At 37.5% G+C, this 144,179-nt stretch overlaps 4 protein-coding genes across 19 annotated transcripts in view; 2 read left to right on the top strand and 2 right to left on the bottom strand.

Moving 5' to 3' along the window:
- Nucleotides 1–17,671, bottom strand: part of LOC105054479 (COP1-interacting protein 7) — a 20,515-nt gene extending 2,844 nt beyond the window's left edge. The window contains exons 1-11 of one of the 2 annotated variants that reach the window (XM_010935999.4): nt 16,928–17,659; nt 16,052–16,231; nt 15,738–15,858; nt 15,623–15,662; nt 14,821–14,873; nt 14,679–14,740; nt 14,106–14,258; nt 6,702–6,922; nt 4,182–5,797; nt 2,879–3,808; nt 1–196 (exon numbers count right to left, since the gene is read on the bottom strand). The exon at nt 1–196 is cut by the window's left edge and continues 204 nt beyond it. In XM_010935999.4, the coding sequence (XP_010934301.1) occupies nt 1–196; nt 2,879–3,808; nt 4,182–5,797; nt 6,702–6,922; nt 14,106–14,258; nt 14,679–14,740; nt 14,821–14,873; nt 15,623–15,662; nt 15,738–15,858; nt 16,052–16,231; nt 16,928–16,986 (3,631 nt within the window). In that variant the 5' untranslated portion in view covers nt 16,987–17,659. Of the gene's footprint in view, nt 246–2,878; nt 3,809–4,181; nt 5,798–6,701; nt 6,923–14,105; nt 14,259–14,678; nt 14,741–14,820; nt 14,874–15,622; nt 15,663–15,737; nt 15,859–16,051; nt 16,232–16,927 lie in introns of both variants that reach the window. The other variant, XM_010936000.4, reaches the window with a different exon arrangement.
- Nucleotides 17,672–27,337: 9,666 nt separating this feature from the next.
- Nucleotides 27,338–77,786, bottom strand: LOC105054477 (probable serine/threonine protein phosphatase 2A regulatory subunit B''delta). 13 transcript variants are annotated; one of them, XR_003802170.2, is made up of 15 exons: nt 77,062–77,786; nt 73,464–73,712; nt 73,250–73,355; nt 73,063–73,162; nt 39,261–39,366; nt 38,972–39,062; nt 37,384–37,525; nt 36,104–36,251; nt 35,862–35,971; nt 34,829–34,985; nt 34,609–34,734; nt 34,336–34,488; nt 27,967–28,066; nt 27,822–27,891; nt 27,338–27,690 (listed from the first exon to the last, which is right to left on the bottom strand). XR_003802170.2 is itself a non-coding variant. In XM_010935998.4 (13 exons), exons 1-12 carry the CDS (start codon nt 77,209–77,211, stop codon nt 34,348–34,350), a joined length of 1,626 nt encoding a protein of 541 aa, XP_010934300.1. In that variant the 5' UTR covers nt 77,212–77,786; the 3' UTR covers nt 27,338–27,690; nt 34,336–34,347. The 13 variants fall into 13 exon arrangements, 7 of the variants coding, with proteins under 7 accessions (XP_010934300.1, XP_010934299.1, XP_019709297.1 ...); XR_833600.4 differs by lacking the exon at nt 27,967–28,066 and having other exon boundaries at nt 27,338–27,478; nt 27,574–27,690; nt 77,062–77,785; XR_833597.4 differs by having other exon boundaries at nt 27,338–27,891.
- Nucleotides 77,787–88,650: 10,864 nt separating this feature from the next.
- Nucleotides 88,651–101,241, top strand: LOC105054476 (vacuolar protein sorting-associated protein 2 homolog 3). Its single transcript, XM_073245954.1, is given in 12 exon segments — nt 88,651–89,052; nt 93,726–93,770; nt 95,960–95,994; nt 96,656–96,706; nt 96,839–96,943; nt 97,618–97,698; nt 97,888–97,959; nt 98,586–98,666; nt 98,790–98,825; nt 98,937–98,961; nt 98,964–98,979; nt 100,831–101,241. Coding segments are annotated over 12 exon segments (633 nt in total). The 5' UTR covers nt 88,651–89,018; the 3' UTR covers nt 100,883–101,241.
- Nucleotides 101,242–122,495: 21,254 nt separating this feature from the next.
- LOC105054475 (histone acetyltransferase HAC1) overlaps nt 122,496–144,179 on the top strand; it is a 24,273-nt gene continuing 2,589 nt past the window's right edge. The window contains exons 1-15 of one of the 3 annotated variants that reach the window (XR_012135438.1): nt 122,518–122,692; nt 126,960–127,065; nt 127,842–128,157; nt 128,244–128,720; nt 128,914–130,793; nt 132,600–132,896; nt 133,043–133,321; nt 135,396–135,524; nt 135,681–135,881; nt 136,648–136,790; nt 137,105–137,417; nt 137,978–138,117; nt 139,336–139,414; nt 139,527–139,600; nt 139,746–139,919. Coding sequence is in view for 2 of the 3 variants with exons in the window: in XM_010935995.4 (XP_010934297.1) it covers nt 126,994–127,065; nt 127,842–128,157; nt 128,244–128,720; nt 128,914–130,793; nt 132,600–132,896; nt 133,043–133,321; nt 135,396–135,524; nt 135,681–135,881; nt 136,648–136,790; nt 137,105–137,417; nt 137,978–138,117; nt 139,336–139,414; nt 139,527–139,919 (4,719 nt within the window). In the remaining variant the exon portion in view is untranslated. Of the gene's footprint in view, nt 122,693–126,959; nt 127,066–127,769; nt 128,158–128,243; nt 128,721–128,913; nt 130,794–132,599; nt 132,897–133,042; nt 133,322–135,395; nt 135,525–135,680; nt 135,882–136,647; nt 136,791–137,104; nt 137,418–137,977; nt 138,118–139,335; nt 139,415–139,526; nt 139,920–144,179 lie in introns of all 3 variants that reach the window. The other 2 variants (XM_073245907.1, XM_010935995.4) reach the window with 2 other exon arrangements.

The following is a 144,179-nucleotide window of genomic DNA, read 5'->3' as shown; positions in this document are numbered from 1 at the left end:
CACATGCCTTAATGCTCTCATTGGGCATTTTATCCATTTCAGAGTTTAGAACAGGTGGTACCTGAGCATATTCTACATTACCGGCAGTGGAATCCTCTAAGGATGTTGTTCTGGCATAGGGAGCTTGATAAGACTTATCCATGGCTGTAGAGTTTGAGAACTTCTGAGGCTCCTCGTTTGAGTAATCAATAACCGGCTGATCATAGCAAGCATTGTTTATCTAGATTCAGCCCATGAATAAATTTCTGAAAATAACATGACATTGAGAGAAAGCAGCATATACTTTTATTGTCACCACTGACAAGGCAGCTTTATCTATAAGAATGCTAAGTTGCCTTTAAGGAGATTCAAGAAATGAAGATCATCAAGCCACTTTTCTCTTACAAAAGAATTGAAAATACAGCAAGATATGCTCGAATCCTTTAAGAAACCTTCATTAGGATGTTCAAAACTCAAGAAATCACTAGTCATTCCAACACCAGCTTCCTTATGAAGGGAAAAGGAAAACTACATAGCATTATTCTCAATATCTGGAGTCCAAATATAACTGACAGGAAAATGAAGATCTTCTCTAAATTTCAAAATAATTCTTTGTTCTTGATACCAAGAAATTTCAACTGCGATGCTAAAGAAAACTTTTAAGTAGGACACTATAGAAGATAATAGAAAATAAGACTGTTAAAAAAGCAAAATCACTCATAAGTAGCATTTTGTTACTTCCTATTCCTGATTGTATTATAAAATTGAGAATGACTGTCAAACTTCAGATGAAAGCAAAAATCATGCTTCCTAGAGCAAATAAGTACTCATTGACTTATTAAAGAACGAGAACATTGGAATTTCTTGGATCCACATATTGAATAACTGAGATCAAATATTCAACTAAAGACGAAAAAAGGAGAGTTTTTTTTTTTTCAAATCACACACATCATTTTTTTCAAAATTATACAATATTTATAAGTTGCCTCATCCCTATTTACATGTCATTTCAGTTTGCAAAAAGCACTTGCAGTCAGGTTTCCTCTAAGAGAATACTGCACGCCCATTTTCCAAATCAGTTGGTGGGACCCTTGCAATTTAGGGGATGAAAGTACCGTTGTCCCCATTCTAGATAATCAATTTCACCCTTTTCTTCCCTTAATCTTGTTCTGATCAAGATTTTAAGCTCTGACGGGATGGGAGGCATCTCAATCATCTTGTCTCGTTCCTATAAGAGAATGGGTCCGAGATGAAGTTGAAAGAGAAAATGATGAAAGGAAGGAAAGATGAAGAAAAAGAAAAAGTGAAAGGAAGGAAAGAAAGGAAGGAAGAAAAAAGAATGAAAGGAAGGAAAGAAGGAAGAAAGGAAATAGAATGAAGAACAAAAAAGGAAAAAAGAAATAAACGAAAGGATAAGAAAAAGAAATAAAAAAGGAAAGGAAAGGAAAGAATAGTAGAAAAAAAGAGGGAAAAGAAGGAAAGAAAGAAGAAATGGAAAGAAAGAAAGAAGGGAAAGGAAAGAAGGAGAAAGAGACGATGGATATCTACTAGGATGCATGACTTGAACCGCCATCGAGGCGAGATGGGATAGCAGGCATCTAGTTCAATGGAAAAAATGGGACATCTCCATCTCCTTGGATTTAAAACCTTGGTTCCAATGCCATAGCTCTTCCCCATCTCACCCTCCCAACCGTTGTACAGCTCGAATCACCCTTGGTTTGGATCACACTCCCTCGGTTGGGATCATCCTTTAAGCTGTTGCCAAACCAGCCATGACAACAAGTGCAGGCATAACCCCAGGCACATAATGCATAATTTAGGCTTGGAAAAGGTGAAGAATGCCACAAGCAAATCAATGAACCAATCAACCAAGCTTACAAAATCACATGCTTTGGTTGGAAAAAAAAAAAAAAATCTTTTCCGAAAACTATCCCCCACGCTTTTTTTTTGGTTTTGAAACCTGTTAGAAATCCCCACTCGGCATTGAGCATAGAACAGGGGAGTAGGAAGCCCCATACTCAGAAGAGAATCAAGCACCACATCAGACCCACAACAAAGCACAAGCTAGCGAAATAGAAGAAGTCTGATAGGACTCACACAGTTATCCCCCTTCCAGCATTGGATAGATGGACCGCTGCTACCATCTAGTAAGGGTGAGAGTCCATAGCTGATCCATGAAAGGACAACATCAGCTCGTTTCTTTTTGGTCTCCCTGGTGCTGTGTCAAAATATTGCAAGTAAAGGAACAAGACTTGCATAGCACCTCCATTGCCCAGCAAGCTAATGTTGGGATCATACACAGAGGACAGCAACTAGACAAACATCCTAACATTCTTGAAGTCTGTAGTCACCAAAAAAACCCTGACCCTGCTCATGATCAAAACCAAACAGCAACTATTCCAGCCCACAGCCACACTTGATTCACCAATTGCATTTAAAACTACCCATCTGTCAGTCCTATTTCCAATCTGCTTAACAAACAAGAACATGTTTGAAGAATGCCAATTGAAGAAAGCATTGGCAACGATGCTGTGAGCATGGGGAATGAAATGAGACTGCAAAATCCTAGATAGGGAAAGGGCTTTGCTCGTGTGAGAGGGGGAATCATTGGAGTCATCGAGGATCCCGAGTTGACACCAAGCAGAAGTAACTTGGTAATCTTCCATCTCTAGTTAGCTTAACCAGGGGTCTTGGCAAAGTGGGGTGATGAGATGCTAATGTAGGTGTTTTTTTGCAATCTAAAACATTGTTATTGGATTAATTTGTAAATATGGATGAGATATGCTTTTGTATGTATTTTCAAAAAAATGGTGGCTGTGGTTTGCTAAAAAATGGTTCTCCGACAAAAGTGTGAATCTTAAATTTAAAGCACCATGCCACTTGCTTTGTTAAATCATACCTCATTAGAGTTCAGCTGCTCATCCAGCTTATGTGCACTGGAATTCTCAACTTCGCCTACCATTATGGGTGAAGGTGGAGCATGGATAGCTTCATATTCTGAATCGAGCCCAGCCGTCTTGATTTTATCATCTCCGTGCATTCTATCTTTTATGCCTATCATTGCTTCAGATGCTTGAACAGCAGGAGCTGGAAGAACCTCATTTTCAAGCATCACAACAGTCTTCTCAATTTCTAAGTTTTCATCACTTTTGCTGAGTCTTGATGCCTTGTCATTAGTTCTCTTTGCATGGATGGTGTCAGAAAATTGAGAAGTTTGACTTCCAGCTCCTTTTTGTGATGTCTCTTTACCAGCTGACTTGTTTTGGACCATATTGGAAGGGCCTTTTGATGTTCTGACCTTCAGCCCTGGCAGAGTTGCTAACTTGCTTTTGTCCAGTTGCATTAGTGCAGAGATCTTTTTTTGTGGCTCATCAGGTATGCCTCTCTTTGGTACTTCAGCATTGGTAACTGATTTTAGTGAAGAAGTACGCCGAATATTGGTACCTTTGGGATCAGAAAGTCTTCTAGTTTGAACAGAAGCTGTCTTTGCTTCTGGTGTGGAATTATCATTCTCTTTCTTCATCTCAGACAATGATGACACTGATCGACTTAATGCATGGCTACTGCCATTTAATTTGCTAGTTCTTGTGATTTTCTGAGAATCGTTGGACCCAGTTCTGGTAAGCAGCTTTTGTGAAGGTGAAGATCCAGGCTCTGAGTCACTGAACTTTGATCCTCTATAAGAACTTGGAGAAAGCTTTGTTGGTAATCGAGCTTTGCTCTGTTGGGGCGTCAATGGCGATTGACTGGCATTTGAACCATTCCTAGCAGCAATTCTCTTCTGTCTTTCTCTTTTCAAAGCTTCCAATCGCTTTACCTCTTCCTCTTCCTGAAAGTAGACAAAAACAAGATATAACAATCCAGGATGTGACCAAAGCAATCTAGCCAAACAACAAGGAACTAAGAGAGATAAGACCTAGTAAAGATGACTGGCAAGGCTTTAACAAAGAAAAAGAAAACAGAATTGCTTTGCAGAAATTTCATATAGTTATTCTTAGATTTTCTTTTATAAGCTTATCAGCATAAGACAATATAAGAAAAGAAAGAAAGATTTGTATCAGGTATCCATTGAATTATAATCCTTCAGGTCGCCTTATTCTAGTAGTGGCATGTACCATTTATCAAAAGATTAAAAGTTCCCAAATAAAATCTTAAAACAAGGAAAAAGGAAGCACCAAACTCTTAGTGAATTATGAAAATACCCTCTCTTTCTTTGCTTTCTGAAGATCAGCTTTGAAGGCCCGCAGTTTCTCTGCACGTTTTTGTGCTTCAGCCGATGGGTTCATCTTTGAGGATATCCCTTTCCTCATAAGCACATCCTTTTTCTTTTTCTCCAATCCACTCTGTGAAGCTATTAACTTTTTGTCCTTGTCTGAATTTTTTGACTCTTCTTTGGTGCTTGTTGAGACATCCTCATGGTTTCTGGTTTCAATTTTGACAGCATTTTCAACAGGAATCTGGACGTCATAGTCTCTAGCAGGATCGTAACCAATGGATACACTCTCAATCCCACGCTCAGGTAGTAAGGTCAAATCATCCGGTTCATAAGTGAGTTGATTTTTAGCCTGACTAGAAAAATCTTGAGTCCTATGCAGAGATGGAGGGAATTCAGAATCTATGTCAATAGCAGTTCTGCCATCTGATTTAAGTTGATCTTGTGAACCTGACCTAAATGGAACCATGAAGGACTCGTCCATACCATTATATGAGGATTTCTTATCCAATTTTTTATCGAGTTCATATTGCGGATCAACAAGTGGGTCTGAAGAATTCTTGCTGCCCATTTGCTTTTCTCGTCCACAAATCATGAAATCATCACTGGTCACACTTCTATATCCTCCCCTTCCGCCTTCTATTTCTTTAAGCTGGGTATCTGTTAAGCCTCTTCCTTCACTTGAAATTAATAATTCATCATTTGAAGCCATCTGCTTCATCCGGCTTGTTGTGCCATTAAGTGAATCTAATCCTACCATCCTCTGGTCCCGAACATTACCAGAATCTCTTTCAGGATGAAGGATGGGATCGCCTTCACCGTTATTCTGTTTTCTCTTCATTGGAGGCTCTTTTTCACTAGGCAAGATGTCCCCATTGACAGTTCTTGCCTTCTCTTCAGCTCTCAACAAGAAACTCTGAAATGCCTGCCAGTTTCCAGAATCTGCCTCCTGTCCATAAGCGATTTCATCCTTGGCATATGCATCTGAAGATTCCATAGATTTTACATGAACTTCGTTTCTCTTTGAAGTTCTTGAAGAGTCCTTATGCTTCCTGTCATGGGCATCAGACCTATCTTGGCTTTCCTCTTCAGTTTCAGTATCGGAAGCTGAGTCTGATTCACTTCCTGATGTTTCATGCCTCTTTGATGCAATGTAATTTATGTTCCGAATGACAACCACACCAGACTTTTTCCTTCCTGACCGGTCAATCCTCTTATGTGATTCATGACCATGAGAACCTTCTTCATTAAACTCAGATATATTTTGATCTGTACCATCCTGTGATCTTGTCCCAGAACCACCCATCTCTGATGCCTCAGACTCCGCATTGCTATCTTTACTACCCATGGAATGCCTCTTCTGCCATGTTTTTTGAGACATGTTGAATCTTGGATCCTCAACTGGGGCATATGGGGAATGGAAAGATGGACCACCACCTGGATAATTCTGATAATATGGCATGCCTTGCATAGGATAAAGTTGAAAGAGGGGTGGACCTGCCAGAGAATGCATCGGCCACTGGGGATGTGTAGGATGCTGAAAATGGCCTGGATAATACTCATGGGGTCCCAATGGAACCTGCGGATCTGAATGGACTTTTCTATCTGGCCACAAGAAACAAATAAATTCAAGTTACACAGATTTCATCATATTTAGGAATGTATTGCTTATGGAGTATTGTAAAATAAAGAGGAGTGCTGGAGCATAGTCTGCAAGAATACACACTTAAATATGTGATGTTTTGTTTGTATGCATCTATCTGTTTATTATTGATGAAGAACACTCATCTGTACTGTCATTCAAATGGAGAAAACAGATATTCAAATTAAGAATAAGGGGGATATAACAAGACAGAAAAACAATTTTCAAATGGCAAATTCACGAACAATGATTGGTTGAAAATTTAAAATTTAAAAAGAATCCAATTAAAAGGTTTATATCATTTTTATTAACAGAAGGAGGTGCCTGTTATGATATATATATATATATATATTTTAAAAAACATCTTTTAACAATATTAAAAATGCCTTTAATGCAAAAGAATGAAGATTTTGTGAAGCCAAAAAAAGGAGGAAGACAGAGAAGCTCAGGGCCCATTTGGTATTGTTTATGTTTTTTTTTTAATAAACAAATGAGAAAAAATGAACTAGAATGAACAATATTTGATAGAAACCCTTTTGTTTTCTGCAGTTGCTCGTAAAACACTTAGAGCTTTTGAAGCAACGATTTGTCACTTTCAAAGAGTGAAGTATACAAAAGGAATAACAGAAGTTTTGGGTAAATGCTATCTTCAACATCAGTCTTCACATGGTATTTGACTAATTTATAGAGAAACAAAAACACAAAACAATAACAATGCCAAACAGGTCCTTCACTTTTTCTTTAGTTCCATACGGAAATATCGGACATGCAATAGAGGGGGTGTTACATTAAAATGCCAACTTTGTGGGTGTTATTGCATTAACTCTAAGGTACATGTGTTTGATCTGAGCTCACAATAATCCATACCGGTTGTCCCATTGCTCTCTTTGCCCATATCCCCACAGGAGACAGGCCATGCTTCCCCAAATTCTTTCTGTTTCCTAGAATCTCCAGAAAGTATAATCCCTGAGGCATTCCAAGAAGAAAATTCAGATCGGGCAGACATTAGTTCTGCAGCCTCAACTTCAACCCATTGTCCAGTTTCATGCTTTCTCTTCCATAACTCCATAAATCTTAAGCATGCCTCCCTGTTCAATGGAAGGAAAAAGCAAATTGATGATTCTTCTCTGGATACAGAAAACTCTAAAATTTTTCTTGATTTGTACATATAAAACATATTCTAATTTTGTCACTATTTTATCAAAATCAAATACTTTGTAATGTTTTGATAAGCTTTGCAAATAAACCATGCAGTAAGTCTAAAATTATACTGAATTTATCAAGTAATTCCTTCTCTCTCATGAATCTCATTAATTCTCGCTGTACATTTGTTTACAATTGAATATATCCAAACTTTCTCCCCATGCTTGTTCTTTCTGAAATAAAGTTAGGTGACAACCGAAAGTTTGAAACTATTAAAAGGGAGAAGGAAGCAAACTCTCTGCAACACTATGCAAGCAAATTTCTTATAAGGAACAGCTTACATTAAACATGATGCTCCGAAGCATTCAGCAAATGATATCACTTGTGCCATGTGATCCATGTCAAAACCAGCTGCTACAGCACGTGCAAAGGCCAGAAAAACTCTAAAATTTTTCTTGATTTGTACATATAAAGCATATTCTAATTTTGTCACTATTTTATCAAAATCAAATACTTTGTAATGTTTTGATAAGCTTTGCAAATAAACCATGCAGTAAGTCTAAAATTATACTGAATTTATTGAGTAATTCCTTCTCTCTCATGAATCTCATTAATTCTCGCTGTACATTTGTTTACAATTGAATATATCCAAACTTTCTCCCCCTGCTTGTTCTTTCTGAAATAAAGTTAGGTGACAACCAAAAGTTTGAAACTACTAAAAGGGAGAAGGAAGCAAACTCTCTGCAACACTATGCAAGCAAATTTCTTATAAGGAACAGCTTACATTAAACGCGATGCTCCGAAGCATTCAGCAAATGATATCACTTGTGCCATGTGATCCATGTCAAAACCAGCTGCTACAGCATGTGCAAAGGCCAGAAAAACTCTAAAATTTTTCTTGATTTGTACATATAAAACATATTCTAATTTTGTCACTATTTTATCTGTTATATTTGGCTCCAAATCATATTTCCATATTCTTCTCCCGTGACAGTTGGGAATACTACATCGGCTCAAACTCTATTTTTGAGAAGGTTTTCTTCCTTTATAAAGAGGCCACTGGCACCCTTTCTTGGTGAACAGAGGTAAGAGCGGGCGGAGAAATTTCTAGGGCTTCTTGTGCGGGATTTTTCCTTGCTTTCTCGTGTGCGCAGGCTTTGTTCTCGGGTCGACCTCTCACCTGTGCCTCTTGTGCGCGGGTTCTGTTCTCTAGCCTGTGTCATCTCTTGTGCGCGTGTTTTGTTCTCTGGCCGATCTCTCTTGCTTGTTCTTCGGTGCTGGCCTGTTCTCTGGCCGATCTCTCGGCTGTGCCTCGTGTGCAGGTTGCTTTCTGGCTTCTTTCTGTTGGCCTTCGGGTGGTGATCTACCTGTCTTCTTCTTTCTCGGTTTCACGGACACCTTGTGCTGCTACAGCTGGTAAGGAAGTATCATCTTGATTTTTTGCCGAGAGTTGAGGAAGGTATCTTCATCTGAGGTATTGTTTTTTATCTTGATCTATTGCCGAGGCTGAGATAGGTTGATCCTATTGGATCTTGGTTGCCTTCTATTCGATATATTGTTGCCTTCTTGTGGGATTCGAAAAAAAGGTATTTTATACCTCATATTGTACCTATTTTTCGGGACGGATTTATAGTGGAATTGCTCCTCCTCCCCGTGGATGTAGGCCTTTTGTGCCGAACCACGTAAATCTTGGTTCTTTGTCTTTATTTATTTATGCCTGCAATGTGTTTGGTGAATTGTCTCAAAGAAATTAAATATTAGATCACAAGTCCAGATCGATCCAATCCGGTGCGCGTTGCTCCAACAATTGGTATCAGAGCTCTTGGATGGCTGGTGACAAGAAACCAAGTTTCTCAATGGCTAATGATCCGGTATCTGTCTCTCACTCCACCACCGTCAGGCATGAAGTGGCCGTCTTTGATGGCACGGGAGATTTTTCACTATGGAAGGTAAGGATGAAATATCTGTTAGTTAAAGAAGGTGTTGCAAAAGCCCTTAAGGGCATAGATTCAATTCCGGGAGATAATGAAGCTGTTAAAGAAGAGATTAACGAGAGAGCTCTAGGAACCTTGTTTTCAGGTTTAAGTGATAAAGTCCTTCGTAATGTTGTGGAACTAGACACAGCCCAAAATGTATGGGAAAAACTAGACAGTTTATACATGGTAAAATCCCTGACCAATAGATTATATTTGAGGGGAAAATTACACACATTTCGTATGACAGAAGGAACTTCACTTAAAGATCACTTGGATGAGTATAATAAGCTCCTGCTTGATCTAGTAAATGTTGGTGTCGATGTAGATGAAGAAGATAAGGCTTTGATTCTAATTTACTCTTTGCCTAAGTCATTTGAGCATATTACCACTACCATGCTTTATGGAAGAGAAACAATAAGTCTTGAAGAAGTAGAAGCTACTTTGTTATCCAATGAACTTAGATTAAAAGTACAGCTTCAGCATCAGGCTCAGACTTCAGCTCAAGGTCTTGTTGTTAGAGGTAGAGATGAACAGAAAAAGGGTGGACAAGGTAGGAGTAAGTCCAAAAATAGATCAAAGTCTAGGCCTAAAAGACCAGGTATTTGTCACTACTGCAAAAAGCCAGGTCACTGGAAATCTGAGTGTAGACTTCTACAATCTAAAAGGGAAAAGGAACAAAAGGATAAAGGAACAATCTCTGATACAGCATCAATTGCAGTTTCTTCAGGAAGTCATAGCAGTATATCTGATGATGCAGTATTTACAGCTGCCTGCAGTGTTAGTCATACTGACACTTGGATGGTGGACTCTGGAGCATCTTTCCACATGACACCTCACAAGGAATGGTTCTCTTCCTTTAGATCTTGTGAAGGTGGTACTGTTCTTCTTGGAGATGATGGTATCTGTAATATAGAAGGTATTGGAACAATTCAAATTAAATCAAATTCAAATACCATGGTGATATTAGATGATGTTAGATATGTTCCTAAATTAAAAAAGAACCTTCTCTCAATACATGCCTTTGACAGAGCAGGATATGAGGGTAGATGGGGTAGAGGATCTATTACTATCAATAAAGGGATATTAACTTTATTGAAAGATAAATTAAGTGGAACCCTTTATTACCTGGATGGCAGTACAGTTGTTGGTCAGGCATCAGCAGTACAATCTTCTCTTGAGCAATTGACACATTTATGGCACCAGAGACTAGGACACATTTCAGACAGAGGTCTACAGGAGCTGAGCAGACGTGGTCTGCTGAGAGGTCAGAAAATTGGTGCACTTGGATTCTGTGAGCACTGCATATTTGGAAAACAACACAGAGTCAGCTTCACTACAGGCGTGCACAGGACAACTGGTATATTAGACTATATTCATTCTGACCTATGAGGACCTGCCCCAATTATATCCAAGGGTGGATCAAGATATATACTTACTTTTATTGATGATTACTCCCGAAAAGTCTGGATATACACCATTAAAAATAAGAGTGATGTATTTGAAACATTCAAATGGTGGAAGTCTATGGTCGAGAGGCAAACTGAAAGGAAGGTGAAAACTTTTCATACTGATAATGGTTTAGAATTTTGTTCTACAGAATTTGATGACTTTTGCAAGTCAGAAGGCATTATTAGACATAGAACAACAGTAAGTACACCTCAGCAGAATGGTGTGGCAGAACGCATGAACCGGACACTATTAGAGAGAGTCAGATCTATGCTATCTAGTTCAGGATTAAGTAAAGATTTTTGGGCAGAGGCCGCTCACACAGCCTGCTATATTATAAACCGATCTCCAGCATCAGCATTAAGCATGAAGACTCCCGAAGAGATGTGGACAGGAAGACCTGCAGACTATTCAAAACTTACAATCTTTGGGTGCCTAGCTTATGCATATGTAAAAGATGGGAAGTTGAACCCTCGGGCTAAAAAGTGCATATTTATTGGATATGCATATGGGGTAAAGGGCTACAGATTATGGTGCACAGAACCTGGATCTCAAGGATTTCTAGTCAGCAGAGATGTGACATTCCATGAGACAGCCATTAATTCAAGGCAGCTACAGCCTAATTCTTCTCAAAGTGATCAGGATCGGGGTCAGCAAGATAGGAAGGTTGTAGACATTAATCAGACTGTTAAATCACAACAACAACAGACAGATGCACAGATTCAGACTCAGGAGGAGGTGACACTACAAGATCAGGATCAGATTGAGAGTATTGCCACTCGCAGACCAAAGCGTCAGATCAGAGCACCTCAAAGGTATGGTTTTGAGAATTCTGCTTGTGCTGAGTTAGTCTATTATGCTCTGAGTGTTGCAGACACCATTGGTGATGAGCCGACCACATTTCAGGAGGCCATTAGTAGTTCACGAGCTGATGAATGGACCATGGCTATGCTTGAAGAACTTCAGTCTCTAGAAAAGAATCAGACTTGGGAGTTAATCAAATTACCAAAAGGTGAAAAGGTAATTGACTGCAAATGGATCTTCAAAAGGAAAGAAGGAGCCACTCCCCAAGACTTAAGATATAAGGCCAGGTTGGTAGCAAAGGGATACAGTCAACGAGAGGGTATTGATTACAAGGAGATATTTTCTCCTGTAGTCAAACACTCATCTATTCGTGTGTTACTTGCTTTTGTTGTTTCTCAAAATCTGAAGCTGGAACAACTAGATGTTAAGACAGCCTTTCTTCACGGTGATTTAGAGGAACAGATCTATATGCAACAACCACCTGGTTTTGAGGTTCCAAATAAAGAAGATCATGTATGCTTACTCAAGAGATCATTATATGGTCTCAAGCAGTCTCCAAGACAGTGGTACCGCAAATTTGACAGATTTATGGTTGACCATGGATACAGTAGATCTCCATATGACAGTTGTGTGTATCACCAGCAGCTTTCAGATGGGTCCTTTTGTTATTTGTTATTATATGTGGATGATATGCTAATTGCAGTCAAAGACATGACAATCATCCAGAAACTGAAAGCCGAGCTCAGTACTGCATTTAATATGAAGAACCTTGGACCGGCAAAGAAGATACTTGGGATGGAGATTATTCGTGACAGACAGTCAGGTAGACTCTTCCTTACTCAGCATAGTTATATTGAAAAAGTCTTGGACAGATTTGGTATGTCTACAGTCAAGCCTGTCACTACCCCCTTTGCCAGTCATTTTAGACTTTCTGCCAGAGACTCTCCTCAAACTGAGGATGAGGAGAGATATATGTCTAGAGTGCCATATGCGAGCGCAGTTGGCAGCATCATGTACGCGATGGTCTGCACTCGACCTGATATTTCACAGACAGTAAGCGTAGTGAGTAGATATATGGATAAACCTGGAAAAGCTCACTGGTCAGCTGTGAAATGGATACTTAGATATCTGAAAGGCACTTCTAAATTGGGATTGATATTTTCTACACAGAGTAATTGCATAGTTACAGGATTTTGTGATTCAGATTATGCTTGTGACTTGGACAGGAGAAGATCTTTGACAGGATATGTGTTTACTCTTTCTGGATGTGCAGTCAGTTGGAAGGCTACTTTGCAGTCTACAGTTGCTTTATCTACCACTGAAGCAGAATATATGGCATTGACAGAGGCAGCAAAGGAAGCTATTTGGTTAAAAGGGTTAATACAGGATTTGGGTCTCAAACAGGATTGTTTAGACATTCATTGTGACAGTCAAAGTGCTTTGCACCTTGCCAGAGACCAGATGTATCATGAACGAACAAAATATGTAGATGTCAGATATCACTTCATCAGAGACCTAGTAGAGAAAGGTGATGTCAGACTTCAGAAAATATACACTGCCCATAGTCCAGCTGACATGTTCACTAAACCAATCCCTGCAATTAAGTTCAGGAATTTCCTGAACTTGATTGGAATAAATATTTGGTAATGCCCTGCGGGGCTTGTGGTGAGGAGGAGGTTATAAATTTTTCCATCTGATATATAAAAGGTACAATATTTATCGCAAGGAGGAGGATTGTTATATTTGGCTCCAAATCATATTTCCATATTCTTCTCCCGTGATAGTTGGGAATACTACATCGGCTCAAACTCTATTTTTGAGAAGGTTTTCTTCCTTTATAAAGAGGCCACTGGCACCCTTTCTTGGTGAACAGAGGTAAGAGCGGGCGGAGAAATTTCTAGGGCTTCTTGTGCGGGATTTTTCCTTGCTTTCTCGTGTGCGCAGGCTTTGTTCTCGGGTCGACCTCTCACCTGTGAGTCGACCTCTCACCTGTGCCTCTTGTGCGCGGGTTCTGTTCTCTGGCCTGTGTCATCTCTTGTGCGCGTGTTCTGTTCTCTGGCCGATCTCTCTTGCTTGTTCTTCGGTGCTGGCCTGTTCTCTGGCCGATCTCTCGGCTGTGCCTCGTGTGCAGGTTGCTTTCTGGCTTCTTTCTGTTGGCCTTCGGGTGGTGATCTACCTGTCTTCTTCTTTCTCGATTTCACGGACACCTTGTGCTGCTACAGCTGGTAAGGAGGTATCATCTTGATTTTTTGCCGAGAGTTGAGGAAGGTATCTTCATCTGAGGTATTGTTTTTTATCTTGATCTATTGCCGAGGCTGAGATTGGTTGATCCTATTGGATCTTGGTTGCCTTCTATTCGATATATTGTTGCCTTCTTGTGGGATTCGAAAAAAAAGTATTTTATACCTCATATTGTACCTATTTTTCAGGACGGATTTATAGTGGAATTGCTCCTCCTCCCCGTGGATGTAGGCCTTTTGTGCCGAACCACGTAAATCTTGGTTCTTTGTCTTTATTTATTTATGCCTGCAATGTGTTTGGTGAATTGTCTCAAAGAAATTAGATATTAGATCACAAGCCCAGATCGATCCAATCCGGTGCGCGTTGCTCCAACATTATCAAAATCAAATACTTTGTAATGTTTTGATAAGCTTTGCAAATAAACCATGCAGTAAGTCTAAAATTATACTGAATTTATTGGGTAATTCCTTCTCTCTCATGAATCTCATTAATTCTTGCTGTACATTTGTTTACAATTGAATATATCCAAACTTTCTCCCCCTGCTTGTTCTTTCTGAAATAAAGTTAAGTGACAACCGAAAGTTTGAAACTATTAAAAGGGAGAAGGAAGCAAACTCTCTGCAACACTATGCAAGCAAATTTCTTATAAGGAACAGCTTACATTAAACGCGATGCTCCGAAGCATTCAGCAAATGATATCACTTGTGCCATGTGATCCATGTCAAAACCAGCTGCTACAGCACGTGCAAAGGCCATACCCTGCTCTTTCTGCAATACAACTTTGCGGGTCTCGAGTACCCTCAAGAGTTGAACTCTGCAAAGAAACATTATAAATATGAACATGAAGACAAACAATTGTAACTTCATGCAACATTGAAAATGATGACACTCTAGTATACATGGATGTATTGTAGCATACAGTGCACATAAATTGGAACCTCTACACACACCTCAGTTAGCAAATGTGGTGTACAGGGCAAGCAAAAATTGCTGTATCCACATAAGCAAGAGTATTAGACAGCTGTTGTATTAACCAATCATATCAAACTCATGACCATCTAACTAAAATGTGAAGTCCATTTTACTTTTCTAGACTCCTAATTAGCACAGTACTACATTTATGCTATGAAGTATGAACTGCTAAATGAAGCAAAGAAGATTACTAATATAGTCTCCCAAATGTAAGTTAAAGAACTACAACAAGGTTTCTAACATAAATCTCAGTTGTCAGTACTTTGAATTCTCCTCCTGTGTTGCGGATCCATTTGAATCTGATGGATATGGTTGTGACCCGGGCTGCAATCAAGAGAAACAACATTTAGAAAATCTCTGATAGAGAATAATCATATTTTGAAAATGTATCTTGTTATCAATACCTTGTAAAGAACTATTGCCTTTTCTGCATCAGCATCAAACGTGGACTTGCTACCTACCCATGATCATGCAAAGTCAGATTGTGCCATAAAAAGCCAAGAATTTAATACAATAATAACAAATCTGAAGCTCAAATGGAGTCACAAATGATGCAGTTCTTAATTCTGATAAAGTGATGCAGTAATAAGAAACATGCATTGGATAACTCTTTTAGAAGTTTTGACAAAGGATTGTTTTGATACAGTTCAAAAGATGATACAAAACTTTTACACACATTTTATTACAACAACTGGTGAAAGACTCATCAACCTTCATCTTGAAGTCAGATGAATGCAGATCTCTCAAAAAATTTCAGTGTTAATCAGACAACTTCCTGCTTGGTTAATTGGTTTGTTTTAAGGTTGCCAAAGATTTAACTCAAAAATGTTTGGCCACAAACTTCCTTATCCAAAGGGCTAATCTGTTCTAGTCAGGGTTAATTATCAGCTGCCATCCCACTCCATAGGATGGTGGGTTTGACTATCAGCCCCTGTCAATTATACAATGGTAATACCATTGCAGATTTAAGACAAAGTACAGCTTTTCTATAGATGACCTTTTGGGATACACAATCACAACACCACATGATCATGTGTCATAAGCAAAAAAAAATAAATAAATGTGAATGCATGTGGAATAGACAAAGACAAACCAGCTGGAAATCCCTCCAATATTGTTCTTTTTTTTTTTTTTTTTTAAGGGAACCCTCCAATATTGTTCATAAGGACAAACTCCTATTAAAACTAAACACCGAGTCTGACATACCTTCCATGCACTCTACTGATTTTGTTTGATGATCTTCCACCTGCCAAATAGCAAAAGTCAAATGTCATTTGAATTTTATAAAACAGAAGCACGAACAAATAGATCGAGAACTAACGGTGCTCAAGCCAAGATTGTCATTGCTTTGAATAGCGATTGCCTCCTCAATCTGCAAGATCTCAGACTCTATGGTCGTCACCCGCTCCAGAACCTCGGGTGTGCTCACAAAACGAACAAACCTACAAGAAATAACACACTTATTCTGAAGTGTCACAGGATACCTCTTTGTCAAAGTCTCAACAAGAGGAAATGCTTCAGGCCTATGAAACAACATGGATATTCCCCATTTGGAAAATCAGTTGCAATTATAAAACAATGAAGGGTAAATATGCAATTTGTGTGTAGTGCAGCACTGAAAAAGGATCTACTGACCTCTCCACAGTGCCCTTGGTAAACCATCCTGCATCAATTTTAGGGTCTGGTTCCAGTTTAATAGAGTAGCCACCCTTGGCAATTTGATCCTGGGCAGTCTTCAGATGTGCAAGAAAAGGGTTCAGTAACCCAGATGCAATCTTCTCCGTCTTACCATTTGCAACAATAACCAAATCACACCTGAGAAAAAAAAAAAAGGAGACTGAGTCTCTAGTCTGCAGTTATCCACAATCAATCTGATTAATGATCCCTAATATTAGCCAATCGGCATCCATATTCCCCAAATTTAGAAAAGCACGAGAAGTAGACTATTCATATCAATTATAATTATGAGGCTTTGATGTTCTACATTTCGAAAGCAGAGATCATAACAGCAACAATTGCAACGGATCTTACATTCCACTTTGATAAAAAATAATTAAATATTAATTAAGGACTGAAAAATTAAAATATCAAGAACTAGAACACCAAAATGGCAATTACTTGAGGTAATTCTAACAACAGTAAAACCAAAATTCCCAGATCAATTTTTATCACTTTCATAAGAAATTTATCCAAACGGAAACCTTCACATAGATGTATCCAAGAAATCAAAAATCATGATGATCATCCTAATGCTAATTTCTTCATATATGCATCAAACTTAGCTAAATCCACTACTTCAAGGATTTCATAATTAGACTGAAAGGATCCATGTTTCTCAAACCCTATTTAGTCCAAGCTTTGTTGTAATAAAACCCTATAGCTCATTAATAATACGCGAATCATCTCTCTTGTCCAGTCCCAACATTCCAATCCAGCAACTCTCGTTGAGAGAAATCTAAAGATTCAACAGAAACAGTGAGCTCGGAGGGGATCTGGTCTGGAGCAACTGACCTGGTTCGAGTAGGCGTCAGATGGAACACCACCGAGTCTAGCCGAGCCTCCGGCTTCATCGCGCCAGAAGCTCCCCTTGTTCCTTCGTTCCACCAAAGTTAGTGCTTCGATCCCTCTCCCTCTCCCTAGCCCACTCGCACACAGATCTCACAAAAAGACATCACCACTTCTTCCTTTCAGCATTGATACAGAGATAGAAGGAGAAGAAGAAAGATAGCTAAAAGGATCTCATGGCGGAGAATAAATAGTTTCTGAAGAGAGGAAGATGGGTATAAGGTCAAAGAGATGCTTTAATGACTGAATAAGAGACACGAAGAGAGAGAGAGAGAGAGAGAGAGAGAGAGAGAAACGAAGGGAAGCTAGAGGAGAGGAGCTCTTTAATGGCGACCAAAAAAATAAACATTAATAGAGAGAGAGGTGGGGGTGGAGGAGACGAGGAAGAAGAGTATGCGAAGAGGAGTTTTTAAATGGAGACTACGAAAAAACATAAAAATAAAAAATATCAACAGAAAATTATAAAAAAAATGAACGAGGGAGACGGGGAACAGATGAAGAAGTTTTTTTTTTTTTTTTTTTTATTTATTTTTTTTTAATGAAGACTGGAATTGAATTACAATAACATAATAAAGATAACTATCAACCTAAAATAAAATAAAAAATAAGAGAGAGAGGTGGGTCGGGGTTGGTGTTGGGTTTGAGACTTAGGATTCCGACATGACGGGACTGGAAATAGCTGCGGGAGAATTAAGAAATATAATTGTAAAATGATGGAATATATTGGCAAATGTCACGGGAGCTGGACTTTGGACTTTGAGTAAAACGGGAGGAGAGAGGGGATGGAAAGAGGAGCGGACGCGAAGAAGAACGAGGTGGACCGGAAGGGTGTTACAGTCATTTGGCCTTGGTGGGTGGAGGGAATAAAGAATTTTTATTTTATTATTTTTCATATGAAAATGATTGATTGAACTCTGGTCCCGCTATTAGATGGATCAGATCTAATGACACGTCACTATTGGACTGATCCACTGGACGTGATCCGTCTAATACTATCTTCATAATTTTAATATTTTCTACTGACGCAAATACGAATATTTTTAAAATGATGAGTTTGAAACGAAAAAATTTTACTGAAATAGGAAATAGGCGAGATTGCCCGTAGGTGGTTGTTGTGGTGGGCCCGCTGGACTGCGATTTTTTTTTTCCTTTTTAGCTCTGTGGGACCCACAGTCAGCGCGAAGCTGACGAACTCCAGTTATATGCCCTCGGACTTTTGATATATTAACAGAAGAACCTCTCACCCGTTCGTCGGCTACGGGCATTATTTGGCGGCCCCTTTCCACGTTCGAAATCGTGCGGAACCACAAGTTTGGCTCACATCATGGCCACCACGACACAACGTACTCCTAATCGCAACCAAATATAAACCAACAGATTTTGGAACGAGCTGTCCCACATTAATATGTTTCATCAATATTTTAAGGTGAATAATTTATTAATTACAATTAGAATTTATATTTTAAAGATTGTTAATATTTGTTTTACTTATGTACTCAACATTTCAATATCTTAACCTATAGATGTCAGCTGAAATCTTTATTTTATTCATCTTCATTTCAACTACGTACTGCCCAAAATATTGAATGTTATAAATCTTGGCTTAACCTAATCATCCATGTATATATGCAGCAATGTGATGGGCCTATGTTATGATAAATCAAAACCTGGCCTTTTACCCTAAGACAGCTGATAGAAAATCGACTGACCAAGTATCTTGTTCGGATATGACCATCATTGGACATGCCATATTGCACATTCCTGCTAAGTTGCTCACTGAGATGATAAATGGTTGTGATCCACTTCTGTTTTTTATTTTCACATCTACAACTAAACAGGAAACGTTCTCACTGTGATTACATCCATCTGAACATTACTTCTGATTTGCAAATCACCACGGCATTCGAAGCAACCTAAACTTGGCCTTTGAAAGTGTACGGTAGTCTTTGATAGTTTGAGCGATTTTTCTTTTGTCGTTACTTTTGCACTAACTTTTGTATAGATTTTGGCCCCAATCTTTCTTTAATTACATATTAATTGATTGTAGGGTCCATTACAAACCCCTTCTATTTTGTCGGTTTTCCTAACAACGAAAGTTATTCTGCATGTACTTCCTTTAAATGATGAAAGAGCCATGTGCCAACAAGCATACAGCATGGAGTTGAAAAATTTTATCGAGCACCAATTACAATCCGGGTGTGTTTGATTTGCGATGATAATAAAAAATGAAATGAATTAGAATGAAAATTGAACTGATCATATCTTCCCATACGTTTGGTTCATGATGGAATTCAGAGTTAAAATCAGAATAAAATCTGAGTACTAAGAAAAAATAGAGATTGAATTTTGAAGGATTAAGTTATTTTCATTCTCCTATGAAATCGGAATGGTTATGGAGAATGAAAATGATATTAGGACCTTCCAAAATCAAATAGCTAGATTAAAGTTTTTGATTCCTATTTTCATTCTAGAGTTTCAACTTTTCTCAACCAAACATGCCGTGCAAATTTTTTGTCCTACTCTTTGCAGGTAGTTTATCATGTTCAGAAATAAATAGTTTGAGTTTATAGATCAGGCTAAGGCTAAGTTGAGGACCATATAAATCAAAATCTAATATGTTCGATAAGAACACATATTTAAGCCAATATATCATACCATCAATTAAATGAAATGATTTTGGTTAGGTTTACATGGGGTTGGTTGAATCTTGACAAAATCAAATCCATCCTACTGACTTTACAAAAAATAGAATCAGAATCAAGTCATTTTCTACTTGAATCAAAAAAGAAAAAAAATTATGATATTGGTTCGATTTGGGGCTCCAGTCAACTCTAAGTCATGTGTATACCCAAAATAAAGAAATAAGTTTTGGATACATTTTGTGGGTAGGTTGGATCATGTTGGCAACCATCCACCCTAGATGCTTGCCGTGGGAAGCAGATTGGCCCTGCAGAGCTCTCTTACACCGGGCCGCTGGAGCTTAGTTAGTAAAAAAGATTATTACTTATATACCTTTTAAATCCTCAGGGCCAACCAGATAAACAAAATTTATTGACCCAATATATTCTTCAGCTAATCATAGCTTAATTGACTTATATCTTTTTTTAAATATCATCATACTTAAATTGGTGAAGGTAAAATCAATTAATTTTCTATCTCATATTTTTTTTTTTAAAAAATAATGAAGAAAGAATAAAGGATTTGTTGAGCAAGGGTTATTTGATATTTGCTGTTTATATATTTCGTTTTTCTACAGAAATTTGCCTGAAAAATGTCCTTTCATGTCTGATCTGTTTGACTGGCGGGTATTATCTACTTCTAAGAAAATTGGCTCAAGAAACAATTTCAGCACCGTAACGTATCATGTAAATAAATGTTATCTACTTTATTTTCCCCCGTGTATGTTTGCTTATGCGGGTGTGCACCGTAGCTGGAAAATGGTTGCCTTTAAACCGAAGAGTACTTTGGAAAAGAGCACTTCCCATGAGCCAATTGATGGTAAATCTAGTCAATATGGGAAAATATTGTGCATCACCATTCTATTTTATTATTTTGTAAGTTAATTTTTTTATAAAAATAAATCATCCATATAATTTTTGTACAAATATATTCAAAAAACTTAAAAAATAAAATATCTCTACAAAATTTGGCCATGCGACCCAACCTATTGCCTATGAAGAGTTCTTTGATCATAATTTGTTATTGCATGTGGATAATTCATTCGATATTCTATCTTGTACATTAGAAATCAAACTAAGTGGTGATCTGGAAAGAACATAGAATGAAATTGAAACAAGACCCTGTTGTCAGTTCATTACATTTTAACAGTATCGGCAATATCATGAGTTATGCATAAAAGAAACGACATAATCCGGTTGGGGGATGAACTTGGATGGAGGTGGAGCCTGATGACCTTAAACAATCACATATATCTCTTAAATTATGCAAAGGAATTATTAGAGAGAGGACAAGCACGCGAGCGTTGGTTTCGTTTTCTTCACTGTCTTTTCTTCCGTGGAAATGTTTGGTTTTTTAAGGTTACGAGAATGATGGTGCGGGGATAATTATGTTATAAAGAGTATAAGCAGAGCTTTAGCTGCAGCAAACAGAGTTAGATTGATTGATGCTATAGTTCTATTGTAAAATTTTGTGCTACATGGAAAAATACATTTTATCTGTCAAAATTTTAAAGGTAACTGATATTAACTTGGTGCTGTATGGAAAGATATCTTGTATTACAAAAATTCTAAATGCAACTCATATTAACCCTATGTTATATGGGAATATACGCCTTATGCCATAAGAATTCTAAAGACAACTGATATTATCCTGAAGAAGATTCTTAGACAGCCGTTAGATGATTATCTAGATTAACGACTTCTAAGATTGATATTCATCCACAGATTTATTAAAAAATAAAAATATCTTCACAATCTTTTGAAGCTGTATATATTTATAGAGAAACCAACAATGTTATAGATTGGATGGTATTATACATGGATAATTATATCAGACCTATTCTATGGGCATCTTTAATAGATATTTTTTTTGATTTTTTAATATTTTATTTTTTAATTATTATGGATGCATTTACTTTTGATTGATTTAATAGATCTAATTACTAAGAAAAAGTAGAACAAGGTTAAGATGACCATATGCATATACTTTTGGGGCCTTGGGTCTCGCCAAAAAAATTGATTGAAGACTTGTCCCCGGTACTTTCAACCGGACGTGATGACGATATTTACAAACGGAATAACCGCAAGCATTCATTTCCAAAGTGGCAGGAGATTCTTCAGGTCGCTTGGCTCCATTTGCATGGAAGTTTTCAAAGTTGAAGCATCGCTCGCACTTGTCTTTGTATTTTATGCGTCTGCCAATGGAACAAGGACTATTAGAAGTCCTGTAGGTTTGTGTTGCATTTGTCTCCTCAAGAAAAGAAGAAGCAAATTCAGTGGTAACAAAAGAGAACTTACAAGGAAGATTGCGTGTAAACAACTTGTTTTTTTTTTTTTTTAATTTATTATTTTAATATATATTTTGGATCTACCATTCTGATCGTCCTCCTCTCATGCATGACATTAAATTAAAAAGAGTGATTCTCATGCATAGCCACACGGGTTGAATTAGAAAGGCAGCTATTGGTCCAGCCAAATCGATGTGGATGTAGTTTTATTAGGTTTTCTCAAGGGGTTTAGTTGTATTTTTCATGCAAAAGAACAAATGATCTAGTTTCATAATATTCATAATCGTTTGATTGCAATCTACATTGGTCTCAAAGCATTAAAATTTTTTTGTTCATCCATTTGCATGGATCTCAACATATTCGTTATATGATCTAATGGTGGTTTCATGTGAAGAAAAGTGACTCATTCTTTCCCATCAAAGATACAACCCCATTGGGGCTCTGCCTTGCCGTGTACCAAATTTTTTTTTTTTCCAATAATGTTATTATTTACAGTAGATTCATGGTCCTAAATACAAATTTTAATGCAAGCATCTCCCTGCATTGTCCTATATAACAAAAGTGTGGAAATTTTCAGTAGAATTTTCCATGTCTCAACATGCATTATACAACGAAGGTACTAAGGTCCGGCCTCCTTTGTTCTTTGTTGTGATGTGATGCAAGCTTGGAGTAATGATCTTTCAAGGACAGCATGGATGGCCAGCATTACCAGTTAATAATTCATTCCAACACCAGTGCACGTCAGGCTCGGAAGACTTAAGATGAAAGGTTCAACACATTCCCTTCAAAGGGAATTATAGTTCTTTGGGCGCGCGGGAAATTATAATTCGAATTTTGGTATCCCTTTTCCTCAGCCTTTGCGCTACAGGGAGATTTGGAATGCAAAACTTTGCTTATTTAGATAAACAGATACTCTCATTATGATTCGATGAAAGAAAAAGAATTTGGCACGTTCATGAGTCTCATCTGTTAGAATATAATTTCTTTTTCATGTTAGGTTTCATATACTTATGTTTTGATGATATTTCTTTTAACAACATTAATTCTTTTTAGTGGTTTGGCAAAAATTCTTCAACAATTGAATCAACATGAAATCATGGTCTTTTTAGAAAACTTTCAGCTTTGAAAATTATCAATCTCTTTGTTGGGTGACGAGCCATTTTCAAAGGATGGCTCGTGGACAAGGACCAAAGGTAAAGAAAAGTGAAATCATTTTTTGCTTTTTCTCACGCTTTCTTTCCATCTTCTAAGTCACAAACATGAGGCAACAAAGATACAATTCAAAGAACATGAGATAGCAATAGATTTAATTCTTGGTACACTAAAAGACTCGCATCACCTAATTAAAGCATGTATACTCTCTTATGTTTTAAGTCTAAAAGATTGCATCAAAAGAGAAAAATAAAAGGCCTAAAGGATGATTCATCGCTTTTGAAAAAGACATTAACTTCAAAATTCATTCTTTAAAAGGATCCATGATAACAAGGGTAATCTATGACTTTATTTTTAAAGTCTCTATATTTTCTTAACTAATTTATTTTTCTTAGGAGCCACCATCTCCTATTTCCATCAAATTTGATGGTAGCGTGCGGGATCAAGATGATTCTAGTAGATCCAAATTTGTTATTAAAAATATTTCTAGTGAGTTCATTGCTGTAGAGAGTGTTAGAGTTTTTTAAATACTATATTTTGTATTGTGTGCCGCATGAAAATATTTGAAATATGCTATATGCACACCGTAAACTTCATAGATTTATTAAAGGATGATTTGTGATAGTTATCAGATGGCTTTCTACTTCAATTTCATGATAATAATATTTTGCATCAACTATCACAAAATTGTTGGAGGATGATGCACTCTTTGACTATTTTTAACATTTCATATATTTATCGAGAAACCAATAATACTATTGACTAGATGGCATCTTACATGGCTAATTAATTATATGTAATCAACATTATGAATGCCTAGAGCGGACTTCCTTTTTCAAATTTTCAATTATTTATTTTCTAATTCTCATGGATATATTTATTCATGTTTAGTTTAATTTAATACATATATTTTACTAAAAAAATTGAAATTAGTGAGAAAGCTACGTTATTTACAATCAAAAGAAGCCAAAGTTAGAAAATGACTCAATACCAAATGAAAAGTCCTGACCCATTCGGAACTCTGAACCAAAACAGTCCAAATCAATCAGGTATCCTATCCGTTGCTACCTTAGTACTCTCCTCTGATACACCGTGACTTCTGTTCGTGTATTCTTAGCTCGTGGCAACTTCAACTTTATAGCTATGTTTACGAAACCAACCACTTCTATGGAGGGTCGCTTTCGCACTTGGGTGGATGAGTAGGTTCACCAAGTTGAGCTCCATGTCAAGCTGGGTGGATGTGGTTTTCTCACTTATTTATACTAGAATCGTGACCTATCGCTGGGACCTCGGGTTACATAAAAAATACCAACTGCGTCTAAGCAAGTTGTATGAAGGGTTCATAAAAATGGGAGGCACCGAAGCGAAGCCCAATATATGCTAATGTCCAGATCCCTAATCGTGTGGAGAAAAGGAGAAGAAAAACAAGTAGAAAATTTAAAATTATAATACTTTTTTAATTTATTAATTGATCATCATTGTCATTATTATTATGGATCAAACTGCTTTGAATTTTGCTCAATTGTGCTCCAGTGCCTTGATCATAACAATACTAAATGTGAAAATATTTAAGCAATCCAAGTTTATACATACATATGTGTGTGTATTTATTTGGATTTGGATTTTTAATCCACTTAATCAAAGTTAGGGCTCAAGTTAACAGATTTTTGACCTATTCCCTATACAATTTTATGAGTATTTGGTTCAATCCAATCCGATTGTACCCCTATCTCTTTGTGTATTTGTGAATTGAATTATGCCTCCAAGTCCAATTGAGTGGTGGATTAGACAAAGGATAGAAAAATGTTTGGTTGCATAGAACTCCCTTATATTCCTTTCAACATCATTTCCTTCCCTCAACCTAGTCATTTTTTTGATATTTAAATTGTTATTATTTTTTGATAGAATCAGAGATTTGTGTATTTTGAAAGCTTCTAGTTCTTATAATTGACATACCAATATAGCTAAGCGGTGAAGTTTGAAATCATGTATTTTTTTTATTAATTCCTTTTTATTTTTAATTTGTAGAGCTCCATCTGTTGCTACTTGTTAGGAGAAGGGCCCGTACTGTATAGTATTTGTCTTAATATATTTACACTAATATATATATATATATATATATCATGCATGGTAGAGGGAGGATGCAGGCCCCCGAACGTTGGAGATCCAATTGCTAGTCCTACTCCGCTCTCTCTCTCTCGCTCAAATATAACGTTTTCATTCAGAGGTCAACGATGAGCGATGCCGGTTGTGGGAGCGTCGTTGGCGCATTAATTGCACAAGACAACGGCTACATAAGTTGACAACAACGTACTAAAGAGATCAACAAAATTACAAATATGCCCATCTAGCTTTTAATGCATGCACAAAAATCACGAAAAACGGGTGTCCAACGTCTTAAACTATTTTACTCCGATCTTACCCTGCTTCATAGCCCCTAATCTCCGGTGTAGAGGAGAACGGGATAAAAAAGGATCCTCGTTGCCTGCGTAGCCAAGACAAGCGAGCTGGATGATGGGGCATTGGCTAAACCCCCACAAGTTGCCCTTAAAGCATGCCATAACAGCACTTAATTAGATCAAATAATCCTTTGTTGGATGGATAGAGTCCCATTGCTTCAGAACTAGCATAAATTGGCTTGAGACATGATCATCAAACCTCAGTAAATTCTATATAGTGTTTCTGAAGTCATGACCTTAAAAAGGCTCAAGGAATGTGTTACTCCCATATTTGTTCAAAAGATATAAATATTTAGCCCATATTATTCCCAACCCCAACAAAAAAAAAAGGATTATATATTCATATTTTTTCATTTAAAAAAATAAATATGTCTATATCACAACTTTTTTTTTTTATTTCTTTACCCAAATCCACTTTCCAGCCACAAGTTCTTTTTTAGAGAGTCGCAAAAAATAAAAGTTCTAGTTTTTCAAAGAAAAATCATGTTTTCATGTTTCTATTCAACTGAACAAACGAAAAATTGAATATCCTATGAAAAAGCACACATTCTGCCATTTTCCTTACTGCAACACTACCTGTAGAAAGAAATCAAAAACTTAACCCCAAAAAGGTGGATTTATTATTCATTGATTGATTTATATATTCATTTCTCACTCTGATGGTGATAATCTAGAAATATAATATGAGCAATTATTTATTTATTGATTCCCAGTTTGTTATGGTGATAGTTAAGCACTATAGATTGTAACCAAGCTTATCTCAGCACCTCAGGATAGTCGCGTAGTCATGTTTAATTCAGAGATGGCAGTATCGACACTCATCCAAGTAGTGAATTCGTAGCAATTGGTTGAGCTTTATTTTTTCCGTACAAGTTCTACGCTTGATTATTAGTACACAACAACAAGAACCCTAAGGCCCATTGAACCATCATGAGTTCAACCTAATAGCCAAAGTGAGAAACAAGCTGACACACCCAAGGAGGCGGTGTTTCAAAAACTGGTAAAGAATTCTTACGACTCGGCAGCGATTTGAGCTTAACCTGTTCCGCTTTCAGATCGGTGCTTCCAAGGAAGACATCGTTCGAGGTTTCCTTCAATGGCTCAAGTGTTTTTTAGTGTTTGGCTACTTAGTGCATATTCGTTGAACTCTGAAGTCACCAACCCTGCTGCACTTCTATGGATGACAAAGGGACGCTTAATGGAACTCATTTTTGTTTTTTGATGAACACAAGGTAATGTAGCAAACATCATTTGGGTGACAATAGTTCTCTTCTTCTTTTTTCCAATAAGAAAGAAAAAAAAAAACACGGTGGGAATGCAACCATCTCAAGTAGAACTCTTGGATTCTCATCACTGAAGAGAGATAACAACTGATTAACCTATGTAAGTGGCAACCCTAAATTACGCATGCCAGAAAAGTGTGCCCGTGCGTAAATAATCCCTACACGCACTTGTTCCTAAATTTCCCAAGATGCTATGTTAGTCTCATGTCGCAAATTAGATGGTATACAAACGAGGTGTTTTAGGTGGTGCAGTGTTTGAGTGCCTTCCCAGGCACGCAGATTAAATTATTCCTCCGATAAGACAAATTATTAGGTGCAACAGCAATAAGGAACAAGAAATGCTCATGGTTTCACAAATGACAAGAGAGGGTGAAAAATAATTTTTTTTTAAAAAAAAATCCGGCCAACTTCTGAAATGTATAATGCCTATGTTAAATTCCAATAATTTTTAGACACTTAACAATTCTAATAGAACAAATAAATCAACAAGTATAGGTGATAAAAGTGTTTCCATCTTTTTTCATCATATAAATTTTCATAAGTGAGAAACACGTTACAATAAGCCACCACATTCCCCGGGGAAAACACATGCCAGGAACAAACTGAAGAGTTAATTGCCTTCTTGTGCTTCCACAAACTGTAGCAGAGGGAAAGAAAAGAAAGAAACCAGCAACTAAACATAATTTGATTTTCTTCCGATTAGAAGGCCAGTAATCCTTAAACTCATGGTACCTGGCTGGGATAATTCGAATAAATCAAGGGATCAGTGACTGCACTCCTTTTATGCCTCATTCAGCAAAACTGATGTGTTGACCAACTGCTCCAGAATGCCACTTTGCTTTCACTTGCCTGAGAAGCAAAAATTTTGCACATGGGAAAAAATATACGATTTGGAATCAGAACAATGTTGTGAAAGTTGTAATTAATCATCGGTAAGGACGGATGTGGCTGTCAAGATCCTTCAAAGAGGCATGCCGTACAATTTATCTAGCCGTTTCTTGGCCAGCTTTGAGCAAGCATCCGCAGGACCAAAGCATTTCTTTCAGGTACCTACACATGGAACCCATCAAGAAATACCAGGAACATAACCATCAGCAGCCAGAGTTTGAGAATAAGCAAGCTTACTTTTAGAAGAAAGCTACAGAGACAATGTCGATTTCATGCTAGTCATGCAGATATATTCCTGCAATTTATACAGAACGGACCTTGGTCTGACAAGGCAGGCCTGTAGCAGCATGTCAAAAGAAGAGGTAACTCTTATGCTGTTCTAGCATTTCATTTCAATACAATTCTAATTAGAATAATTTCAATGCAGAAAGGAGCATGTCAACAAAGGAGAGAATCGGGATCAGGTAAAGCTACTTCACTCATTCGAATGGCAATATAAGTTTGAAGCTCAACTGCAAGAACCTCCAGCTTCCGGTCTTCGCAATCCAAATACTTGCTCCAGCTCTAGCACACTATACCTTCTAGACTAAAGCTAACAAGTGGAATTTTCAACTTTAAATATTAATTGCAAGCCATTTTTTTCCTCCTGAAACCAGTGCTCCACTTTTTCTCACGTCTGAGTCTTGATTCCAGGATCTTGGAGAGGCTGGGTAATTTGATTAATTATTAACATGACCTATCATGTCTAAGTATGTTTAGTCAAATACCTCTCAGGTTCTCTCATGCAATAAGGTTCCATAAGAAGCCAATTTAGATATCAAAATCAAGGGAAGAAGTCAACCTCTAATCAAGAGGTCAAAATAAGGTTATCAATTTCACAGCAGCAGCGAATTAGCCTGAAACCTCTAACAAGACAAATGTATATCATAAATCACGATGAGAGTAATCAACCTATACAATCTAGGACATGAAAATATACCTTCAAAATTTGTCTAAAATATGAATTTCTGCAAAACATAGCAGCAAACCAGAAAACAAAATTTTCATGAAAAAAATGAATAGCAAAGTGCACCAAAACAAAGAATAATTATCTGAATTAGATTGGGGCATACATGATGTAAACAATGGCACACTCAAAGCAAACTAGAAGGGCAAAATAACCTCACAAATGGAGGTAGAAGATAGGCGAAGGAATAACCAAAAGGGTAAAAGTAATGACAGCATGATGAGATCATGAGAATGAAGGTAAAAGAAAAATATAACCAGCATGACGTATGTGCTTGTCAGGGAAGAGCTCTTGCAGTCTTCCATGCTTTGCTGAAGACAATGTTAAGCATGACCCACCTTCAAATCCAACAGCACTGGAGGAAGAGACTAGCAATGAAGAGAATGGGAAAATGAAAATAATACAGCAAGTCTCTAGGATTCAATTAAATCAGCCAACATGACTAGAACACTATTTCGTAAGGTCTTAGAGCTTCCCATCAGATTGGGAATGATAGAAAAGGGAGTGGAGCGGTGCATGGGAAAGAAGAAAGGAAAAAGTGAGAGTGGATCTTGCATGAGAGAGAGTGTGTGTGAAGGGGCACCGGTCAAAAAAGAAAAGGAAGGGAAAGAAGAGGAGGTGCATGGCAATAAAAACAGAAAAACAGATCATCAGCAAGAGTTGGCAAGAAGGGATAAAAGCAGGGGATAGGCAGTCAGTAAATTTTACCATATCAGCCGACAAAGTTATGGTATGATGTAAGAGCACTTGAATCATTGTCTATTCTCATGCAATACTGATCGTTAATAACCCTCTATTGGGTGCTCCTCTTCAAGTACTAAAATACAGAACATCACTTAAGTTGTCATTTGAAGGACATGGAACAACTTAAGTTTGCGTTGGAGACTCCCAAACTAGAGTTGAAAGAAAAAAAAATCACAACTAAAGAAATATGCCTTGAGTAATGTTGAAAAGGATTAGCTACAAAGCTAGCAAAGTCCTAGATCAAAAAAGGTAAAGGAAAGAAAAGACATCATGAATATGTATCTCCAAGCAAGGATGGAAGTACCAGAGCTCGTGGGCCCATACCAGCCATACCAAATTTATCAGTGATAAGGTATTGGCACCGGTATGCCTCTTGGTACAGGTCAACACTAGTAGCTGAAACATCATCTTATTGCTCAGGTGTCTGCACCAACAGACCTACCATGTGTTGGTACAATAATGAATTTGTAAGGATTGGTACAGGTCTGGTATCCATACTTCCACTCTTGGTTCATTTCATAGGCTTATAACCATTAAAGCAATCAATAATCTTACCAAACAAAATAATTTGTACACTCAATAAATCCAACCTCTTCATTTTGTTTTAATAACTAAAAGTGAAGCTCACTAATCCCCTTTATACCACCTCAACAAGCCTCTTAGGATTCATGTGTCCACTCATTATAGTCAAAGACAAAATTCTCATAAACAATATATGGATATGATATTCCACCTCTAAAAAAATTTCTTAGAAGATGGTCTATCGACCACATATTCATTCTTCCAGGCTGATATTTTCAACTAAAATAAACTATGTAAACAAGCAAAAGCACTGATACCCATTAGTTTATCAACACCACTGATAAAGTCAACTTTAGTTCAAGTTAATTAATGTATATGTTTCAAATCTTCTTCCAAATCATCCTCCTTTGAAGTGTCCGTCCAAGTTAATTTTCATAATCAACTTCAGTTCAGTTCCGACATGTTATTCACAAGTCCATACATGAAAGTTTCTTAGTTAATAAATGACACATGACAGGGTTTTTTTTGATACTAAGGGCCTGTTTGAATGATTGGGCTGAAAATCCTATAGAATTTCTGGATTGGGCCAGTACAATCAGCAAAATCGTGGGTTTATAGGCTGGGTTAGGCCTACATTCGTAAGTACCTGGGGGTGGCTTTGGAGTGAGCCGGTTGAATCCCATAGGAAGAGAAGATCTGCTGACGTCTTTTTTGTCTCCCTATAGGATTTAGGCCAACACAATCCAAAGCAGATATGGGCACTGGGCCGTGCCTGGCACGGCCCGACCCAAGCCCATTGGGCCACAGTCAAAACGAGCCGTGCCTGGCATGGCCCATTTACCCCGGACCCTGGCCGGGCACGGTCCTAGGGCCCGGGGTCTAGCACGGCCCGTGGCCCATCGGGCCCGCGAGCCTGATAGGCGATCCTTTTATTATTATTTTTTTTAAAAAAGCAGCCCCAACAGATCATGCCAGGCACGGCCCATTTAAGCTCGTTACAGGCCATGCGTGGCCCGTAACGGCTAAATCACTTTTTTTTTATTTTTTTGGATTATAATAGCTATTTTTGAGAAAATGACCATTTTAATCCTCCGAACAGCCATAAAACAGCTAATTTGAGAGATATTTTGAAAAAATAAAAATATTGAATTTCTATAAATACCCTCCTCTTTCATTTTCACCACATCGAATCAACTCTCCTCTCCTCTACTACTACTCATCTTCTAGCAATATTTAGCAAGTGTTCAATTAGCAATTAGCAAGTGTTTAAGTGCTATACAAAAGGAAGATTAGTCCATCTATTGGAGCCTTGGAGGTCTTTGTTAAGATCCTGAGTAAGGAGCACAAGAGGAAGCTCACAATTCTCCACCTACGGCCTACCTCTACTCAGTTTCTTTGTTTGGTAAATTTTTTTTATTTGCATAATTCATATTTAGATAGGGTATCTTATGATAAGAGTCATTTTGACATTCCCTCGATTTCAGAGGGAGAAGAAACCACTATTCCTCCTTCCTCTGAAACCAATACTGAAGATCAAGGCTCTGCCTCTTCTTCCTGTAAGAGGACTAGTGCCGTATAAAATGACTGAAAAAGTTATGGTAGATGGAGTTTTAAAAACAAAATATAAAAAATATACCAAATTATATAGTTGTACTAATAGTGAGGGAACTGGCCATTTGAAGAGACATCAAGAGAGCCATATTATAAGTGATGCTCGTCTTCAAAGCACCCTTAATATACAAGGGGATAGTCTTGTAGGTAGTTTTACATATAATCATGAAAATCAAAGAAAAGCATTGATCCAATAGATAGTTAAGGATGAATTACTTTTTAGCTCATGTGAGTTTTTAATTTTGAAGAGTATGTTCAGTTAGCTCTACAACCCGCTTACAGAAGAACTAGTAGACATATATTTAGAAAAGTAGCTATGACTAATTTTTTAACAATGAAACAAAATTTGATCCAATCTCTTTTTATCCTAAATTCAAAAGTATCATTAACTTCTGATATTTAGACAGTATTTATTGATAATTATTATTTTATTGCTGTTACTGTTCATTATATTGATAATGATTGGCTATTAAATAAACGTATTCTTGCTTTTCATGCTTTTGATTTTTTACATTCTGGACAACAAATTTCTAACACTATTTATCAAACTGCATGTCGATATGGTTTTAATGATAAAATTATGTCTATTACTTTTGATAATGCATCTAATAATAATTCTGCTGTTAGATTATTGAAAGACTCTTTGCATCCCATTCTAAACAAAAATTTATTGCATATTAGAAGTGCATATCATATTTTAAATCTCTCTGTTCAATCTGACATGGGTATGGTTCAATATGTTATTATAAAAATTAAAAATACAGTTTGTTTTATTCAAGTTTCAAGATCAAAGCTTCAAGAATTTAAGCAAATGTGTATAGATCATAGTAAATATTTTAAAAAATTTAAACTTGATGTAGTTACTCGTTGGAACTCGATATATACAATGATACATGATGCATATCCATATAAAAATTTATTAATTGCATATATTAATGATCATGGATTAGGTTTTACATTGACTGAAACTGACTGGAACAAAAGTAAAATTTTAGAAAAATTTTTAGTTAGTTTTTATAATGCCACTGAAATTCTTTCTGGTATTTATTATCAAATCTCTTGTTCATTTTTACAACAAGCATATCTTATTAGCCAAAAATTTGCATAACATAGATATGATGATATTTTAGAGCCTATTATTTATGAAATGAAATCTAAATAAAATGAGTATTGAGACAGGATATGTCCTATGCATAACTTAACTGCTGTATTTGATCCACGTATTAAATTAAATGATGTTTTGATTTTATTTGATGCATATTGTGAAAACATGAATTCAGATCCTAAACCCGCTAAAGCTAAAGCAAACCAACTTCTTCATGATATTTATGCTTTATATGATAATAAGATTAGTGGATCTAGTGCTTCTAGTTCACAAACCTCCGTCTCTTCTTCTAGTACTTCTCGTTCATCATCTATTTTCTCATTCATTGCACATAGAAAACATACACATACTTCTTCAAGTTCATCTTCATCTTTAAATAGTAAACTTGAATTTTATTTACGAAATGATCTTCAATCTGCATATGATGAAAATCAAATAGAAAATCTTGATGTGTTAGCATGGTGAAAAAATGTCAAAAATCAATATCCTGTAATGTCCGCCATTGCACGTGATATCTTAACTGTGCCGATATCCACAGTAGCATCGAAATTTGCTTTTAGTGCAGATCGACGAGTTATGGATAAAAAGAGAAGCATGATGACCGATGAAATAATTGAGATGCTGCTCTGCTTCAAAGATTGGTTGGATGTCGAGGTGAGACTTCAAGATAAAGATGGACATAATACAAATTCTGATGACGATGACGACACAAACACTACCAACGATGCATGATGATCAGTAAGATTTTCAATTATTAATTTCTCATATTTGTAACTTTTTAATTTTATCTTTTAATTATTGAGGTGAGTCACCTCAATTTCTTTTTTCTTCCTCATTGTATTTGGAGGTCAGGCCTAGTCCCTCCCTCCTTTGTACCATTTTTATTGATATTAATAAATTGGTAGGGTTCCATACTAAACCCCCACCATTACCAGGTGGTTTTTTATTTTTACAAAAAAATCTCACATCTATCTTTACAAAAAAAAATCCCACAAAAAAATTCCTATGTGGGCCATGCTAGGCCTAGACCGGGCCGGGCCGTGCCTGGCCCGCGGGCGGAGCTATGCCAGCCCAGGCCCTTATGGGCCGTGCCGAGCCTAGACCGCGGGCCGCAAACCCCCAGCCTAGCCTGGCCCCTTCTAATGGGCCGTGCTTGGCATGGCCCATTACTGTAGCTAACAGACCGTGCTAGACACGGCCCGTTTCGTGCCAGGCCGAGCCGTGTAATGGGCGGTCCGGCCCGTTGCCCATGTCTACTCCAAAGACACTAATATAGGCCTAGCCCAATTTGTAAACACATGATTTTGCTGGTTGTACTGACCTAACACATGAATCCTATAGGTTTTTCAGCTCAATCATCCAAACACACCCTAAGATATATATATCCATAACATGCCGCAACATTTCAGCTGATCCCATGCATTTTGTAGTCACTCATGCAAGATGCAACTACCCTAAATTCATGCCAATAATCAGAAATGGCAGCTGATCTGCAGCTAATCTTTTCTTTGGGGATAAAAAAATTGAAACTGCACATTGATCAACAGAAAAGGAACAAAAAGGGAGACCATCTTGGCACCAATAAACATGATAAAGAAGAAAACAATCAGCTGCTCACCTTAGTTTGACTTCAGAATGGAGCCTCAAGTGATTCATCCCAAACATCTCCACTTCCATTAGAGGCATCTTCAGCATCTTCTTCCATTGAGAGCCTAATATATTCTCTGTGTGCAAAACGATCCCACTCAGTCAAAGTTGGCTCTTCACGTTCCTGCATAAACCATTTCAAGCAGACTGAGACTCCCTTTTAGGAGCATGAGCAGTAGTCACTCCAAACTGGTGTCATACCCCGACTTTCAAGAAGTTCATCTATACAGATTAGTGCACTTACTTGACGAATAAGAAATGGATCACGCGTTTCAAATGCCATGAATTTGTTAAGATTGAAAAGGATGTTAAAAACATTTCCCGAAAGTTTATTGCCTTTTAAGTCTCGTAGAGAAAAAAAGCTCTCATTCTGCAGAGAAAGACATTGTCAGAAACACTGAAGTTATACCTAGATAAACAATACACAAAAATATACATTGTGTACATAGAAGCAATAAGGGGACCTCTGGTGCAATCATATCGATCATCTGACATAAAATGTCCTCAAAGAGTACAGGTTCCTGTGCCATGCATTCCATACGATGCAACTGCTCCTCATAAAAGAATTGCATTTCGTTGGGAGTCAGAATTCCATTTCCATCCAAATCTATACACTTGAACCTGAAAATACCAGTGAAAAAAAATTAATAGACACAGGAAAAGAAGTTCAAATTGATAAACAATCATCACTTGAGAATGTGTCAGAGCAAGATGTAGCAGTAAGCAGGCCCCGATCCACCAGCTATCACTGCACAGAGATTTTAACAAATCTATAGCATGTTGAGACTTCCTCACATTGAACCAGACAGGCCTCTTATAAGAGTAATATATTAGATAATTTGGAGACATGTTCCATAGCTTTTCATTTACGTTTGTCAAGCTGCTGTTTGAGAAAGTTTTTTCTTCCTTTGTCGTTGTTAATGCCTGTCCAGTGTAGTTCCGTCCAGGATTTCCCTCGTCCACAGAAACTCCTAACATGAGCAACTAGTAACTATCCCATGTTGTCATGATAGGGAGATAATTTCCAGATTTCCCTTCTCAACCTAAAGTCATAAGAAGTGCTGCCCCACTAATAAAATTCCAACACACTACAGAAAAACATTCAGCAGTAGACAGGTAATCATCAAGATTGATGTCTCTATATGACACACCAACTATACCCTCTTGCAGCTTATTTGCAGCCATTCACTAAGGGGTTGTATTAAATATCAGAGCTCTCTCATTCCCGCTTCTTTATATCTTAAAAACTGAGAGAGCCCAAGTTTCAACAGAAAAATGAATCTCCATCTATTAAAAGAAGTTGCCTATGAAAAAGAGGGAAGATAAAATCAAAATCTAATGTGTTTCTAAAGAGATCTTCCAATCAACAAAAAGTAAGCTTCAAGATAACATGTTAGGCTGGGAGAAAATAGGATAATGTTATAGCAGAAATCCCAATAAACCAAGTACAGAGACCCGTAATTTATCAGTTATTTCCAAAGAGGAGTTGAAAATTACCAATACTCAAGACTTGGCTCAGATGATTTATCTTCCTCGGCCAGGATAAAATAAACAAAATCTTCATAACCCATTTTTCCTTCAACCTTACTTGTAAATTTCCTCGGTAACTAAGGACAGTTGAAACATATACAGTATATACAATGTCAGAAAGAATTCTAAGAATGTAAATCAACCATGAATAAATATTTAAGTTATCTCAAGCAGTCTGAAGAATCATGAAAGCATAAAAAAATACAAACCTGTGAAAATATTTTATCAACAATTCTATATGTCAGTGCATGGTTTCCATATCTGATAAGGTTCTCTTTGTCAATCAAGAAATCATGATCTGTATCGAGCTCCCAAAACTTGCAGTATATTACATAGAAGTGCTCATATGAGAAGTACCTGCAAGAACAGACAAACTCAGAAAACTCCTTTATCCCATGGTCAAATACTGATAATCACTCAAGAAGTTAAAGGTTCAAAATTAGTGCTACAAATTAACAAGACAAGCAATCATAGAACAATATGTTTGTCCTTCTCGTGTAAGCTGTTATGGCTTATAACAGATTAATAGCCACCATAATAGATACATCATTGCATATACATCAAATATCATGATGCACTTTAGCTTTGCTTCACCTTTAGATCCAGGTAATTTTAATTTGAAGAGATCTGTTTCCCGTTACAATTGCTGTTTCTAGCATTAACGAATAAATATTTCAGCTCATGAGGTCAAATTGCCAAAGTTTTCTGACTAGGCATATTTCAAGATAGATTACATATTTTATATTTACTTGTAATTCTTGGACTGAATTTTAGAACCAATCTCCAAATGGGTTCTGATTCTTGCTTTCAAGAAGTCTTCGGTCATCTCTTTTTATGAACGATTGCAAATGAATCTGTATGGTCCTTAGAATATTGTCAGGTTTTGAGTTATGAAAAAGAGAAGTGGCAATAACACATGTTATCAGTTGAATAGTTGAAATTCTTTATAATTTCTCTTCTCCCTCTCTATCTCAGCTATCTTCAAGGTTGAGGACTTGCCCAAAATCACAGATCACTACAACAAAATGGATACAGATTTTCTGCACAGATCTGAATTTAGTTTTGGATCTCTGCAAAACAACAAATCTGAAATAAGGTTTAACTTCCTGAAATATGAAGAATCAATTATCTACATCTTTTCTATGCTAAATCCTCTACAATTTACAACTCTTGCACAAATGCCAGGTTGCTGTTCAACAGAATGATAACTGTGAAGAGTTCGTTCTCCTTTGGGACAAGGGGGACGTTTTATTAGTGTTATATAATCAATCATTAACATTTTTAGCAATGTACTCTCATGTTGACTAGAAGTAACCAAGGTCTGATTCTGGAGCCACCAGGCACAACATGGATATTTACAGATGCTAGAGAGTACAAATGTGAATTATGACCACTGTAAAGGGCACCAACAGTAATATAGACTGTACAAACCATACCAAAATTCTCAATATGCCAGATGAATTGTAAATTTTGATTTAAGTAAAATTACCTCAAAACTTTGTTAATATCTTCCTCCTCATCAGCATGCTGCATTGCAGCAATTAAATTTCCACGTTTCAGTTCTCTAAGGGTAAGTTGGCCATTTCCAGATCTATTCACATAGTAAAAAATTCTGTATATAACAGTTTCCGCTGGCAACAAGGATTAGAGATCATATGCATTAGAGATAGATAATGTTGTATGATGTTTTAGTGGCAAGATTTTATCAAAAAGTAATCCACCGAGCAAGTTTTTAGAAAACTCCAGCAAATAAATGGAATAAGATATGAAAGAAAAACTGTGCGATGATATGATTAATCACAATATCTTTCACCACACACATCCACAACATAGAAGGCAGTCAAGCTACAGAACATACTCCAGACCAATATAATTGCAACCACTACTTCCATACATTGCCAGTTGATCACAATTAACAAATAGCAGGAGGCATACCACCAATAAAGACAAGCAGAAGATTGGCAGGATCGGAATGATGAGGATCAATATATGGAATCCACCTCGATGGAATAGCATTCTATTTATTGAACCAATCAAATATCATACAACAAAGACCAACTAATCTCATCCAGAGCACACATGAAATGCAATCTTAGAATAATTGTCGATGATTGCCATAATATTAGCATTCCTAACCGAATTAAACCCAAAAGGAGAAAGAAACCAAAATATCAAAAATAATAATAATGATGATATGGGAAAATTTTGTTCTGCCTAATAGAGGGTTTCTTTCCTATTTATGATATGGAAGAGATACACATATAAGCGGACATATACACTAGTATGTAATTCGAATCAAAATCTAGAAAGTAATTTCTATACATTCCGATGTAGAGTGCTTCACATGACATCATGATCTATAAAAGGTTCAGCATACTCCTCCCAGTATTGTGTACTCTTGCCAAGATCTCTTAGACATATTTCTCTCACCAATCAACAGCAAGGGAGACAAATGTTCATATTAAACAGGAACATGAAGCATCAATGACTGGATGGAGTTCTTACATGCTTATCAGTTATCCCATGTCCTCAGTACATGTGAATGCTCGGCCATTCCCTTGTGTCAAACATGATAAAACTATATGTATTAAAGTAGGAATAAAGTAATGTTCCCAGAACTGTGGAACTGCCACTGCTGGAGCATCCACTTTATATTGTTGTGCAGATCAATTATTAAAAAAACAATAAGGGTGTCTCAAGCAGTAATCAACATGGCTGCTCAATGCATTTCACAACATGCATCACTCTCCAATACAAGAACTTGTATTTCAAATTATAAACTGACACCATACACTTTATAATGCAAATGCATAGTTTAGATTTTCCTAGTCACTTGATCATTCCAAGTCATATTAGCCAGAAACAAAGCTTAGGTCATCCTCAAGTTAAATATTTAGCTTATACAGAGATAAGAATGTAAAGGATAAGCATAATACTAGCAATCACAAGTGAATGTGTTTTTTATCTCCAAATGATAATGCTTATCAGCCAAATAGCAAATCCCAGCACTAAACATTGACATAATTGGACCAGATCAATTCTGTCACCATAAACATGTAAAGCAATAAAAGACTCACCATATCTTTCCTGAAATTCAGGTGTGCCCTGTAAGAATTCCAAACCGGGATGCGTCGCCAAAAGTTCTTGAAGGACAGGTTTAAAGTCCTCCTATATCAGTTAAATTTAAATTAAATAAACAAATATAACAAGATAAGCTGATGTAGAAATACACTAAGACTAGCAGCCAGCAACCCATTGTTATATGTTAACTGTCAAATGACATCAGTCTGTGTGGCCTGAAGGTTATACAGAGAGGAGTGCTAGAAGTGGCATCTTAAGAAGATTCAGAAAAAACAAGAGACAGACCTGAGTGAGGTACTTGCAATCAGGTTGCTTCAGAATGTTAAATATCTGGGTGGTTATATCTGTTGTCATCATGTTGCTATTGACCCAATAATCAACAAATGCATCCCTGAATCATATAAGAGGCCAGCTAATTAAAGTTTAAAAGAAGAGCTACAATGAGACAATAGGGCACTAATTACCAAACTAAGTCTCCAACAGCTCCGGTAAAATTGTAGCATGATATGGAATTGAAAAAAAAAAAAAAAATGTCATGACCAAGAATTCCAAAATTCGGTTATAGCAAGATATGGCAGCATCCATGCATATGCAAAAATGAAACAACATTACGATAATAACTCCTGTGTCACATAATTTTCTACCAATCATATATATATATGTTGTGTGTGTGTATATTGACGTTAACCTTATAATATATATATATATATATATATATATATATATATATATTATATATATATATATATTGACATTAACCTTATAAAGTAGATAACTCTAAATAGGATTTTTATTCTTTGTATCCTTTAATATCTAGAAACATAATAAGGTAATTAGGATCCTACTCCTTATAGACAGGTAGATTTATTTCCTACAAACCTTTTTAGTGATTAGGTACCTTCTTAGTATAGAGTTTTCTAGCTGTACAAGTAGTTATGGCTGTGAATTAAAACCTTATGTTAGTAAGTTTTAGATAGGTAAGCATTTTTAGTTAGCCTTCTCCAAGGACTAACCTTTCCATACTTGGGAATTCTTAAGAACTCCTAATTATCTTCTAGTCATCTTCCTTATAGGCATAAGACTTTTCAGTCACTCTCCTTGAGTCTGTCCTAACCCTAAATCTCTTAGTCACTTCCCTTTCTTACAGACATAAAAGTTTCCAGTAATCTTTAAGATCCTAGTCATCTTCTTTTTGATTATTCTCCTTATAATCATAAAGTCTTTCCAGTCACATTCCTAATTACTTCAGAATAAAGCCCTCCACAAACAAAATAGCTACAAAATCAATATGATATCAAAAGAACAACATCTGAATCCTTCTTTTAACCCTTAAAAGATGAACTTGAATCCAGAAGAGATTCAATCTCTTCACTCTAAATTAGACTATGAAAATCTAGATAATACTCAAACCCCTCCTAAAGATGAAAATAACCAAATTCAATTATCTTACTCTGAATCAGATAATGAAAGCGAAAGTTGGGATTATTTTCCTCAAAATAGCCCAATCCTAAACCTTAAATCTAATAGCCTGGCTTCTAGGATCAAACCAAACTTTCAAATCAATACCAAGTTTGTTATAAATAAAGAATAACTTAGGCAAGACTTTTATTCTGATTACAATAGTTTAAAAAGACAACAGTTTTTCAATTTCTATAATAAAACTCAAATAGAAGAAATCTTACTTCGCTATTATATCTTTATGAACTCAATCAAAAGTCATATTCGATTCTTTGATTGGTTTGAAAAGTATGATCAGCCAGAAATAATTAACTTAAAAGAAAATGATAAATGTAACTGCTTAGGTTTAAAATTAGAAGGTAGAGGCAGAATTATGAAATACTTCTGTCCATACTTACAAAAGAATAACAATAATTTTCCTTTCAAACCAGAAATCTACAATACAAAAACAGAAAATATGGTTAAGTCTTATCCACAAAAATTTTGGTCAAAATTATGGAAAATACCAAGACATTTGAAAACCCCATTAAAGACTTACCTCTTATGAACCTTAGAAATCTTAAGATAGTATTAAGAAACCCTATCTTATTGCCAGAAAATAGATCTTTAAAACTCCTTCAACCTGAAGATGAAAAACCAATAATAAACAAAGAAAAAGAGATTCTCTTAGATGAAACTTCAATATTTTCTAAAATAAAAATTACCCTACTAATAGATAACTTCAAGATAGACACCCTAACCTTAATTGATCCTAAAATAGATTCAAATTTTATTCATGAAGAACTGATACCTATAAACCTTCTTCAAAAAACAAAAATAAAACTAGCCTCCACTAGTAGTCAAGATCCAGAATATAAATTAACGAATATATTGATTTACAATTACAATATATGTCTCAAAACTTTCTTTATTTTAGCTAAATATCTCAATCAACCAATAATTCTAGAAAATTCATTCCTTGAACTCATAAAACCCTTCTACATTGATCAAAATGGAATCAAAACTAAACTCTTAGGACAAAACTTAGAATTTAATTTTGTCGGTCCTCATTCCAAAACTCGTATAATTAAATATAACCAACAAAAACAAATGGAAAAAGCTCAACCTCCCATTAAACAATTAAGAATTGACCTTTGGTACAAAATATGTGAAGCATTGCCCTATGAACTTTATGGTATCATTCTTGAAAAGATCCTCCAACCCAATGAAATTAAAGAAAAATATTCCAAACTCTTAGCAAATATCTCATAATAGATTGGTGCTGGCCAAAATTAAGTATTCCAAATATAAATATAAACCCTTCCAATACCATAATCAGAGCCCTACATAAAGGACTAATTAAATTAGCCTCTGCAAATTGTAACTACTCATTTGATATGTTTTCTAAAATAGTCTCAGCAATCTTAGAACAACTAAAGCAAGATAGAAAAAAAATAGATATGGTGATTTATAGTGAAACAGAAAAAAGACAGATAGGTGAAATTATATACCCGCTACAAATTTATCATCTTACCCAATTCTCTGAATGAGATTGGGATCCTTTTTCAGCTAATTTGATTAGAGACAATCCCCTTAGATTTATAGAAGAATATAATAAAGATGAATATATAATTTCTAATCATTTAGATGTCTTTTGTGAAGCTAAAATGTTGGAAAATCAAAAATGTTGGACTAATGGAAGAATATGGGTAACAACAGACTCAATCACACCAGACCATCCTATAGATGAAAGGAAATGGAAAAAACTTTTAGACCCAAGAAGTTATCCATATGAAGTACAAGAAAGAATTAGAAATCCCTTCAAGTCATTAAAATACTCTCATTAGCTTACAAAAATCTTTTCAAAATCAATCTTTAAACCTTCAAAACCTTTGAAGTAAATTTTACAAGATTTCACATACAAGCACAGCATTTGATTTTCTTCAATGTAAATTTCTGCAGGAAATTCTCCTGAAAAAATCTCAGTCCCAAAATCTTTTACCTTTCTAATTCCTCTCTTTGTTTCCTATGGCAACCAAAGAACAAATAGATACTTTACATAAATACTTGAAAATCTTAGCTTCAGAACCTTAGTACAAGATAGTTGCACCAGAAGAGAAAAGAGAGAAAAACCCCTCCTACTCCATTACTATTAACCCAAGCAGAATCTTCATCAGAAAATTCTCAACATGAAACAGATGAAACCTCTAAAAATTTGCTGCAATTTTTTTAAAAACTTAAAACGGTAATTGGGATTTCTGACCCAATACCAAACTCCCAACCTCTTCAAATAGCCACCTACCCATATTTTGATAAAAATCTTCTTCAATTCCTAATAATGATTGAAGATGAATATTTAGAAAAAGAACCTCAGATGGTGACAAAAAAAATCCTTCCTTTAAACTGGCACTTTCCACCAAGTGATATTAGAAAAACTCAAAAATTTTATGAAGATATTCTGATAGAAACAAAATCTATAGCTGTTAAGCATTATAAATTTTATAATATAAATGCCTTCATTCATTCAACAGTACAAATTCTCTCGTTTTAACACCTACAGCATGGAAAAATAGTCCTTGTGATTTCAAAAGGTTTTCACAAAATTATGATCCCCAATACTTTAACTATTGGGACTATATTGCAGCATGGTCCAATGCTTTTCTCTATCAAAACCCACAACACAGCCATTCTTGACTGTTCTACTTCAAGACTGGAACAACATACCAATTTCCGTACTGGTTCAAAACATGATGGGATTATTATGGTCCAACTTTTCAAATCTTACCACCACCAGTTCTTGATAGCTTCAATCTTTTTCAAGAAAAAGCCATCCTTCCACATAGAAATCAAAACTTTCCAACCCTTCTGGAGTTTTATTCTCGGTTTGCACTCTCATGGATTATTCCATGGGAATATACCTTCATTAGCACTCCTTTAATCCCTTTATCTCTTGAAAGACAATTCAAGATAAGGTGGTGGGCTCAATTCAATTATGAACATGCTATTAAACCAAAAATTGTGCAATGGATATCTCAACACTGTCTGCAAGTACCTCTTACCACTGAAGTCCCAGAACTACCCTTTCAATAGCAGCCAGATATAAATGCAAGACTTGTAGCCACCAAATCAAAAGTAGAATATAAAAATCTCCTCCAAAAATTACTTTTAGAATTAGAAGAAGAAAAAGGAAAAAAATACTACGCGAACCTTCTAACTAAATGATCAACACCAGCAAAAGCATCTACAAACAAGGCACTTCAAAAGACTTATCCACTGACCAATCTTTAGCTGCTACAAAAGCCAAACCACTTCTATTCAAAGATTCCTTCAACAAGAAAGCCCCTTCAGCCTCACCAAAAACTTGAAAAAACTCTTTCAACTTTATCACAAAATTACCACAGGTCCTTCCAGTTAAAGTCACTTCACCACCAAAAGTTGATTCTGCACCAACAAAAGTTATTTCTCCATCAGCAAGACATCGAAGCCACCGACAAACCACCTCACTAAGGAGATATTTTCATTGACAAGTCACTTCACCAATAGGCCACTTTACCAACAAAATTGATTCATCGTCAAGTTTCTTCAGCATCAAGTTACTTCACCCTTAAGCAAAATGACCGCCAAAGCTTCTATAAGAAGACCCCCAAATGCCAGCATGGAAGGAGCCACGGCAGTACTTCAAGAGCAATCCTAAGAGCCAGTGGCTTCTCTGGAGAGCTTATTGAAGATCATATACCAGGTAGAAGTTACAAGCCAGAAAGGGAGTGTTCCATCAAATAATCCTTTTCTTTCTTTCTGTCTTGTACCCCTTATATAGTTTCTTGTATAGTCCCTTGAGTCCTTGTACAAAAATTCTGTTTGTTCAAGAGTTTTGTACAAAAGTTTGAAGTTTGCATCCAGAAGTCCGTAGTCGGAAAGAAGCAAGCTCCTGCAAGCTTTGTCCATCCTCTGTAAATCCATACTGTTCCTTTGTTTCCTTCATCATGTAAGTTTTCCATGTGTTTTCATATATACATACCCATGCATGTTTTAACAAAGTTTTAGTTACTTTATTTCTTTGCGTTACTTTGTTTAAATGTTGTTCTAAATTTTTAATGTTTGTTATTTACTTTTAGAATAAGCTTTAATTTCATTCTCTTCCATCGCTGCATGCATCCTGCATTCATAGTTACCATTCATAGTACTATTCATTACTGTTTCTGCAGAATTACTATTTCGCAAAATACTATTTACATACTATTTGCATAGTAAGAACACTACTTGCATGTTTCATATTCTTTCCTTCATCATTCTCCTGACCACCCACCATTTCAAAATACTATTTCAAAAATACTATTTGTAAACTATTTCAGTATTATTTAATTACTATTTAAAAAATAATAATAATAAATAATATAAAATTATAAAAAATTATAGTAAGTAGGTAACTTACACATACATAATAGGATAAGTAATGTTTAACATAGATTAAACTCTGCTAAAAAACACATAAAAAATTAAAAATCAGAAAAGACAATATATAGGTAACTTAGTAAGTAACCTTAGGTATCTCTTAGTGTAACTTACTTTAAGTTTACCATAGGTAACCTTAGGCATCGTTCGTAGTGTAAGTAAACTTTAGATAACTTAGATCTAACTCGTAGTTATCCATAGTACAACTCTTAGTATAACCATAAGTTAACTCTAACTCTTTAGGAAACCTAGTTTGTAAATTAGTAACCTTTAGTTAACCTTAGGAAAACCTTTAGGAAACCCATGGATAACTCATAGGAAACCCATGGATAACTCATAGGAAACCACCCATAGGTACTTCAGCTTATAAGAGTCACCCTTAGGTAACCTATAGTGTGACCATAGATAAACCTTAAATAGATAACCCTTAGGTACCTTAATCTGTAAGCAACCTGTAGAGTTCACCCTATAGTATCCATTCACTAGTGTTCACCTCACAGTGCCCACCATAGCATCCATAGTAGCGTCCACTCTGTCATCCACCATAGTGTCCGTCTAGTAGCTTCCACTCTATGTTCACCAATAGTATTAAGTGTCCAACCTTAGTGTTGTCCATTCACCCATAGTGTCCAAGTTTAAAGACCAACCTTAGGTTCACTCATAGTTTAGGATTGTTCACCCATAGTATCCAACCTTAGGTGTTAGTATCATCCAATCTTAGAGTTTATCTTTAGGTTCACCTTTAGAAGATCTATAGTCCAGTGTCTACCCAACAGTGTATCCATTGTCCACCCTTGGTACCTATAGTCTAGGATTAGGCAACCCAACTAGAATTAAATAACCATAGGATAAATAACCTATTAAGTAATATAAATAGGTTAGATAAGTCTTAGTAGAGTAGAATACTAGAGTAAAGTTCTAGTTCTGGTAAAATAGAGTCATTATAGTATAAATTAAAATTATAGTATAAGTCCTGATAGAATAAATATAGATACTTTAAAATATATATTAATCTGAATTAATTGAACTATGTACTATATCTGTACCTCAGGAGATTTATAACTGTGAAAGTCCTGAACTTGAGCCTTAGTCTTTAAAGGTTTAGTTTATAGTTTATAATTAATCTGTAATCTGTTAGTAGTGTCTTGACGGACCTCGCTCTCTGTTATCTTAGAGTGGATAAGATCATACTCATAGGTTCCGGTACATAAATCTTAAGATTAAGATTAGGTATACTACAGTTTCTCCTCTAACCAAGAGGCTCCCCCCGTCGGTCCTGTCGGTCCCCCATGGTATCAGAGCCCCCATGGTATCAGAGCCATGGGGGACCTATGAGTATAGTATAGAATGATTTGCACTGATGAATGTGTAACAAAAGGCTCTGATACCATGAGGACCGGCAGGACCGACGGGGCGAGCCTCTTGATTAAAGGAAGAACCGTAGTATACCTAATCCTAATCTTAAGATTTATGTACTAGAATCTATGAGTAGGATCTTGCTCACTCTAAGATAACAGAGAATAAGACCCGCCAAGATACTACTAACAGATTACAGATTAACCATGAACTATAAACTAAATCTTTAAAGATTAAGGCTCAAGTTCAGAACTTTCACAACCATAAATCTTCTAAGGTACAGATATAGTACACGATTTAATTAATCCAGATTAATATATACTAGACTACCTATATTTATTCTAGATTTATATTAAGACTAACTATCAATCTTATATTATAATTCTAATCTATATTATAATGACTCTAGTCTACCAGAACTAGAACTTTACTCTAGTATTCTACTCTACTAAGACTTATCTAACCTATTTATATTACTTAATAGGTTACTTATCCTATGGTTATTTAATCCTAGTTGGATTGCCTAATCCTGGACTATAGGGACTAAGGATGGACAATGGACACACTACTGAGTAGACACTGAACTATGAGTCTTCTAAAGGTGAACCTAAACTCTAAGGTTGGACAATACTAACACCTAAGATTGGATACTATGGATGAACAATCCTAAACTATGAGTGAACCTAAGGTTGGTCTCTAAACTTGGACACTATGGGTGGATGGACAACACTAAAGCTGGACACCTAGGGTTGGACTCTTAATACTATTGGTGAACACAGAGTGGAAGCTACTAGGCGGACACTATGGTGGATGACAGAGCGGATGCTACTATGGATGCTACGGTGGGCACTATGAGGTGAACACTAGTGGATGGATGATACTACAGGGTGAACTCTATAGGTTGTCTTAAAGGTTGCTTATAGATTAAGGCACCTAAAGGTTACCTATCAAAGAGTTACCTATGGTCACACTATAGGTTACCTAGGGGTGACTCTTACAAACTAAACTACCTATGGGTGGTTTCCTAAAGTCATACTAAGGTTTTCTACAAGTTACCTATGGATTTCCTAAAGGTTTTCTTAAGGTTAACTAAAGGTTACTAATTTACAAACTAGGTTTAATAAAGAGTTAACCTATGGTTATACTAAGAGCTATACTATGGATAACTATGAGTTAGACCTAAATTATTTAAAATTTACTTAACTTACACTATGAACTATGCTTAAAGTTACCTATGTCTAAGATTACCTATGGTTAGCTTAAAGTAAGTTGCACTAAGAGTTACTTAAGGTTACTAAGTTACCTAAGTTACCTACAGGTTATCTTTTTTGATTTTTAATTTTTAAAATATTTTTTAGTAGAGTTTAATCTATGTTAAACATTACTTGTCCTATTATCTGTGTAAGTTATCTACTTACTACAATTTTTTAATTTTTTATTATTATTATTTTTTAAATAGTAATTGAATAGTACTGAAATAATTTGCAAATAGTATTTTTGAAATAATATTTTGAAATGGTGGGTGGTCAGGAGAATGATGAAGGAAAGAATATGAAACATGCAACTAATGCTCCTACTATGCAAATAATATGTAAATAGTATTTTGTGAAATAATAATTCTATAAAAACAGTAATGAATAGTAACTATGAATGCAGGATGCATGCAACGATGGAAGAGGACAAAATTAAAGCTTATTCTAAAGGTAAATAACAAACATTAAAGATTTAAAACAACATTTAAACAGAATAACACAAAAAATAAAGAAACTAAAACTTCATTAAATCATGTATGGGTATGTACATATGAAAACACATGAAAAACTTACATGAAGGAAACAAAAGAACAGTATGGATTTACAGAGGATGGAGAAAGCTTGCAAGAGCTTGCTTCTCTCCGACAACGGACTTCTGGATCAAACTTTTGTACAGGACTCTTGAACAAACAGGATTTTTGTACAAGGACTCAAGAAACTATACAAGGGGTACAAAACAGAAAGGAAGAGGATCATTTGGTGGAACACTCCCTCTCTAGTTTGTAACTTCTACCTGACATATGATCTTCAATAAACTCTCCAGAAAAACCACTGACTCTTAGGATTGCTCTTGAAGCACTGCCGAGGCTCCTATGCTGGCATTTGGAATCTTCTTATAGAAGCTTTGGCGATCATCTTACTTGAGGGTGAAGTAACTTGATGCTGAAGTAACTTGGCGATGAATCAACTTTGTTGGTAAGGTGGCCTACTGGTGAGTGACTTGTCGGTGAAACATCTCCTTGGTGAGGTGGCTTGGATGTCTTGCTGGTGGAGAAACAATTTTTGTTGGTGCAGAATAAACTTTTGGTAGCAAAGTGACTTTGACTGGAAGCATGGCTTTGGCTTTGTCGGTGTAGTGGTCTTCTGATGGCTTGTTGGTGAAGTAATATTTTTGCGGATGTGGTGACAGATGAGAGGACTATGTTGATATGGATTTTCATAAAAATAGCTGAGCTTGTCTTCATGTAGTATTTTTTTTTTCTTGAGTATTTACTTACGGATGTCACTTGATGATGGCGAGTAGGTAGTATCTGTCTCGATGTGCTGTTTTTTGGATATTGGAGTTTCTGGACTTGATTTTGGACTGGATGATGAACTTGTGCTGAATACTAGATTGTTGACTTGATTTAGCTGCTGTGGTGGTGTGCTCCTTCTACATCCTGGCTTGCCTCTATAAACATCTTCGAATCCAGAAGGAATTAAAGGGATGGGTGATATTAAATATTGATTTCTGAGCGAATGCTGTTGATGAACTATCGAAAGTTTATCTCTTGGTGAATGCGAATGTTGATCTCTTGATGAATGATGTTGGTGGACTAATGACATCACCTGATAAGTAAATGGTAGAGTATTGGTTGCTGAATGCTGATCTCTTGGAGAATTTTGCTGGCGGACTGGTGGCTGAGTGCAAGCATGTGGAGGAGTATGTTTACGTTGATTTCTTTGGTGAGGATGCTCTAGAGGTTGATCTATCATAATATTGCTTGATGATGATGATAAAATATGGATAGTAATGTGGTGGTATGGACTGATCATCTTGATTTGGATAAGTACTGAAGAGTGGTAACAGGACTTCTTCGATGTGAAAAATGGTGGCAATAAAGGTGACGCTTATGGTGATGAGAGTATCTCCGACGATCTTTTTGGAATGGCATTTGAATGTGTTTGTTTGGTAGGGGATAAGGAGTGAGAGATGAAAAAAAATTCATACCTATATTTATAGATCATCTTTGGATGCTCTTCAGATTTTTTAAATTGAATAATTCAAAATTTGAATGTTTTGAGTGATTGATGGAGAATCAAATCATTGTCTGCTGGTAATGGCTGTTGCTTACAGCTGCTTGTTGGTATCTGAGTAGGATTTTTCTTTTGGTTGATTGATGGAAGGTCATATTTTTCTTCTTTTGTTTGAATGGAATCTTTGCTTTTGAATGGTGCCAGAAAGACGTTGTCTGATAATGGTTTGAATTTTGTGGATGGATTTGGAATACTCTCAAATGGAATTCTTCTATTCCTCTTCTTATTCAGAAAGGATGAATTTATTTGAAAGAGGTGGAAAACAAACTTATGCAGTGCAGATCTTGTTCTAAAATAGGTTGAGAAAATTATTATATATATATATATATATATTCTATCATTATGTAATGAATTTGAATAAGGTATAGTTATTCCGAAGATATTTTGTACTTTATTTTGAATTTGATCAGGATAATTTTTTAGGTTTAGAAGGATATCCCAATTTTTTTTTCTGGTAGGATACTGGATGGGTTTACTAAATCTGTTACAACCCATATTCTGTTATCTGACCAACATCTATAATTTTGAGATTTTGTAGCTTCCCAATAGACATCAATATATTTGACTAAGATATAATCTTCCATGTCAAAGTCACCTATGGTTTATTTTTTAGAATACCATCTTTATCCGAAAATTGGATATGTGTGAGATAATAAATTTGAAAATGATAAATAATTTTAGTTAATTTTCTTTCTTCAATTCTACTATAAATTATCATGTCTATCTCTTTTCTATCATTTTTGAGTCTTTTTAAGATTATAGAGACTAATTTTGGAAACATATCTAAAGAGTAATAGTAATTTATAGAAGCTAGTCTAACAAATTCTTTATATAAAAATCTAATCATGATACTAGAAAGATTCACATTTATATTTGGAATACTTAATTTTGGCCAGCACCAATCTAACAAAAGATATTCACTAAGATCTTGGAGTATTTCTTTACTCTCACTAGGTTGAAGAATTTTGTCAAGAATAGTATTTTGGAGTTCAGAGGATAATATTTTTTATGCTTTATTCCAAATTTCTAATCTTTGTTGTTTAATAGAATGATAAGTTATTTGTTTGAAGTTTGAACTACTAACATCTATAAAATTTAGTTCAGAATTAGATCAGACTAAAATTTTAAAGTTACTTATATGCCGAGTAACTTCTATTTCCTTAAAAAATTTTGATGTCTCTCTTTTTTGAATATTTTTTTCCTTATTCATATTTTGGTATGGCTTGTTTCTAGAAGTGTTGGGAAGAAAAAAGTTTTTCTTTTTTCTTTTAAATTTCCAGAAAGGTTGCAGCAAAGGGTTAACTAGTAATCTAAGCTTAATATTTCTTAAATGCTTTTTCTTAAAATTTTGTTTATATTCTGATGTTAAAGAATTTGATTTTTGATAAAGAAGTGTGGATATACTATAACTAGTTTTCTTTTGAAGAATGTTAAAGAGATTTAAAATGGACCAAAGACTTTTATACCTTACAGGCCAAAAATTTTCATGTCTTAGTTTTAAGTTCTTTGTTTTAGATTTCCAAAAGAATTTAGATGATGATTGAGATCTCAACAAGATCTGGTTAAGGTTTCGATTCCAAACTTAATTTCTTCTTTTAACAAGATTTGTTGTTTAAGAATTTCTTCATTAGATTGGAGGAGATTTAAGGATTTGTTAAATTCTTTTATCTTATCATAGATACTAGAATAAAAAGGTGTTTTGTCACAAAAGATAAGTAGATTTTGGGATACAATAAGTTTTTGTATTTCTAACTTAAAGGTCCTAAGGTTCAAAGATAATTTTATTAAAGTTCCTAAGTTTTTTGGTATTTTCCATAATAAGTTAGTCCAGAATTTTTGTGGGTTTTCATTATAGATTTTAACCGGGTATAATTCTATTTTTAGTTTAAAGCAGTCAGAAAGATAATTGCCTAGAACTAAGTCTGGGACTTCTTTCTGAGATTTTGTTTCAGGACTAGTTTCTTCTAAAGGATTGATTTCTTCTAGATGATCCCTTACCTAAATTTTATTTTTTAAAAGTTCTGAGTCTCTTACAGACTGTTGCATTATAATGTTTTTAAAATTTTCATCTTTAAAGATTTTAGTGTCTTCAAGTATTTCTACTTGTTCTGGTGAGTCTTTTGTAGTTTGGATTAATTCTTTTATTTTAAAAGGTGAATTCTTAGGTCAAGGATCTTTATCTTTTTGTAGGCATGGACAAAGGTATTCAATAACTCTTTTGCCTTTCTCCCAATAAATTGATATTTTCTTATTTATACAACTACATTCATTACTCTTTTTTATAATTTCCAAGTTATGTTTATTTTTAAGGTTTTACTTTGTATTTGGCATGTTTGTTACGGATGTGAAAACTGATTTATTGTATGTTCTAGGTTTAGATTGACTTAAATGATCATATTTCTCAAACCAATCAAAGAATTTGATAAGAGTTTTACCTGACTTTATAAAGACAGTATCGAGATTGGATTTCTTCTATTTGGGTTTTATTGTAAAGATTGAGGAATTATTGTTTTTTAAGTCTATTATGACTAGCAAAGAAGTCTGCTTTAAATATTTCTTTATATTCAGAGTTGTGTTTATATATATATAGGATAGAGTTTATTTTGAAAATTTGATAAATAAATTTTAATTTTGGAGATTAGCCTAAGACTCAATCTATTTTCATAGTCTAAGGTTGGCTGAAATTGAGGATAATTTTGAAATTGATTTGCATCTTCATTGTCTAATTCAGAGTGAAAGGATTGGGTATCATCTAGATCATCATCTGAATAGTTTAGAATATCTTCTAGATACAGGTTCATTCTATTTTAAGAAAGTTAAAAGGCTTTTAAGTAATTAGGAAGATGATCGGAAAGACTTTATGATTATAAAGAGAATGATCAAGAAAAAGGTGGCTAAGATCTTAAAGATTACCGGAAACTCTTATGTCTGTAAGAAAGATGACTAAAAGATAATTAGGAGTTCTTAGGAATGGCTAAGAATTCCCAAGTATGAAAAGGTTAGTCCCCAAAGAAGGCTAACTAAAAATGCTTACCTATCTAAAACTAACTAACATACAGCTATAACTACTTATACAGCTAGAAAACTCTATACTAAGAAGGTACTTAATCACTAAAAAGGTTCCTAGGAAATAAATCTACCTGTCTACAAGGGGTAGGATCCTAATTACCTTATTATGTTTCTACCTATTAAAGGATACAAAGAATAAAAATCCTATTTAAAGTTATCTACTCTACAAGGTTAACGTCTAAATATTAGCTATGACTAGGTTAGAGATCTAATTACAAAAAGAATGAAAGAATGTATCAAAGAAAATTCCTACCTATAAAAGAATAAAAGAATAAGATTCCTAATTGCTTATCTAAGTAATATACAACTAGAGACTATACTATAAGTATACTATATTACAAGGAATAAAAAGAGTAAAAGAATAACTAATAGAAGAAGAAACTTAATACCTAAATAATATTACCTAGGATATTTTACCTATACGTTATACTCTCTACAAGATCCTTACCACAACTCTATGATAACAATTCCAAGGGTGGAAAGATTTAGTAAAAGAAGATAAAGAAAAGATACCCATCTTAGGAGACTTAACAGTATTATTAAGGTAAGAGGTCATTTCCTTAGGAGATTTAACACAGCAGGATCTGAAATAGTATCTACTTTAGGAGACTTAATACAGGAGGATCTGAAACGAGAATCTGAAACGGTTACCCAACTTAAGTGCCAAAGGAAAGATTCTCTGCGGTCTTTACTGTTTGCGTCTGTAGCGGCTCTCCCTGGCCTTCGTCGACAATGGCATGCCCTGAAGCAACCCAACATCCAAAGGTACATTCGAGTTTCCGCCAATTATACAACCCACCAGTTGTACAACCCCTATACTCCTCAGACCAAGCTTAAATGACTACCAGTCGTACAATCACTATACTCTTCGGACCAAGCTAAAGGTTCTTACCAGAACTCTACTGCTCCTCGGACAAAGCTTGAGCGTCTAGATTGAGGCCCCTACTGCTCCTCAAACCGAGATCTTTCTATACTATTTCTCCCTCCCATGGCTCTGATCGTTAAAATGTAATGTTTGTTCTTTTTTATTTCTAAGTTATATAATTTTTGGTTTAGTTGTATGTTGGGTTCATAGATGGGCTCATATATAGTTGGGCTCATATTGTTATCGTGATTTATGTATTGATATATGAACTTTTGTAAGATGTAGTAGCCTCACACATAGAGGCCTTATGTACTAAGAAAAAAGAAAGAAAGAACCCTAAATCTATATTCTCCTCCAATTTTCCATCTCATTCTCTACTTCAATCGCTTCCCAAATCTCATCAAGTTGGTAAACAAAACCAACAAAAGTGGTATCAGAGCAAAAAAGATCAACAAGATTTGAGTTTGAAGACAAGAAGTGAGAAAGAGAGCACTATTTAAGAAGATCTCCATGGCAAGTTCAAGCAACATAGGTATGAGCATTAATCAACCTTCTATTCCTATTTTTGATGGAGAAAACTATGATTATTGGAGCATCAAGATGAAGACCCTCTTCATTTCACAAGAAATTTGAGATTTGATGGAGAGTGGGTATGAAGAGCCATCCATTTCAATTAACCAACAAAGGGAGCAAATGAAGGACTACAAAAAGAAGGATGTCAAAGCCCTCTTCTTCATCCAACAAGCGATGTCCAACAAAATTTTTTCAAGAATCATTAGAGCCACCAAATCAAAGGAGGCATGGGACTTCTTACAAGAAGAATTTCAAGAAAATACCAAGGTGAGAACTATCAAACTTCAAACTCTAAAAAGAGAGTTAGATAATTTGAGAATGCAAGAAAATGAAAAGTTGAAGGATTACTTCTCCAAAATCATGAAAATTGTTAATCAAATGAAGAGCTATGGTGAAACCATCACCGACCAAAAAATATGTGAGAAAATTTTGACTAGTTTGCCTCCAAAATTTGATACCATAGTTACTATTGTTGAAAAATCTAAAAATCTTTCTACTTTAAGTATTCATGAGTTGATGGGATCTCTTGAAGCTCATGAGCAAAGATTGTTTAGGCACAAAGAATCATCATTAGAAAGTGTCTTTCAATCTAAGCTCAAGGTGTTTGACAAAAATCCTCAAAGAGAACCGTCTAGTCATGAACAAGTTAAAGAGGATCATCTAGAAATGGAAACCAAAATAGAGGAAGAGGAAGAAATATAAGAGAAAGAGGAAGGAAAAAAAATAACTTTTCAAGAAGTCAAAATGATGAGACCACTCAACCTAGGTGCAACATATGTAAAAGGTCTTCTCATGTTCAAAAAGATTGTTGGTTTAGAGGAAAACCCCAATGTTATAATTACAAAAAATTTGCCCATGTTCAAAAAGATTGTAGGTACCAAATAAATGAACAAGCACACTTCTCCAAAGAAAATGAAGACAGCCAAAGCACATTCTATGCATGTCAAACCCCGGAGGAGCAAAAAAATGATGTATGGTACCTTGATAGTAGATGTAGCAACCACATGACCGGTGATAAGTCCATCTTTGTTAACATTGATAGTTCTCCAAGCTCACAAGTCAAGATGGGAAATGGTGCACTAGTCCAAACAAGAGGCAAAGGGAATTGCAATTGACACAGAAAGGGAGGAAGTTCATCCATGATGTTTTACTTGTTCCAACTTGACACAAAATCTTCTAAGTATTGTACAATTGATTGAGCATGGGCAAATAGTGCACTTTAAAAATAATGGATGCAAGATATATGACAAAAGGGAGAAAAAGCAACTTATGGCAAATATCAACATGGAGAAAAATAGAAGCTTTCATCTTATTTTGCACTATGCAAAGAATGTTGCATTGAAGATGGAGGTAAATGATGAGTCATGACTATAGCACAAAAGATATGGACACTTAAACTTTCAAAGATTGAGAAGTCTACATAAAAAAAAATATGGTGTATGGTCTACCGACAATACAAGACAAGAAAGAAATTTGTGAAAAACATGCACTTGAAAAACAACATCGAGAGACATTTCCAAAAGAGCATGCATGAAGACCAAAGCACCATTGGAGCTTGTTCATACCAACATATGTGGACCTATGAAAACTCCTCATGCCAGTAACATTTATTTCATTACCTTCATTGATGACTATTCAAAAATGACATGGGTGTACTTTATGAGGCACAAGTCCGAGGCATTCACCATTTTTGAGAAGTTCAAAAATCTTGTGGAAAGACAAAGTGAGCACTACATCAAAGCGCTAAGAAGTGATAGAGGTGGTGAATATAACTCAAATGAATTTGAGAAATTTTGTGAAGATGTTGGTTTGCAAAGACAATTGACCGTCGGCTATACACCGGAACAAAATAGAATTACCAAAAGAAAGAATCATACTATTTTTGAGATGGCTAGATCTATGCTCCAAAACAAAGGCCTTCCAAATTTCTTTGGGACGGAAACGATGTACACGGCGGTATACTTGATGAATAGATATCCAACAAAAGCTCTCTAAAACAAAACACCATTTGAAGCTTGGTCCGGTAGAAAGCCTTCGGCGAAGCATTTCAAAGTCTTTGGATGTGTATGCTATGCACATATTCCAAAAGAAAGGAGGCACAAACTGGATGAAGTAAAAAATGCATTTTTGTTGACTATAGTTCTAAATCAAAAGGCTATAAACTTTTTAGCTTGAAGCACAACAAGATGATCATAAAAAGAGAATTTTTTTAATGAGAAGGCTACTTGGGATTGAAAAGATAAGAAAATTGAAGAAAATATTGTTACTCTTGATGAAGAAATTCATGATGCCCAAAATGAAGAAAATGAGGATGAAGGTTCACCACAAACTTCTTCAAGTGTAAGTCCATCACCAACTTCAAGCTCAAGCTCATCTCCAAATTCCACTCCCAGAAGAATGAAAAGCCTAAGTGACATTTATGCCACTTGTAACTTTTGCATGATTGAGTCTAAAACTTACGAAGAAGCTATACATGAAGTATGAAACAAGGCAATGCAAGAAGAAATTGATGTGATTGAGAAAAACAAAACTTGAGAGCTAGTGGAGAAACCAAACGATAAGTCATTGGCTTGAAGTGGATCTACAAGACAACACAATCTAGATGGATCCATTCAAAGATACAAAGCAAGATTGATAGCAAAAGGGTATTCTCAATTACCTGGGATTGATTATCAAGAAACTTTTGTACCAATTGCTCGACATGACACAATTAGAACTCTCATTTCTATGACGGCACAAAGATTGAAAACTACACCAACTTGATGTAAAGTCGGCATTCTTGAATGAGATATTGGAGAAAAAAATTTATGTAGAACAACCTCAAGGCTTCATCATCAAAGGTCAAAAAAGCAAAGTGTACAAGTTGAAGAAAGCATTGTATGGGTTGAAGCAAGCATCCCAAGCATAGTATGCTCAAATTGATGCCTACTTCAATGAAAAAGATTTTCAAAGAAGTCCAAGTGAACCAACACTTTATGTGAAGAAGCAAGATAATGATATTCTTGTCTCTCTTTATGTTGATGATTTGATCATTACCAGTAACAATGAGAATATGATTTTAGCTTTCAAAAGTGATACGATGAGAAGATATGAAATGAATGATATGGGTTTGCTCCATTACTTTTTGAAAATTGAAATCAAGCCAAGAAAAGATAGCATTTTTATTTGTCAAAAAAAATATGTAGAAAGTATTCTCAAGAAATTCAAAATAGAGAATTGCAATGTTATGGCAACATCTTTAGTGGTAAATAAGAAGTTAATCAAAGAAGATGGAAATGGTGAAGCCAATGCACCACTATATAGAAGCATTGTTGGAAGCTTATTGTATCTCACAACTACAAAATCGGACATAATATTTGCATCAAGTTTACTTTCTAGATTCATGCAAAAATCAAGCAAAGTCCACTTTGAGATGGTAAAAAGAGTCCTGAGATACATCAAAAGTACCAAACATTATGACATCATATATAAAAAAAGCATAAATGACTATGTGAAGTTATTTGGATTTTGTGATAGTGATTGGGCCGGAAGCATTGATGATATGAAGAGCACATCGGGCTATCATTTTTTTTTGGATCCGATGTCATATTTTGGGCATCTAAGAAGCAAGATATTGTGGCATTGTCATCTGCAGAAGCCGAATATATCTCAACTACCTTAGCAACACAACAAATAATTTGGTTGAGAAGAATACTAAAAAATGTGGATGAAAAGCAAGAAGAAGCCATTACACTACTTTGTGACAACAAGTCTACCATCTCTATGACAAAAAATCCTATCTATCATAGCTGCACGAAGCATATCAAAATCAAGTACCATTTTATAAGAGATGTGGTAGAAGAAAAAGAAGTTGAAGTGAAGTATGTGAGGACTCAAAACTAAGTGGCGGACATTTTCACCAAGGCATTACCTAAAAAAAAATTCATCTACTTTAGAGACCTCATGGGCATTCAAGAACAACCATTAAATGAGAGTTAAAATGTAATGTTTGATCTTTTTAATTTCTAAGTTATGTAATTTTTGGTTTAGTTGTATGTTGGGTTCATAGATGGGCTCATATATAGTTGGGCTCATATTGTTATAGTGATTTATGTATTGATGTATGAATTTTTGTAGGATGTAATAACCTCACACATAAGAGGCCTTATATACTAAGAAAAAAAAGAAAGAACCCTAAATCTATATTCTCCCCTAATTTTTCATCTCATTCTCCACTTCAATCTCCTCCCAAATCCCATCAAATTGGTAAACAAAACCAACACTGATACCATGGGGAACCTATGAGTATAGTATAGAATGATTTGCTCTGATACCATGAGGGACCGACAGGACCGACGGGGGGAGCCTCCTGATTAAAGGAGGAACTGTAGTATACCTAATCCTAATCCTAAAGTTTATGTACTGGAATCTATGAATAGGATCTTGCTCACTCTACGATAACAAAAAGCGAGGCCCACCAAGACACTACTAACAGATTACAAATTAACCATGAACTATAAACTAAACCTTCAAAGATTAAGGCTCAAGTTCAGGACTGTCACAGCCATAAATTTCCTGAGGTACAGATATAATACACAGTTCAATTAATCCAGATTAATATATACTAGACTACCTATATTTATTCTAGATTTATATTAAGACTATCTATCTTATACTATAATTCTAATCTATACTATAATGACTCTATTCTACCAGAACTAGAAATTTACTCTTATTCTACTCTACTAAGACTCATCTAACCTTATTTATATTACTTAATAGGTTACTTATCCTATGGTTATTTAATCCTAGTTGGGTTGCCTAATCTTGACTATATGTACTAAAAATGAACAATGGACACACTATTGGGTAGACACTGAACTATAGATCTTCTAAAGGTGAACCTAAAGATAAACTTTAAGATTGGACAATACTAACACCTAAGGTTGGACACTATGGGGGAACAATCCTAAACTATGAGTGAACCTAAGGTTGGTCTCTAAACTTGGACACTATAGGTGGATGGACAACACTAAGACGGGACACCTAGGGTTGGACTCTTAATACTATTGGTGAACACAAAGTAGAAGCTACTAGACGGACACTATGGTGGATGACAGAGTGGATGCTACTATGGATGCCATGGTGGGCACTATGAGGTGAACACTAGTGGATGGACGATACTACAGGGTGAACTCTACAGATTGTCCTAAAAGTTGCTTATAGGTTAAGGCACCTAAAGGTTACCCATCTAAGAGTTACTTATGGTCACACTATAGGTTAACTAGGGGTGACTCTTACAAACTAAACTACCTATGGGTGGTTTCTTAAAGTCATACTAAGATTTCCTAGGAGTAACCTATGGGTTTCCTAAAGATTTTTTGAAGGTTAACTAAAGGTTACTAATTTACAAGCTAGGTTTCTTAAAGAGTTAACCTATGGTTATACTAAGAGTTATACTATAGATAACTACGAGTTAGACCTAAGTTATTTAAAGTTAACTTACACTACAAACTATGCTTAAAGTTAACTATGTCTAAGGTTACCTATAGTTAACTTAAAGTAAGTTACACTAAGAGTTACCTAAGGTTACTTACTAAGTTACTTAAGTTACCTACAGGTTATCTTTTTTGACTTTTAATTTTTTATTTTTTATGTATTTTTTTAGCAAAGTTTAATCTATGCTAAACATTACTTATCCTATTATCTATGTATAAGTTACTTTCTAAAATTTTTTATAATTTTTTCTTGTTTAAATAGTAATTAAATAATACTGAAATAGTTTGCATATAGTATTTTTGAAATAGTGTTTTGAAATGATGGACGGTCAGGAGAATGATGAAGGGAAGAATATGAAACATGCAACTAGTGTTCCTACTATGCAAATAGTATGTAAATAGTATTTTGCGAAATAGTAATTCCACAGAAACAATAATAAATAGTACTATGAATAGTAACTATGAATGCAGGATGCATGCAACGATGGAAGAGGACGAAATTAAAGCTTATTCTAAAAGTAAATAACAAACATTAAAGATTTAAAATAATATTTAAACAGAATAACACAAAAATTAAAACTTCATTAAAACATGCATGGATGTGTACATATGAAAACCCATGAAAAACTTACACGATGAAGGAAACAAAAAAACAGTATGGATTTACAGAGGATGGACAAAGCTTGCAGGAGCTTGCTTCTCTCCGACTACGAACTTCTGGATGCAAACTTCAAACTTTTGTACAAGACTCTTGAACAAACAGAACTTTTGTACAAAGACTCAAGGGACTATACAAGGAACTATACAAGAGGTACAAGACAGAAAGAAAGAAGAGGATTATTTGGTGGAACACTCTCTCTAACTTGTAACTTCTACCTGGCATATAATCTTCAATAAGCTCTTCAGAGAAGCCACTGGCTCTTAAGATTTCTCTTGAAACACTGTTGAGACTCCTATGTTGGCATTTGAGATCTTCTTATAGAAGCTTTGACGGTCATCTTGCTTGAGAGTGAAGTAACTTGGTGCTGAAGTAACTTAACGATGAATCAACTTTGTTGGTAAGGTGGCCTACTGGTGAAGTGACTTGTCGATAAAATATCTCCTTAGTGAGGTGGCTTGTCGGTGGCTTGGATGTCTTACTGGTGGAGAAACAACTTTTGTTGCTGCAGAATCAACTTTTGATGGCAAAGTGACTTTGACTGGAAGCATGGCTTTGGCTTTGTCAGTGTAGTGGTCTTCTGATGGCTTGTTGGTGAAGTAATATTTTTGCAGAAGTGGTGACAGATGAGAGGACTATGCTGATGTGAATTTTCATAAAAAATAGCTGAGCTTGTCTTCATGTGGGAGTATTTTTTTTTGAGTATTTGCCTACGGATGTCACTTGATAATGGCGAGTAGGTAGTATCTATCCAGATGTGCTATTTTTTGGATATTAAAGTTTCTGGACTTGATTTTGAACTGGATGATGAACTTGTGTTGGATGCTGGATTGTTGACTTGATTTGGCTGCTGTGGTGGTGTGCTCCTACATCCTGGCTTGCCTCTATAAACATCTTCGAATCCAGGAGGAATTAAAGGAATGGATGATACTAAATATTGATTTCTGGGTGAATGATGTTGGTGGACTAATGGCATCAGACTTTACTGATAAGTAAATGGCAGAGTATTGGTTGCTAAATGCTGATCTCCTGGAGAATTTTGCTGGTGGACTGGTGGCTGAGTGCGAGCATGTGGAATCTACTAAATCTGTTACAACCCATATTCTGTTATCTGACCAACATCTATAATTTTGAGATTTTGTAGCTTCCTAATAGACATCAATATAATTGACTAAGATATAATCTTCTATGTCAAAGTCTCCTATGGGTTTATTTTATAAGATGCCATCTTTATCCGAAAATTGAGTATGTATGAGATAATAAATTTAAAAATAATAAATAATTTCAGTTAATTTTCTTTCTTCAATTCTACTATAGATTATCATGTCTATCTTTTTCCTATCATTTCTAAGTCTTTTTAAGATTGTAGAGACTAATTTTGAAAATATATCTAAAGAGTAATTGTAATTTATGGAAGCTAGTCTAACCAGTCTTTCATATAAAGATCTAATCATGATACTAGAAAGATTCATATTTATATTTGGAATACTTAACTTTGGCCAGCACCAATCTAACATAAGATATTCACTAAGATCTTGGAGTATTTCTTTAATCTCATTAGGTTGAAGGATTTTGTCAAAAATAGTATTTCGGAGTTCAGAGGGTAACGTTCTTTGTGCTTTATTTCAAATTTCTCATCTTTGTTGCTTAATAGAATGATAAGTTATTTGTTTGAAGTTTGAATTACTAGCATCTATAAAATTTAGTTCAGAATTAGATAAGACTAGAATTTTAAAATTACTTATATACTGAGTAACTTCTATTTTCTTAAAGAATTTTGAGGTTTCTCTTCCTTGAATAACTTCTTTTCCTTTATTCATATTTAGATATGATTTGTTTTCAGAAGGGTTATGAGAGTAAGGATTCTTCTTTTTTCTTTTGAATTTCCAGAAAGACCTTAGCAAGAGTCTAACTAGAAGTCTAGACTTAATATTCTCTGAATAATTTTTTTTAAAATTTTATTTATATTCTGATGTTAAAAAATTTGATTTTTGATAAAGGAATGTGGATATACTATAACTACTTTTCTTTTGAAGAATGTTTAGGGGATTTCGGATGAACCAAAGACTGTTATACCTTACAGGCCAAAGATTTTTCATGTCTTAGTTTTAAGTTCTTTGTTTCAGATTTTTATAAAAATTTAGATGATAATTGAGATCTCAACAAGAGTCTGGTTAAGGTTTGGATTCCAAACTTAACTTCTTCTTTTAACAAGATTTGTTGTTTAAGAATTTCTTCATTAGATTGAAGGAGATTTAAGGGTTTGTTAAATTTTTTTATCTTATCATAAACACTAGAATAAGGAGGTGTTTGTCATAAAAGGTAACTAGATTTTGGGATACAATAAGTTCTTGTATTTCTAACTTAGAAGTCCTAAGGTTTAAAGGTAATTTTATTAAAGTTCCTAAGTTCCTAAGTTAGTCCAAAATTTTTGTGGGTTTTCATTATAGATTTTAATCGGGTATAATTCTATTTTTAGTTTAAAGCGGTCAGAAAGATAATTGCCTAAAACTAAGTCTGGGACTTCTTTCTAAGGTTTTGTTTCAGGACTAGTTTCTTCTAGAGGATTGATTTCTTCAAGATGATCCCTTACCTGAATTTTATTTTTTAAAAATTCTGAGTCTCTTACAGACTGTTGCATTATAATGTTTTTAAAGTTTTCATCTTTAAAGATTTTAGTGTCTTCAAGTATTTCTACTTGTTCTGGTGAGTCTTTTGTAGTTTTGATTAATTCTTTTATTTTAGAAGGGGAATTCTTAGATTGAGGATCTTTGTCTTTTTGTAGACATGGACAAAGGTATTCAATAACTCTTTTGTCTTTCTCCAAATAAATTGATATTTTCTTATTTATACAATTACATCCATTTACCTTTTTTATAATTTCAGAGTTATGTTTATTTTTAAGGTTTAACTTTGTATTTGGCATGTTTGTCACGGATGTGAAAACTGATTTATTATTAGTTCTAGATTTAGATTGACTTAAATGATCATATTTCTCAAACCAATTAAAGAATTTGATAAGAGTTTTACCTGACTTTGATAAAGGCAAAGTATCGAGATTGGATTTCTTCTATTTGGGTTTCATTGTAAAGATTGAGGAATCGTTGTTTTTTAAGTCTATTATGACTAGCAAAGAAGTCTTCTTTAAATATTTCTTTATATTCAGGGTTGTGTTTATATATATAGGATAGAGATTTATTTTGAAAATTTGATAGATGGATTTTAATTTTGGAGATTGGCCTAGGACTCAATCTATTTTCAGTTGGCTGAAATTGAGAATAATTTTGAAATTGATTTTCATCTTCATTGTCTAATTCAGAGTGAAGGGATTGGATATCATCTAGATCATCAAATAGTTCAGAATATCTTCCAGATACAGGTCCATTCTATTTTAAATTAAAAGGCTTTTAAGTAATTAGGAAGATGACTGGAAAGACTTTATGATTATAAAGAGAATGATCAAGAGGAAAGTGCCTGGGATCTTAAAGATTACTGGAAACTCTTATGTCTGTAAGGAAGATGACTAGAAGATAATTGGGAGTTCTTAGGAATGGCTAAGAATTCCCAAGTATGGAAAGGTTAGTCCCTAGAGAAGGCTAACTAAAAATGCTTACCTATCTAAAACTAACATATAGCTATTACTACTTATACAGCTAGAAAACTCTATACTAAGAAGGTATTTAATCACTAAAAAGGTTCCTAGGAAATAAATCTACCTATCTATAAGGGGTAGGATCCTAATTACCTTATTATGTTTCTAGATATTAAAGGATATAAAGAATAAAAATCCTATTTAGAGTTATCTACTCTATAAGGTTAGCGTCTAAATATTAGTTTAGAGGTCTAATTACAAAAAGAATGAAAGAATGTATCTAAGAAAATTTCTAAATAACTATAAAAGAATAAAAGAATGAGATTCCTAATTGCTTATCTATACAACTAGAGACTATACTATAAGTATACCATATTATAAGAAATAGAAAGAATAAAAGAATAATTAATAGAAGAAGAAACTTAATATCTAAATACTATTATCTAGGATATTTACAAGATCCTTACCACAACTCTATAATAACAATTCCAAAGGTGGAAAGATTTAGTAAAAGAAGATCAAGAAAAGATACCATCTTAGAAAACTTAACAGTATTATTAAGGTAAAAAATCTTTTTCTTAGGAGACTTAACACAGCAGGATCTAAAATAGTACCTACCTTAGGAGACTTAACACAGGAGGACCTGAAACGAAGATCTGAAATGATTACCCAACTTAGGTGCCAAAGGATCTCTCTGCGATCTTTACTGCCTGCGCCTGTTAGCGGCTCTCCCTGGCCTTTCGTCGGCAATGGCATGTCCTGAAACAGCCCTACACCCGGAGGTACACCCGAGTTCCCGCCAGTTATACAATCCGCCAGTTGTACAACTCCTGTGCTCTTCAGACCAAGCTTAGGTGACTACCAATCGTACAACAACTGTGCTTCTTGGACCAAGCTAAAGGTTCTTATCAGAACTCTACTGCTCCTCAGACCAAGCCTGAGCATTTAGATTGAGGCCCCTACTGCTCCTCAAACCAAGATCTTTCTATACTACTCCCTCCCCTACTGCTCAAACCGAGATCTTTCTAAATTGAGACCCCTACTGCTCATGCTTGGTCCGAGAAGCAGTGAGTTCTGGTAAGAATCTTTAGCTTAGTCCGAAGAGCACAGTGGTTGTTCGACTGATAGTCATCTAGACTTGATCTGAAGAGCACAGGAGTTGTACAACTGACGGATTGTATAACTGGCGGAAACTCGGGTGTACCTCCGGATGTAGTGCTGTTTCAGGACATGCCATTGCCGACGAAATACCAGGGAGAGCCACTAACAAGCGCAGGCAGTAAAGACCGCAGAGAGACCCTTTGGCACCTAAATTGAGTAACCGTTTCAGATCCTCGTTTCAGATCCTTCTGTATTAAGTCTCCTAAGATAGGTACTATTTTAGATCCTGCTGTGTTAAGTCTCCTAAGGAAAAGACCTCTTACCTTAATAATATTGTTAAGTCTCCTAAGATGGGTATCTTTTCTTGATCTTCCTTTACTAAATCTTTACACTCTTGGAATTGTTATCATAGAGTTATGGTAAGGATCTTGTAGAGAGTCTAGGTATTAAATATCTTCTTCTATTAGTTATTCTTTTATTCTTTCTACAATTAAGTATCATTTTATATTCTTTATAGTATAGTATAGTCTCTAACTGTATATTACTTAGATAAGTAATTACGAATCTTAGCCTTTTATAGTTACTTATGAATTTTCTTATATACATTCTCTCATTCTTCATGTAATTAGACCTCTAACCTAGTCAAAGCTAATATTTAGATGCTAACCTTATAAAGCAGATAACTCTAAATAGGATTTTTATTCTTTGTATCCTTTAATATCTAAAAACATAATAGGGTAATTGGGATTCTACCCCTTACAGACAAGTAGATTTATTTCTTAGAAACTAACTTAGAAACCTCTTTAGTGATTAGGTATCTTCTTAGTATAGAGTTTTCTAGCTGTATAAGTAGTTATAGCCGTGAATTAAACCCTTATATTAGTTAGTTCTAGATAGGTAAGCAATTTTAGTTAGCCTTCTCTAGGGACTAACCTTTCCATACTTGGGAATTCTTAGCCATTCCTAAGAACTCCTAATTATCTTTCAGTAATCTTCCTTATAGGCATAAGACTTTTCAGTCACTCTCTTTCAGTCTGTCCTAACCCTAAATCTCTTGGTCACTTTCCCCACAAAAGATGGATTTGTATCTAGAAGATATTTTAGGCTATCCAGATGATGATCAGGATGACATCCAATCTCTTTACTCTGAATCAGAAAATGAAGATAAAAATCAATTTCAAAATTATCCTCAATTTCAGCCAATCTTAGACTATGAATATAAAATGAGTCCTAGGCCCATCTCCAAAATTAAAACTCATTCATCAGATCCAATACCAAATCACCTAAGTAAAACCCTACCTTATACTTATAAACCCAACTCTGAATACAAAGGAATATTTAAAAAAGATTTCTTTGCTAATAAACCAAATTCAAATAAACATAACTCTGAAATTATAAAAAAAGATAATGAATATAGTTGTATAAATAAAAAAAATATCAATTTATTGAGAGAAAAACAAAAAAATTATTGAATATCTTTGTCCATACTTACAAAAAGATAAAGATCCTCAACCTAAGGATTCCTTTTTTGAGACAAAAAACATGATACAGAACCAACCTACTAATACAAAATCTGAAATTGAAGACATTAAAATTCAACAATCTTTAAAAAATTTTAAAGATGAAAACTTTAAAAACATTATAATGCAACAGTCTGTAAAAAAACTTAAAAAATGAAATTCAGGAAAGGGATCATCTAGAAAAAATCAATTCTCTAGAAGAAACTAATCCTGAAACAAAAATCCAAAAAGAGGTTCCAGATCTGGTCTCAAACATGGTTCTAGGCAATTATTTTTCTGACAGCTTTAAACTAAAAATAAAATTATATCCGATTAAAATCTATAATGAAAATCCATAAAAATTCTGGCCATACTTACCATGAAAAATACCAAAAAACTTAGGAATCCTAATAAGATTACTTCTGAACCCTAGGACCTCTAAGTTAGAAATACAATAACTCATTGTATCCCAAAATCTACCTACCTTTTATGACAAAACATCTCTTTATTCTAGTATCTATGATAAGATAAAAAATTTAACAAACCCTTAAATCTCTTCCAATCTAATAAAGAAATTCTTGAACAACAAATCTTATTAAAAAAAGAAATTAAGTTTGAAATCCAAACCTTAACAGACCCTTATTAAGATCTCAATCATCATCTAAATCCTTATGAAAATCTAAAACAGAGAACTTAAAATTAAGACATAAAAATCATTGACCTGTAAGATATAGAAGTCTTTGGTCCATCCTAAATCCCCTTAACATTTTTTTTAAAAAAACTAGTTATAGTATATCCACATTCCTTTATCAAAAATCAAATTCCTTAACATTAGAATATAAACAAAATTTTAAGAAAAAATATTTAAAAAAATATTAAGCTTAGATTACTAGTTAACCCTTTGCTGCAACCTTCCTGAAAATTTAAAAGAAAAAAGAAAAACTCCTATCTTCCCAACACTTCTAGAAACAACCATACCAAAATATGAATAAGGAAACAAAATTATTCAAAAAAAAATCTTAAAACTCTTTAAAAAAATAGAAGTTACTTAGCATATAAGTAACTTTAAAATTCTAGCCTTATCTAATTCTGAACTAAATTTTATAGATGCTAATAGTTCAAACTTCAAACAAATGACTTATCATTCTATTAAGCAATAAAGATTAAAAATTTGGAATAAAGCAAAAAAAACATTACTCTCTGAACTCCAAAATACTATTCTTGACAAAATCCTTCAACCTAGTGAAATTAAAGAAATACTCCAAGATCTTAGTGAATATCTTATGTTAGATTGGTGCTGACAAAAGTTAAGTATTCCAAATATAAATGTGAATCCTTCTAATACCATGATTAGATCTTTATATAAAGGACCGGTTAGACTAGCTTTCATAAATTACAATTACTCTTTAAATATGTTTCCAAAATCAGTCTCTACAATCTTAAAAAAACTCAGAAATGATAAGAAAGAGATAGACATGATAATCTATAGTGAAATTGAAGAAAAAAAATTAACTAAAATTATTTATTATTTTTAAATTTATTACCTCACACACTCAATTTTCGGATAAAGATGGCATCCTAAAAAATAAACCCATAGGAGACTTTGACATAAAAGATTATATCTTGTCAATTATATTGATGTCTATTAGGAAGCTACAAAATCTCAAAATTATAGATGTTGGTCAGATAACAAAATATGGGTTGTAACAGATTTAGTAAACCCATCCAGTATCCTACCAGAAAAAGAAAAATATTGAGATATCCTTCTAAACCCAAAAAATTATCATGATCAAATTCAAAATAAAGTACAAGATATCTTCGAAATAACTATACCCTATTCAAATTCATTACATAAATGATAGAATATATGTATATGAAAAATGATTTTCTCAACCTATTTTGAACAAGATCTGCACTGCTTAAGTTTGTTTTCTACATCTTTCACTTTTAAACAAATTCATCCTTTCTAAATAAGAAGAAATAGAAGATATTATTCCACAACGACTTTCTGCCACCATTCAAAAACAGAGATTCCATTCAAACAAAAGAAGCAAAAATATGACCTTCCATCAATCAACAAAAAAAAAATCCTACTCAGATACCAACAAACAGCTGTAAGCAACAGCCATTACCAGGAGACAGTAATTTGATTCTCCATCAATCACTAAAAATATTCAAACTCTGAATTATTCAATCCAAAGAATCCGAAGAATATCCAAAGATGATCTATAAATACATATATGAATTTTTTCTCATCCCTCACTCCTTATCCCCCACCAAACAAACACCTTCAAATGCCATCCCAAGAAGATCATCGGAGACACTCTTATCACCATAGGCGTCACCTTCATTGCCACCATTCTCCACATCAAAGAAAGCCTCATTACCACTCTTCAGTACTTATCCAAATCAAGATGACCAGTCCACACCACCACATTATTATCCATATTTCATCATCATCATCAAGCAATACTATGATAGATCAACCTCTAAAGCATCCTCACCAAAGAAATCAACCTGAATATACTCCTCCACATGCTCGCACTCAGCCACCAGTCCGCCAGCAAAATTCTCCAGAAGACCAGCATTCGGCAACCAATACTCTATCATTTACTTATCAGCAAAGTCCAATGCCATTAGTCCACCAACATCATTCACCAAGAGATCAACATTCGCATTCACCAAGAGATCAACATTCGATAGTTCATCAACAGCATTCACCAGAAATCAATATTTAGTATCATCCATCCTTTTAATTCTTCCTGGATTCGAAGATGTTTATAGAGGCAAGCCAGAATATAGAAGGAGAACAACACCACCGCAGCCAAATCAAGTCAACAATCCAGCATCCAGCACAAATTCATCATCCAGTCCAAAATCAAGTCCAAAAACTCCAATATCCAAAAAACAGCACATCTGGATAGATACTACCTGCTCACCATCATCAAGTAACATCCGTAGGCAAATACTCAAAAAAGAAAAAAATACTCCCACATGAAGACACTCAGCTACTTTTCATGAAAATCCACATCAGCATAGTCCCCCCATCTGTCACCACATCCGCAAAAATATTACTTCACCAACAAGCCATCAGAAGACCATTACACTAACAAAGCCAAAGCAAAGTCACTTTGCCACCAAAGGTTGGTTCTGCACCAACAAAAGTTGTTTCTCTACCAGCAAGACATCCAAGCCACCGACAAGCCACCTCACCAAGAAGATGTTTCACCGACAAGTCCCTTCACCAGTAGGCCACCTTACCAACAAAGTTGATTCATCGTCCAGTTACTTCAAGTCTCAAGTTACTTCAGCACCAAGTTACTTCCCCCTCAAGCAAGATGACCGTCAAAGCTTCTACAAGAAGATCCCAAATGCCAACATAGGAAGAGGAGCCTCGATAGTACTTCAAAAGCAATCTTAAGAGCCAGTGACTTTCCTGGAGAGCTTTTTGAAGATCATATATCAGGTAGAAGTTACAAGCCAAAAAAGAAGTGTTCCACCAAATAATCCTCTTCTTCCTTTCTGTTTTGTACCCCTTGTATAGTTCCTTGTATAGTCCCTTGAGTCTTTATATAAAAATCCTGTTTGATCAAAATCCTGTACAAAAGTTTAAAGTTTGCATCCAGAAGTCCGTAGTCGGAGAAAAGCAAGCTCTGCAAGCTTTCTCCATCCTTTGTAAATCTATACTGCTCTTTTGTTTCCTTCATCATATAAATTTTCCATGTGTTTTCATATATACATACCCATGCATGTTTTAACAAAATTTTAGTTACTTTGTTTCTTTGTTTCTCTGTGTTACTTTATTTAAATATTGTTCTAAATCTTTAATGTTTGTTATTTACTTTTAGAATAAGCTTTAATTTCGTCATCTTCCATCGTTGCATGCATCCTGCATTCATAGTTACTATTCATAGTACTATTCATTACTGTTTCTGCGGAATTACTATTTCGCAAAACACTATTTACATACTATTTGCATAATAAGAACAGTAGTTGTATGTTTCATATTCTTCCCTTCATCATTCTCCTAACCACCCACCATTTCAAAATACTATTTCAAAAATACTATTTACAAACTATTTTAGTACTATTTAAATACTATTTAAAAAATTATAAAAAATTATAAAAATTGTAAAAAATATAGTAAGTAGGTAACTTACACATAGATAATAGAATGAGTAACGTTTAACATAGATTAAACTTTACTAAAAACACATAAAAAATTAAAAATTAAAAATCAAAAAAGATAATCTGTAGGTAACCTAGTTAGTAAGTAACCTTAGCTAACTCTTAGTGTAACTTACTTTCAGTTTACCATAGGTAACCTTAGGCATAGTTCGTAGTGTAAGTTAAGTAAACTTTAGATAGCTTTAGTCTAACTCGTAGTTATCCATAGTACAACTCTTAGTATAACCATAGGTGTTAACTCTAACTCTTTAGGAAACCTAGTTTGTAAATTAGTAACCTTTAGTTAACCTTAGGAAAACCTTTAGGAAACCCATAAATAACTCGTGGAAAACCTTAGCATGACTTTAGGAAACCACGCATAAGTAGATCAATATAAGAGTCACTCCTCGATAACCTATAGTGTGACCATAGGTAAACCTTAGATAAGTAACCCTTAGGTACCTTAACCTGTAAGCAAGCTGTAGAGTTCACCCTGTAGTATCCATTCACTAGTGTTCACCTCATAGTGCCCACCATAGCATCCATAGTAGCGTCCACTCTGTCATCCACCATAGTGTCCGCCTAGTAGCTTCCACTCTGTGTTCACCAATAGTATTAGGTGTCCAACCTCAATGTCCAACTCTAGGTGTCCAGCCTTAGTGTTGTCCATCCACCTATAGTGTCCAAGTTTAGAGACCAACCTTAGGTTCACTCGTAGTTTAGGATTGTTCACCCATAGTATCCAACCTTAGGTGTTAGTATCGTCCAACCTTAGAGTTTATCTTTAGGTTCACCTTTAGAAAACCTATAGTCCGGTGCCTACCCAATAGTGTGTCCATTGTCCACCCTTAGTATCTATAGTCTAGGATTAGGCAACCCAACTAGGATTAAATAACCATAGGATAAGTAACCTATTAAGTAATATAAATAGGTTAGATAAGTCTTAGTAGAGTAGAATACTCGAGTAAAATTCTAGTTTTGGTAGAATAGAGTCATTATAGTATAGATTAGGATTATAATATAAGATAGATAGTTAATCTTAATATAAATCTAGAATAAAATATAGGTAGTCTAGTATATATTAATCTAGATTAATTGAACTGTGTACTATATCTGTACCTCAGGAAATTTATGGCTGTGAAAGTCCTAAACTTGAACCTTAATCTTTGAAGGTTTAGTTTATAGTTCATGGTTAATATGTAATCTGTTAGTAGTATCTTGGCGGGCCTCGCTCTCTGTTATTTTAGAGTGAGCAATATCCTACTCATAGGTTCCAGAACATAAACTTTGGGATTAGGATTAGGTATATTACGGTTTTTTCTCCTTTAACCAGGAGGCTCCCCCCATCGGTCCTGCCGGTCCCCCATGGTATCAGAGCCTTAGGATTAGGCTTTTGTTATATATATATACATATATAACAAAAGGCGTCAATACTTTAGAGTTTTATGATGAATTGAAACAGAAGTACAGCTCAAAAATATATAACAGAGAAGACAATAAAGAACCAAACAACGGCTGCAAGAGTCAAACTAGAAAGGTTGACATACAACTCCACCAGTCCACTGAGTAAATAACTATATAAAAAGGTTGTGGAGGCTTCTGAGGACTTGTACATGTATAGGAATGCAGTCCATCTCACAAGTCACAACCATAGCCTGCTATCATCGTCTACAGGCCTCATAAGATTCTGAGAACAGCAAAAATTTCAACACCATTAGAGATATAAATCAGCCATAGTGAACTTGGACGTGGTAACACCCTCAGGCCTATCATTTCTGTGGGAGGAATGTGTTAACAAGTCTTTCCAAGGATAATCTGTTATTCATATATTCATCTGGTAATGAAGTTAACTTCACTGAGATTATGTCCAAGTTCTCTGACCAAGCAATCATGTTTATGAGACTCTCTATTTTTCACTCAGACTAACCATTCTATCAAGTCAGCCCATTAACTTAATAGGTTAGACCAACTTATATGTACCCCTATAAGTTAAATTGATGAATGGATGAGATCAAATCAAACTAGAAGCATAATTTACCAGCGATCTCATAAATTAAATTAAGCGAAATGGTACTTAATATAGTCCATATCTCAAAGTAGTCACTATGCGTTTAAAACACAACACTTACATGGTAGGCCACTAGAACTAGAGCCCTACCACATATGAAAAAAAGTTAGGGGTTCAAAGTACACAGATATAAAGACTGGGAGGCACAAGTACCTTCTCAAATGAAAACAGGAAAGATTCCGAAACAAAAACTAATAACAAGATGATCAAATTGCAAAAGCCATGTTTTATATCTATTGTTAATTGACCACAAAGGACCACTAGCACTCCCATAGTACAGGAAATGAGGAAGTGATAATCATCAGACAAGAAAGACTTAAAAACTATCACCAGCTAAAAAAAATAAGTTAACATGGATACATTTGAATATCATAAATAAAAACATAAATGACTTTAGCCTATGAACTTGCATCTTAAATCTCAGAAAATAGAAAACTTGCATACCTTGTTACAGTTCCAGTCCAATCAACATCGATTTTTCTAAAAAGAGCAGTGGAAAAGAATGATGGTAGCTTGCAGATGTCCTTTGTGACGGATTTAAATTCTGATTTTGCAAAAACACAAAATATTCAGATGCTTGAGATGCAATTAACAAACTGACACAAAAGGGAATCTCATATAAGTCATTCACCATGAATTTGTAGTCCATCCATGTGGCCAAAGAAAATATGATCAATTCTAGATACGCATTGCTCTTTAAGTTCTTCAGGAGGTGGACGCCCATTTTTGAAATAGAACTGTTACAGTATGAATCAGTCAGTGAGAACCATATGTGGTAAAACTCCCAGCCACTTGGAGAAAATGTTATTGACTACATATGACAAAATTTAATCTGAAGGCAGTACTTGAGGTATGATTTCTCTCACTGGCCCGCTAACTAATTTTAGTGGAGATCCAAAGGATGAAACTCCAGTCCCTGTACCACGTTTTGCAACACGAGGAGATCCAGAAGTGCTTCTAGGTGAAAGAGGAGGTGCACTGCCAGCAGCGAACATGGAAGGCAATGGGTTGCCTGCCACAGCATTTGTGCTACTAGAGCTGCCAGGAACATTCAGAGGGGCACCAGCTTTTGCATCTTCAATTAATGACTTCACCTACATCAAAAAGGCAAAATGCAAGAAACATTCATGCAAAATTTTGGCAGGTGTTGCCATCAATTTGTCTAAATTTACACAACCAAGAACCATAAAGCAGAGTGAGGCATGTGATAATGCAACAAATTGGGAGCTCTTATAGCTTAATCACTTGTCAAGCAAGTCAAAATAATCATGATATTAGTCTATATATCATAGCCACCTTAAATGCATAGACACACTACGATTTATTGACATCCAAGGACGGATGGAAATGGATCACAAAAACAAGGCATACACAACAAAAGCTAACATTGGACTTCCATTTCTTTCTGAAATATAAGTTGTGATATATTGTAAACAAATAGACAATGTAATACTGGAAGCATACCAAGGATTGAAGAACCACGTACTCCCATACCAGCTACTATTAGCAAACCAGGCCTGAAGCACCCTATAGCATACAAAACCTGTACCTAGTACGCTTTTTTTAATTTTTTCCTGTTTTGTATCGGAGCGTACCAATCGCATGCTACCCCGATATCAATGCATATACCATGTCAGCTAGTGATTGATGCAAGCCTGTGCCTCAAATTTAAATCATTGATCCATCAAAAGAAAAAAAGGAAAAAGCATGTTCTGGGTTTATCTTGTTCCAGATGAAATGTTATAATACACCACACACAGTCAATTTAGCAAACAAAGGATAAGACTTACCCTTTCTGTATGGTCAGCACAGATAATCGAAATCACATGACAATAAGTGCATAGAAACTCTTAAGAGCCACCTAGAGTTTTGGGGGGTTGTTTTGCTTTGAGGTAAAAAATTGTTTGAATGACTATCAAACTACCAACAGGTGCCCCTCTGGAGGATCCTTAACACATGAATTCTCTACATTTTTTTTGGCTTGTTTATCAATTGAACTTCTGATCAGTAAACTGTCAACCATTAGATGAGAGATAACAAGATAGTCCTCAGATATCCACTCTCATGTAGAGTGTGGCCTAACACTTGCATCTTCGAGTTCAGCAGAATCCAGAATATGAAGAAAATTATCACATAAACCGTCTACCTGCATATCAATATCATCAAGTTTGCCATTGTTTGCTAGCATTTTGTAGAATATCTTTGCTCTAATAATAACTTGATGTATTGATCCTCACAACTGTATCTACAAACAATAGTCGTCTGGCTCTTTAGATTGAATCTTGCAAAAAGACAATGGAATCCTTGAGTGAATTCTTAAGAACAAAGCCTAAATCTGAACATATCCAGTTTGCAATAGAGAAAGGGGGAACCAGAAAACGGAATAAATCTTATCAAATCTTCATCACATGAACAAGGCTTCACTCCTTGCTCCATTAAAGCTTTTTTTTTTACTACAATGGTCTGGCTGGACATCTCACTCTTTTCTTTCCACTGTCCGTCATCTTCACTATCATTTAATTTATCAATTTGCTTAAGCCAACCACTCCCCTTACATGAATAAGATGTTCAGCAAGCTTCCATGCAAAGTTTAACATTTCCTTTCACAAATTTTAGTTTTCCACCTTCAGCCATGAGCCTGCCATTCATTCATCCCCTCCTGCTTCAAATTGCTGCTTCATCCATTCCATCTTATCTTTGGGCATTGCATGCTCAGTGCTCTAAAACCATTAAAATCAGATGGGTTTAGGGCCTTAATTCCCTCCACTGCAATCAAACATAACAAAAATTTGACTAATAATTGGCTTCTGAAATATATCTGTATGATAAGAAAACGCATGAATCCAGACACGAACATTATCCAAATGAACAAGACAATCCTTTCCCCTACATTGTTTTTAATTAAACAATTAACAATTAGTATGAGTCAACTAATTCACTTTGTTTAACAAAATCCAGAAAGTCTGAAGTAAATTTATTCAAAGTGTTGCAATTGAAGGTTCAGGGTGTGTTATGACATACATCTTGCTATAGATGATGCATAGCCATTTAAACACTTAAGCAATTCATTTGATGCCATGCAGTGATAGACCATTAACTGGTGTCCTAAGCAGTTGTTTAGTCCACTCAAATTGTCTAAACATACAATTGAATGTCTTGGCAGATATTGATAACCATTTAAATAGTGAACTAGCAGTGGATTCAATTATTTATTATATTTGATTATTGTCCTAGCAATTGATGTAAAATCTAATATGCTATGTAAATAACTCTTCCTAAAAAATGATGAAGGCTAAGCCAACAAATGATATAGCAAGTGATGACTGCATTTCATAGTTTCTTTATTTATTGCTGTATCTTTTAAGGTCAAGCTTAACCTTGAATGCACTAATGGACTTGCACAAGAGGTCAAAATTATAGAAAACTAGTCGTTCATTGCACTTGCAAAACAACCAACCTCTGTCCTCATGATATGAAGCCCATCCTGATAGCCACAGTAGTGAAGAAAGACATGTCTCCACTCTTCAATTGTATGACCAGATGGTGTGCTCGCTGTCCATCTGTAGGCTGTTGTATCAATTTTGTTTATTTTCTTTCTATCTTTATATGTTCTTGTACATGTACATTTCTTCAATTTATTCTCTTCATCATCGATGTCATCATCATCTTCATCTTATTTTAGTCCTTTTCTTCTTCATCTTCTACTACTTTCTTATTTCTATTTCCGCTCATCTATCTTTTTGATCTTTAATGTTCAGGTTGATTGTAATGTTATGGCCCATATGAAACAGAAAATACCTGACAGTTAGTCAAGACATCAACTTGAGCAATATTATTATTAGTTACTTTTACACAAACAGAAATAGGATAGAAGATGTGCTCAACATTCTATCCTGACCTGTTGGCCATTAAATGGTCCAAATTAATGCAAATATCTGTTCAAATGCCAAAGGACCAAAGAGCGTATCAGCTTAAGAACGCTGGCTTAAATACAGGTCTAAGTTTTCTCAATAATCCTATCATCAAGAATGTTCTTATTTTTAAAACACGATTTAAAAAAAAAAAAAAAAAAAAGAAACAGGTTTCCTTCCAAAAGCTCCAGCAAATAAACTAGATACTGAATTCAGAATGTTGGCTTCCATCATGCGGAATATGCTACTTTAACCCCTAATAACCTACATGTACAGGAAGGAAGGCCTAGTTTCCATACCAATTAAGTTAAGGGAATAGCCCTAAATCACTACTTTGTTTGATGATCATGTCCAAGTAAATTCCCAAAAGAAAGGCAGTAATCTGACATGCATAACATAGTTCCACAGTTTGCCCCTCAAATTCCACAAGAGAGAGAGAGAGAGAGAAAGCTGATCCAAAGGAGCTACCAAAGCTAAAATTTAAGGAAAAAAAAAAAAGGAAAGCAGATGATATCCGCTATGCGAGAGGTACCATTTTGGAAGTTTCCGGTAGCGTAAGCCACTGCGAGTAAAGCTCTTGTGCAATCTCCGGGTTCTGTTTCAACGCCAACGGAGATATCTCCGCCAGCTGCAGCAGATCCGGGTCGAGGGCGGTAACGTCCCTTTCCACTTCCGCATCCATTCTCACTACTCCCAATCTCTCTCATACACCAAGAACGAGAAGAGGTGCAATAAACGAACCCTAAATTCCTTAATCCCGTAAGAAAATACAAACTTCGATCCTAGCAATCACAGCAGGCAAACCCTAGATCTTCGCACCGCTCCAATCCAATCCAAGCCTCCTCCCTTCCCCACCATTGGACCACCAGAATCCAAACCTCCAATCCAGACCACAGGAGGCGGAATTCAGCAACAAATCCCGGGATTTCAAACTGCAGAGCTGGAGGCACCTGGGATCGTTCCGAATCCTTCTTTCCTCCAGCTCCGGTGCTTCATAGATTGGGATCGAGGTCGAGGCCACCGCACGAAAGGCGGAGAACGATAGGAGGACGGGAAGAGAAGGAGAGATTAACGTGTCGGAGATCGGAAGGGACGACTCGGATCAAGACCCACCACTCTCGAAAAAGAAGAGAGCTCGAAACCCTCACAAAAAAGAAAATAGAGAGAGAAATAAAAGACCATGCAGCCAGAGCCGGGTCCTGGAACGCCAAATATAACGGCAAGAAATGACCCCCGGCTCGCTCAGCACAGACACAGCCCAGAGGAGAGCCAGGGCACGATCGTATCTCTTCATATATACAGCTTTATATAGAGGATAGCTATATACGGTGTACGCGTCTGGGAATCAATCGATTATCTGGGCCGTCCAATTAATAGTATTTCACTCTACTGTCTTAGTATTATGGGGTACCTGATGGAGGGTGCACTGTCTATTACCCTATCTTAGTGCATCAATTGAGGTATTTGACTGATTATTGAATGGAAGGTCCAATGGTGGTTTTAGAGTGGAGAGGCGCGTTGCTTTAGTTTACGGTTTTCTATATCATAACTCAGAGGAGCTAGCATCGTGCGGTCTAAAGATTTGGCATATAAAAGAGAAGAAAAGATGCCTGATATGAAATTCTCTCGGCGTATATATTAGGATGCTTTTAGATGATCACATAATTTTATAAATCACTGATCATATAATTTTAAAGATTATATAATAATCTGTTGTATACTCCATAGATCGTATCTGTGTAAGGAGCCCCATAGTCTATGAAGAGTGATGCCCGATGATGTCCTCCTTCTAGCATCAACATTGCAGTCAAAGACTCATGGCTAGATACATAAAATATTATCCATTTTCATCTATAACCCATAGCCCAAGCACCATATAAGTCATTTTTGGGCCTCACAGTTTTACTTCTTAAAAGGCACCTCATGTGAAAAGGATGGTCTCTTCCTCAAATAGGATAATAATGTCCTTTCTTTTACACCACAACACAATCTATAATATTTTTTTTAATTAACGTAATCTCATAATATTTTTCTTTGTTAACGTGATTTAGTATCGACCTATACGATTTTCATTGTATGGAGTTTGTATATTGATATATATAATCCTCGAGATCTATCAAATGCAATTGAAAGAAGGATGGTAAAGTATTTTTTCTCTTATTTGCGAATATTTTAATATAGTATCACAGCAACCGATTACTTAATATGAAGCCATCATCTCTCTCACTCATGCTGTGGCTATCGTTGGCGTATCTACAAGCCTTGAAGATCTCTTTTGGTGATCCATCGATCTATATTTTCAGTTAGATCCTCTATTTTTCAATAAATCTATAGATTTTTCTATTATTTGGTAGATTAATATCCAAGCATTCCTTATTTTCTGATGAATCTGTAGCTCTTTTCCACTATTTTTCTTCTCAGCTTTTCAGTTGTCTCTTCTTATCATTACTTGATAAAATTCTCTCCATCATTGGCCTTCAGCTATCCTCTCTTAATGTCAATCTTCTCTTTTATAGTATTTTTTCTACAAGAACCATTATCTTTTAACTAGTTTTTCTTTATGCGCCGGCAACTGCCACCTTCTATATGTCTTATCACAGTCATGTCATCAAATATGTCAATTTGATATAATAATTTGTGAGTTAATGCATCAACTCTTGATTTGTTAAATTAATTTCTAATCTTCTGATTGGCTACATCAGTCTTCATGATGTTACGCCAACTCCCAAACTATCACAGTGATTTTTGAGTACATTTGTCATTTAGTCTTCGAACTCAAACTAGCACATATAATACCACCTTAAATTTGAGGGGGATTGTTAGCATGATTTTAGATGAGTACGTGATGGTCCATAATTTTTTTTTATTAATATAATTTTATAATATTTTTTTTATTAATATAATTCTGTATCGATCTACATTATTTTCGTTATATAAACTGTACACTGACATACATAATCTTTAAGACGTACCAAATATGATGGAAATGTGTATAATAAAATATTTTTTATCTTTTCTCTTTTTTTATAAATATTTTAACAATAGATCACTCCAATCTTATAGAAACACTTTTCAAGTTCCATGACAGCCAACCCTAACTTTTATGATCATCAATGACTCCCTCTTAACTAGTAGCTTTTGTCGATATTTTGTCATCATGGGTTCGGAGAACCTCTTATATTGGACAATTTTGTTGTCGAACAAAAACAGATGTTAGTCATCCATCACTTGCTGGTGCTTCACAAGACAATAGATATGCACGATTCTTGAGCGACGATTGACATCTCTTTTTTTTTTTTTGTACATACGGATGGTCATGCCATTCTGATGTGAGAGCAGTCCAAAAAATCAAAATATAAAAGTTCTCATATGACCGGTGGGATACTGTTATCTTATCATCAAGTCCAATCTCCTATGTACTATGCAACAAATAATGCGATCTAATATGCCATATTGCCGCTTTTTGATAGATATGCCGTACCATCATTGTAGTTGAGAGACGAAATGCAATTCAGATGTCAGAAAGAAGTAGATGGGATTCTAGTTGAACATCTAGATTTTTTTAGCATTGAACGGTCAAAAAGTATAATGTGAATTAGTCATGCCTTATTCTACACTTTCGGAGTTCTGGTGGGGCGGCAATAGACATTCAAATTTATACCTGCTTCGACTCATTATTTGGTTGGGACATTTTGACCAATACTTGCTCTTAAATAAACTGTCCTAACTTAACTTGATTTGACAAAGCTAATAAGTGACCTGCCGAAGTGTGAGGTGATTTAACCTGATCTAGTTCAACCCACGTGGACCAAATCCAATGGTAAACTATCATATAACAATAGGGAAAAGAAAATCCAATCTACTTCAGTTAATTAAAGGAGAATAAGCACTTCAACCTAATCAGATCCAACCCATTTCAAACCAACCAAACGAAGCACTCTTACTTAACAAAAAGGAAATATGAAACTCCACTATCCATTTTGGCCAGTGAAAAAAGGCTAGGCACTCTGAAAAATTTGACCCCGCATTCAAGACCCCACTGGACTTAGCCTGATCCAATCGAGATAAACCTCTACCCCAAAATTGGGCAGCACTTCAAGCTTTATGCCACCTATCAAAGTGTCCAATTTGAAATAATTATTTCAAGGATCATAGGAGCAAGATTTGCGATTCAAGGTAGGCTTGACAATGGGTCGGATCGGGTGCGGATCTAAATTGACCCGAATCCAACCCGATATCTCAGCATTTTAATCCGAACCTGATTTGTGATCCGATGGGTCAATAATTTTTTTACCCATATCCGATCCGATTGGATATCGGGTCATCCGATCGGATATCCACCCTATTTAAATTAGATTTTTTAGATGAAAATAAAAATATGGAACAATAGCCCACTACTACTTTTCAGTCCTTGAGATCTTAACCAAACCTAAAGGCCATAAGGTCCATATTTCATAAAACCAGTCCTTATTTTTATAATATGTATATATAAGGTCGGATCGAATTTGGGTCGGATAATGAGTCGGGGCAGCCACTATTCGAATTTGATCTGATCCAAAATATAAATTTATCAGATTCGATTTGGATCGAATCAAAATTCAGTCAATATATTGACCAACCCGATTTATTAGGATTGATCGGATCGGGATCCATCTGGATCAAATGTAATTGTCAAGTCTAATTCAAGAATACTAGAGGATGGCCCTACATGTGGGAGCAATTCTTGTTCCTTCAAGTTTTGCTACAAATGTCAAATTAACCACCACGTGGCACAGATTGAACACTACAGCTACTTTAATTCAAATTAGCAGCAATATTTTCTTGAAGGATGATTCTCCAACGGTGGCGTCTTAGGTTAATGGATATCAAACTTTCAGCACCCTTTTCAAAAATATCAAAATGTTGTTTATAGCTTCTGCTAATTTCACATGTACCCGTGGCTATGGGAGAATGTAATGAAATTGCAGACTTTCTAGCTAATTTTGTTACCCTGCATTCTACTTTAGTCAATTGGAAAGAGTTGATGACCCACATAGTAGAAATCAGGGGTTTTCTTTATAAACCTTAGGGTTTATTTGATTAGGATGTGTCAAATTACGAGATAATTTAATAATTTATAAAAATTATTTATCTAAAAATATGATTATGAAGAAAAATAATTTTTATTATATTTGGTTAGTAAGAAATTTAATTGAAAAAATGATATTGGAAAAAAAATTATTATGTTTGATTAGAGATAATCCTATATAGGAATATGACGAAATTTATAAATATATTTGTTGCGGCCAATCCCCTCGTCGCCTGGTCGCCGGGAACGAGCGCCTGCAAAAGAAAGTCCGCACTGACCGGAGGTGGCTCCGGCGGGGACCCTCCGACGGTCAAGTCAGAGAGGAGACTAGGCAACAGCGAAAAGAAAGCAAGGAGCTCAACGAGAGAGGGAAAGAGAGAGAGGGGGCAAGCCCGAGAGTTTCGAAGGGACCTCTAGCACTGTTGCCTTCCCCAATATATATAGTGGAGCATGGTATGGCACCTTCATTAATGGCGCGGACAATTGAAGAATTGTCAACTCACTGTAGACCGTCAGAATCGCCGTAAAGGTGTCAAATCGCCGTGGGACTGTCAAATCACTAGAGTTGACCATGCCTTAGGCGGGATAATGCCCCTAGGCGGCAGTGCCGCATGCCGTTGTCAGGACCGACAATTTTTGGCAGTCGTACGGTGTTTGAGAGGGCTGGCCGATCATACATTGGTATTCGGCTGCCGAGACATCGGGTGATGACTCGGAGGCACCGTCGGCTGGTCTGGTGTCTTGCTTAAGTCGGACGTCGGCTGCCACCCCCGACAGTGAGTCGGTAATATGGGTTCGACCGCTCGATCGGTCGGGAACAGCATGGGTCGGTTCGACCGACACACCTTCGGTTTATCCGACACACCTTCGATCGGATATTGTCGGCAGCCGTCTGTCGGGGTCATCCATTGGGATCGGTCCGTCGGAGTCATCCGTCGGGGTCGCCGGTCGATATATCCCAACAGTTGCCCCCCCCCCACTCCTGAGTCCGATGTCGTGTTGGCTCGCGTGAACACGTGGGCGACGGCTTCGGACAAAAGGAGTGGTTTTCCGTCTCGTCTTGCCCCGACTCTGGCAATCACATCAACGAACGATCCAATATCGGTCATCCCGACTGTAGGTCGAGCATGCACGTTGGGTCGGAGGTCGGCCAACCTCCGAACGTAGCATGACACGATCATCCCGTAGAGTCTGATAGTTGAGTAGCATCCGACATATCCGATAGTCGAGTAACGTCCGATGTATTCGGATAGGATAACGACGGCAAGTCGAATATCCATTGTCCGGCCCTTGGTCGGGCGTGCGCGTTAGGACGTATGATAAACGGTGGCAAGCCGAATATCCTTCGACCGATCGTGACCAAGTCGGTATGTCGCAAGTTGAATTGCGGTCATCTTGACATTTTGTCACTCTTAGTCGAAGCTAAGTCGGCAAGTTAGCCAACCGCGTTGGTCGAAGCCCTTTGCCTTCAGAGGTGGAGGCCGTCGGTTCGACTATCGGTGATCGAGCCATTGATTCGGCGATCGGCAATCGAGCCATGTTGGTCGGGGCCTTTTGCCTTCAGAGGTCGAGGCCATCGGTGATCGAGCCATTGATTCGACGATCGATGATCGATCGTGTTGGCTCGGTGATCGATGATCGAGCCATTGATTCGACGATCGATGATCGGCCGTGTTGGCTCGACGATCGACGATCGAGCCATTGATTCGGCGATCGATGATCGATCATGTTGGTCGGGGCCTTTTGCCTTCAGAGGCCGAGGTCGTCGTAGATTCTCCGCCCCTTCGATCTCTATCAGGATCTACGCACGAGGAGCAGGGAGAGAAGTGTAGGAGTCATACCTGCGATGCGTCGGTCTCAGATTCCGTCGTCGGGGCAAGACCCGTCTATCGTTGGAGGGCCTGCTGGGTTCAGCATGGGCCCGACCTTTCTTCCATTTTTTCTTTCGGCCCGTGCCTTAAGTCAGGCGCCAGTCGGAAGCTCCTTCGTCCGCACGCATGTACTTGTACGCGCGCTCCAGCAGTTCGGCGTATGTCCGGAGGAGGGTCTTGTCCAAGGAGTATGTGAAACGGGACCCCCTTAGCCCCCTCTTCATGGCCGAGATAGCCATGTCTTCGCTGAGGTCCCGAACCTCAAGCGTGGCCGCGTTGAATCGCATCACAAAGTATCGTAGAGTCTCATTTTCTCTCTGCTTGAGGGAGAAAAGACTGTCCGAGGTTCGTAGCGGCTTCCGACTGGTGCTGAAATGGACCACGAAGGAATGTTCGAGCTGTCCGAAGGAGTGGACACTTCCCGAGCGAAGGCCGGAGTACCAGGCCCTGGCAGCTTTGTGGAGCGTGGCGGGGAAGCCGATGCAAAGAAGAGCGTCGGTTGCCCCCTGAATCGTCATGAGAGCCTTGTAGCTCTCCAAGTGGTCGACTGGATCGGTGGAGCCGTCGTAAGGCTCCACGTGTGGCATCTTGAACCGATTGGGGATCGGTTCGTCGAGGATGAGTCAGGAGAGAGGTTGGACGGTCTAGAAGTCAACGTCGTTCGAGGACTTCTGCCCGTCCACCTGCAACTGGGCAAGCCGACGGTCGATTTTCTCAAATCTGCGTTCGTAGTCGTCGGTCCGTTGGTGCTGGGAGACCCTAGGAGTGGAGTCTCCGGAAGAGTCCGAGAGAGAGGCAGACGGTGGTCGCGGTCGCTTCTCCTTCCTTGCTCGTTCTAGTTGGGAGGGAGAATGCCGTCGGGACCGATGGGTGTCGTGCCGCGGCCGTCCCTCCTCCTCTCGGTAGGAGTACCGTGGCAGGCGCTCCTGCGGAGGCGACAGAGACCGATGCGGGCGTCGGTGGCTGCTCCTGGAGGGCATCGGACGTGCCGTCGGTTGTCCGATCGGTGATGGCGGCAGCTGGATCGGTTGTTGCTGAAGGCTTTTGACCGCGTCCGTCAGCACGATCATCTGCCGCACGATCGCTGCAATTTGCGTCTCCGTGGTCACCGCGAGATGCGGAGAGCTGGGTTCCGCCACGGAGGGTGGAGTAGAGGCCTCTTCCTGGTGGAAAGAGCGCCTCGCCGATCCAGTGACCTTCGACCACTGAGCTCTCGTTCTTGTCATCTTAGGAGATGCTTTGAGTTCCACGGGGGTTACAATCCCTGGTGCTGTCGATTCCCCCTTCCTAGCGTGCCAATCTGTTGCGGTCAATCCCCTCGTCGCCTGATCGTCGGGAACGAGCGCCTGCAAAAGAAAGTCCGTACTGACCGGAGCTGGCTCCGGCGGGGATCCTCCGACGGTCAAGTCTGAGAGGAGACTAGGCAACAGCGAAAAGAAAGCAAGGAGCTCAACGAGAGAGGGAAAGAGAGAAAGGGGGCAAGCCCGAGAGTTTCGAAGGGACCTCTAGCACTGTTGCCTTCCCCGATATATATAGTGGAGCATGGTATGGCGCCGTCATTAATGGCACGGACAATTGAAGAATTGTCAACTCACTGTAGACTGTCAGAATTGCAGTAAAAGTGTCAAATCATCGTGGGACTGTCAAATCGCTAGAGTTGACCATGCCTTAGGCGGGATAATGCCCCTAGGCGGCAGTGCCGCATGTCGTTGTCAGGACCGACAGTTTTTGGCAGTCATACAGCGTTTGGGAGGGTTGGCCGATCATACGTCGGTATTCGGCTGCCGAGACGTCGGGTGATGACCCGGAGGCACCGTCGGCTGGTCTGGTGTCTTGCTTAAGTCGGACGTCGGCTGCCACCCCCGACAGTGAGTCGGTAATATGGGTTCGGCCGCTCGGTCAGTCGGGAACAGCATGAGTCGGTTCGGCCGACACACATTCGGTTTATCCGACACACCTTCGGTCAGATATTGTCGGCAGCCGTCTGTCGGGGTTATCCGTCGGGATCGGTCCGTCAGAGTCATCCATCGGGGTCGTCGGTCGGTATATCCCAACAATATTTTTTAATATAAAATAATTTTTTAATACTAAAATGGTATTGTCATCTTCAATTGGTTTTTAGATAGTGACTATAATCATAAAGTCTTTTACATAATGTTATCTCTATCTTATTCTTTTGTAAAAATTCTTTATTAAATGAATTTAGAAAGACATCAGAATAAATTTAATGATTACATATATAGTTAGACTTGACAATGGGTCAGGTGCGGGTTTGGATCGATCTGAATCCGACCCGATATCCCAACATTTTGATCCGAACTTGATCCGTGATCCAACGAGTTAACACTTTCTTTATCCATACCCTATCTAATCGGAAATCAGGTTATCTGATCGGATACCCGCCCAATGTAAATGAGATTTTTTAGAAAAAAATAGAAGCATTGAATAATAAGCCCACTATCACTCTTCAGTCGGCCTTAACCAAGCCTAAAGGCCATAAGGCCCATATGTCATACAACCAACCCATATTTGAACAATATATATATATATAAGATCGGATTGGGTTCGAATCGGATAATGGGTCAGGGCGGCCACTATCCGAGCCCGATCTGATCTGAGATATAAATTTATCGGATTCGGATCAAAATCCATTCAACATATTGACCAATCTGATCCATTAAGATCGGATCGGGTCAGGACCCATCTGGATCGGAGGTAATTGCTAAGTTTATATGCAGTTTTATTGAGGATATTTTTGTCATATGGATTACCATTATTTAAAAATTTATCAAATATCAATTCTTTCATGGTATTTATTTTATCTTCTCTCTCTCCACAAAATAAACATGAGGCCACCAAATTTTTTACTATATATATATTTTTTATTTTTTATATCAAATATGATAATCTGACGTGAGATTCATTTTTTCATGCCAAATTACCTCCAATTAAATAGATCCTAAGGCTCTAGTGGATTTCTTGGGATTACCAAGGTAATCATAATAACAAAACTTTCAAGCCCAACCAATCCTAACTGAACCAGTCTAAACTAGGTTAGGTGGGGTTAGTCTCATTATTCGTTATGTGGACTTCAAGAAACACATGGGCTACTTAAGGGTGCAAGTGGGCCGGGTCATGAGTGACCCCGATCCAATCCAATTTCTTGATTAGATCTAAATATTGAATCCAAACTTAGCCCAATAAAAGATCAGGTTGGGTCGGATCAGGTCAATAATCAAATTTCTGAATCCAACAGATCATTCAGATCGGATCGGATCTATATATAATTTGATCTGATCCATAAAATATGGGTTCAATTTGGGTTTGGGTTCGGATGGGTTCGAGTCCGCATTATAAATAACAAGATCAATAAGTACCAAATAAGAATTGTCATGGCACCATTTTGTGTAGCAACATTATCCGAGGATTTACTTTTCTTCAGTGTATGCTCTTTATTGTTGGCTTATGCACCAATTTTCAAAATATTAATTAGATGCTAAATTTATTACTCGTTTTTAACCTATATCTAGTTCTACTTATGCTCTTATTTTTGTTAATATTTTTAATGAAGTCTATGAAGCTAAAATAAGTGTCAAGACTTAGATAATGAGAGAATGTAAAATTGAGTACCAAGGTGTTTGTCGTAGTTTGAAAAGCTAGTGATGACAGCCAACAATTTTTGATCAATAGAATTTTGATTCTTTTCCAATTTGTATATAAAGTCTGGATGAATGAAGATAGAGAAAGTTAGAGAGTTACATTTTATCTATTTTTAAATGAGTATGTTTCTATCATTTTTGTAATATTAGGTGAATAAATATCTAATTCTACTTCTATCATATTTTTTTTGATATATATTTAAAATTTTGAATGAAGTTGATGGAATAGCAGAAATATGAGTTTAAAAAGATTATCTTTCAAAAAATCGAAAGATTATAATTATGAAAACAAACGAAAATATAAAACAAACAAAAAAATATAGAGCTTTGAAATTTAATAAATATAACAGAATGAAACCAACGAAAGTAATCCTTGTTGCGGCCAATCCCCTCGTCGCTTGGTCGCCGGGAACGAGCACCTGCAAAAGAAAGTCCACGCTGACCGGAGGCGGCTCCGGCGGGGACCCTCCGACGGTCAAGTCAGAGAGGAGACTAGGCAACAGTAAAAAAAAGGAGACAAGGAGCTCTACGGGGAGAGGGAGAGAGAGAGGGAGAGGGAGAGCCTGAGCGTTTTTCCTGAAGCCCCCCTAACACTGTTGTCTTCTCCGATTTATAGTAGGAGGTGGTATGACCTCGCCGTCGGTGATGTAGACAACTGGAGGGTTGTCAAATCGCTGAAAGTTGTCATGTCGTTGACAAAGTTGACAGGTCCTAGGAATTAATTCTCATCCTTAGCAGGACAGCGCCCCAGGCTTCCTGGCAGGGTAATGCCCCCTGGCACTCGTACGGCGTTTACTTGATGGGACTGCAGCCCACGCCGCTCATCCGGCGTCCAGGAGGGCCTGTAGAGGTGGGACGTCAGCCACCCAAACTGGTGGTGAGTCGTCGGCGTCCCATCCGATGGGAAGTCGGTGACGGAGGGTCGGCCCTTAGGCGATCGGAGGCGACGTGGGGCCGCTAGGCCGATCCGCTCCGATCGGGACACAATCGGTAGTCGCTGTCAGTGTCGTCCGCCGTCGGTCGGGAGGAGTCGGTCGGTCGGATGGAGTCGGTCGGATCGGATGGAGTCGGTAGTCACTGTCGGTGTCGCCCGCCGTCAGTCGGAAGGAGTCGGTCGGTCGGTATATCCCAACAATCGTAGTCAGATCTTATATTGGATTTAGGTCGGATTGGATCGAGTTATTTATCTCAAGATCTAAATCAATTCAAAAATTTCTATGGATCAGATTGGATTAGATTCAAATTTAATAAATATAGATCTATTTTTAAAAATAAAATAAATTATATTTTAAAATTTAATTTAAATTTATAAATTTTTTAAAATAATTTAGATCAAACCTATGTAATTTGAATCGAATTGGATCACGAATGAACGCGATCGATATACAGCCTTAAGGCTGCCTCTTGTCTCGGACAACCATAGGGGATCTGGTCCTCGAGGACCACCACAGTATCTCCGAAAGGTTCGGCGAATGATTCATCTTTTTCGCGGTGTGCACCGCTGGATCACACGACAGCCGTTACGAGATCCGTGCAGGCAAAAAGCTGGCTCTCGGAGTGGTTTGCGAGCTGTGCGACGCATGATCCGGTTGATGTCACAAAAAAATAAAGGATCAATCGTTCTTTCGCGTGAAAGATACACCCAAACCCATCTCCAAAACTCTAACCGTATAAGTGCGCTCCCGTAGGCACCCGTCTACTCCCCTCTTCGACTATTCCGCGGTCTCTTAACCGCTCTCCTCGTGTTTCTTTTTGTTTTTTTTTCCTCAAGCCAATCTAGCTCGAAAACTAAAGGGCTTGTTTCCTCCGGCACGGTTTATAATTCATAATCTTGCTGTTCAATCTCTCGCCCCCTAAATCCTTGATCGTTGTCTTCGTTTTTCACAAGAAGATGAACATTTTCTCTAAGAAACCCACAGCCAAAGGTATCGGTCTCTCTTTTCCTATCCATCTGTTCTTCTTGAATTATACAATTTTTTTTGAATTATACATTAATCTATGCATTATTGAATTGTGTTTGTGTTCCCCTTCGTTGTTTGTTCGACCTGGCCGTGAATTCTAGGGTTTTCTCGTTGCCTCGCACGATCAATATCTTGATTTAGCATATTTACATTGCAAGATCTCGTGATAAAAATTCAATTGTGTTGGGATATACCGACTGACCCCCATACGCCGACTTATCCTCGGACTGGTCTGACCGATGACCGACGGATGACTCCGACCGACGCCCGACTCTACCGACCGTACTGATCGACGACTGCCGATAGTAGCTGCCGACATTATCCGACTGAAGGAGTGTCGATCGAACTGACCCATGCTGTTCCCGACCGATCGAGCGGCCGAACCCATATTACCGACTCACTGTCGGGGGTGGCAGCCGACGTCCGACTTAAGCAAGACACCTGACCAGCTGACGGTGCCTCCGGATCATCACCCGACATTCCACAACCAAATGCCGATGTATGATCGGTCGACTTCCTTAAACGCTGTACGACTACTGAGGGCCGCCGTCCTGATAAAGGCATGCGGCATAGCCGTCCTGGGACATTGTCCTGCCGAGGACATGGGTTCGTTCTGACAACCCGCGGCGATTTAACAGCCTACGGCGACTCTGACAGCCTCAGACGATTTGACAACTCCTCCCATTGTCTGCATCATTAATGACGGCGCCATGCCGCGCTCTACTATAAAACGGGAAAGGCAACAGCGCTGGAGGAGGTTCTTTCGAAATCCCTAAACTTCCCCCTCTCTAGCTCTCTCTCTCATCGCTGAGCTCCTTGATTCTTTTCTACTGTTGCCTAGTCTCCTCTCTGACTTGACCGTTGGAGGGTCCCCGTCGGAGTCACCTCCGGTCAGTGCGGACTTCTTTTGCAGGCGCTCGCTCCCGACAATCAGACGACGAGGGGATTGGCCGCAATAGGTTTGGCGCGCCAGGAAGGGGGGATCACGACCTCCACAGCACTCGAAATATCCTTTCGAAATGACAAGAACCAGAGCTCAGTGATCGAGGGCTACTGGGTCGGCGAGGCACTCTACCCGCCGGCAAGAGGTCCCTTTTCCACCTTCCATGGCGAAGCCCAGCTCTCCACATCCGGTGGCAACTACGGAGGTGCAAATCACGGCGATCGTGTGGCAAATGACCGTTCTGACGGACGCAGTCAAAAGCCTCCAACAGCAACCGACTCAGTTGCCACAACCGCCGACGAAACAACCGGTGACGCACCCTATGCCATCCAAAAGCAGTCGCTGACGCCTGCGTCAGCTCCCGTCTCCTCTTCAAGAGCAGCCGCCTCAGCACTCCCACCGAGAAGGAGCAAGGCGGCCACGGCGTGACCCTCACTGGTCTCGGTGTCCCTCTCCTTCCCAGCTGGAGCGGGCAAGGAAGGGGAAGCGGTCGAGGACACCGTCCGCCTCACCCTCACATTCTTCGGGAGGTTCGACTCCTGGGATTTCTCAACACCGATGGTTGGACGACTACGAATGCAGGTTCGAAGAAATCGACCGTCGGTTCGCTCAACTCCAGGTGGATGGCCAGAAATCTTCGAATGACGTCGACTTTCGGACTACCCAACCTCTCTCCCGACTCATCCTCGACGAGCCGATCCCTAGTCGGTTCAAGGTGCCGCACGTGGAGTCTTACGATGGCTCCACCGACTCATTTGACCATGTGGAGAGCTACAAGGCTCTCATGACAATCCAAGGGGCAACCGATGCCCTCCTTTGCGTCGGCTTCCCCGCCACACTCCGCAAAGCTGCCAGAGTCTGGTACTCCGGCCTCCGCTCAGGAAGCATCCGCTCTTTCGGTCAGCTCGAACATGCTTTCGTGGTCCATTTCAGCACTAGCCGGAAGCCCCCACGAACCTCGGACATCCTTTTTTTCCTTAAGTAGAGACAAAACGAGACGCTCCGACACTTTGTGGCTTGATTCAACACGGTCACACTTGAGGTCTGGGACCTCAACGAAGACATGGCTATCTCGGCCATGAAGTGGGGACTAAGGGGGTCTCGGTTCACCTATTTCTTGGACAAGACCCTCCTCCGGACGTATGCCGAATTGTTGGAGCGCACGTACAAATACATGCACGCGGACGAAGGAGCTTTCGACCGGTGCCTGACCGAGGGCACAGGTCAGAAGGAGAAGCAGAAGAAAAATCGGACTCCTGCTGAATCCAGCGAGCCCCACCGATAGACGGGTCTCGTCCCGACAATGGAGTCTGAGACCGACGCATCGCAGGTATGACTCCTACACTCCTCTCCCCGCTCCTCGTGCGCAGATCCTGATAGAGATCGAAGGAGCGAAGAACCGACGATCTCGGCCTCTGAAGGCAAAAGGCCTCGACCGAAGCGGCTCGATCATCGATCACCGAATCCATGGCTCGATCATCGATCATCGAACCGACGGCCTCGGTCTCTGAAGGCAAAAGGCCTCAACTGAAGTGGCTCGATCGTCGATCGCCGAATCAATGGCTCGATCATCGATCATCGAACCGACGGCCTCGGCCTCTGAAGGCAAAAGGCCTCGATCGAAGCGGCTCGATCGTCGATCGCCGAATCAATGGCTCGATCACCGATCGTTGAACTAACAGCTCGATCGCCGACCAACACGGCTCGATCACCGATCACCGAATCAGCGGCTCAATCATCGATCGTCGAACCAACGGCTCGATTGTTGATCAACACGGCTCGATCGTCGATCGTCGAATCAGCGGCTCGATCGTCGATCGCCGAATCAACGGCTCGATCGTCGATTGTCGAATCAACAGCTCGATCACCAATCACCGAACCAACAGCTCGATCGTCGACCAACACGGCTCGATCGTCGATCGTCGAATCAATGGCTCGATCGTCGATCGTTGAATCAACGGCTCGATCATCGATCACCGAACCGACGCTCTGAAGGCAAAGGGCTTCGACCAACGCGGCTGGCTAACTTGCCAACTTAGCTTCGACTAAGAAAGGGCAAAACGCCGAGACAACCGCGACATACCCGCCCGACCAAGGTCTGGGCAACGGATATTCGACTTGCGACATACCGACCCGGTCACGACCGGTCGAAGGATATTCGGCTTGCCACCGTCTATCATACGACTCGACATGCTACGTCAACGGGTATTCGACTTGCGACATACCGATCCGATCACGATCGGTCGAAGGATATTCGGCTTGCCACCGTCTATCATACGACTCGACATGCTACTTGCGACATACTGACCCGGTCACGACCGATCGAAGGATATTCGGCTTGCCACCGTTTATCATACGTCCCGACGTGCATACCCGACCCAGGGGTCGGACAATGGATATTCGACTTGCCATCGTTATCCTATCCAAATACGTCGGACGCTACTCGACCATTAGACTCTGCGGAATGATCGTGTCGACGAGCAACGACCCAACATGCATGCTCGACCTGCAGTCGGAACGACCGACATCGGATCATTCGTTGATACGATCGCCAGAGTCGGGGCAAGACATGACGGAAAATCACTCCTTTCGCCCAAAGCCGTCGCCCACGTGTTCAAGCGAGCCAACACGACATCGGACTCAGGAGTGGAGGGGGCAACTGTTGGGATATACCGATTGACCCCCATACGCCGACTTATCCTCGGACCGGTCTGATCGATGACCGACGGATGACACCGACCGATGCCCGACTCTACCGACCGCACTGATCGACAACTGCCGATAGTAGCTGCCGACATTGTTCGACTGAAGGAATGTCGGCCGAACCGACCCATGCTGTTCCCGACCGATCGAGCGGCCGAACCCATATTACCGACTCACTGTCGGGGGTGGCAGCCGACGTCCGACTTAAGCAAGACACCTTACCAGCCGACGGTGCCTCCGGGTCATCACCCAACATCCCACAACCAAATGCCGACGTATGATCGGTCGGCTTTCTCAAACGCTGTACGACTACTGAGGGCTGCCGTCCTGACAAAAGCATGCGGCATAGCCGTCCTGGGACATTGTCCTGCCGAGGACATGGGTTCGTTCTGACAATCCGCGGCGATTTGACAGCCCACGACGACTCTGACAGCCTCCGGCGATTTGACAACTCCTCCCATTGTCTGCATCATTAATGACGGCGCCATGCTGCGCTCTACTATAAAATGGGAAAGGCAACAGCGCTGGAGGAGGTTCTTTCGAAACCCCTGAACTCCCCCCTCTATAGCTCTCTCTCTCTCATCGCTGAGCTCCTTGATTCTTTTCTACTGTTGCCTAATCTCCTCTCTGACTTGACCGTCGGAGGATCCCCGCCGGAGTCACCTCCGGTCAGTGCGGACTTCTTTTGCAGGAACTCGCTCCTGGCGATCAGGCGACGAGGGGATTGGCCGCAACAAATTGGATTAGTGGTTGTTCTGAATTCTTGAGTTTATTGTGATGCACTTTTAACCCGCAGTTTTAAGTTCTACCTTTATATGTTACAATTTTTGTTGCTGTATTGATGTATTTCCCTGAAGTAAGTTTCCTTATTTCTATTGATATTAAATTTTTAGAGTATTAATAGTGCTGGATGGCTTATTTTTCGTTTTCCTTGCTTTTATTTTGATTTATGTTTATATATCTGACTAACTTTTATATTGCCTGACAACAGATGCGCTTCGAGCAAGTAAGCGAGAAATGTCAAATGCCACAAGAGGTGAAAAATAGCTTAAATGAAGTTTCTAAAAAGTTGATGCTTCCAAAGCCTGGGTTTCAATAGAGAACCTCTGAATTGTTTTGTATTTGTTGCTTGTTGTAGAGTGATGAGTGCCACATTAAACTGTATCTCTGGACTTATACCTAAAAAATAAAAATTAAAAATTAAAAAAAAAAATCAAAAGTTTCAAATTATATTTACAAAATATCAGACTAGAGTCACTAGACTATATCAAAAGCTTCAACTATTAAAGATAAACCAAACCAATGCAGCAGTCATTATCTCATCTATATGGGTAGGCGTTATCAGTATATGATTGGTCACATTTGAGAATGTCTTATACTCAGCTTTTAGTCCAATACTAACCCTTAAAATTTATGTGAAACTGTTGGTCAAGAAACTTTGGCCAGAAGGAGGGCACTACAAACTAGGTGGACAGGGAAATCTACTTTGGCTATGCAGCTTAAGCTTGTGCATTCTAGGAACAGTCGCCATATTTCTCCTGTACTTGGAAAGAATCACTCAATGGGTGAACTGCTTGATACAGAGACATATGGTCAATTTTTACCACATGAATTGTTGTGTTTAGGTATTTTAGAATTTAGATATCGTGGATCATGATCATCAGTGTGAAATATCAATAACTCACAGACATATAATTTAGCTAAGATCATAACCCTTCCAAATGGATAAGGAATTTTGGAATTCATATTGAAGTTTTGAAATAACATTTTACGATCAGCCAATGTTCCGTAGAAAGCTGCATTTTTTTTTTTGAGCAGCACATCCCTTAGTATTTTGGCCTTCCCTTAGTTGCATTTTTCTTTTGTACTGTTTCAAAGATTAAGATCTTAATTGTTGGAGAAGATGTGAATATGGGGGTGAATTCAGGTGTGGAAGTGAAGGAAAAAATGGTACTACCATAGCATGGGTGAACAGGGAAAGGGAAACCAACTATTGCATAATTTAACAAATGTTACATTTAAATGGAGTTGACCACTTTTAGGAACTAACCTTCTAAATGCATGGTGGGCAAGATTTGTTGACAGTCCACATTTCTTATCATGATATGCAATTGAACCATCTGCAAACTGCTCCGGCAGGCTAATGGCCTACTTCAAGCTCACATGGTTAGAAAACGTCAAGTCCAACCCACATTTTGGTGCTTGTTTTAAAACAAGCCAATTAGCTAAGCATGGACAGCCTCCTTCTTGCAAGAATTAGTACAGGCTTAGGTTTAATATGAGAAACAGCATCTCAAAGTGGCTCACAAACCCAACTTGAACCACCATAGCTGATCTTGTATTTTGCTCGTTCTGAGCTTGAGCTCTCTTTTAGCTGAACTAAGTTAAGCTTGAACAATCCAATGTTCTTTTCTCCTCAGCTAAGCTTCTTTCAACACCTCAGAACACTTGTGGACTAAAATTCAGCATTTCAGATGGTTCTAAACCTTAAATCATAGCAATTCATTGTTTCATGCTTCTAAAACCCTATTTATTTTGTAAGGTGTGACAGTTTGGAGATCTTATTTTGGAATTGAATAGTTTTGATTTGAATGAACATTTGTTTAATAGAATTTTTTACTACCCAGTGCCCTTTTGAGGTACATACTTGCAAATATCCAATTTGTGAAAGGCATTTTGCCAAGTGACACGCATGCTTAAGATAATACTACACACAATAACAGGGGGGCTTGCCAATTAAATTTTCTCCAGGCTCTGTTTGATGTATTTGTCCACATTTTTATTTTATTTCCCTTGTTTATACCTTATACACCATCAAGATTTAGGTGAATAATAAGCCATTGCCATGCTATGCTATTTTTATGAACAATTAGCTGGTTAATGACTGTTTCACTAACTTTAGCTCATAATTTGCTGCTAATATTTATTGAATTAAATATTTGACAAATTTATCAAGATTTCATTGGCTTCCTTCTGCTGACTCTTGTTTACTGTAACCATGTCTTCCATTCGAAACTTTGTTGACTCAGCACGACTGTTGTTTATATTAATGTTGGCTTTAGGTTTTTTCAGTACTGGTTTTAGTTGTCTTTCATATTCTGCAAGAAAAGATTTGTGGCTGGATGCATTTTATTCTAGATATCTTTCAGTAAAAATTTTGTTGTTGAATTTAAGATATGTGACACATGCTCTAACCACCTATGTGGGATATATGTCATGTTGTAGGTATTGAGAGGGAGATCGCAGCATTGCAGTCAGAGGTATGTATAGAATGTAGCCTGAACTGCAAGATAGTGTCATTTTACCTTGGTAATCGGATGCTAAAGTCATTTCAAACTTAGTCACAATGGGGTGATACAAATATATTAGCTGATTAGTTGAGATGGTGTTATTTCTGATGAACTTATGCTGGCTTGTTTGTGATCAATTAGGTCAGATAGTTTCTACAAAATACTCTTTTTAAATAATAACATTTTTTTATTTATATTTTTTTGGCAAGATCATGTCTATTTTTCTTTCATTCCTTTTTTTCTCTACATTTTTTTTTTCTCCTTTCCATGATGATATGGACTTCAACAAACTTCCTATCAAGATATGTTTAGCAATCTATACTTTCAGTGTCATTTCTATTGTAGTTAAAGAAATGCTATCTTCAATACACTAATTTAATTCCTTTCAGGAGTGTTATTGCCTTTTCTCTAATGATTTATTGCAACAAGGTGAGTTCACAATATAATAACTACAGATATCAGGATACTCTAATCTTGCATGAAAACTATTATTAATGAAGAAGATTTTTTTTTACTTCTATAGCTGGCAACTTTATTGGTTTAAAACATTCTAATGCTTCCCAAGCTTTTAAGATGCGCTTTACTGTTATATGATTGAAATTAGCCTCACACTAGCTAAGCATAATGGCAGGAAAAGAAGCTGGTTGCTGAGATAAAAAGGACAGCAAAAACTGGAAATGAGGCAGGTTTCTTTATGTTAATTTCCATGGGTCACAAAAATATAAATCTTATACCATGGGTCATTATCACCACAAGTGCAAAGTCCATATGATTTTGAAACAAAGGCTTAACTACTTTGAACAAATATTTGCAGGCTGCAACTAAAATTTTAGCCCGTCAGCTTATCAGGTTAAGGCAGCAGATCGCTAATTTACAAGGTAGCTGAGCTCAGATGAGAGGTATAGCAACACACACACAGGTAAGCTAACAAAATCTCCCTTTCCTTGTTAGCCCTTGGCTTTCTTCCTTTAATTTGGTATCCTTCTGTTATAAGCTTTTTACTTGACTTAGCAGGCAATGTATGCAGGGCCGGTCCTGATATTTTTTAGACCTAGGGCTAAATGAAAAAAAGGGGCCTTCTCTAATAAAAATTAATATATTTTAAATATTAATTATTATTAAAAAATTAATCCACATACAATAATTTTCTATAGATATATTCGTTAAGCAACGTGTAAAACCTATCATTAACCTATTTAATTATTTTTTTTATTATAATATTGTAGAAAACCAATTTTGCATCCCATTAGAATATTAATGCAGGGCCTAAGGCCTAGAGCAGTCGTCCAATTCGACCTGCCCCTGTGCTGGCCCTGCTTCCCTCCTCTCTGTCAATCTCTTGAAACTGGTTTACTCACATTCCTCGATACCCTATGATGCTTGCCACAAGGGGTCACAAATATGATTCGCAAGGATCATCGAATCTGATCTACTGATTCACATCTTTTGTGCATGGCACAACATCTCTATGAGGCACTTATCCCATTCTCTTACCCTCTCACTCCCTGGCAGACGCAGACGGAAAAAAAAAAAAAAAAAAAAAAAAAAGGGGCCTGGGGGCCTGGGGCGGTCGCCCGCTTTGACCCGCCCCAGGGCCGGCCGTGAATGTATGCCAACACTTCGGTGGCTGCTGGCATGAAAGGTGCAAGCAAGGCAATGGGAGCGATGAATAAGGTCTCAGAAACACTAATTAATGATCATCTGCATAGTTTGAAATATTTCATGTTTTACCATTTCAAAACATGTTCCCTAGTAGTGGTGGGCATGTGAACTGAAGTGCGATAGCAAGTCATCTGTTTCTGATCTTAGATATATATTTATAGCTCTACATCCTATGTTTTTGCAACTATTTATCTCTTGCAGCAAATGGAACCTGCAAAGCAAATAAAGATTATGCAAGAATTTCAAAGACAATCAGTACAAATGGATATGACAGTACGGTTACAACTGTCCTTAAGATACATGACAATTTCATTGATGAAAATAGTAAAGTTCATTGCCATGTACATGCCATCCTATCTTGTGGCAGAGTTGTCAATTTTGGCTATCCTCAAGTGATGCATGATATTAAAATTACATACATATGATATCTCCCTGCAAATATACTTTCATTTTTAAATGTGAAAAAAAAGGTTTTCCAAATTTTCTTTACTCCGAATGAAATGCATACTTTTTATGTATATAGAGTGTCACACACAAACATGCATGATGAATCTGTATATATTTACATATACATACATAAATATGTACAAATACATACATACATCTGCATGTAATATATGCATATGCATATCTGTGTTTATGTATGGATAGTTTTTTTCCTCAAGTGAATGTTCTGTTAAGAAAACCATCATGTGGGAATACTTGTATGTTCGCTAATTTCTCTTGTTGTTGCTTTAGGGTTGCCATACTTAAATCATCTTGCATTGGATGCTAGTCTTTTGTGCTCTTTCTTGCTCTGGCTAGTGGTTGACCTTTTCCAATGTCTATATTGCATATACAAAAAGAACATTTCTTGGTTAGCTTGTAAAATTGACACCTGTACATGTATGTCTATGCAGAGTGAGATGATATCAGACTCCATTGATGATGTCTTGGATAATGATGAAGCTGAAGAAGAAACTGAGGACCTAACAAATCAGGTAATGCTTCTAATTGTGTTCCATCAAGTGTTCTGAAGAGAATGATTTGATATTGCAGCATCACACCATCACCTTCTTCCCCCGTATTCATCTTTCCTTATTTTGTTGTTTATCATTTTTTAGGTTCTAAATGAAATTGGAGTTGATATTGCATCACAGGTATGATTTTCTTAGTAACTTTTCTGGGTTTCAATATTTTTCGCCGTACTTAGTTCTATCGTAAAAGTTGTTGTTTTTTTTTTTTTTTTTTGTGCTGAAAAGTACCTACAGTTATCATCAGCTCCCAAGGGAAGAATTCTCAAAGTGCTGAAAGGTTTGACTACCCTGACTTTTTTTCTTCTTCTTTTATCTTTGTTTTTCCATTGTATGTCTTATTTCCTCGAGCCCATTTTGATTGCATCATTTAGACATGGTGAATTAATATGTTGTAGTAAATCCTTGGCAGAATTGTGTTACTATAATGTAGTAAAATTTGTAATCAATTATAGTCCACCCTTTGATTTCTGGACGTATTGGTGGCTTGCAAGCTATGACCAAGCCCTGATAGCTTGATAAATTCCATTTAACTGGAGCTTCATGGATTCCTCTTATGGGCTTCAAAACTTTTACAAATCTTCTGTTAAATTACTGTAGATTTTCCTCTCCTTGATGCCATAATAATAACCATCAATTGTTGTTCCAGGCATTTGGAATCAGATTTATGGGATCTTCTTTGCCAATTATTCATATTGAGGAAAACCTCTAGTTTTTTTGCAATTTTTTCAAAATCGTCTCTCTCTCTAAATGTTTGTTAGCATGGGTCTTCCTTTATTTATCCTTGGTCATTCATGGTCCAGGTTTGGGGTTTCTGAAACTTTGTTTAGCTAGAACATATATTCTGAAAATTGAAGGAATTGAAGGCTTTCATCAACCCTCATGTCCCTTTCACCACTCCATTTTTTCTTGTCCACATCTCCTCTTGTGCTCTTTATTGCTGTCATTTCTGTCCTAGGAGAATTTCAAATCTGAACCAATTGGAATTATTTCTGTATTTAAAATTCTTACTTCTGCACTTAAAATTCTTTCTGTTAGCCTCAACACCAAGGGGTTAAACATTATGGTAGAAGTGGAATTCTCTATTTTCTATAAAACAAAAGTGTATCTTGATATGGGTACTGGTGCCTAAAAATTACCATGCTATTTAAATTGTATTTATTTCATATATTTCCAACCTTCTATATGTTTAAGTGGAAAAGCTTGTTTTGTTATCACAGAATACCACGTTACTGTTTCCATCTTTTCCATCTGACTTGGTGCATCTATAATATGTCTGATGTGCACTGTGAAAAAATCTACACAATGGCTAGATCTAATTGTATTAACAAAATAGTATACATATTCTAACTTCTTTAATATGCAGAAAGTGTCTTTTTAAATTTTATTATGAAGGGACAGCCCCATCTTCAAAATTCTTAAACCTTATTTTAGTTTGCTAAGCTTTGAAATTCTGATGATTATTTCTATCCTCTCCCTGGGTTTACATTACATGCACAGCTGGTCTGACTTCGTAGGCTTTTTTACCAAATGTTGAAATTGTGTATTTGTGGCCATGTAAATTCCAAAGACCAAGGGCCGGATATAAAACATTACAGGATAACCTGCTTCTTTTGTAAAATTATGTGGAACTCCATGATACTTGCTCTTCAAGTTTCATTAGAAGGATCCACTATCTTTATAGTACAGTTGCACATGTTTAGACCAAACTGGGACAGTGTGGTTGAGTGGGTCCGCTAACACCAGTTTTATCAAGCATCTATGGACCTTCTTTTAGCCAGAAAAACCCAACCAATCAGGTCAATTTGTGTTTTACTTTCCCAGTCAATATCCTGCCTGATCCAGATAATCCAGAAGTTGATCCATCTTAATTGTTCAGTTAGTTGGTGAGTTCTGGCCAGATTTCTGGACATGAGGTTCATCTTCCACTGTGCTAATTTGTTTGGACCATTCTCGAATCATGATTTTGTCTTGATCTTTTTTCAAATCCCCTGTTATCTTTAATGATTTCTATTGTCTTTGAATGGGGGTCAACTGCTTAGGAATTTAGCCCACCTTATCCAAGTGTTATGTCATTATTGTGATATATATGCTTGTATCTTTTGCTATCATGCCTTTTCGTGATTTGCAGCTTGGAGGTGGATGACCTTGAGAAGAGGTTGGCTGCACTCAGAAATCCATGAGTTAGACTCCATTTATCAGTCTTCAGAAATCATTCCCACATCTACTCTACATTCCATGAGGTTTATATAGTATGTAGATGTGAATGCACATTGTACTTGAGATACTTGTGTAAATAGTTTCAGAATGCAAATTGAATGGGAGTGAGCGTTGGATGAATCGATGTTAAAATATGCTTGAACATGAAGACTGTCCATGAAGTGGGTGAGGATGGGCAAAGTTGGTGTAAAGATTGGTGTGATCACATTGCAAGTTTGATATCCTTTTGATTGGCCAACAAGGAATGCTATGAACCGTGTAATTTTCATGCAAGAGAACTGGCTTCTCCGGTTTTAATGTAGATAGAGATTACATCCCAGAATTCCTTTCATGTTTTGCGCATAAAGAAATGGCATCTTGTCTCCCTCTGTGCTGAACTGTTCTTTACAAGATCATAGTACAGACTGCTTGGTTATCCATCCTTCAGCTATCCCTAAGTAGAGGTATGTGTGGAGGACTCGAGCACCTTGGATCATTAATCCCCTGAATAGTTGTAACTGAATCACCTTCTATCCAAATTTCAGCTGTCCTGTAAGTAAAAAACATCCATGCATAATCTCTCCTATACAGCTTGCAGTTCTGTTTCAGGTACAGTGGAATCAGGTAGGACCTTGAAGCTGCATTAATAGAGCCTACCGTAATGGTTTTTGATTACATATCCAGCACCAGCATAGAATCTCTCACCGATGCACCAAAAGGGAGGGGTTGCCAAATTACCATCGAAGGAGAAGAGTTAGAAAGGTCACAATGCATCAGGACAACCTTTTCTTTAGCAGTGGGGAATTCTGAAGCACGGTAACAAAGATTGGGAATGTAACATCCCGGTGGCACTCATCTTCAAGCGAAAGATTCTCTCGTTGCGAGCATTCCAAATCATCCACCCAAATGACATTGTCGATTGAGTTAGTACTTAATAGGCAGGTTTATCCTTCCCGGATTAAAAATCTGTCTATATTTCATGGACGAATGCACTATTGAACAGGATATGCTCCACATCCTCCACAGCATTACTGTGAATATCACAATAAGCTCGAGAAAGATTCAGCGAGCCTCCAGTGGCCAATACCATTTGGCAAGGAATTCTACTCCATGGAGCTCTCCACCTGAAAACAACACCCTAGGAAATTGGAGCTTTCCTCGATTTTCACTAGAAAGACTTATTTCTAGTCATAAACTTCTTTCAGATGGAGTTTACCGGACTTAATTCTACCACAACATGGATCTTCCAGGAAACCTTTGCTAGGGGTTTTTTCATGATATCAGCATCCCATTTCCTATCAGCAGTGATCATATCTAAAACCTTCAACCCCTTCTCCGTAATTGTTCATATTTAGAAGCAGAGGCAATTTTTTTGAAGGATGTGGTGGATGACAACGGTCGATTGAATAAACCTATGGAATCACTTGGTCCCACCGTCCAAAGAACCCACCTTTAATATATTAAACTCCCTTACAAATGACCTTCCACATAAACTAGTTCTATAGGGTTAGTAACTGTCCCTGGGACAATGAGAGTTGCGAACCTGTCATGAATTTTCACAAAAATGTAATTGAAATTGGAGTGTTACAAGGAGGTACCTGATAGAGGAATTCCAAGGGAAGGCCACTCTCCAATTTTCTTTGAGATACGAAGACAGTTACAAAAGGACTTTTCTAATTTACTGTTTGTCCTGAAGAAACATTATTGTAGGAGGCCTTGGCAATCCTCTTCCCATCAGCAGAAACACTTGCACCAGCATTGCTCTAACTCTGCCTCCTTTCGGTCAATAATCTGAATGTCTTTAATCTGCTCATGGGCTAAATTGGCTTCCTCAGATGTGTTCTTCTCATTAACCATCATGTAGTTTTTGAAAGAGAGCTTGATGTTGCTGCAATTAACCCAGCTTCACGGGAGCGTTCTTTAGCTTCTCCAATTCACCGCACCCTACACATCCTCTGTGGACATATTAGATGAAGAAAAGGTGTTTTCTTCTATCATCTGGCTCGTAGCTATAGGCTGCATTTGAGATTGAGAAGCTGCAAGAGAGATCGCTTGTTCCCAATAAAAAACAAAATGGGAAGCGATAAAAATGCTTACCTCGTTCGCTGAATTCTCTAAGTTGTATTTGGTGCATCTTCAGACAATCTTATTTATCATAATTGAATTATCAATAATATTAATTATTATATTTGATAAACGTAGGCAATGTTATAATAAAATTATTGAAAATCTTGATTGATATATGTTGGAATGATTCAGCCTACTCTCCGATTCCGACTTTCGATCGGCCTGATAAGCACGACTTGCCAACTATCAATCGGTTAGCCGACTGACAGTCGGCTATCCGCAAATTTGATAAACTCCAACTATGACGACTAGACTGATTTCAGATTGATGATCGTCGGTATATCAGAGTTACCGACCGATGGTCATTCGAATTTTCACAACAACCAACATACGATCGACATATCTTGATTACCGATATATAGTCAGTTTACTAGAAACTACCAAATGCAGAAAGTGCATAATGACCAGAACATGATCAGTGGTAGGTATAACCAACCATCCCACGATCACATAATACCAGAACAAGCAGGACCTACGTGTCTAACCGTTACGGACGGTTACCAACTACTCGTCTATAAAAAGAAGTAAATGAACAGCATTTGGTAAGGTCTCTTGAGAGCTAAAACTTTGTCTCTTTAAATTTTTATCTGCTGTTCGCCACTCTTCACTGACTTAAGTATCGGAAGATTCTCATCGGACACAATTTCGATTAGTGTGGACTTTATTTTGTATGCGTTCTTCACCGACAACAGGCGCAATAGGGGATTAGCCGCAACAGATTGGTGCACCAAAAAGAAGAAGAATACGAAGAATCATGGCTAAGATCAGAGCTCAACATTCAACTGGATCAGTGAGGCAATCTTTTCGTCGGAAAGATCTTCCTCCCCCGTCTCTATTGGCAGAGCCCAGCTCTTCGCGTCCAGTAATTACTACAGACGTACAAATTACTGCTCTAATGTAGCAAATGAAAGTATTGACAGAGGCAGTCCATAGCCTCCAACAAGAACAGATACAGCAACAGCAGCAACCATTGGTGGAGGGGTCAGTGGCTCATTCAGTATCATCCAAGCACAGTTGCTGCCCTCCATGGTGCTCCCCCTCTTCATCTCCAGAACGATGACCGTTTCGGTATTCTCATCGAGTCGAGCAACCGCGTTCTCGGCATTCTCGCCACACCATCCATTCTTTGTAGCGATCTCCTTCTCCTTCCCATGTACATAGTATCAAGAAGGAAAAAGGCCACGTGCATCTTCTCCTTCTCCATCCTCAAATTCTTCAGGAAATTCTACCCCTGGATTATCTCAGCAACGGTGGCTCAACGATTACGAGCACAAGTTCAAAGAGATCGATCGCTAACTTGTCTGACTTTAGATGGAAGGTCGAAAGTCCTCTGACTACGACTTCCACATTGCCCAATCTCCCTCTCAGTGTATCTTGGACGAGCCGATTCCAACTCTGTTCAAGATGTCACAGATGGAGCCATATGACGGCTCCACCGACCCAATTGATCATTTAGAGAGTTATAAGGCTCTCATAATGATCCAGGGGGCAACCGACGCCCTCTTATATATTGACTTCCCGGCAATTATTCGGAAGGCTACTCGAGCTTGGTATTCTAGGCTTCAGTTGGAGAGCATAAACTCTTTCGAGCAGCTCAAACATTTTTTCATGATCTATTTCAGTACTAGCTGAAAGGTGCCACGGACATCGAACAGTCTCTTCTCAATCAAACAAGACGAGATAGAGACATTGAGGGATTTTATGGCTCGCTTCAATGCAGCCACACTTGAGGTCAGGGACCTCAATGAAGATATGGCCATATTGGCCATAAAGAGAGGTCTGAGGAGATCCAGATTCACTTATTTTCTGGATAAGACTTTCTCCCAGATCTATGCTGAACTATTGGAGCACGTATACAAGTATATTCGTACAGATGAAGGTGCTTCTGATCGGTGCCAGACAGAAGGAAAAAGTCAGACAAAGAAACAAAAAAATTAAATCTCCGACCGAACCAAATCAGTCAACTGCGAATAAGTGAGCTTCACCCTATTGACGGGATCCAAGATTAAATAATTTTAGTAACATGTATGACTCCTATACTCTTCTTTCTGCTCTTCGTATGTAGATCTTACTGAAAATTGAGGGAGAAGAGTATCTTCGATATCCCCCATCGATGAAAGCACCATAGAGGAGTTACGACAAGAAGAAGTACTGCCAGTTTCATCATGATTATGATCATGATATCGAACAGTGTATTTAAATCACGGATGAAATAGAGATCCTGATTCGATGTGGCTATCTCGAAAAATTTTGATGAGATCGCCCGACTCGACCTCTCACCAACCAACAGCCTCAGCCAGAAGCTGAGAAAATGATCAACAATCGGCCAACAATGTGAGTGAACAATATGATCTCTGGATGATCGAAGGACTGGGAGGTAATTTTCGATGAAGAGTCGGTGAAGAAACAACGACTTGATGATGTAATTTTTTTTTCAAAAAATGATGTTAGGAGAATACAAACTCTTCATGATGATGCTGTCGTCGTTTCGGTGACGATAGCAAATTATGATGTAAAAAGAATTCTAATTGATAATGGAAGCTCAACTGATGTTCTTTTTTACTCGACTTTCTTCCGAATGTAACTACCGACTAACCGATTCAGAAGAGTCTCAATGCCATTAGTCGATTTTACTGGAGATATAATTATCGTGGAAGAAAAAATTACTCACCCATTAACTGCAGGAACAGATCCATAATAAAGTACTATTCTCCTGACATTCACAGTCGTCCGAGTTCCATCGGCCTACAACGTCATACTTGGATGATCTGAACTTAATACTCTGAGAGCAGTAGTTTCAACATATCATTTATTGGTCTGATTTCTAACAAAAAATGAAGTTAGAGAAATACGTGGAGATCAACAACTTGCTCGACATTGCTTTCTGATCTCTACAAAGAATAATTAATCTAAAACCTTTTTGTCTGTTGATAAATAGGATCAAAGAAAAAATGAAAAAAGGAGTGAACCAGTCAAGCAACTGGTTTCTATCCCATTGAAAGAAGAAGATCCTGAGAAGACGTTCCAAATTGGATCATAATTGTCTGATCCAGAGCGGTAACAACTGGTGAATCTACTAAGAGCAAACATCGATATTTTTGTTTGGTTGGTAACTGATATATCAGAAATTTTTCAGAAAATAATAATCCACTGACTGAATATTGATCCTAAAGTTAGGTCGGTGAGATAAAAGAAAAGATCTTTTGCTTTTGAAAGGCAGAAGATCATCGACGAAAAAATCGACCAACTCCTCACAACTGGCTTCATTAGGAAAGCTAATTATCCTGATTGGCTTGTCAATATAGTGATGGTGAGAAAAGCTAATAAAAAATAGAGAATCTGCATCGACTATACAAATTTAAAGGAAACTTGTCTGAAGGATATTTTTTTTCTTGCCAAAGATCGACCAATTAGTTGATGTGACTTCAAGACATTGACTTTTAAACTTTATGAATACCTTTACAGGCTACAATCAAATTCGAATGGCACCCGAAGATAAGGAGCATACTACCTTTATAACCGACAAAGGCATCTACTGTTACAAAGTAATGCTATTCAGTTTAAAGAACGCCGAAGCTACTTATCAATGGCTAGTCAACAAATTATTCAAGATACAAATCAGATGAAATATAAAAGTCTACATTGATGATATGCTAGTGAAAAGCCCTTAAACTTCTGATCATGTTCGAGATTTGAAAGAAATCTTCGGCATACTTTGACGACATCAGATGAAATTGAATCCAACTAAGTATGCATTCGGAGTAACTTCAGAAATTTTTTTTGAATTTTTTGTATCACAATGAAGAATTGAACTAAATCCTGAGAAAATAAAGGCTATCGTCAATATGAAGCATCCAAGTTCTAAGAAAGAGATACAGCAACTTAATGGAAGGATCATCGCACTTAGCCGATTCATCTCAAGATCGGTAGAAAAATATTTACCCTCTTTCAAGACCTTGAGACAAATAAAAGATTTTTCATGGTCAGATGAGTACCGATAATCCTTCGAAGATCTAAAAAAATATTTATTTACAAAATCAAAAGTTAGAGAAACTTTATATTTCTATCTGACTACTTCGACAGAAGTAGTTAGTTCGATACTCATCCAAGAGGATGAAAACCAAATTCAATAGCCAATTTACTATGCCAGTAAGGTGCTTCATAATATTGAAATAAGATATTCAAGAGCAGAGAAGATGATCTATGCTCTAGTCATATCATCACAGCAATTTTGTCCGTACTTTCAAGCACATCCTATACTTGTCTCGACAGATCAATTGTTGAAGATAATTTTATACCAACCTGATACTTCAAGTCGAATGGCAAAGTGGATAATAAAATTCAGTAAGTTTGATATTCAATATCATCTACGACCGTCAATGAAGGCACAAGTTTTGGTCGATTTCGTCGTCGAGTGTACTATATCTGACAATAACTTTGAAGATGAATCCAATGATAAACTAAAGCAAGTTGAAACTCTTGAGACTGACTTAATATCGGTGTAGGTGCTACATATTGATAGAGCATCCAACGCACAAGGCAATGGAGCCGATCTCTTCCTTACCAATTTCAAAGAAATTGTAATGGAATATGCCCTTCGGTTTAATTTTAAAGCTTCAAATAACCAAGCCGAGTATGAAGCTATCCTAGCCAGCTTGAAGATTGTCAAAGAGCTTGACATTGATAATCTAAAGGTCTTCACCGACTCACAGTTAATTATTGGACAAGTTAAGAACAAGTTTGAAGCTCGAGATCTGGTTATGATGAAGTATCTTCAGAAAATGAAAGATCTTACATCAACTTTAAAATATTTTGAGATCTCTCATATTTCAAAAATAAAAAATACTCAAGCTGATATACTTTTCTGACTCACAACCACTTCATTCAACTCGCTCGATCGAATATTTATCGAATGTCTTGAATAATTGAGCATTGTTAAAGTCAAAAAAGTACTACAAATCAATGACAAGCTATGCTGAATGGACCCGATCATCCAGTATCTGACTGATGAAATTTTATCTGCAGATCTCTCAGAAGCTAAATGACTACGATGAATGGTCTCGCAATATATTTTAATGAATGGACAACTTTATAAAAGATCATTCTCTCTTTTCTTACTGAAGTGCCTGAGACCGATGGATATCGACTATGCACTCTGAGAAGTTCATGAAGAAATTGTGAAAATTACTTGGGGGGTAAATCTTTGAGTTATAAAATCTTACGACAAGGATATTATTGGTCCATCGTGAAGAAAGATGCAGTTAAATTTATCTGAAGATGTAAATCATGTCAGAAATATGCTAACATACAACATCAACCAGCCAACCAGCTGACATCAATTGTTGCATTATGGCCCTTCACACAATGGAGAATCGACATACTTGGTCCTTTCCCTCTAACATCCGATCAGAAAAAAATTATAGTAGTTGCGATCGATTACTTCACCAAATGAATAGAAGCTGAACTTTTGGCACAAATTACTAAAAGTAAGATCGAAGACTTCATTCAGAAGTTAATCATATGTAGATTCGATCTACCATACATCATTATCACCGACAATAGTCGACAATTCAACAATCAAAATTTTAAAGAATTTTGTGCAAAATTTTATATTACGCACAAACTCATATCAGTCGGCCATCCATAATCTAACGGTGAAGTGGAGGTAACAAACCGAACAATCCTATATAATTTCAAGATTAGATTGAATGAAGCTAAAGATCTCTGGATAGAAGAATTATATCTGATCTTATGGACATATTGAATAACTCTCCGTATACTGATAGAAGAATCGTCATTCAACCTAGCTTATGAGATGGACGCGATGATTCTACTTGAGATCGAATTATCATCAACAAGAGTAGAGCAGTATAATGAGTCAAGCAATTTTGAATGTTGAAGAGTCGATTTAGATATACTTTCAAAAATCAGACAGCAAGCTCAAGTTCGGATGGCAGCATATCAGCAAAGAATAGTTTGATATTACAATGCAAAAGTCAAGCCGAAAGTCTTTCGTCCAGGAGATCTGATCCTAAGAAAAGCTAAAGTTTCAAAGCCTCTAAATCAGAAAAAATTATCTTCGAACTGAAAAAGATCCTACAGAATAATCAAAATACTTCGACTGAGAGCATATCGACTAGAAGCCCTTGATGGGACGACTATTCTTCAGACTTGAAATGTCGATAATTTGAAGATATACTATCAATAAAGTTGATTGTATGTATGTTCATATGTATACTTGAAATCTTCAATCAACTATAAGTTATCAACAAAATGGCATCAGACCGAAAAGTAATCAGTTAATTTGCACCGACTATATCTCGATTTTTACTATAAAAACTGACTTAAGTCGAACGACGATATCAAGTCGATATATAATCGATCGATTTATACTGACTATATCTCAATTTTTCACTGTAAAAATTGATTTAAGTCGAATGACTACTCATACCGACTTAACTTTAGCTAAGTAGAATATTACACCGACTCGACTTCAATTGAGTAGAAAATATACCGATGTGACTATGGTCAGTCGAAAGATATTCGACTTACCATCGTCTATCAAATATCTAAAAAATATATACAATAAGTCAGCTGACATTCGACTAGTGGACAAACTCTACTATGACTAGTGGACGACATTCAATTCACTAATGGATGATCGAAAACTCGACTATTATTCAATGACATTGAAAGTACAAGTATAAAAAGAGATTTCATACTCAAAAAAAAATTTTTATTCATTAAAAAAAGGTTACAAAATTGGACCCAAGGTTTGATTACAAAATTGGACTTAGTCGATTACAAAAAGAAGAAGAAAAAGTATGGCACCGGTCACCAGTCGGCTTCTTCATCATCTTGCTTCGGTACTTCGGTGGTTAGAGCTGGTTCGGTGGATGGAGCAAGCTCTGGTGTAGCCGATGCATCTTCTTTAGTTGGTGCGATGATCTCCTCAGCAACCTCTTCTCCCCAACTAGGGAGGACGATGCTGCTCAGGTCGAAGTCCAAATACAATCTCCCCACTGCATCTATACCATTCTCATATCCGATATAGTAGGAGGCAAATCTGCTCTCGAGAATTTTATCTTTGAATTCTTGTGAATCTTTGAAATTCTCGATGGCCAAACTCAGAGTACCTCTCACTGACTCGGCTTCTTCCTTTGCAGAGGCTGACTCAGAGTATCTCTCGCTGACTCGGCTTCTTCCTTCGCAGAGGCCGACTCTGCATCGATCAATGCCAACCTCTCCATAGTGGCCCGATGCCTTCCACGCTCTGCTTCAAACTTTTTGATGCATCCGTCTCTTTCTTTCTCCAAAGTCGACTGATGGAATGCTTCTTGCTCTTGATCCGAGATTCGAGAGACGTGATGCTCTGACGAGCTGACTCAAGTTTGACTTTGGAGGACTACAGGTTAGCCGTCATATAGAAGACCTCTTCTTGAAGCATCTTCTTCTGTTTAGTTGCCATCTGAAGCTGTTTAACGATAGTAATTTTTTCGACGTTGGTGGCCACCACTCTATCCATCCACGTCTGACGAAGCTCGGTGATCTTTCGATATCCACTCTCTAGAGCGTACATATCGTGTATCCACTGAAAGAAAAGAACAAGTCAAGTCAAGTCAGATCAACAAAAAAAAAGAAAAAAAAGTTTCGTTGACCCACCCCAAGCATTGTCGGATAAAATGAAGAAAATATTTCGGACATAGTTCAATTTTTCCTGCTCTTCTTGTCAAATGGGAGAAGAGCTGCTTCGATGAGCCATTTAGCCAAGGCTAGATTGGCCAAAGTTGACTCACCAACCAAGATTTGGATGTGGAAGAGAGTCCGATGACCCGCCGACGATCCATTATCGATGGAAATAGCCAGCGCCTTCCCCTGCTCTTCAGTCGGCGGTTGTTCGCTTGACACCACCATAAAGTCGGTACTTGACTGTGCCTGAGACTGCTCTGCTGGAGGAATAGCTTGCATAATGGTTGATAGTTCTGATTCGACCGCGACTGTAGATCGGCCTGAGCCCCAATTAGTGGCACCATCGATGGTTCTAGTGCAGCATCTTCATCTCTTGCCGCCTCGATTCTAACTGACAGCACTTCAATCGAAGGAAGTGTTGTCGGAGCCAACAATGCTATAACCAATTCAGAAATCGATACCAACAGAACGTCGGACTCTCTTGCAGGTACCAACTGGGAGTCGACTCGACTTCTTCTCTGTGGTCGGGATGGTCCAGCATCGACCGCTGCTCTCTTCTTGACAGCGTGTAGATGGATCTCAGTAGCAAAAACTCATGCTGTCGTCTGCATGGTTGCAACCAAAAGACAGTTTAGTACAAAACTCAAAGTAAATGAAAAATAAAGCGACCGACTAATTTTGCTATATCTAAAAAAATTATCAAACTAAGTCTAGCATCATAGAGAGCCTGCTCTGTCATCAGCTCTCGTTATGTTGGAACTTCTATATCTCTAAGTCGGGGGAAGTCTTCCCAATTGATGACATCGATCCGATTATGCTCATTGGAGCCAGTTTTTGGATCACCCCAGCGTGAAGAAAAGCCCCAAGCAGATGAAGAAAAAATAAAAAAAATTAATTCTTCCATCCATGAATAGACGATGGAAAATCGGAGATGAAAGAAAGACCATTCCTCGGGTTGAAAAATCACCATCCCTTGACTTTGGAATGAGGATGAAGAACAAAGAAAGCCCGAAAAAGAGAAGGATGAGGGTTGGTCAGGATGAGACGACACAACAAGGCAAAGCTGATAATCAACCGAATGAAATTCGGAGCCAGCTGAGTGGGACAAAGTTGATAATAATCAAGAAGATTTCAGACAAACTCAGAAATCAAAAATTAAAGATCAGTTCGAAGGTCCTCGATATAAAAAATAATCTAATCCGAAGGAGGGGAGTTCACCTGACCATCCGGATCAGGACAGAAAGCTGATATTGCTTCGAGATACGATACTATTATCAAATCCGTTCGATATTGGGTCCGAACAAAGAAGAGACTTCCATCTCCGGATCTTGAGAAGTTGAGGCCTGCGCCTTCTTATCCTTATTCACTATTGAAAATAAAAGAACCTAGAAGCAGAAGAAGAAAGAGAGAGAAACCTAAGAGAAAAGAATGAAAATTCGACCTGGAGCTAGAGGTGACGTGAAGAACAGAAACTTCAAGAGCTCTCAGTACTTGGGAGACAGAACCTTCTGTTATAGAGAAAAATGACGAATATAAAAGTGGAAAATCCAAATAAAAAGGACACTGTATATATAGGATCCCTCAGTAGTCCGGATGAAGTTATTCAAATCAAGGCTCTCCCAGGTTTCGACACGTAGCCACATCAAAATCGATCACTGATCGATGGTTCGACGCACCTACCCTCAGATCATGCCACCTCACCACTATCCACATGAGCAGTATTGAACTAATGATATCTAGACACGTGATCGAAATTGACTAGTTAAAATCAAATCGTTTGGATTCTCTAGACGTCCGGCTATCTTCTCGAAGCAACACCCCAATGGTGATATTGCAGATATCGAAACGACAAAACGAACGAAGACCTTTCATATTTTGAAGAACCATTAATATCTACAATCGAATCGGGATTCGAGACAATATGTGGCAACTCTCTTCATCCAACGTGACAAACCACGTGACAACATGTATGTCAGACTACCTTGAACTTGGGAGTAGGGGGCAATTGTTGGGGTGATTTGGCCGACTCCCCGATTTTGACTTTCAATCTACCTGATAAGCACAACTTGTCAACTATCAATCGATTGGCCAAGTGACAGTCGGCTATCCATAAATTTGATAAACTCCAACTATGATGACTAGACTGATTTCAGATCGATGATCGTCGGCATATCAGAGTTATCGATCGATAATCATTCAGATTTTCATAACTACCGACATACGATAGACATATCTTGATTATCGACGTATAGTCGGCTTATCAGAAATTATCAAGCACAGAAAGTGCATAATGGCCGGAACATGATCAATGGCAGGTATAACCATCAATCCCATGATCACATAATACCGAAATAAACGAGACCCACATGACTAATCATTACAGACGGTTGCCAACTACTCGTCTATAAAAGGAGCTAAATGAATAGTATTTGATAAGATCTTTTGAGAGCTGAAACTCTGTCTCTTTGAATTCTTATCCGCTGTTCATCACTCTCCATTGACTTAAGCATCGGAGGGTCTCCGTCGGATATAATTCTGATTAGTATGGATTTCATTTTGTAGGTGCTCTTCACCGGCAACATGCGCAACAGGAGATTAGCTGCAACAATATATTTGGTATGACAATCAGATTATTAATAATAGAAAGTTAAATTTTCAAAATACTCCTAAATCAAATTATTGTATTTGGTACAAATAAAGGCCATAGTAGCCCTTGTCCGATTCAACGGTGATATGTACATGGAAGTAAACTTTACACCTTGAATACGGCCAAAGCCTTGGCCTGGCGCTCTCCCTTGGAGGTCAGCTCCATTGTTAACTACCGCCCACCAACCAAATTTGGCTGTAGGCGATCTTTGTACTCATCATGGGCAATAAGGAGTACCTCCGTGGCCTAATCCATGGGGCCTACGAGCGAGATCATAGATGCAGGTAGAGGCGGGGGGAGAAGGATATTGCAGGGTCCCAGATCCAAATGGAGGGGCTAAGGAGGCGTGGGGTATCGATGATGGAGAGCTAGGGGAAGAGTAGAGAGGCAGCAGTGCAATATAGGAGGATCTTGGGCTCTTGATCGAGGATCTTCTCTTTGGAGGTCTTAGAGTTCATGAGGAGCCCGCGCTCCTCTTCATTGTCATCGTCGTTGTTATTGTCTCCGTGGCCATGGGAGGAATAGGAGGCGCCTGTTAGGATGGGGAGAGGGGGAGGTGGTAGCAGACCTAGCCTCTGTCGATGGTGTTACCGTGGTCAGAGAGACTGATTTTATGTGACTTTTTAAGGGATAATTTTGTTCTTTTTTTTTGTAACATTGCTAAAGAAATGATAATTTGAATAGCTATCCTTTTCCAAAACTATCTAGATTATCTCCTACAAGGCAATATAGATTGGTAAGGCAATTTGGATTGCCATCCAAAATGCATATCAAACATAGTAATTCAATGGGCTCACTTTAAATTGTCGATAATCTGAATAGATTGCTGTTGCTCCTTGAATTGATTTTGATGATTACAAAGTATTTGAGGGGGTTACTAATAATTTTGACTTGAAAAAAAAATTATTGTATTTCAGGAGCAAAATAGTAATTTTACCAAGTTATGATTCGGAAGCCTCAAGAGCAAGAATACAAGATTTATAATCTATTGGAAGTAATTTTAATATTTTTGAATATATATTTTGAAAGAAAATTATATTTATATATTTGAGTCGACCCTATCAGTCGACTCATGGCAAAAGGGGTTGAACGGCACGTTAAATTCTTTGGCTGGTACACTCTGTGAGTTGACCCCATGAGTCGACTCCTGAGCATGAGTCGATCCTATGAGTCGATCTCTGCTGCTGTGTAGGATAAAATTACAGAACAGTCATTTTCTGTTCTGTGCCACAGAAGTCGACCCCATGAGTCGACTCATGAGCATGAGTCAACCCTATGAGTCGACCCCTGTGACGAAAAAATTCCGCAACGGCTAGTTTTCAGCTCGTTTTGGCTGCATTTAATGCCCATTTAATGTGCTCCAACGGCTCTATTTCAATCCAGATTACTCTCCACCATTATTTGAAGTTATAAAAGGCACTTAAAGGAGGGAATCGACAAAAAAATTTTGAAAAGATTCTTCAAGCATTCATTTTCGATCCCAAGCAAGAGCCCTCTTAAAGTTTAAGAAGCTTTTATTTCAAGTTCACCAACACCTCAAGAGCTCATTCAAGTCTTCAACCACCTTGAGAAAAATTAAAAAAGCTTGCTTCTCTTTTTGTAAAGTGTATTTAAAGCTTTATTCGCTCGTTAAAGGAGTTACATCTGTATTTCTATGTGATTAACTGCTATACTCTATTTTGAGTTGATATTTTATTTTGGAAGGGTTCTAAAATATGAAAAGGTTGATCCGAACCTTGAATCGAATTGTATTTGATTGACTTGTACCTGAAAAATAAGTGTTCTAGCTTGGAATAGCTAGAGTCGGAGGTTTCAATATTGTATTCGGGTTGAATACGGTTTAGTAGATTTGAATTTTCAAGTATGAGTTTCGGGAGTGGACGTAGGTGTAAGGTTGGCACCGAACTACTATAAATCTTCTTGTTTGTATTGTGCTTACTTGCTCTCCTTTTAAATTTTTTTATCTTCTTGCATTCTTGCATCCAACTTCTACACCTTGCATAAATTTCACTCTCCACATTTATCTTGCTTATTGTTATAAAATCCTCATAGTTGTAAATTAATTTTAAATTTTTAAAAATCCAATTCACCCCCCTCTTGAGTTGCATAGCTGGGCAACAATTGTCAGCTACCAAACGCAACCCTATCACCAAGACTAGTGCTTCAGATGATAGCACAGAAACATTAAGAGTCAAGTTGCTGTTGGGTGGGATTTTTTTTTTTGTCCTTAGATTACCCAGCCTGAATTTTCCCAATTAAAAACAACCTACAGTCACTTCTATAGGCATTGCTCCATATCCCCTACTCCCCTCCTTAAGGTCCGCCAATGGTCCAAACTTAGATTTAGAAGCTGCCAAGCAAGATGAAGGGGACATTACTAATCGATCCACCTTCTATATCCTTTCTGCAGTGCTGATGACAGGTGTCCAGTTGTCCAATCTAGCCATATTTTCTTAACCAAATAGAGTTTTTGTGACAGTCAGCTAGAATTTTTTTTAAATAAATTATATATATAGTTTTTTTAAATAAATTATATATATATAATTTTTTGATTCACAAAACTTGCAAGAAGACGTAAATGTTCAAAGATATAACATAAATTACAGTATGTATAAGTGTGTGCGTGTATATATACTAGTCGAAGACCCGTGCGTTGCGCATGATCGGATGTATAAAAATAATTTTTCTTCTAAATCTGATTAGATTGAAAAAAATTATATCAAAATAATAAAATAATATTTATTCAAATTCTTAGAATCATTTTGTATTTTTAACTATCTATATAAATAGGCTTTAATTGTAAAAATATAATAATATCATACATTAATAACATAATTTAATATGAAGATGTATTCTTTTCAGGTGGCACAATAAAATTTATTTGAGAAACTTAATTGGCAACACTTCAATACTCCTCACAGAATATTATATATATATATATAATATAGAGGTAGACTAGACTTCAATCGATAGAATTTCAGCCTATATCTGATCGACTCTCCAGCCATTGGATCGGTACGTATCTCCAAAATTTTTCTAAAAAGCAAACGGAGGACTTTCCTTGCCTGTTAGCTGCTCTGGCATTGTTTAAAAAAAAAAGAGAGATGCGATGGAGAAAATGTGCATTAATTATGACACGATGCCACCATCCCCCCTCCCATTATGCTACAGTGTTGAAGATGCTTTCATAAAGGTGCTTTCATTCACCATAAAAAAAAATGCGATGAAGAGATACGGCCGCCCCGCACCTATCCCCTCCGATCCAACAAGCCAAGAACATCACAAACAAAGTTCAGACGATGAAGACACGTGCGAGAGAAGTTCGAAGTAGATGGCACGGCCTATAAGGTGTGGTGGACCGGTGGAGGCTGGCGGTGGTGTAGCCAAGCCCGGTGGATGCATGCGCCTCACCTACATGGAGCATGTAGGCATCTTGAATTGTAGGCACCTACAATTGAATTGTAAGTACTTATAATTCACATGTAGATACTACATGCTCTTAGATGATGTGTCACACTTCCATCAAACTTGGCTGCATCGCTGTTGGTCTTCGTCGGTCTGTCACTGACCTCTGTCGTCCCGTCGACAGCCTCCTCCGTATATAGACGCCTACATGAATTGTAGGTGCCTGCATGTGAATTGTAGCTATCTACAATTCGCATGTAGATGCTTACATGCTCCTAGGCGAGGAGCTCGCATGCCCGTCGAGCTTGACTGCACCACGGCCGATATAGGCCTCCGCATGTAGGCATCTACATGAATTGTAGGCGCCTACAATTCAATTGTAAGAATTGTAGGCGCCTACATCATTTGTAGGTACTTACAATTCACATGTAGACACCTACATGCTCCTAAACGAGGTGCTTGCACGTCCGTCGGATCTAGCTGCTCCATTGGCGGCCTCCTCCGTATGTACGTGCCTACATGAATTGACATGAATAGTAGGCACCTACATGTGAATTGTACCTATAATTCACATGTAGGTGCCTACAATTCACATGTAGGCACCTCCAATTCATATATAGGCGCTATATGCTTTTGAACGAGACACTTGCACGTCCGTCGAGCTTGATTGTGCTGCTGGCCTCCATCACCCCGCCGGTGACCTCCTCCACATGTAGGCATCTACATGAATTGTAGGCACCTACTTATGAATTGTAGGTGCCCATATGTGAATTGTAAGCACTTATAATTCACATGTAAGTGCCTACATGCAATGAAGAGAGGAGGTACTTGAAGGCACCTTCATGAATCCTTCTAGTTTTCTTCATAAATCCTTTTAATTTTCTTTGTCAATCTCTCTGATTTTAGACTTAAATTTTGTTGATTTATTAACCTTATTCCGTGAATAAAGGAGGAAGAAGAGGATGCGGGTTCTCTATTCTATGGAGATAAAAAAAAATGTTCATGAAGGCTAAAGGCGCCCTTGCACAACTCTGAAAGTTGTCCGAAATTCATCATGATGATAGATGATAGCAGTTTGCATAATAAAGTGTTGATAAACAAATTTTTTTTAAGATAAACATCACAGACCTCACAAAAAAGTCCATTAGGATCACAACGCAGGCTCTTCGGATCGGATCATAATTCAGATTTTTGTATGAAATAGAAACTATAAATAATAAACGCAAACTTCGTACCGATAAACAGAAACTTTTCAAGATAAACACAAACTCGGAGTTCAAAAGTTGAGTGATCTAATGGCCCATCCAGGATAAAACACAAGAGAGAATGATAAAACACTAAGTCTTATCCAAATAAATATAAACTATTTGAAGATAAATATAAACTCTAAATAATAAATAAAAATTTTAAATAATAAATATAAATTTTAAATAATAAATAATAAATATAAATAATAAATACAAATCCTGTATCGATAAACAGAAACTCCTTAGGATAAACAGAAACTTGTCAACTGATCCTGATCCACCATGATAAACAACAAGAGGAAGGAGAATAATCACTAAGTCTTGTGGAAACAAATACAAACTATCAGAAGATAAATATAAATTTTAAATAATAAATACAAACTTCAATTAGAGCTCAGTTCAGATTTGTGTTTATCCTAAAAAAATTTTATTTATCGGTACAGAATTTATATTTATTATTTATTATTTGTAGTTTCTATTTATTTACATAGAGTACTCTGTATTTATTATTCACAGTTTTCATTTATTATTTAGATTTTGTGTTTATTCTCTGATAATTTATATTTATTTTTATAGGACTTAGTATTTATCCTTCTCTCTTCCTCTTTGTTGTTGTTTATCGTGGATGGATCCTAGGATTATTTAACTTTGGTACCTCGAGTTTGTGTTTATCCTGAAAAATTTTTATTTATCAGTACGAAGTTTACATTTATTATTTACAATTTCTATTTATCTGCACAGAGTTTGTATTTATTCATAGTCTGTTTGTGTTTATTATTCACAGCTTTTATTTATTATTTAGAGTTTGTATTTATTTTCACAGAACTTAGTATTTATCTTCCTCTCTTATTGTTTATCGTAGATGAAGTGTTTATCCTGTCTAAGATTATTTGTAGTTTGTATTTATCCTCTCAATATAAATACAAACAATGAGAAACAATAATGAGAATACAAATTTTTGAATGTAATTCATAAAAAATATTCACTAATGGCTGGTGGGGGGTTTGATAGGAGAAGAGATGACGGCCGTGGGGTGGGAAACTCGGCTTAGGAGGAGGTGAGACGGCAACCATAGGAGAGAGAGAAGAAGAGCGGAGGCATGGGTGGGGGGGTTATCGAAAGACGGCGGTCGTGGGTGGAGGGAAACAAAAGAAGAGAGGAGGTGCGGATGGGGGGGAGGTTATCGGAAGACAGCTCGGAGTGGTCTGCTGTTATGAAGGAGATTTTTGTCCACAAACTACTGCCATCTATTATTATCTCTTCCCCATGATGGATTTCAGACAACTTTCAGAGCTGTGCATGAGCGACCTAAAGTGGATTGGATTTGCATAAAGAAAGGTTATTTTTTTTCACATGAAAAATATAACTTTTATCCGTCTTCATGAAGACGCCTTCAGAAGGCTACTGAAGGCATCTTTAGCCTTCTTGAAGATTTTTTTCTCCACAGAATAGGAGATCCGCATCCTCTTTTTCCTTATTCATTCACGGAATACGGGTTAATAAATCATCAAAATTTAAACATAAAATCAAAAAAATTATTGAAGAAATTTGAAATGAAGGCACCTACATGGAGCATGTAGGCGCCTACATGCTCCAGGTGTCTACATGGAGCATGTAGGTGCCTTCATTTCAGGTTCTTTTATTGATTTATTAACCCTTGTTCCGTGAATGAACAAGGAGGAAGAAGAGAATGTGAGTAGGAGAAAAAAAAACTTCAGAAAGACATCTTCATGCATGATTGTAGGTGCTTCAATCATACATGAAGCACAATTTTTTTTTCTTTCGATTTTATGTTTAAATTTTATTAATTTATTAACCCCTATTCTGTGAGTGAATAAAGGAGGAAGAAAAAGATGTAGATCAGAGAAAAAAACCTTCAGGCACCTTCATGCATGATTGTAGGCGCCTGTATCTTGATTGTAAGCACCTACAATCAAGATGTAGGCACCTACAATCTTGCATGAAGATTTTTTTTCTCTGACCCACGTCCTCTTCTTTCTCTTTCTTCATTTAAAGAATAGGGATTAATAAATCAACAAAATTTAAACCTAAAATCAGAGAAAAAAACCTTCAGGAAGTGTAGGCACGTTTATGAATTTTTCCAGCTTCCTTCGTCAATATCTTCGATTTTAGGTTTAAATTTTATTGATTTATTATTCTTGTTCTGTAATGAAGGAGGAAGAAGAAGATGAGGAAGAAGAAGATGCAGGTCCTCTATTCCATGGAGATAAAAAAAATATTCAGGAAGGCTGAAAGCGCCCATGCATAACTCTAAAAGTTATCTGAAATCTATCATGATAATAGATGATAGTAGTTTGCGTAATAAAGTACCGATAAATCAAAATTTTTTTAAGATAAACATAATATTTATATTGATCCGTACCCTTCACTACCACCATAAATCACAAAAAATTTCATTAGGATCACAACATAGGCTCTTCGAGTCAGCTCATAATTTAGGCCTTTACGTAGATAAATAAAAATTACGAATAATAAATGCAAATTTTGTGCCGATAAATAAAAACTTCCTAGGATAAATAGGAGTTCAAAAGTTGAGTAATCCAATGGCTCACCTAGGATAAAACACAAAAAAAGATAATAAACACTAAAGTTCTATTCAAATAAATACAAACTATCTGAAGATAAACACAAACTTCAAATAATAAACAGAAACTGCAAATAACAAGTACAAACTTTGAATAATAAATAGAAACTATGAATAATAAATATAAATTCTATGTCGATACATAAAAATTTCTCAGGATAAATACAAACTTAGGTCCTGGTCCACCATAATAAACAACAAGAGGAAGGAGGATAAATACTAAGTCCTATGGAAACAAATACAAACTATCGGAGGACAAATACAAACTTCAAATAATAAACACAAACTCTAACTGAAGTCCAATCTGAGTTTGCATTTATCTTGAAAAATTTTTATTTATCGATATAGAGTTTGTATTTATTATTCATAGTTTTTTTTATTTGCACAAAGTTTGTATTTATTATTCGCACTTTCTGTTTATTATTTAGAGTTTGTGTTTATTCTCTGATAGTTTGTGTTTATTTCTATAGGACTTAATATTTTTCTCTTGTTGTTGTTTATCGTGGGTGGACCTTAGGATCACTGAACTTTTGAACTTCGAATTTGTGTTTATCCTGAAAAATTTTTGTTTATTGGTATGAAGTTTGCATTTATTATTCATAGTTTCTATTTATCTGCATAGAGTTTATGTTTATTCACAGTTTATTTGTGTTTATTATTCACAATTTCTGTTTATTATTTAGAGTTTATATTTATCCTTCAATAATTTATATTTATTTTTACAGGGCTTAGTATTTATCCTCCTCTTTTATTATTTTTTATGGATGGAGTATTTATCCTTATTTGCAGTTTGTGTTTATTTTCTCAAAATAAACACAAACAGTGAGAAACAACAATGAAAAACAATAAGAATATAAATTTTTGAATATAATTCATAAAAAATATTCAATAATGAAGAGAGGAGATGGCGGCCGCAGAGGGGACTCAGCTTGGGAGGAGATGAGACGGCGACCGCAGAAGAGAGAGAAGAAGAGGTTTGGGAGGAGAGGAGATGGCAGCCACGGGGGGGGAGACACAGCTTGAGAGGAGATGAGATGGCGACCGCGGAAGAGAGAGAAGAAGAGAGGAGGCACTGGTGGGGGGTTATCGAAAGACGACGGCTGTGGGTGCACAGAGAGAGAAGAAGAGAAGAGGTGCAGGTGGGGGAGTTATTGGAAGACGGTGGTCGTGAATGGGGGAGAGAGAGAAGAAGAGAGGAGGCGAGTGGGGGGTGGGGTTATCGGAAGACGACGGCGGAAGAGATGATGATGGTTGTGCACACTAGCCTTACGTCGCATCGCATCCTATTGAATACTTTTTTTTTTTTTTTAACACGCCAGCTTAGCTAACATCTTCCGAACTCCTCAGTTAGTTTATAAAAGAAACTCTGAGATACGCGCCAATCCAAGGATCCGATTGGATGGAAGCTGAGATTCGATCGAACGAAATTTAGTCAATCCCCCCCCCCTCCCCTCTCTCTCTCTCTCTCTCTCTCTCTCTCTCTCTCTATATATATATATATATATATATATATATATATATATACATGATATGCTTGAATTTTTTTTGATATATTTGAAGAATTATTCGAGAAATTGGTTTAGAAAGTCTCAACTCCGCCGGGATATGCAAGGGGTGGGTTTGCTCCGGGCTCGGAGGGGCTGCCTCTATGCGTCAAAATCTCGGACGGTGTTATAGTCCCTGCAAACAGGCGGGGGTCCACTAAACGGACGGCAGAGATCTCCCATCGCAGGTGGGCAAACGAGGATCACCGTCCAGCGCCTACCTGGGGTCGCACCTATTTAGATCAACAAACAAACGGCCATCAGAAAAAAAAAAAAGGGTCAATAAAAAACACACGACGGGATGAAAACGGGGCAAATCGAAGAAACCCTCTCTCTTTCTCGCCATCGGTGAAACGTCTCGGATCGATCGCGTGGGAGAGGACGGAACCCTAACTCTAGGTGTTTGATTCCGGCCTATTCACCTCTTTTTTCAATTTTTTTTTTTCTGATGAAGGATTCGGTGAAGTCGCTCCTGCCTGATTGATCGTGGATTTGGGTCGAGTCCACGCTAATGGACGTGGACTGCCGAGGTTTTGCTTTCTTCCTTTCCTCTATTTTTGTCTTTTTATCTTTTTTTTTAATGTTATTCCGAAGAATTTTGGCTCCTCTGGTGATCGCCATTCTTTTCTTCCCCGATCCTGGAAAAAAGGGCTTCTTCGATGCTTTGCTTTTGCTAGCTGGAAATGGGGATTTTATCTGTTTTACTAATCGAGAAGTGTACTGAGGATATGTTTTTGGTATAACACTTTAAAATTGTGGATATAATTGGTCTTCCTGTAGTTGTTTTTTGCCGGATTCAATGATAAAGGTTCGGTCGTTTAGCTTTATTTGCACATCTTAAGTTTTAGTTCGATCAGGCGGAACTTCTTTGAGCGAAATTTGGGACTTTGGTGATGATTGAAACAGCAAGAGCCATATCTAGAAAGTTATGGGGCCTCAAGCTCAATTCTCATTTACTGGTAACGTCTTGGGCACGCAACTACATTGAGTTATGCCTAAAACATGCGGCAGACCTAGGATAGTACTAAATCATAGATTTTCTACCTTGTTTCGATCTTTCCTTGCATCAGGCTTGTCCTGGAGCTTGTCTAGGACCCCGAACAGTCCCATTGGAATCTAACACCAACAGAAGGTTTTTATCCCTAGCAGCATTCTTGTGTGATGAAACCAGATGATAAGCATTGTAACTGTCTTGATCATATTTTGACCTTTCGCTATGGATAAATGCTGAATCTTGGAAGCAAAGACCATGGTAACAGATACAAGAAGTATCTTTCCAAGCATGTTCAGTCCAATTAGCACCATTGAACTCAGTCAAGTTCATTCTAGCTCTGTCATGTATGCGGTCTCATTCCATGTTTCAATAATCAGCAGATGGAGCAATGAAGCAATCTAAATTTGGACATACAAGAGAGTATCTGAACCTTTGATGGTAGGATAGGGAAAATGAGTGAATGAAAAATTTATTATGATGATTGAAAACAAAAATATCTATGGAGATGTCTTGAAGATCTAGCTTGATGTGATTCTTAGAAAGTTGAAGTGCAGTAGCTGATGCCACTTTAGTTGTTTTATACCAGCAACACTAATGGAATTAATTACCCCTTAGCTCAAGAGGGCTGAAGGGAACAGACTTTTTTCTCAGCCAGCATGCATCTCGGTTCTGTCATATCATTTACTATCCAGAACATGGAGTTTTTCATACTTACACCAAGATTTACCTGGTCTCTGAGTTTGTCTTCATAATCTACATTACAACATTAGCAAGGGTTTATGTATCATATACCATGCTTGTGATAATTGTAGTACAGATTTGTACACTGCCAATCAAGATGCCAGTGGGGCAATTTCAAAGAATAAGATTAATATTGTTCCATGCTAGTTAGCATATGCTGCCACCAAACTACATGCATGATACAAGATGCCGAGTATTGTACCATATGTGCATTTTGCTGGTGGAGATCCGTGTATTGTATTATGCTAGTTTGACCTCATGCTACAGTGGGAATAAACTCCCTGCTTTTTCATGTCACACTTCTGTATGTATGTCTATGTATATATTATAGAATACTTTAGAATAACTTTTCTCTAAACCCATTGGTGATGCTCACAACCTTTCAAGGAAGGAGGAACTGCCATTTTCTTGTTGACCACCCACCTCTTGGCCATTTCCGCTTTTCAAACTTCCACTTTGCAACCACCAGCACTATCCTTTCCTTTGTCAAGATTAATGAACTCTAGCTTCTCCAGTGTCCTCTCCTCCTTTGATTTGGAACTCTCTACCTCTAGCAAAACTTCTAGCAAGGACGGTAGCGGCAAAGAGTGGGATCTTAATAGGATATTCGCTTTATTTCTTCTTGGTGCATTGGAGCCTATGCGAATGCTTGATTTCTAAAGATGCCATTTTGTCTTAACATTGGCAATGATGAGCTTCACTTCATCTTCTTTTAACCTCCATGACTCAAATCTTCACTTTGTTGCCAATTATCTCATCACCACTATTTTGTTGACTTATCTACCCTCTCCAGTATCTCACTCTCCTTAAAGCTAATTGTTTCAGTGCTTTTTATGTGCTATTTCATTTGAAATGATGTGACATTTCTTGGTATTTCGTTTGCCTTAGATGATGCAGAACAAAGGTTGGTTGGTCATGATTCAACAGTGCTTACAAAGCTGTTATAAGCGCCACACATGAAGTTAAACAAAACACTCTATTACTAGAGCTTGAACCACATATTAGCTGTCAGTGAGTTTCATGATTGAACAAACCGTAAAGCGACATAAATCTATTTGCTTGTATTCGATAGGCAACATGTGCAGTAAATCTATCTGGCCACCTGTATTTGCTTGGTCATACTTGGGTACTCTTGAACTGAATGCAGGATATATACGACTGCCATGGACAGGTTGTGACTGAATTGCTAAAAAAGAAAGATGCAGTTTATTCATTACTGCATATATTTCTATGCAATGTATTCAAAAATATACTGTATATATTTCTATACAATGTTTTCAAAAATATGCTGCATATATTTCGTACACTGTATTCAAAAACATAATAAGCACTTGGAATCGTGATTCTAAGCATGCTGGTTGTTGTGGACTCAAGGCATTGATAGGGACTTATATATGTATATTACATGTGAATAAATGCATATATTTTTATGTATGTAATTGTTTGTATTATACTATTATAGTAGTTAATATTCTCATTCTATATATATTTTTTTGCAGGTAATAATATTGTTGATTGAAACCATTAATGAACCAGATTTATACCATTATGCCCAGAAGCTGATCATACTTCTTGTAGTCCTTTAGTTCAAAAATATCGTTTGCCTAACATGTCATTTAATTGAATACCATATATGCGGAATATTCATGAGAATAAATTATCTTTTTGCTCAAGGAAATGAATCTTTTGCAGTTGAGGCTGTTTTTCTTATAAAGGGTACACAATTAGGATAAGGTTCAACAGTTTGGAAGATGATTTGTTTGATGATGTATTTTTTTGATTGATCACCTTAACTAAATCCCAGTAATGCTTTTTAACCTTATTATTATTATTGCAGCTGAAGGTTAGACATTACTAGATGATGATTTCAAGGAGTTGTACATACTCTCCTTTAAGAGCATGTTCGAAAACCAGCTTGCAAGGCTTCATTGATTTCCCTATACTTTTTTTATCTGACATATGCATTTGAAATAGGAAATGTTGGAGACACATCTAGGAAGTTTATTACTTTTTACCAAGTTGATAACATGCTCAAACTTATCAACACTTTTACAAAACCTATGTATGTCAATAAGGAAACCAAGCGCACACCATTTAGTTCTATTCTCATCAAATAAAAATCAACATCTCTAATTTGCCAAAAGACATTATTCAAATATGATAACCAATAAATGGGGAATTTTGTACCATCTTTAAGAGCCTCTTGATTTGGTCCATAATCTTGCTATCAATTTTATGCTGGCAGGCAGTGCCTTCTACCGTATTCTAGCCTCATTAGCAATTAAATGGTAGGACCAATTTTAAACCTCACTTAAGGGAAATCTTGAGGTGGCATATCTATCATTAAATTCTTAACATTTTATAGAAATTTGTAAGAGAATGTCATCCTGATATTTTTTTTTTTACTGATTTAGATATTGTAAAGGTGTTTTGAGCTTGTTGATTAGGCTTGTGAAAGTTCATCATTGATCTCAACAAAGTGGTGTCTCTGAATCTTAATCAGAAGTACCACTACTCAGTTCAAGCAATAGGATTAAGCTCAAACACATTTAATCCTAATGAACTAATGGACTCTATACTAGTTTATCATATAATCTTGGAACCTTGGTGGAATCTACAATGACCATTCTCTGAATTACATAGAAAATGCTTCTCTAACCTATTTTTCTCTTTATAAGAGATAGTAAGCAGAAGAAATGAGATTTGCCCCATGCAACGAATGTGCATGGCCTAGTATTACTCTTCTGGAATAGATTCAACTTACTTTCCCAATCATGCTAATTTGAGATCTTGTACATTTGCTTATTTGGATGGTTCTTTTAGCATTTTAACTCTCGTCTTGCACTGTTTGTTGCTTAAATTGGTGCCATTTTCTTTAGGATTAAAATGTCAAGTTCATTGTTTTTTGTTGATAACAAATTGTATTTATGTGAAAAATGTTTGTGCTCTTCTGTGTTCATATTTTATATATCCTGTGCATGGCATGCTCAGTTTTAGAAGCTATGTAATTACCAATTTACTATGTCTTGCGATTTTTGTAACTATTTCAATGTATTTTGCAGTACCCAGATACTCAGGAGGCATAATTCTAATGACATGACTACCAAGAAAAAACCAGATCTTGCAAGGCAATTGGAGGGACATTTATTCAAGGATGCTGCTTCAAAGGTTTTAGTGTTCTTCTATTTGAATACCTTTAATGTGACTAGCTTTAGGTACGTGCAATGCACTTGCTTTGATCGGATGGAAAAAACAATATAATGTGGACCCTGCCTATTCAAAACTATCTTAAAGTCCATCATGATGCGTGACTCTTATGGTGTAGAAATTCTGCATGAGTGTTCTATGAGGTTATTATAAAGTTCAATATCAGGGCCTTAAGAGTCCGGCATGGACATGCTAGACTCCAGGGTTTTCCCATTGTATGGTAGTAAATGTCAAGAGATCAAGTGAAAGACATTTTATAGGAGAATCCTTTGGAGTCCTTAAGGGGAGGGGACAGAAACAGGCAGTGATTATTTTATGAAAAGTTTAGAGTGACGAGCCTTATATGTTATTCCAACCAAGCAGTTTTCTTTTCTTATTTATGTAGTGTGTGAAGAAATAGGTGTTCATGTTATATAACCAACATTTTGTTTCTACTTAGTACTTAATCGGTGCTCAGATTATTGCTGTAATAAATGAATGCAATTTCTTCTCTTATTGCTTTTTTGTGGATTTGACATTGTTTATATTTGTAAGCTTGGTTTAAGAGTAACTTGCATCTGTTATCTGTTGCTCTCATTTTTCCCTGTGCTTGTGTGCTGAAGAGGCTAGCAATGATATTTTTATTTCTGTTCAGTGGTTTCTTTGAATATTCATGGCTACTGCAGGTGTTTATGTCATTCCATCTGCATTCACTTTCTTAGCTGGTCTCTATGCCATGCATGTGTTTTTGCAATCAGGGAGACTCTATGAGTATGGTGATGGGGACGAGTGAGCAGCATTTGCAGGCTATGTTAGAGAATATTCCTAACAGTAATCAGCCATTGACGCATCATATATCATCTTCCTCAGCCATTAGTACTATGATACCAACACCTGGTTTGTCCCATGGTGGAAGCACAAACTCGGTAGTTTCTGTTTCTGCTGATGGTTCTATGATTCCTACAGTTAGTGCTGGTATTGTGGCACGAACCACAGTCAACATGGGAACGTTGGTACCTCTTGCAAATGGATCAGCTGGTTTAAAACACAATCCTTCGCTGAATGCTGTCAATGGTAATTCTAGTTTCATACATCTTTACCAAATGCTTTTAGTGTAATGTTATTATCTTGGGCTAGTGGTGACTGTTCTGATTGTGCAGGGCCCAGTCTCAATGTGTACCAGCCTGCCAATTCTGCTGTTGGGTCTGGTGGTGGAAATAGTATACTATCATCGATTGGCATAGCAGAACAATCAAGTCAGCTGATTCCAACTCCTGGTTTTAATAATTCAGTACCACTTGTTAGTTCTGATTATTCAAATGGAGGTGCATTTTCTAGAACCCGATCTACTGCTCTCTCAAACCCACAAAGACCAAAACAGTATATTGTAAGTCAAAATAGCCATGCACTGCATAGTCCTGGAGGCCAAATAGGAGCTGGAATGGGTTTCAACATTCAGCACAAGCCTTCTCTTCATAGATTTCCAAATGTGGTCATGGTTGGTGGGTTAGGGTCTGAGAGTAACATGCAACTGGTGAATGGTGCTGCAGCATCTGAGAGGTACCGAAGTACTGCTTCTTATGGTAGCTCTACACAGCAGCATTTTGATGAGCAATTTCAGCGACCCATGATATCAAGTAAACTCTTCCTCCTTTCCATGTCCTTACCCTCATGCATGTTGCATGTATGCTTCTTTACGTGGAGGCTTCCTAGTTGCTTGTTGGTCTTCTTGTGTGCTTTATCCACATGCATATTTTTGTTTTTGTTTTTCTTTTATGTTTTTTTGTCATTGTTGATGTTATTTATTTTATCAACATTCTTCTTTTACAGCATCATCATCTCAACAGATGCTACCTATGACTGGTGATGGATATACATCAGTTTCAGAAAACATGCTTGCAACTGCTTCATCTGCCGGCTCTACCATGAATGACCAAAATATGAACCCCACAGTCTTGTCGTCTAAATTAAAAACAAACAGAGCACTGCTTGCTCAACATGCAAATTTGCAGTCAATGCAACAGACTGCACAAATAAAGCCTCAACTTTTTTATCGTTCACAGAAGATGAATTCCCAGTCTCCTCTATCAAGTTCTGAAAATAAAATGCAATCACAACATCAAATACAAAGCTTTAATCACCTTCAGCTCCAACAACAGTCTAACCAACATTATGCAAGGATTGCTCAAAACCAGCAGCAACAACAGAGGCAGCAGCACCAGCAACTTATTTCAAAGACTGATGGGTCAAAGCAGTCTTCAGTGACTCCTAATCTTGAACAACAGCTTATGGCAGAGCAAGGTCTTGATTACCATAATGAATCTCTGCTCCAGCAAGGTGCTGAACAGTTCAATTTTTCAGACCTAGGAAGTCAGTACAGTCAGAACAATTCTAATGGTGATTACTCTAGAGGTGCTGAACTGATTGCTCCTTTAGCTCAGGATTTCCATCCCTCCTTTTCACAGGCTTCAGAACTGCTGCTGCCTCCACATCAGCAGGCTATTGGATCTGAAAATGAGTTTAGTTACCTCTTTAGTGGACCACAAGTTGATGCTTTCCAGCATGGTAATTGGCAACCTCAACCAATACAGAAACTTCAAATGCCAGATAAATCATCCTTTGGACAGCTTATGTTGGAGGAATTTCACCAGAGAATAACAGAACAGGAGGAAGCTCAACAATCTTGTTTCTCTCCGGAGGGTTGTACAAATGGTCATGCTGCTGTTACCAAAAGTGTGGCATCGTCAAAATCTTCAAGTGGGCCCTATCGTGGTCCTGGAAACAATACAAATGAACAAAATTATTACAACCAGCGGAGGTGGATTTTGCTTTTGCTGCATGCTCGTCAATGTTCGGCTCCAAAGGGAGCATGCCAAGAAGTCAACTGTATAATAGTTCAGAAGCTATGGATTCATATGAGAACATGTAATAGTGAAAAATGCAATTACTCTCGCTGTTGTAAATCTAGAAAACTTTATCAGCATTACCGTGTTTGCCGTGCAGCAGATTGTCCTGTCTGTATTCCTGTACGGGATTTTATAGCAGCCAAATGTAAGACCCAAAGTTGTCCTCCATCTGATACTGATTTTGCAAATCAGGTGAATGACTCATGGAGAACTTCTAATGAAGCAGGTGGAGATACGGTGGTGTGTAAAATGCATAGATTGCCCATTGAAACTTCTGATGATTCACTGTCTTTGTCAAAACGTGTGAAGGTGTATCACAATTCCCCCTCAGTTGTACCCAAGAGGGAAAATTCTCCAGTACCTGCCCCTCTTATGAATCATTCTCATGCTTTCAGGGAGGATCATTTTCAAGAGTGCCAACAAACTGAGATAACCATAACTGCTAAGTCTGAGGTCAATGAAGTGAAGCCCAACTTATTCATAAGTTCTGGACGACAAAATTCTCCTATTTGTAGCAACACAATCAGTGATGATTCAGTGAATGTGCATGTTGCAAGACCTGATGCTGAAGGTCTTCTCCAAAATGGAGTTGATGGTTGTGCCAACCAAGAATCAACTCTGGCTGAGAAAGAGATCAACCAGGATAAGATGGAAGCTGAAAAGGAAGCAAATGCCCCACCAACTGACTCTGGAGGTGGAAGTAAATCAGGGAAACCAAAGATAAAAGGTGTATCTCTGACAGAATTGTTCACCCCAGAGCAGATTAGAGACCACATAACCAGTCTGAGGAAATGGGTTGGCCAGGTTAGCTTATTTTATCAGATGTTCAATCTCTTTTCATTTATAATCATTATCACATATTTTAGGGTCTTTTTCATGCAATTTTTAACTGGCAAGCTATCCGTCCTTGATCTGTTCAGACACATCAGAAATGCATTGTCCAATTATTCAGGCTTCTCTAAAAGTTGTTTGTTTTGGGAATTTTACATATTGCAAATATATTTAAAACGGATATAAATTTTAGGTGCTCTCTGTGTGTATGCGCGCACCCACCTGTGTTTTTACCAGTAAAGAGCTAACCTTATTGGTGATTTTAGATTGTTTAGTATGTGGACATTAGATGACCTAAGCTAGCGTTTGTGAAACTCTAGTCAAACAATTCAGTTCATGATGTTTCAAGCTGTGAAGTTGACAGCGTTCTATTATGTTGTATCTAAGTCTTCAAACTACAGCAAAAGGATGTGTTGTGAACAGATTTATGGATGATTAACTAGCTTTAGAAGCACACTCCCTTTATTTGGGGTCTGTTATCGTGCAGAAATTAACCTTGATGTGCCATGACTCACATGATCTAACAAATGTAGCTTCACAGTTGCTGCATGGGAGATTCTCTGCAGGGGAGAGGAAGAGAGGTTGTAGGGTAGTAAGCAATTTGTTAAATGTGGAACATATAAGTGTGGAATATTGGTAAAACTCAGGAATTGGGTAGGTAATTTAGGATTAATGGGCTAACGTTTTGAGTACGACACTGTTGGTAAATGCTCATGAAGACTTTATGAGGAAGGCTTATATTCAGAGTTATGGGTTTTGGCCAACCTTAACCATGAGACAACTCAAGGATGATGTATGTTGGTAGATAATTATGCTTTAGTCTGTTTTCCAATATTTTAACATAAATATAGGGAAAAGAAAAGAGCGTATAGAGATGGGAGGCTGGTTTGCTCCATTCATACATCCGTATCTAGATATTGGTTTAAAATGCTAATGGTGGGAAGAGTTTGTCTTTGGAGCTACATTCTTGATCCAGGCTATCTTGTGCACTACCTGACATCCTTGGTGAGGATAGGTTGCTTCTGACTGCAAGTGCCTTTCTTGTGCAATAGGTAGGGAATTCTTGTTTTCATCACCTACATATGACAAATTTAAGAACCATCATTATTTTTACATGATTATCAGATATTTGTAAGTTCATGAACTGCGATTTAGTCACCATATCTATGGAGTATTTATCAGTTATTGACAGCAAAGATGTGTATTGACTTACTGATTTTGGTAAGGTGGCTTTGTTATTTAAGATTGTTGGACAAAGCGTGACATAAGGCACACATGACTGGAGGTGTTAGAAAAGAAGGGGAAGGCATGTACCAAAACAATATAAAAAAAAAAGGAAAAGGAGGGGAAGACAAAAGAATAGTAGGATACTGAAGGGAGATGAAGTTGCTCTCCATTTCACTGGAGTTGGTAATTGAATAGGAACTGATGGCAAAATAGGTTTATAATTCAGATTGGCAAAGACTTGTGGTGCTGTGGTTTATATCTATGTTTTCTTAACTCATAGGAGCAAGTCACTGAGATTCATGAGTTCTGGGTGCATTTGATGTACCATCCATGGTCTAGGAGCTGATCCATTATATATATATTTTTTATAGTTAAATATCAGCTCTATACCTTCTACTGTGTTCAGACATGGGCATTTCCAGGTTTTTATTTTTTATTTTTTGGCAGATGTGAAGATGTACTTATGTATTGATTTAACCATCCTTTTACCTGAAGTTTGTTTATTTTTTTAATAATCATATTTTTCTTTTTTTCCTCCCTTTTTGTTCACAGGGTAGAGCCAAGGCTGAAAAGAATCAAGCAATGGAACATTCAATGAGTGAAAACTCATGTCAGTTATGTGCAGTGGAAAAGCTCTCTTTTGGGCCCCCTCCAATATATTGCACGCCGTGTGGTGCTCGCATTAAGAGGAATGCAATGTATTATACCATGGGAAGTGGTGATACTCGGCACTGCTTCTGTGTCCCATGTTATAATGACGCTCGTGGGGACACTGTTGAGATAGAGGGCACTGCATACCCAAAGGCCAGGCTTGAAAAGAAGAGAAATGATGAGGAAACTGAAGAATGGGTAAATAAATACATTTTTATTGTTAGGTTTTGCATGCAGTTGGGGCGTGCAGTATGTTTTTTTATTTTTTGGAGAAGGGGAGCCGGGGGGGGGGGGGGTGTAAATTGCACATGCAATTATTTATTATTCTCTTTCCTCCATTGCAGTGGGTTCAATGTGATAAATGTGAGGCCTGGCAACATCAAATATGTGCTCTTTTTAATGGACGAAGAAATGATGGTGGACAAGCAGAATATACTTGCCCTAATTGTTATATAGAGGAGATAGAGAAAGGAGAACGCAAGCCTTTGCCACAAAGTGCTGTTCTTGGTGCAATAGATTTGCCAAGAACTATTCTTAGTGATCACATGGAGCAGCGACTTTTTAGACGACTCAAGCAGGAGAGGCAAGACAGAGCAAGGCATCTGGGAAAAACTTTTGATGAGGTTAATTTTGATTTATATGGCTTCATGATGACACTGATTTTATTTCCAAAGAAACTTGCTGTCAGACTTGATGTTCATGCTATTCTTATGTACAATATCTGAAACTAAATATGAATTTTCCATTGCCGTTTAACCTTATCTTTTTCTTGCATTATAGAGCATGTTTCTGCTTCATTTCCTTTCTTCTGTTATTTTAATAAAATCATGTTAAAGGATTATCAAAGGATGCTCATTTATATTAAACAGACTCTAACTTTCCAAATAAAAATTTGATCAAATATAAAATGATTTGTGGTTTATCTATATAATAGCAAACTATATACATTATCTGAATCAGCTGGACATTAAAAAAGATAAGCTATTTCACTTAGTTGTGGAATTTGCCAAAGAAATGATAAATTTGAACTTGTTTTCTTTCATTTTTTTTTCTCCTCCTTTATATTACCTGTTGAACCTTTCCTTTTTTTAAAAAAAGGTTGATGTTTTTCACAAACTTTCCAACAGATATAAGCTGCATATACTCCTGACCATTAACTGTTCTCTTAACAACTTACTGCAATAGCAGGTGAAAAATTGAAATTATCATCTCATTTGTATGCGTAATACCTTTTAGCACTAACTACTCAGTTTTTCCATTTTTCACATTCTCTATCCTATTTATAATCATTTGGATGTAGAATAATCAGGTCATTATTAGCATTTCATTCTTGAAATAGTTACATTTCAATTTCAAAAATTGGGGAAAGAAACATCATCGTATCGGTCACCCAAGACAGCCATTTTTTTTTTATGGATTTTTGCATGTATGCCCTTCAAAATCCCTTATTTCCTTATTTACACCTTGAAAAGTTAACTATGCATATATATCCCTTCAAAAGCTTGATTTTGAGACGTGAATATGCTCCTTCAAAAATTTTGAATTTGCATATATGTCTCCACAATTTCAAACTTGTATGCATGTCTCTACAGTAGAATGTCATCCTCCAAACAAAGTAATGTTACCATAAACTTTATCCAATTATCCCTTGGGGGATTTCTACATGTATATTTTCACAGGTGCTGAATTGCTAAAGTAGTCAATAGACAAGTTGATTAACCGTTAGACCACCAAATTAACTCTAGAATGATGAAATTTTACACAACATGACAGGAAGAGTATGTATTGCAAAATCTCATCTTCCTATGCCTCCATGCTTTTCCTTCCTTGTTATATCTAATGAAATAAATCCATGAACTGCTTCTGACTGCTTTTATATATCGGTTGGTGTATGCATCAGCATTAGTTTCTGCATGACAGCCTTTATGTTGCACTATATTTAGGCTGCTATTTAGAGAGGGATGCAATTTTGTGCTTCCAAACAGTACCAGATACTTTGAATGACTCTTTGGCAAGTCTTGCTGCTAGTAGACTTGCTTTCTTGTTCTTCTTTCTTGTGTAGCAAACACATGCACATGCATATACATATGTATGCAATTTTGATATTTTGAAGCCAATGATTGCAAACGAGGGATTTTTTTTCTTTAAGGGTCTATGCAAAATCCCTTCTTCCAAGGGTTCATGCTTTTTCTTCCATTTTGTACCTAATGAAGTATATCCATGAACTGCATCTGACTGCTTTTATATACTGGTTGGTCTATGCATCAGTATTAGTTTCCGCTTGACAACCTTAATATTGCAGCATGTTTTACCAGTAGACTTGCTTTCCTTGTTCTTGTTGCTTGGGTCAGCTCATCTTGCCTGGCGACCTCTATGTGATAAATTTGCTTTATCTTTTTGCAAGCGGTTATTGTTAGTGTCATCGGTTGTTTTATTTGTAATAGCATGCTTGCTTTTGTTCTAACTGTTAAAATTCCATTATGTGGATTGCTTTAGCAAATGTTTGTGGTGATGAGAACAAAGCCCTGTTTGGATCTTTGTATGCTGTTCCTTAATGTGTATCTGCTTGTTAATTTTACTGCGACACCTAAATCGCAACTATCTTTCAATTTATTGGTCTTGACGGAGTTCCAATGCAAGATTTCTAGTAATGATTTTAGGCAGCCACTGTCGTAATATTGGTTTCTTCTATTTCAGGTACCTGGGGCAGAAGGACTCGTGATTAGAGTTGTTTCATCGGTTGACAAAAAATTGGAAGTAAAGCAGCATTTTTTAGAGATTTTTCAGGAAGAAAATTATCCGACAGAATTCCCATACAAATCTAAGGTGATTTTTTCCCCCTTTTTTATGCTGAAAAATTTGCCACTAGATAAATGCTGCTTCTTCCTTACAGGGAAGAATACTTGATGGACAGGGCTTGGATTTGTGGATTATGTGAGGAACTATTGGAATCTCATGATGGTGTACTTGTTGTTTGTCCAGGTCATATTGTTGTTTCAGAAGATTGAAGGTGTAGAGGTATGCCTGTTTGGCATGTATGTCCAAGAATTTGGTTCGGAATGCCAGTTTCCTAACCAACGTCGTGTCTATCTCTCATATCTGGATTCTGTCAAATACTTCAGGCCTGAAATAAAAACGGTGACTGGGGAAGCTCTACGTACCTTTGTATATCATGAAATCCTGGTACTTCAAGACTTTACATGTCTACCTAGATGCTTATTTATGTTGAGATTATGGTATGCTGTACTGTCCGGAACCAGTGAACCAGGTGGTACGGGGTGTACCAAACCAGATGCTATGTGATGTACCGTACCGTACCGATACCAAACTGATATGTGGTATAGGGAAGTACCGAGACTCGGCACACCGAGCCGGCCCCCATACTAGACATACCAACACAGTAACAAGATGGCACCGATATGGGGCCTGGTCCCTGATGGCATACCTTGGTTTAGATTATCTTAATGTTTGATCCACTATCATGATGTGCGTTGTGCGTACATGCTGGGCTTTGTGGTTGCCGTGGTGCATGTACAGATGTCTGTACTTTCTGCATGGTTAAACTGGTTTGTGTTTTGTAACTTAATGATGTGTGAGAAGTGTGTGAATGCACATCTCCATGTGCTTGTTCCACATGCTTGCTGCATGGGTGCATGTGCATGTGCATCCACATGCATGTGTGGCTGAATTTTTGGGTTTGTAAGTTGCATGGTCATGGGCTTATGCATGTGTTTTGTGGATGCCTGGATAGAACAACTTGTTCATGTTAATGTTTCTGTCAATTTAACAGGAATGATCAACGTGTTTTGGGAAGTATGCATGTGGAGGGTGTGCATGTCTCTCTGCATCATATTTAAACCTGTTTGTGCTTCTATTGATTTATCGGTGAGATATACATTTCTTTGGGATTTAATTATGATGTTGTTGTTTCATTTGTATATTTCTGTAGATTGGATATCTCGAGTACTGCAAGAAACGCGGTTTCAGTAGTTGCTATATATGGGCTTGTCCTCCTTTGAAGGGTGAAGACTATATCTTATATTGCCACCCTGAGATTCAGAAGACACCAAAATCTGACAAACTCCGTGAGTGGTGAGTCATAACTTTAATTAATTGATTGTCTTTTGAGCAAAAGACATTGTTTTTTAATATTGCATCCAAGGTTCGCCGTCTCAGTGCTGGACCTCATATCAGTAACATGCTGGTACAGTGTCACTGTACCGGGTTCAGATTTCGGTTCGGCATACCGAGACCTGGTATGCCTCCTGTACCGAGTCTCGGTTTAGTACTGATATGGTATGGTGCACATAATATGGGACTGTATGCACCGGTGCGATTAACCTTGATTGCATGTATGATTAACTGATCTAACTTGCATGTGTGGATTGACAAAATAAATACTGCAGGTATTTATTGATGCTTCGGAAAGCTGCCAAGGAAAGCATAGTTGTTGATGTCACTAATTTATATGATCATTTCTTTGTAACTGCTGGTGAGTGCAAGACTAAGGTAACTGCTGCTCGTTTGCCATATTTCGATGGCGACTATTGGCCTGGTGCTGCAGAGGATATGATCAGTCAACTTCGCCAAGAAGAGGATGGAAAAAAGCAGCAGAAGAAGGGAAAGACTAAATTGACTATAACAAAAAGGGCACTAAAAGCTGCTGGTCAAGCTGATCTTTCTACCAATGCATCTAAAGACGCTCTTTTGATGCAAAAAGTAATTTTTCCCGTTATTTTGTCCTTAAAATTGTTGGTTATACCATTAAGAGAAGTGGAAATATCTTTGACATAGCTTTACGTCTTGATCTTAAATGCCCCGCATGCAAAGTGGGCAGTGACTTATGGTGTTGAGTTCACTGGATCAAGGTACCCTGGCTGGTGGCTGAGCAGTGGCCTTTCAATTTGCTCACCTGACTGAATTTTCTTTATCTGTCACTGTTCTTTTACCTTTCCTTTAGTATCTTCAGAATCATCTGACCCTGAGAAGCGAAATATCTTCAACATAGCTTTAACTCTTGGTCTTAAATGCCCTGCATGCAAGTGGGTAGCGACTTATGGTGTTAAGTTCACTGGATCAACATAGACTGACCGGTGGCTGATCGATGGCCTTCAACATTCTTACGTGACTGATTTTTTTTTTTTTTTTAATTTTTTTCTTCTATCATCTGTTCTTTGACCCATTTTTTCTAGTGTCTTCATAAGCATCTGACCCTCATTTTCTTGACATATTCCTCATATTTATTTATGTTTAATCTCACTCAGTTATTTCTTACGCAGCTTGGTGAAACCATCTTTCCTATGAAGGAAGACTTTATTATGGTCCATTTGCAGCATGCATGCACGCATTGCTGTCTACTTATGGTGTCTGGAACACGCTGGGTTTGCAACCAATGCAAGAACTTCCAGCTTTGTGATAAGTAAGTCTTTTGCCAATCATCTCATTTTCTTGTGGGCTAATCTGTTATTTATTATTATGCTGTATAATCATGCTTCAGCCGGCACATCAGCATGCAGTCAATACTCGTCCTCAGTAGACACTGCAAGAATGATTTGTTTAAAATAACAATACTACTAGATTGCCAGATTTCATGGACTAATAATATTATTTGACTGCCACGTCATTACCCTGTAATTGTTAGATGGATTCCAATTCTATTCAAGATCAAATGTCATTTTTCATTTTGAGGTTGATAATAGAGAATGTCTTTAAGATACTTGAACTTTGCTGGTTAAACCATTCTTTGATATTTTTAGCTATCATGTAAGTTGCAGGAACAAAATGTCTTTTGTTGTGATATTCATAATATGACTGATGACCACTAGTGATGGCCTGATTCCATCAATTGGCATTATCCCTCCCCCCCCACCCCAGCCTGCAGCTTCACCTTGCACCTACTGTTTGCTCATTTATATTCCACTAGAATTGTATCTGGTAACTAGCATATTTGCTTGAATAACCTTTACTGTATGTTATTTTGGTCTAATGCCTTAACTGGGAAGCTATAATTTTTATGTTTGTTTTCCATTTGGAACTTGAGTATGGCAAGATTCATCTCGAATTTTATCAATGCTTCTAGAGGCTGCTTCCAAAGTCTCGTTTGAAAGTAATTAACCAGTGTTGAATTGGAGAGTGAAAAGAGAAGGAACAGCAATTGCATTTATCTCAGCAAAACTGCTAGTCTCCACTTAAACCCTTTCATAATCCAAACTAAATCTCAAAGACTTAAGACTGACCATGTCTAGATGACCATGATTGCATGAAAAGGTCGTATTAGCTTGTAGGAATAAGTAACTTCTTTTCTTCTCTCCTGCTCCCTCATTTTTTTCCCCTTCGTAATTTTTATCTCCTATTTTTCTCCATCTTTATGGTGTCCAAAAGTCTCTTCCTTGCATACATCTGCAGTATGCAAATATAAGTACTGCCAAAAGAATGGTGGCACAACTTTGACTTTATGTTATCAAAGCATGTTTCCACTGCCAAAGCTTTTTTTCTTGTTGAATCTTTGTAGGAGTGCTGGCTGCTTGTAAATGAATGGAAGTGTGATAACCTTTTTTCCCCTTTTTTTAGTCTTTCATTTTTCCCTTTTTTTTGCAATTTATCACAGATGTAAGTATAATGACCATTTCTTTTGTAGGTGTCATGCTGCAGAGCAAAGACTAGAAGAGAGGGATAAGCATCCTATCAATAGTAGGGAGAAACACATTCTCACTCCAGTGAGTCCTTATTAAATGCTGCCACCTCATGTTACGCATGCATATATATGTACAAAACACAGACACAATTATCACATATGGGCTCTAACATGACATGGTTAATTGCAAGCAGGTTGAAATTAGGGATGTGCCTTCAGATACTAAAGATAAAGATGAAATCATAGAGAGTGAGTTTTTTGACACCAGGCAAGCATTCCTCAGCCTTTGTCAAGGAAACCATTATCAATATGATACTCTAAGGCGTGCTAAGCATTCCTCAATGATGGTGCTGTATCACCTCCATAATCCAGCTGCACCTGCCTTTGTAACCACCTGCAATATCTGCCAGCAGGAAATTGAAACTGGTCAGGGATGGCGTTGTGAAACTTGCACTGATTTTGATGTATGCAATGCATGTTATCAGAAAGATGGTGGTGTTGACCATCCTCATAAGTTAACAAATCATCCATCCATTGCTGATCGTGATGCTCAAAATCAAGAAGCTCGGCAGAAACGGGTTCAGCAGGTATTATTTCTGTTTTATCTTAATTTGAACTCCCAAAATGACATTCTCATGATTCATTTGCTTGTTTCCCTTTCTAAAAATCGACCCAAAGTTTGGCTAACTTCGTTGTTTTATTTGCAAATCTTGGTCACCTGGTCCTTTTTAGCCAATTGTTGTTTCGTATTTAAGGAATAACATGGCTGCAAATTTAGTGTAATAGTCTTTACTCCAGTTACTGCAAAATGTTGCAACTTGAATTATGCAGCAATCTTTTGAACGAGTGAGTCAATAATAGTTAAGGCATTTGGGGTTACCTGATTGATGTTTTTATTTATTTCTGTAGTATGAATCACATTTTTGCATCTCGGTGAATGGCATATCAAAAACCTTTTACATCATTACACACCTGAGATTGTAATATTCTTTTTTTTTGAGTTTCAAATTTGGGCATGTTGTGCTAACTTGTCAGTATGTCTATGCAGTATTTTAGTCTACTATTTTGCTTGGAGTCAATATCGTTGTTTCGAATCAGAGTTTGATAATCTCTATAATTCTTGAAACATCTCATTCTCTTTTAGTATCTAGTCTTGTAGGTAGTGTAATATTGACTATTCTGTTTATTTCAACAATGAATCTAATCTCTTTCATTTAAGATTGGCATATTTGAGACCAAGGTTTTCTGTACCGGTATCGGTGGCCGGATCGGCCGGCTGGCGGTACGATACGGCACGCCTCCGTTCCGTTCCGAACCGACGAAGGAAACCGGGAAAGAAAAAGAGAGAGAGAGAGAGAAATAGAGAGAGAGGGAAGGAGAAAGAAAGAGAGGGAGAGGAATCCGCCGGAGGTCCTCCGACGGACAGCCGTGGCCGTCGGGCGGCGGAACGGCCTCCCGTGGCTCCGCGCGGGGAACAGGGGCGATCCGCCCCTGTTTCTCGATTTTTTTTTTAAAAAACTTTTTCAAAATGAAGTCGGCAAGTGGTTTGCCGACTTAATTAAGTGAAGTCGGCAAACCACTTGCCGACTTCGTTTTGAAAAAGCTTTTTTAAAAAAAAAATCCGAGAAACAGGGGTGATCCGCCCCTGTTCCCCGCGCGGAGTTGCGGGAGGCCGTTTCGCTGCCCGATGGCCACGGCTGCCCGCCAGAGGGCCTCCAGCGGCCCCTCTGGCGGATCCCCTTCCTTTTTTTCCTTCCTCTCTCTCTATTTCTCTCTTCCTCTCTTTTTCTTTCTGGCAACGGCCTGTACCGTTTTGCATGCCGGAACCGTCTCGGTTTCCGTCGGGACGGTTCGGCACGCCCCGTACCGGGCGGTTCGGCCCGGTATGGCAAACCCTGTTTGAGACACTTGCATATAGTTGGCTACCTGAAATAGTAGATGCTATTTAGCTTTCTGCCTGTATGGCCATCTGATTGGAGTAACTCTTGCTCATTAGTTTGACCTTACATTCCTTTTGTTAAGAACTTATCTAAAACCCCTAGTGTATAGATGGATGGCCCAAGAGTTTATAAGCCCTACAAGCATGGTTCTCAGAACCATCCCGAATCGGGCGGTTCGGGATGTGCCGAATCGGGACGGTTTCGGCAGAGAAAATAGCACACGCTGGTGTCGGGGAAGAAAGAGAGGGAAACAAAGGCAGAGAGAGAGAAGACGAGAGGAAGAGGCCATTGGAAGCCGGTGGTGGCCCTCTGTGGCCGCCGAAGGGTGGCGAAAGCCGCTGCGGCTCAGTTCACCCGATGGGGCCGCCGCAACGAGCAAGAGAGAGGGGGGGAGACCACTGGAGGTGGGAGGACGGGACGACAGAGAGGCCGCCGGAGGTCTCTGGGTTGGAAGCCGCACAGGTGGACTCACAGATGCGGCGGGTGTCAGCTTTTTTTTTTAAGGGGAAGAAGAACAGTGAAGCGGGCATTTCGTTTGCCGACTTCACTTTTTATGATTTTTTAAAAAAAAAATTAAAAAACAGTGAAGTCGGTAATCGATTTGTTGCTGGCTTCACTATTTCAAATTTTTTTAAAAAAGATCAGAAGTAGTGAAGCCAACAAACCCATTGCTGGCTTCACTGCTGCGGAGCTGCAGGCGATTTTACGCTGCCTGACGGCCAGCCGGCGGCCTCTTCGGCGGACTCCCTTCTCTCTCTCTCCCTTTCTCTCTCTTCCTCTCTTTTCCTCTCTCTCTTTTTCTCTTCCTCGGAACATCCCTTCCTCTCTTTGTCGGTTCGCCCTGGTCCGATCCGGTATGGAACCGTACCTGATTGTGCCGTCGGCCGATCGAAACGGCCAACGGTACCGGAACTGAGAACCCTGCCCACAAGAGTCCTTATCTGATGTGGGATTGTTATTCCTCAACACCCCTTATGTGTAGAGCACAAGGGACAGAACTTGGAATGAGGGACGATATGTGGATTAGGAAGTGGGAGCATGGAGATTTCGGCGGGCGAGAAGGATTCGTGGGCTCTAATACCATGTTAAGATCCTATCTATAAATATGGGTATTTAAATGAATGGACCCAAGAGTATATAAGCACCATAAGATTCCTCAACCTATCTGATGTAGGACTATTATTCCTCAACACTTTTTCTAAACTATTATTGAGAAACCTGGAACCTGTCTGTTCAGTATTAGTAGCCTATCATCTGTTCTAAGTTTTGGAAAAAGTCTAATTGTCATGCTAGTTTAGTCCTTGCTAGATTTCTCTTTTAGTATTGGCTATTGCTTTGCTAGAGAGGTATGATTATTTGACAAGCTGAAAGCATTCGAATATCATTCAAGAGCATTTACTGCAAGATGCATGTTGGAGAGTTAAAATACTCCTGGAAATAAAATCAAATATCTCAAGTTGGTAACCTTGGATTCCCAGCCGAGAGAATGGTCAATTGTACAATATTAATTTTATTAAAATGGTCAATTGCACAGACACAATGTGGGATTTAACTAAATTCCAAGCTGCTTTTCTTATAAAGATCTCTCCACGAAGGCATTTCTTTTAGCATGATTTGTTATGTGATTTTTATAGAAGCTAACATGCCCAAAATTGAGCAAACTCTGATCAGCCAGGCTATGTACAGCAAAGTGAATGCAAATTAGGCTGTGTATAGCACATTGACCCAACATACTGCAGCTGCAGTTTTGCAATGAAGAAAACCTACGGGTGCAGATTTTGTTTCTGAGATCACTTGCATGTCTGAATGCTTAATCTATGTATTTTGTCCTACTAAAATTTTGAGTGTTGCTTAGGCTTCTTGTGGATCGTTCAAAGTCCTTTGGTTGTGACGTACTGTCACAGGTCCACCTGAGGGTGGCCTGTGGAGGCTTAGGTGAACCGAAGAAAGGGATTAGAAAGGAATTAGGTCTAAAACCACCTTGCCCTGATACTGCAAACAGGGCAGAAGAGGTGTTTTCTGGTATTTTTAAAATTATGAGGATTTAAAAAATATCTGTTTAGGCTTTTGGATGAGATATGGGTGCTGGGTAAAGAAATTCATGGTCGATTGGATGATCAGTGATGGTCGCTGGTTGACTTGTAAGAAAATCTCAGGAATCTTATGCAGATTTTTGCAGAATTTTTAACATTAGACTGCAAATCTAACGTGTTTTCTCTATAATGTCAATGAAAAATTAAAGAAAGAATGGATAGGATAAGGGAAGAGAGCACTAACTTTTTGCATCAAAAGATGAGGAGAAGAAAGAGACTGTATAGGGAAAAGAAAAGGGGCTCAAACTGGTCAAAATTTTTCTTCAAACAAAATAAATTCAATAAAATTCTAAAATCTTCACTTTATAAACCCTTGTATAGACCAAAACAGCTAGAAAACATTGGTTCTTGCTGAAGGAAGGGTTCTCAACATATTATGACTGTAGGTCTCTTTCAATATAATTTGACACCAAAAACACTCCTAATCACTATAAAATTCTGCTACATCCAAAACTTTCCAAATAATAGCCAAATAAAATGGAAGAAAAGATACAATTAATCTGGACTCTCTCTCCTTGAGGATTTTGAGAGCTAGTGATTTCTTTTTCTGGACCAACTCTTAAAACATTTTTAAATGCACTGGGCCCTTCGATATGGTCTGATTATGTTCCCAGCAGTTGGGTGAAGTCCCAAATATTTTGATGGCTTGCTGGTATCTCATGATCTGAGCCTCTGGTTCATCTAAAGAGTGATCTTAGCACTTCTACAGCAATTCTTCTGGCTGTTACATCCTCCGTTAGGCCTTGGCAGCTGATCTTCAATTACTGCTGCATCGCTTACTGGTAGGTTAAGGCTGCCCTTTCCCTACTGGTGC

This window comes from Elaeis guineensis, chromosome 11 (assembly GCF_000442705.2).
Source record: "Elaeis guineensis isolate ETL-2024a chromosome 11, EG11, whole genome shotgun sequence".
NCBI lineage: Eukaryota > Viridiplantae > Streptophyta > Magnoliopsida > Arecales > Arecaceae > Elaeis > Elaeis guineensis.
Note: the sequence above shows the minus strand (reverse complement) of the source record. Positions and strands in the feature narration are given on the sequence as shown.

What these genes read in the sequence shown, in the direction of transcription:
- LOC105054477 (XM_010935998.4), bottom strand. Translation starts at nt 77,211, where the DNA reads ATGGATGCGGAAGTGGAAAGGGACGTTACCGCCCTCGACCCGGATCTG. An exon ending in TACCGGAAACTTCCAAAATG is followed by an intron (nt 73,713 to 77,061) that starts GTACCTCTCGCA and finishes TTTTTGATGTAG; the next exon opens with GTGAAGTCATTAATTGAAGA. An exon ending in GAGCCAAGTCTTGAGTATTG is followed by an intron (nt 34,986 to 35,861) that starts GTAATTTTCAAC and finishes TGGTATTTTCAG; the next exon opens with GTTCAAGTGTATAGATTTGG.